The 144,179-nt window shown below is 41.6% G+C and overlaps 1 protein-coding gene across 1 annotated transcript; it reads left to right on the top strand.

The window, feature by feature from the left end:
• The first annotated feature begins 50,792 nt into the window (after positions 1-50,792).
• On the top strand, positions 50,793-114,512 carry LOC137043584 (neprilysin-like). The gene is made up of 23 exons (XM_067419880.1): positions 50,793-50,992; positions 51,313-51,483; positions 62,131-62,166; positions 63,994-64,155; positions 82,951-83,031; positions 83,262-83,357; positions 83,435-83,553; positions 83,866-83,931; positions 91,438-91,572; positions 94,351-94,452; positions 94,625-94,761; positions 97,920-98,013; positions 98,108-98,236; positions 109,228-109,326; positions 109,556-109,633; positions 110,313-110,416; positions 110,554-110,612; positions 110,722-110,841; positions 110,930-111,063; positions 111,541-111,606; positions 112,146-112,241; positions 112,767-112,843; positions 112,963-114,512. The coding sequence occupies exons 2-23, from the start codon at positions 51,351-51,353 to the stop codon at positions 113,060-113,062; spliced, it is 2,223 nt and encodes a 740-aa protein (XP_067275981.1). The 5' UTR covers positions 50,793-50,992; positions 51,313-51,350; the 3' UTR covers positions 113,063-114,512.
• Positions 114,513-144,179: the final 29,667 nt, after the last annotated feature.

Raw genomic sequence — 144,179 nt, 5'->3', positions numbered from 1 at the left:
CTCCCAATTCTTTTTTCTATATCCATCGGTCCCTAAAAATACCCCAAAATATTTAAAACCTGCTTTCCACCACTGCAAACCACCAGGTAGTGAAGGACTAATAAAATCTTGACCACACCACAAAGCGTCACTTTTTTTGCCAGTTAACTTTGGCTAAAGATGTTTTCCCATAACACTAAAAAGCTTTTTCTAAACACTGAACATCACTATTATTTTTAATTAAAACCTTGACATCATCTGGGTATGCAGAGAGTTTGATAAGACACTTAAGATCCAAACTATTAACTTGTAAACCAGTTAGCTGTCTTCTCAATTGACATAATAAAGGCTCAATGGCTATACTATAGAGTTGGCCTGAAAGAGGACAACCTTGCCTAATTCCTCGGTTTACTTTTACAGGAATACTAAGGCCACCAGCTATTTAAATCATACATTGTGCTCCAGCATACAGCAATCTTATTTTAGAAATAAAATTGTCCCCAAATCCAAAAGCTTTTAAGGTATCAAAAAGAAAAGTACGATTAACTCTTTCAAAAGCCTTTTCCTGGTCTAATGAGAGAAACCCTACTTTAGCATTATCAAAAGACAAAATCAAAAGTATCTCTTACCAAATGTAAGTTCCCTTTCAGTCGGTCACGTTCGACGTACGTCGGAACTGAACTGATGATTTGGGATCTGACCTCAGAGACCTTTCGACTTCGAGTGTATAAAAACGAGCCAATTGGAGATTGCCATGTGATCCATACATTCCAGGCTCCGCCCCACAGCATGGGTATAAATAGGAAGTGGAATGGCAGATCAATGCTTTCTACTTCGGAGCCGAGCAGTACTACTACTGTTTCTACAAAGAGTTTGTGAATTGAGTCTTGTGAGAGAAGAACTGCCAGTGCGGGTGAAACGGCGCTTCAGCGAGTGATCAACAGTTGCAATTGCTTGCATTCAAAAAATAGCTTTTTGTTGGTTCGCTGGGCGTTTTTCCCAAACTTGAGTGCCACACACAGGCGCTCTGTGTGCTGGCCGCGGTCATCTCCCTGAGTGTTTCAGCACATCTAAAAGAGCAGTTTTTCCATTCTAAAAGAGCAACACGGTTTGACCCCGCGTCTTTTTCAAGATGTCATTCAAACTGTGCATTCCTGGAATGCAACTGTTTCCTGTCCTCGTTGACGGCCATGATCGCATGTGAGATTGCGATCGTGGATGATTCATGTTCTCACAGAAGAACATGGTCACGTTGGCGCGTTGTTCGTCTCACCCTTCTCATAAAAGGCTTGAGTGTTCAGCGCGCCGTGTGCCGTCGAGCGGCCGGCTGACAGCGGTGGTTGTCACAACAACCAGCGCACGTTAGTCGGCACTCTAGACGCGCGGTCGAGATTATGAAACCTCAGATGGGGTCGAGTCTCTTCGCATATCCCCCGATCTAGTTCATTTTCTGCTGTTACTAGAAAAGGGCTACTTTGGCTGATAAGCGCTGGTGGCCTGAGGATTACAGTGGGAATTCCCCGCAGGGGAAATCCCTTGGGGCTTCCACTCCTCTATCGCATCAAAAGCATGCTGAGACTCTGTTCATGGGTGGTACGGATTCTCTCATGAGAACATGACCACGTCAGGGCATTGTTCGCCTTGCCTTCTTCAAAAAAGTAGAGGCTTGAGCGTTCAGTGCGCTGTGTGCCGTTCTGACGGCCACATTCACTGTCTCGCATGCCTGCTGGTATTTAAAGATGGAATCACTGATCCTAAAAGAGAAAGGGTCTTAACGTTCATTTTTGGCTCTGGCAGAGGACAGATGTCAATTGCTGCATCGGAGAAAGGGAAATATGGAGCGCCATAAGGGCCATAATTCAAAAAAAAAAAGTATAATTGTTTTCCCTCTTTCACTAATAATTGGGTTGTATCTACCTTTGTCTGAGTGTCTTGGGTTACTCGATACAACCGATCTTTCAGTATGGCAAAATATGGATAGGTGACGGGCAAGGCAGGTTGGAGAGACTGGCCGTCGATGGAGCGGACCTGTCAGAAGGCATGTTTTAGTGTTTCATCCTGAGACTGCTCCAGAGGAAAGTCATCGTGGTCCGAGAGAATTAGTCTCTCGATCGCACCCGGTTCCTCTGGAGCCGTCTCACGTGGTCCCGTCTCAGTCTCCCCAAGCTGCACTCGCGCCATGCCTACCCGAGCCTTTTTCCCCCAAACGGCATCCGCACATAACAACCCCAATAAAACCGCAAATGCTGGCCAATTCGTCCCCAGGATTATCGGATGCCGGAGGTGAGGACTAACCGCCACCTCTACACTATGATTTTCTCCCCTGAACTGAATCGTAATTGGGCAACCGGGTATTTCACCACATCCCTGTGCACACACCGCACCTTAACCACGCGGCTTGTATCCAATGCCCCCGGCTGCATCAGGCTTTGATGGATAGAGGTTTGGTTACATCCTGAATCCACCAAGGCCTGATATGTACCCCCCTTGATACTTGAATTTGGTACTCTGCAGCTTGATCGGGGGTGGCCTGAGGAACGTCCGGAACCCAGACCATTGTCCCGATCTCCATTATCGGACACCTGTCCACAAAATGATCCGAGTCCCCGCAACGCCAACAGGCCAGCCCAGGCCTACCCTCCGCTCCAGTGGCGGGGAGTGGGTTGGAGAATGGACGCGGAGAGATTGGAGATCCGGAAGCATTATCCCCCCACCGCCCCCATAAGCCCCGCCCCCCACCTGGGCGGGGCCCTCAAATTCCCGAACTGCCCAGGGCCCATTCCTCCCTGGCCTCTGGGGGGAACGCGAGGAGGGCCCGGCGGGCGGGACCTAGGGAGAGGGACAGGGCGAGAGAGAGAGACAGAGGGGGGAGAGAGAGAGGAAGAGGTTAGTATGGGGTCGCCGACCCCCGGGCATTGACTTGGTGGTCCACCGGGGCGGAGGCGTTACCCCTTCTAAGGCCGCTCTGACCTTCGATTCGACCTCCCATGTGAGTGTGGAAATAATGAGTTTCTCCGGAAAAATGCACTCTGGAGTAGACAGGTGTTCGGATCGGTCAAAAATACGAGATCAAGCATCGGGTTTGATGTTCTTAGAACCCGGCGGTACGAGAGTGAAAAGTCAAAACGTCCGAAAAAAAGAGCCCACTGAGCCTGCCTAGAAGAGAAGTCTTTTAGCGGATCTGATATACTCCAAATTCTTGTGATCCGTCCAGACAAGAAAAGGAACCCCCGCTCCCTCTAACCAATGGCACAATTCTTCCAATGCTAGTTTGACTGCCAACAGTTCTCTGTTGCCAATGTCGTAATTACGCTTGGCTGACGACAAACGATGGGGGTAAAACGCGCACGGGGCATCTTGTCATCCGAGGAAGAGCACTGGGACAGAACCACTCCTGACCCCACCTCTGACACATCAACCTCCACCACGAACTGACGTGATGGATCAGAGGCAACGAGAATAGGAGCCGAAATGAAGCGGCTCTTCAGTTTGGTAAATGCAGTTTCGGCTACACTAGACCACTTGAACGCAGTTCTGGGGGAGGTCAAGGCTGTCAGAGGTGTGGCTAGTTGGCTGAAGTTATGAATGAATTGTCGATAAAAATTGATGAATCCCAGAAACCTCTGCAGGGCCTTGCGGGAATCTGGGCTTGGCCAATCTATCACAGCCTTAACCTTGTCGGGGTCCATGTGCATTCCCTCGGATGAGACAATATACCCAAGAAACGGAACAGACTGTGCATGAAACGCGCATGTTTCCGCCTTGACAAAAAGCCCATTCTCTAGCAACCTCTGGAGCACTCGTCTGATGTGCTGGACATGTTCCTGGAGAGATGAAGAAAAAATCAATATGTCATCCAGGTAAACATATATGAACTGATCTACCATGTCTACCAGCACAACATTGACGAGTGCCTGGAAAACAGCAGGCGAGTTGGACAGGCCGAAGGGCATGACCAAGTATTCAAAGTGGCCTCTGGGGGTGTTAAATGCCGTTTTCCATTCATCACCCTTCCTGATGCGAACCAAATGATATGCGTTACGCAAGTCCAAGTCCAAGTTTGTGAAGATGGATGCTCCCTGTAACCTCTCGAAGGCTGAAAACATCAGGGGCAAAGGATAAGTATTCTTTACCGTGATGTTATTCAGCCCTCGTAGTAGTCAATGCAAGGTTGCAGAGATCCATCCTTCTTACCCACAAAAAAGAACCCCGTCCCCGCTGGATAAGAGGAAGGACGGATGAACTTGGAAGCTAGAGAATCAGAAATGTATTTCTCCATGGCCTCCCTCTCTGGTGAAGACAGTGAGTATAACTTGTCCTTAGGCGGAGACGTACCTGGTTGTAACTCTATAGCACAGTCATAGGGACGGTGAGGAGGTAGAGAAGCAGCCCTGGACTTACTGAACACTTCCTTCAGGTCCAGATACTCCGTGGGCACGTTTGACAGATCCAACGACTCATCCTGTAACACAGATCTAGACACAGACGGACGGGCAGACACAAGACAAGAGGCATAGCACCGATCGTCCCAGGAAGAAACAGAATTACGACCCCAGTCAACCCTGGGGTTATGCTTAACGAGCCAGGGATGACCGAGGACAACAGGAACAAGAGGTGAGTCAGTGATGTAAAAGTCAAATGTCTTGGTGTGGTTGCCAGATGTGATCAGTGTGAGAAGGTTCCTTCCACCCCACTGTCCACCATCGCCTGGCAGCTGTGATACCTGTTTGTCCATTGCAGTCTTACCGAGCGGAGACAGTGTCCTGTCTCCAGTATACTGTCGGGCTCGATCCTCTCCCTGAACAGCGGGTGAGGAAATGCCCCATCCCACCGCAGTACAGACAAAGACCTTCTGTACGTCGCCTCTCTTCCTGGGAAAGCCGAGCTCGACCAACCTGCATGGGCTTGAGATTGATGGGTGGGCTGACCGTGTACTCTCTGGAACTCGCTGGCCGCTCTGCCAACAGTCCGAGTTGAGAGCGTTGGTCACGTGCTTCGCCAGTTCCATGAGCGCGTTGAGACAGGTGGGGAGTTCCAGAGTGTAGATCTTCTCCTGCACACGGTCAGCCAGCCCATGCAGGAAGATGTCTCACTGCGCCTCTTCATTCCACCTACACTCTGCTGCCAAAGTCCGGAAGCCAATCATATAGTCTGAGACGGATCGGTTGCTCTGACGATCCTGCGGGCCATCTTACGACCGACAACGGCGCAGTCAAAGACCCGTCTCATCTCTTCGGAGAGTGCAGGGAACGAGAAACAACATGGATGTTTATTCTCCCACACCACGGTTCCCCACCGAGCCAGACGTCACAAGAGCAGGGTTACCACCAATGCCACTCTGGATTCCTCAGTAGCGAATGTCCGTGGCTGTAAAGAGAAGAACACTGAACATTGGGTAAGAAAAGATCTACAGAGATCAGGCTCACCCCCATATCTCTCAGGTGTGGGAATGCGCGGCTCGTGCTGGTAGTTGATGTTGAAATGTTCAGGAGAAACGGCGGGTGGGGCTGGCGCAGTGGGTGAAGTCAGCTGATGAACTTGAGCGGTGAGCTCGGACACCTGTGTCACTAACGCCTGCACGGCTCGTGTGGTAGCGTGTAATTGTTCATCCTGTTGATCCATACGCTTGTGGGTATTGGAGAGAGATTCCTGTAAGTCTGCTGCTTTCGCTGGATCCATGTGTGTCAATCTTTATGTCACGGCGGAATGAGAATGAAGACAGAAGCAGATCCAATAGCAAATACAAAATTTCTCTTTATTACTGAAACAGGTAAGAGACAGTAAATAAACAGCAGAAGCTCAGTTTCTGTCTGGTGAATCATGGCAGGTCGATGCAGGAAGCTCTAGGAGACGGTACAGCAATGTGACACAGGGACGCAATGGGCAAGGACCAGGCGAAGGAATCCAGGATAGAAGAATCCAAAACGGAGGAATCCAGGACGGAGGAATCCAGGACAGAGGAATCCACATAGACACACGACACCAGGAAGTCGACTGCACACGAGGAAACACACAGGGACAACTGCAACGATCGACAAACACAGACTGCAGGTGAGGCAATTAAATAGGCAAGTGCGATATGGTGCAGCTTGTGAATAATTGCAGTTATCAGTGACCATGCCTCCAACACAACCAAACACACATATACAAAATGAGCCAGTGAATCCATGAACCGTGACAAACCGATCAGCGTCTTTAGTGTCATTATTTTTATACGGCAAAAGATTTGCAGAGAAAATTTTTAATATCTCACTGCCTGTTGGGTTTTTAGAATTTGCAACCAGGTTTGTTTTTTGATTTGTATTTGTTTTTTGTTTTTTTAGCTATTGAGCTGTTATATGTGTCTACCAAATTTCATGCTTGTACATAAAATGTAGCTTGAATGAAACTAAATGGAAATTTTGTAGATGGCACTATCGAGCCATTTTGCCTCTCCTAATTCTGAAACCCATATCAGATTTACATTTTCACAGCTTCTGATGTGTGTGCAAAGTTTAATTACTTTTCAAGCATGTTTAGGCCCTCAAAATGTGATTTATTTGGTAGAAGAATAGTAATAGTCTGAGCAATTACAATAGGGTCCTCACAGCTTCGGTGCTCGGGCCCTAACTAGGTTTATTGTGCCTACTTGTAGGCCTACATAAAATAACAACAATAATATAACAATAATAATAACAATAATAGTACTTTACAGAAAACTTTTATTTTTTTGAGAAAAATGCAGGCAGTCTATAACTATACATAATTAGATGTTATGTATGTTTAATTCATACTGGAAGCTGGAGGGTGCCCTCGAACATAAAGTCCAAATATGCCTTACAGAAGTAACATGGACTTATGACTTAGGGTATCCCTAATCTAACTATACCTATAGCTGAATAAAAAAGATAGAAATGCTTTGACTTGATATTTTTTACCTGTGCTCTTCAAGCCTATCTTATGATATTTTCATAAGAATAAAGTATATTTATGATGCAATTCTAATCAACATAGCATTATACATAGAACATTTTCTTGATGAGATGACATTGATTAAATGTCAAAAGTTCTAACCCAAATATATTTAATAAAAAAATAAACTCAGAATATTCAACATAGTGTAACAGAAACAACAACCGACAACTGAAGGGTGAAAAAGGAGGAACCTAAATACATAATGAGATAATGAACTCGATGACAAGCAGCTGTGAGTAAAAACATGTCATGTTTGGCGTGTTTTGCTTTCAAATGCACACGCAAGTGACTCAATCTCACAGCGCTTACAGAGACCATTTACTCTATTAAACATTATCGTTTAGCTCATTATACACATCTATGTTTGAGATTTTTCCACAAACGGTCCACAAACAGTATTTCAGAGTAAACACTGGTCTAAACATTCTAATATTCATAATTTTACAGAGTAAACACTTTTCTGTAAAAAGTATATCATACTGTGTTTTATATATTGTAGAGAACGTATTGATGGTTCGCGTATCGAGGTGATGAGGGCGTTTACAGGTTAGCGTTTTCATGTGGATGATTAGCATGTTGTAATAAAGTTTGTAGATGGGAAGGAAGGAGGCGGGAACCGGCAAACATTCAACACTTTTTAATTCAAAATAAATAAACAAAACGAAAGTAAAACCGCGGGCAGCCCCTCACGGACGACTGCCCGCAAACCACATAACGAAACTCAACATAAATCCAGGCCTGGTCCTCTCTCGTCTTCCGCTGCCTTCGTTCCTCCTTTTATGCTCCCGTCCCTTGGCCGCTAGATGAGACCGGTGTGTCACGCAGCTGTTACTCATTACCACTCGTCACCGGCCGCTCTCGCAGTCCCTCGCCACGCTGCTTGCCACACCACACATGTGAATGCTGCACAGTGAGTAAGTGTGGTCACATTAAAGATAATGTGCAGACACATGAGGTTTCATACGGATTATATAAACAGAGAATATTCGCTTATTTAAAAGTAGACGCTTCAAGCTTTCTAGAGACATATCTTGTGTCTGTGTGATAAGTATTCATTGAGTTTCCCCATATGTAAATGTAATATATGTAGGCTACACATATGAAATATACATATATTAAATATATATTCACATAGAACAGGGGTGTCCAAACTTTTTCTCCTGGGCGCCAGGTGCAAAAAAATATCTGTTGTCTCGGGCCGCATGTTTGTAATAATAATGATTTTAAAAAAAACCTCTTAGACCAGCTAATTGATTATTGCCATTAATCTGTCTTTTGTATACTTATATTTTAAATATGCTTTTTCTAAAAATGTTATGTGTGCTAAATATATATTTATATATAACCCATGATATCATATACTTTTAGAAAGTATATTTTAACTTTATTAATGTGAACAGTGATGTTGTGCATTTGATTTCAGGTCAGGAGTAAGTCGTGTAGTAGCTATATGAGAGGTAGTTGCTAGGCAACGTGGGGGAGAGGACGCTGGCGTTGTCTGTTCGCCGCTTCTCCACCCACAACAAATCATGTTAATGTACTATTAGATTTACATTTTATTTTATTTCCTTATGTTTGTGACTAGTCTAACAGTCAGAGCTACAATTGGGACTGTTGCTGATTGCTGGCAGCCACTGAGAGGTCGTTGTTCGTAATTTCGCCGTTTTCAACCGCTTCTCTAATGTTTACGTTTGAATTGCTGCGGTTGGTTTCTGGTTTGGAGGACATTTGATGTTTCTCGCCGCGGTGGTCTCCCTTGGGCTTGGGCTGCATGGTGGCTGAAGTTTGCACCGGGCTAGCGTCATCCGGGCTCTCGTCGTCGGCGTCCGGCATGATGTTGGGATGTTCCGCTTCTCGGCTGCGCCGCTGTTCCGTCCTACATTGCGACCGTGGAGCGGCTTGGACATATGCGCCGGCCCCGGTGTGTCCACAGAAGTGCCCGGAGGAATGTTCTGCCTCCTGCATGGTGCTGCAGCGATCCCCATCGTTTGAATCATCATGAAGAAGACCCATCATCTGGTTTTCAGCTGTCGTGGCTCGGCGATGTCATCGGGACACTGCCGCTGGGAGAAATCTGAAACATGGAGTGGACCACAGTGTGCTGCGGAGCTAACAGAGACTTCCACCATCAGCTGTTTTCTGTTCACCATCAGCTCTGTTTCTGTTCACCATCAGCTCTGTTTCTGTTCACCATCAGCTCTGTTTCTGTTCTGTTTTCTGTGTTGGTTGACTGTTTGTAGTATTCTATATTTTTACTTGTTATTCATTTTTTGTTGTTACCCCCCCCCCCCCCCCCCCCTTGTTGCACTTTGAGATTCTTCGGAATGAAAAGTGCATTATAAATAAAATCTATTATTTTTATTATTATTATTATTATATGAAGCAGATCACAGATATGGCTGTCTGTCAGATTGGCTCGCAGTGGACTGTTGTTCAGCGTCATCAGCGAAAATGTTTGCTCACATATGAATGTGAAGCCAAACAGACTCATCATCCTTTGTGCATGATTAAGGGGAATCTGGATGTGTCCAAACTCTTGTAAAACTCAGGCAGGAGAAGAAGCTGGTGGCGGCTGCGGAGAGAGTCATCGCACTGCAGCTCTATGAGTTCCAGTTGTACATTCTCTTGCACTTCTTCTACGTCAACCGAGAAAGGGGTTGAGGACAGTTTGATGTCGTTATCAATAGCAGAAAAGTCTTGAAAACGCTGATTAAATTCTGTGATCAGGGATGTGAGCACTGCCGAATATTTATACATTTTTTCAGGGATGTTGGAGTCTGGAAAACTCGAGATGATCTCGGACAAACTAGGAAAGTGCACAGTATTGCAGTCTCTCAAAAAGTCTTAGCTTCACAGCAAAGGATTTCAAGTGCACATACATTTCTGATATCAGCTGGTCCTTGCCTTGCAGGCTTTTATTCAGTGCATTCAGGTGACTGGTCAAATCAACTAAAAAAGCAAGGTCTGCCATCCAGTCAGGGTCATTGAGTTGATCAAGTGTCATATTTTTTTCTTTCAAAAACTGGTCAATTTCAGATCTCTGAATAGAAGCGCTGTAGAACAGAGCCGCGACTCAGCCACCACACGTTAGAGTGGTATAATACATCACCGTATTCTGCATCAATATCAGACAAAAATGCCCGGAATTCTCTGTGGTTGAGTGCTCTTGAACGAATCAAGTTTATAGTTTTCACCACAGTGGTCATCACATTGTCCATCTGGATGGCTTGGCACAGAGCGCTTCCTGGTGTATGATACAGTGCATTTTTACAGCCTCACCTCCACTTACAGGTAACTATACAAGTTACACATATATGCATAGCATATTGCTTGCATACAAATGACATATGTCCATGATATGTTTTTTTATTTCAGTCTTAGTATATATTATACAATAAAAATTAAATATATTGCAAGTCTCCCTAGTGACAACCTAGAGAGGCAAACTACAAGATATATTTTAGGGAGGGACCCAATGACCATCCTTGCATTCAAAGATAAAGAGCAAATAAACAATTCTACATAAACCCCAAAACACAAATAGAGAAAGACTTGTTAAAAGTTAAAGCTATTCAAATAAGGAAAACATAAGCATGTCAAATGTTTTTATGTATGTTGTTTAAATACTAAATTGGCATATATAAATTAAACATATATTGGTGACATATAATAATCATATGCATAGTATTAATATATGTCAATACACTCATTTAATATGGACAATTTATTATTAGTGTCTCTATACCCTGTGCCCCATAGACTAGCGCTATAAGCTAATCGTTTTTTAGAGATAAAACTCTTTACATTCGATTTTCATGAAAACGCATCCCAGAGAACGATCTACTCAGTAACCATCTGTTAACTACCCCTAGGTTCATTTCTCACCGGAGCTGTCCTTTAATAGCAATATGTTGTCTTATATTTAGCATATATGACTGTGTCACTCTGCGATATAGGGAAATATATGATATATATTACATTTCCGTATGGGTCAGTTCCTTTTTGAAATGTTTCATAAAAAAGTTAACAGACACTGAAACAGCAGAAAGTGCACCGTTTATTTTCTTTATTTTACAAAAGCACAAAGTTGTGTTGTTATTGTGAGTGTTCACAAATAAAAGTAGATGTATCAAATTGATATATAACAATAATCTCATATTTATTTTTGAATATGAGTATTTTGTCTCTTTCGTATGGTATTAAAGGTGTCATGAACTGGCTTTTTATATTTTTTATACTGTTTTCGGAGGTCAACTAATGACGTCTGTGTGGTTTTTACGTTCAAAAACATCACAATGAATAAGTAATAGGCTATTTTCTACAGTGGTTTTTAATCTCAATATGTCTGCAAATCCAGTATCAACCTGAAACTTGTTTACAAACGATTCCACAGTGAAATAAAGCGAACACACGTATAATGTCCAAAGCTGAAATAGAACAACTGATTGCATGGGCCATCTGCTTAGTCGCCCAGAGAGACTGATCTGTAGTTCTAAGAAAGCCTCTGGAACAATGATCCCACATGTACTCAGATCTTTTAGCAGGTCAGCCTGGTACGCCTGTAACACCACTATGGTGTGCAGCACAGCAACAGCCTGAGATGCTGATTGAAACTTCCCACCAGCATGGATGTTTTTACGCACAGCTTGGTGGGGAATGTAGGCTTTTTTAATAATGATTAGCTCCCAGGGGAGCGATAGCCTGTGAGTGTCTCTAAACTTGGGGCTTCATTGTATATCCATGTGCCATCGCAACCACAATAGTCGATGTTGAGGGCACAAACGCATGCAATGTATGTGGTTTCCTCCATTAACCGTTACTCAGGCCCCTCCCCTTGGCCACTGGACAGAAATCTATCCTCTAACTTTGAGCACTTGGGGGTCTCTATTCCTTGTGGCCAGACATGTTGTAACCTGGCCACTGCACAAGTCACCAGCTCCAGTAACTCCTCTTTTGCTTTATTATCACAGGACAAGCACTTTGAGGCTGCACTCTCGAAATCCATCTAGCCAGAAACAAGAGATGCAGTGTCCTATGCCCATTCTGAAGATGTGTAGGGGCACGCTTTGAAAGCGGACGTGAGGACATCCTAATCTTGAGACAGAGAGAGAGAAAGAGAAGGACCCGTCTCCCCCTCCTTAGTTAGATAAATTTGTGATCCTACAAACTTAGTTTGAAGGCTTGCCCTTGACAAAAGTGGACATGAGTGCAAAGCATTTTAATAGAGAACAACTTGCAGTGCTCGCACTTGCCATGCTCGAAGGCAAGGGCAACATGCTCTTCCCAAAAACACTCAAAAGAAAATTGTATCATAATCAGGGAGGGCCCATGAATACAGAGGCACTTTACTTTTTTTCTTTTCACTCTTAAAAAATTCTGCACACTGATAACTGGAACTCTAACGTATAACATAGTGGACAGATAGGGATCACACACACACACACAAACACACACACACACACACACACACACACACACACACAATGTGGTCTCTGAAGACAAAGAAACCTGAAGGTGCATGTTTCACATCAATTTGTAGCCTCTCACTAGTGTGTGTTCCAATGATGTCATCATCAGAGGTTATTTAAGCAAAGTTCTTGACGTGTTAGCCACACATACTTTACAACATAAAGATGTTCAACACAAAGATGTTTTCCCAATGCGTATACGTTTGTATCATCGAGAGTATCCTTTAAAAGGAAACTAGTGCTTACACCATGGCATTACAGCTGGCTGGCATTTTTAATTGTTTTCAAAGACTCATCCTTGGTCACTTTTCACCCAGCTGTCCAATCACAGTAGAGGAGGGGTGGGACAAATACAACACAGACCAACCGCCACATTCTATGCGCATAATGTCAACAGATGACAACAAGCAATAATAACAGAAAAAAAAGATTTAAAACAAGAGTCAGAGCAAATACTTTACATTGTATATGCAATTTGATATAGAATCAATACAGAAACAAAGTACCTGTGAAATTAGTAACAAATCCACAGAATTTTTGTATCATAACAAAAAAAAGTCTCAACTGAAGAAAAAAAAATCTGCCTACCAAAACACTCTCAAGTGCTTACAGCTAGGTGTTTTCAGCAGAGCGCCTAGCATTTCAGCTGGCTAAAAATGCTTTGGTGGACACACGGCCTTAATATAACTTAACTGAGAAATAATAATAGTTTTTTTTTTTCAATGGGGAAAATTACCATAACCATTGCATGTAATTAATTAGTAACAAAATTCGCTCAAAAATAAAAAAAATAAAATATATTACTTGATTTTACTGAAAATAAAAAAGTTACGTTTCAGGTATTCAGTCACTTTTGACTGTGAAAAACACAAATGTGACTACCAAATGAACAATACCAGAGTATTAAAGGGATCATATAATGCAAATTTTTACAAGTTAATATGATTATTTAGTGTCTAAATGAAAAATTTGTAATATACTTTTAATTAAAAATTCTCATTAGTATTGTAAGAAAACGTCACGTTACGTATGTAACCCTTGTTCCCTAAGGAGGGAACGGAGACGTAACGTAAGTGACTGACGAATGGGGGTTTCGCTTAGAAGCCTATCATCTCCGAGACTAGAAAACGCCCAATGGTAGTGCCAATGCCGTGGGCATGCGAGATTTGCATGCGTTAAGCCGCCTACCCACAAGGGTATATAAGGACGTAGCTGGCATGAACGCATTATGTTTTACCAGCTGAGGAGCCAAGTTGAACTCCGTTCCAGCGGTACAGCGGATGTGGCAGCAGGACGTTTCCTCAGGGAACAAGGGTTACATATATAAGAAGCGCTGAGACGTTCCCTTTCGTTCAGTCACTCCAACGTAACGTCAGTGACTGATGAATGGGGGTCAATTTAATCACGCCACTCGGCTGTCTTCCAGTGCCCTGCGCAAGCGTGAGTGCCTGATGCAAGTTAGAACGGTCAAAGGCCTCCACTTAACGCAGGAATACCAAGGTACACTGGAAGGCATATTCCAGGTAGAGTATGCGCCATAGTGCCTCCCCGTAGAGAGGACTTAGGAATACACGTATGAACCGAGGGGGCTGCATATGGAAGACCACTGGGGTACCAACAGAAGGTGGATTTTTAAGCCCAGGAGGTGGCAGGCTTGCCAAGGGAAGACACCGGCTCAGGGAGGCTTACGGTGGAAATACACATTTGGGGGTCGCTGGAGGGGAACCATGCACATGGGGCACCTGGCCGGACACGAGTGGAGTGTGCCCTAACCCCAAGGGGGCATGGGCACCCCTGCTGCTGGTATGCCAAAACAATGGTGTCCACTATCCAGTGGGACAACCTTTGATTTGAGAGAGCCTTCCCTTTCAGCTTCCCACCATAACAGACAAAGAGCTGGTCTGAGGTCCTGAAACACTGCGTCCTGTCTACATAAGCGTGGAGGGCACATACTGGACAGAGCAGTGCCAAGGCTGGGTCTGCCTCCTCCAAGGGCAGCGTTTGCAGGTTCACCACCTGGTCTCTGAACGGAGTGGTGGGAACCTTGTGCACATATCCAGGCCGGGGTCTCAGGATCACATGAGAGTCGGCCGGCCCGAATTCCAGGCACGCTTCGTCAACCGAAAATGCCTGCAGATCCCCTACCCTCTTGATGGAGGCCAATGCGGTCAGGAGCACTGTCTTCATCGACAACACCTAACACCTTAACATCTACTGACCGCAAAGGCTCAAACGGGGCCCTCTGCAGTGCACTTAGAACCACTGAGAGGTCCAAAGAGGGTACGAGAGGAGCACGAGGAGGATGTAGTCTCCTCGCACCCCTCAGGAACCTGATGACCAGGTCGTGCTTACTTACCGGTTTACCGTCCAAGAGGTCATGGTAGGTGGCAATGGCGGCCACATAAACCTTCCGGGTGGAAGGAGACAGCCTTCGATCCAACCGTTCTTGGAGAAATGAGAGCACCAACCCGATCAGGCATTTCCAGGGGTCTTCTTGGCAGGAAGAACACCAGCTGGCGAAGAGGTTCTACTTTAACGCATAGGCCTGTCTTGTGGACTCTGCCCTAGCGGAAGTGATGGTAGCCACCACCGGAGGTGGTAGGGTACTCAAACCTGTCGCGTCCCGTTCAGGAGCCACACGTGGAGGTTCCAAAGATCGGGACGTGGGTGCCACAGGGTGCCCCGTCTTTGAGAGGGGAGATCCTGTCTCAGAGGAATCAGCCAGGGAGGGGCTGTCGCAAGGAGTACTAGTTCTGGGAACCAGGTCCGGTCGTGCCAATATGGGGCGACCAACATGACCTGCTCCTTGTCCTCCCTGACTTTGCAGAGAAACTCGTGCAAGAAGGCTCACTGGGGGAAACGCATACTTGCGTAGGCCCTGCGGCCAGCTGTGCGCCAGTGCATCCGTGCCAAGCGTGCCCTCAGTCAGGGAATAGTACAGGCTGCAATGGGACGAGTCGTGGGAGGCAAACAGATCTACCTTTGCATTCCCGAACTGATCCCAGATCAGCTGGACCGACTGGGGATGGAGTCTTCACTCCCCAGGGATTGTCTGAATCTGTGAGAGCTCGTCGGCTGCACGGTTCAGGATCCCCGGGATATGGACAGCACGAAGGGACCTCAGGCGCTTCTGACTCCATAACACGAGATGGTGGGCGAGTAGGGACATGCGTCGGGAGCGTAGACCGCCCTGGTGGTTGATGTACGCTACAATGGAAATCCACTTCCTTTGAAATGGAAGCTTCAGCTTAAGTTCTGCCAGGAAGACTTAATCACTTCGTCACTATTAATTTCATCTCTGTCCAATCACGTCTTCATATTTTCTGTATAAAGGTCGTACTTACACATGCTTGAGTTCGCAGATGCCGATGCGACAACAACCTCCACCCTCCCCACCACCACCAAGATGGTTTCGTCCATACCTCTAAAGGGGGGTCGGCTGCGCCCCTGCCTTCATCTTCAGGCAGGAATATGCTGATCCGCTACCCTCGGATTACAAACTATGGACGGGGCCTATGCCAAAACTTTATTATGCTTGCTGGGCTGTTAATAAATGTATGCTTCATTCATCATTCTATCTCCGAGTCTTTCTGGTAGAACTATCTTTATGAACTGGCATGGTAACGTTAGCGTAGTGAGATATGAATGCTATGTGTTTACTGATGTATACGTTAGTTCATTGACAGATTGATGTTACACCTAATGCCAATAAAAACTACCGTTCACGAGGACGTGGACGCACTTAAGCTCTCTTTGCTTAAATTAGCTCAAAATTACTATCAGATGTAATTAATTACCTTGACAAACTATACATCATTAAAAAGATCTAAGACTAAAGTTTATTTTTTTTTACCTCTTTTTACCTTTTTTTTATTCTCAAAGGCTTATAGTGACCGTAATGTGTTAATATGTGCCGGGAGTTATGAATATGATCATGGGCGTCGCTTACTTTTTTATAGTAATATGTGCATCATTTGCTCCCATTCATAAAAAACTCCTCTGTGGTCGTCATGAAGACTCTCGACAAAACAACTTCCCTCAGGGCTTTTACTTCAAATGTGTGTACACACACACACACACACACACACACACACACACACACACACACACACACACACACATATGGGTAAGTTTTGGATTCATCAACAAATACGGTAAACCATGTCTTCTTCTCCTGTCATTGTCACTTGCACTGCATGCTACATGTTTAGCATATCTATCTCCGTTGGCGAACAGGGCTTCACATGTGCTAAAAAACACACTCTTTAGAACATCAAACAGGTTCTCCCCGCTCTGTGACGCACCCACTGAGGATCCTGTTGAAAGGGCCCTAGTTATTGGCGATTCTATTACACGGAACGTGAAAATAGAGACACCAGCTACCATAGTCACATATTTCACTGGGAGCCAGAGCGCCTAAAAATGCGGGCTAAAGCTAATCGTAAATTCTCTAAGATTATTATTCAAGTCGGAACTAATGATGTTCGGCTTCGCCAGTCAGAGATCACCAAAATGAACATTAAAATGGTGTGTAAACTCGCAAGTACGATGTCAATGGCAGTCTGTTTCTCTGGTCCCCTCTCTGTTAAAAGGAGGGATGAAATAGTTAGCAGATCATCACTCAATGGCTGGTTGTCTAAGTGGTGTCCGCAAAATAACAGGGTTCATAGACAATTGGAAAAGTTTTTGGGGCAGACCTGACCTGTTGAAGATAGTTGGCATTCATCCCTCCTGGGCTGGTGCTGCTCTTCTCTCTAGTAATTTGGCACACAGTCTTAGAGCTAAACCTTGACTCACTGGGGCCCAGGTCAGGAAGCAGACAAACTGGCTAAACCAACCGTCTGCTAGCTGTCTCACGTCACCAGAGTCAGCTAAATCCCAGCACATAGAGACGCTTTCACCTAGATATTATCACATAGAGACTATTTTCAGTGCTACTAGAGCAGCTGATAGATGTTGCCGCTTCCCTCGTGGCCCGAAGAGATAAATCGTCTATGTCTTTCACCAGGTCGGCTTGATATGCTTGTTAAATCGCCATTGTATGTAAACTAGCGGCCGCCTGACCTGCTGCCGAGTACGCCCTGGCACTAAGACCAATGCCGTTCTAACTGGATTAGTGGGCAGCTGCGGGGCTCTTAGCGACGATGCAGACTCAGAGGAGAGATAGCCCGCAAGCATCTCTTCCACCTGAGGCATCGTCACATAACCATTCCCTTTTAAACCCATTATATTTGAATATTCAGATGTAACTAGGTTGAATACTCTAAATGAAGCTGGTCTGTCCCATGACTTAGACACCTCGGTGTAAAGGTCAGGGAAGAATGGTAAGCCCCGCTTTGAAGGCTGCGATCTCGCTGGCAGAAAGCATTCATCTAATTTGCTTTTAACATGATGGGCTTTCTGATCATAAGCTGGCCAATCTATATTTAGTCTGGCAACAGCGCGAGTCACAACCTCCAAAAGCTCCGGTGTATGTGTTTGTGTATGTGTATGTGGTGGTTCATTGTAAACATCCAGACTCTCAACCTCCAGTTCCTCAGAACTAGAGTGCTGAGAAGCCTTCAGCGCGAGCAGAAGAATCCGCCGCGTTTGCTTCTGACTCGCAAACTGAAGTGTCGGGTCTAGCGGGTAGAGGCAGAGATAGGGGATCACCCATCTCTAACCCCGCCATTAGATCCATTTGCAATCCCCAGGACGAAAGCCTTCGCCGTGCCTCAGCCGCGGCGGGATCCAAGCCCTGGGGAACGCGAGCCGAGGAACCCTCCTCGAAGAATGCTCGGCAGGACCGGAGAGTTCTCATTGTCAATCTCTCGCAATGCTCGCAGCCAGCCCCCTCAAGGGCTGCCTGGGCATGCTCTGGTCCTACACACATTACACAGAATTTGTGTGTATCCCCACCCATAATAAAATGAGGGCAGGGAGTGACACACTTCTTAAACTGTTCCATTTCTTTAATATATATCAGAGACAAACACAAACCAAATAGACAAACGATTTCAACATAGAGCGCTTGTGAAGACACAGAAGCTGACACTGTTTGGTTCAGGGGTGCTATATATAGTTTCCTGTCAATGACGTCACCCGTCCGTGACGTCCGTTTACGCCATTGGACTGATTTCATGAGGGCTTCATGACGCAATCACGCAGAGGCGTTCCCGGAGTGCTGACGTAGTGCGAGTTCCCTCGATAAGGGAATCCCAAAATCACCATTATGGATTTGAACTGCTTTAAAATTGATTGGAATCACTTCGTAATACAGGAGTAAAATAAAAATGTGCAACATGTGCAATTATGAGATCACTGTAAAAGAATGTTGTGTTTAAAGGCTTAGTTCACCCAAAAATGTAAATTGTGTCATTAATTCCTCATGTGGTTGGACACCCATCAGACCTCCATTCATCTTCAGACACAGATGAAGATATTAGTGTTGAAATCCGATGGCTCAGAAAGGCCTTTATTGACACCAATGTCATTTCCTCTCTCAAGACCCATAAAGGCTCTAAAGACGTCATTAAAAAGCCCATCTCACTACAGTGGCTCTACAATCATTTTATGAAGCCACGACAATAGGATTTTTTTTTTTTGTGCATAAAAAATAAATAATGAATTATAGCGTAATGGCTGATTTCAAAACACGGCAACACGAAGCTTTGAAGCTCTATGAATCAGTGTGTCGATTCATGATTCAACTGCTGATTCGATACAATGTTTCCAATCTTCCGGAAGCTGTGTTTTGAAATCGGCCATCACTATATAAGATGTTATTTAGATTTCTTTTGCGAACAAACTATTCTCATCTCTTCATAAAATGATTGTAGAGCCACTGTAGTGAGATGGGCTTTGTAACGAGGCATCTGTGACTGAAGATGAACGGAGGTCTTATGGGTGTCCAACGACATGAGGAATTAATGACAGAATTTTCTTTTTTGGGTGAACTAACCCTTTAAGCACGTTTGTTGAGGGAAGAGCGCATCCACAAAGTTACACCCTAATGACAAGCACAGTCCAGTCTGCTCGTGAATTTTGCAGCCCTTTGTGCTATTGTAAGTTGTAATCCAAAGTTGTGTGTTAACATTAGGTAATGCACTGTGCATTACCTAATGTTAACACACAACTTTGGATCTGAAAATGTTAAGATACATGAACTAAGATGATTAAATCCTGCAGAAGTATTGGTCATTGTTGGTTAACCAATGATAAATTAAACCTTACTGTAATTTGTCACCATTTTTTTTTTTTTTAAATAAAGTATGTTGGCCATAGGAGTGCAAATTTGAAAAGGTAAGCAGTCATACACTAAGTCAAAGGATACTGTACTCTATACATTTGATTTATGTTGAAGTGTTTAGGACATGGCATTTCAAGGCTTGTTTATGTAATCAGGCTCTCAAAGTTTATCAAAAATATATATTTATATTTATCGGCCCATATATCAGCTGTCGGCTTTTAAAATATAAAGAAATATCGTATCAGCCAAAATCTTCATATCCGTGCATCCCTACCATAGTAATTTGATTGATGGCTCGATCGGACTGAAACGCCTTTATGTAAATACCTTAATTGCTCCAATTGAGCTGGATCCATATAAAATCTATCAGATTGGATTCTTTTTCTAATCAGATCGAGAGGACATCTGAACACTTGATCGCATTGAAAACGATCAGTGAACATTTAACTTTCACTTATTAGAAATTTATAAGCTGGGTGCAAAAGATGGAAAAACTCCAAAGCTTTTCAAAAACGAGTGAACTGGGAAGCGGAGATGCAATGCATATACATGATCCTAAAATAATAATAATAATAATAATAATAATAATAATAATAATAATAATAATAATAATAATAATAATAATAATTTCAGGATAGTCAAGGGCCAATCACTCAAACTTACCATGACACTTTTAGTCCGTCTCAGCCTGGGTACAAAAATCTAATTCGGGAGCTGTGTCACAATCTGTAAACAAAAAGTATAATCAACATGAATTATTATAATATAGTATTTGAAGTTCAAAAATAAGACTGCAAGTGTGTTTAGAACTTTTGAACACCCAATGAGACAATTATAGCTTTGCAAAAAAAAGTCAATACTCAATACTTTGCATTTAAAAAAAAGTCCAAATGTCTGCTCCATCGCTATATAACTAACAGAAGACAATTTTAAAATTGGGGCACTTTTAATTAAGTGACAAAAAACAGTTTACAATGTACAAATACACATACTTTCCATATTTTCACCGATAAAATGTGCAACACTTCAGTGATGAACATGAACATGAACGTACCTGTTGAGGAGACCTGATTTGAGCCGATTCATCCTCTATTTGAGTCTCTAACGGGACAGAAGGATCAGCGTCACCTGATGCGCTGGTATTAACAGCAATGCTGCTCATCTGTAAGAGACAACAGTCATATGACAAGATATTAGAACATGGAAAAACAAGAGAGCGATCTGAAGACGACACCGCATGACATCAGAGATAGATAGAGTGAGCAACTTCAACTTTAACATCTACTACTGTCCAGTCAACCTCTGTCTGCACACTCACACACACATCAGGAATAAAACAGGCTTCATGAGGATCTTTCACACACACACTGTGAAACTTCCTTATGGGGACCGGTTTCCTCCACTTCAACACACAAGTTTGAACTCAAACACACACACACACACATCTGGAATAAAACAGGCTTCATGTAGACCTTTCACTCACACACACACACTGTGAAAGTTCCTTATGGGGACCGGTTTCATCCACTTCAACACACAAGTTTGAACTCAAACACTGACCGAAAGTGTGTTGTGGGGACGTCGTGAGTGTCCATTTTAAAACTATTAACCCGGAAAAAAAATCCCAGTGAAGGAAAAAACTGGCCCAAGATTCTCCTCTACCACTAAACTACTGGAAACATGTCATTAAACTGTCCGGTGTGGTGATTTACACCAGATATGCATCAAATTATGCTTTAAAAACACTAAAACAGGACAAAGAGAGACAGTAGAGTTAAATCTTCAGTGATGAACATGAACGTACAAAAAATTAAATATTGCAGATAAAGGATGCCAGTTACACAAAATACATCAAAAGTTAGCTGAATTGAAATAAGCTGCAACAGGTACCTAAGTAATGCACCCATATGCTCATAAGATAAGGTTAGGACATGCATATGATAGTAATTATTGTCTGATAAATCACAACATACACACCCTTACCTTTCTCTGCATCTTGTCAGTCTTCGAAACCACATGATGCATGGCATCCTTAAGGGGGCTGATTCGTGGTGGCATTTCAAACTTGGAAAAAGATGTGTGAAGAATTAGTGTGAAAATGGGGAGACATTAAAAATGAAAACTAATATGTTCAATAAGCTACGATACAAATGTTATTGTAATGTAACACTGAACTATAATGTTATCACAATGTACCAATGCAAGACAATGGAACTGCAACATGTCTGGCACAACACTAACCTTAAGGGCATCAACACAATGTTCACTTAGACTATAATCTCTCACAAATCAAAACATGACTATATATACTGCAAGGTAGCCAATCTTTAAATCTTCATAATTACAGTCAAACACTATAAACTCAAGCTTGACATCGAGTGCAAACCCACCTCCCCCCAAACAAAATTATATTTCAACATGTGCCCTGAAAAAAATATGATTTCAACATGTGCGCTGACAAAAGTATGATTTCAACATGTGCCCTGACAAAAATATGATTTCAACATGTGCCCTGACAAAAATATGATTTCAACATGTGCCCTGACAAAAATATGATTTTAACATGTGGCCTGACAAAAATGTAATTTTTGTTTAATATTAAGCATAAAATAATCCACCCCTCTAGCACTAATATAAACTAATTTAATATTAACCAAATCGCTCCAATAGCAGTAAGGCTAAAATGAAGTCTTTTACATTAAATTGAATGATTATGTGATCGCTAAACCGGCTATGATTCCACCGGCTGTGAAGTGAAGACCACATGTCCCAAGATGCTGCGCTCAAACTTTGTGTCATCAAACTATGCATTTGTTTTGAATAGGCGCCCTCCAGTGGACGGAAAGTTGCATAGTGCACCTGTAATGGAGTTTGGGAAGTCAAGTGTCAATTTAATATGTGTTTCTTTGCTGAACTCGTTCCTAACGACCATACCATAATTGCAACCATAATTGGAAAATGTTTGTGTGAAGACGTGAGTGCATTACCAGCCAGAAAGGTTTGGGGGCACAACTTAGCATTCCCTACACACACTCACACTACATTAAAAGTGTGGGCCAAAGCTAAAACTCCGCCCACCACCTTCAGAAAAGCTTCTCTACTCATTTTAATGGGTTTCCCTTATGGGGGCCAAATTTTTGCTCCCACAACTCAAGAGGTCCCCATGACGTGACTCTGTAAACAGATTGTCCCCACAACGTGATGATTACCAGAACACACACACACACACACACACACACACACACACACACACACACACACACACACACACACACACACACACACACACACACACACACACACACACACACACACACACAAACACACACACACACACACACATAGTGTTTCCATGTTTTATAAGGACTTTCCATAGGTGTAATGGATTTCATACTGTACAAACCGTATTTTCTATCCCCCTACACTACCCCTGCCCCTAAACCTACCCATCACAGGAAACATTCTGCATTTTTACTTTCTCAAACTCCTGTATAATTTATAAGATGTTTTCCTCATGGGGACATTATATTGGCATCTTATATTATATATTATATTGGGACATTTTTTCCCCATAACGTAGGGATTAACCACATACACACACACATACACACACATTGCCCCAGCCCCTAAACCTACCCATCACAACCTACATACATCAACCTACATACAACATTCTGCTTTTTTACATTTTCAAAAAAACATAATTTAGTATGTTTATACAGTCTTGTTCAAAATAATAGCAGTACAATGTGACTAACCAGAATAATCAAGGTTTTTAGTATATTTTTTATTGCTACGTGGCAAACAAGTTACCAGTAGGTTCAGTAGATTCTCAGAAAACAAATGAGACCCAGCATTCATGATATGCACGCTCTTAAGGCTGTGCAATTGGGCAATTAGTTGAAGGGGGTGTGTTCAAAAAAATAGCAGTGTCTACCTTTGACTGTACAAACTCAAAACTATTTTGTACAAACATTTTTTTTTTTCTGGGATTTACAAATCCTGTGAATCACTAAACTAATATTTAGTTGTATGACCACAGTTTTTTAAAACTGCTTGACATCTGTGTGGCATGGAGTCAACCAACTTGTGGCACCTCTCAGCTGTTATTCCACTCCATGATTCTTTAACAACATTCCACAATTCATTCACATTTCTTGGTTTTGCTTCAGAAACAGCATTTTTTATATCACCCCACAAGTTTTTAATTGGATTAAGGTCTGGAGATTGGGCTGGCCACTCCATAACATTAATTTTGTTGGTTTGGAACCAAGACTTTGCCCGTTTACTAGTGTGTTTTGGGTCATTGTCTTGTTGAAACAACCGTTTCAAGGGCATGTCCTCTTCAGCATAGGGCAACATGACCTCTTCAAGTATTTTAACATATGCAAACTGATCCATGATCCCTGGTATGCGATAAATAGGCCCAACACCATAGTAGGAGAAACATGCCCATATCATGATGCTTGCACCTCCATGCTTCACTGTCTTCACTGTGTACTGTGGCTTGAATTCAGAGTTTGGGGGTCGTCTCACAAACTGCCTGTGGCCCTTGGACCCAAAAAGAACAATTTTACTCTCATCAGTCCACAAAATGTTCCTCCATTTCTCTTTAGGCCAGTTGATGTGTTCTTTGGCAAATTGTAACCTCTTCTGCACATGCCTTTTTTTAACAGAGGGACTTTGCGGGGGATTCTTAAAAATAGATTAGCTTCACACTGACGTCTTCTAACTGTCACAGTACTTACAGGTAACTCCAGACTGTCTTTGATCATCCTGGAGGTGATCATTGGCTGAGCCTTTTCCATTCTGGTTATTCTTCTATCCATTTTGATGGTTGTCTTCCGTTTTCTTCCACGTCTCTCTGGTTTTGCTCTCCATTTTAAGGCATTGGAGATCATTTTAGCTGAACAGCCTATCATTTTTTGCACCTCTTTATAGGTTTTCCCCTCTCTAATCAACTTTTTAATCAAAGTACGCTGTTCTTCTGAACAATGTCTTGAACGACCCATTTTCCTCAGCTTTCAAATGCATGTTCAACAAGTGTTGGCTTCATCCTTAAATAGGGGCCACCTGATTCACACCTGTTTCTTCACAAAATTGATGACCTCAGTGATTGAATGCCACACTGCTATTTTTTTGAACACACCCCTTTCAACTAATTCAACGAATTGCCCAATTGCACAGCCTTAAGAGCGTGCATATCATGAATGCTGGGTCTCATTTGTTTTCTGAGAATCTACTGAACCTACTGGTAACTTGTTTGCCACGTAGCAATAAAAAATATACGAAAAACCTTGATTATTCTGGTTAGTCACATTGTACTGCTATTATTTTGAACAAGACTGTAAATCCATTTACATTGTGTAAACATGCACACATATAATGGTTCGTTTCAGTGTAGACATTCAAGCGGAATCACACAGCGTAGACATTCACGCGGAATCACACGGCTTAGATATACACGCTGAGATGATGGTTAGTTTCGGCGCAGACATTCACGTGGAATCACGCGGCGTAAGCATACACGTGGATAGCTCAAAATGCATACAGATAACACGCCATATGTTTATGAAAATTCATGATGTCGTGTTGCAAGAACAGAACACCACAATCCGCCATGAAGAACAAACTATAGCCATTCTGCTCCAGCGAATCAACAATGGTGGACTATGATGATGACAAAGCTTGCTCAGGGCGGGTCTATGTTGAAACATTGCCTGTCAATCAACAATCGTGGGAGGGGTGTCTGACCGTGTGGTCACATGGTCGAATAGCATGAATTGAGACAGGAGAAAACAAATAGGGAGATTAAAAAATACCACTGGATGGATTTTTATCATTATAGGATGGTTGTGTACAGGCACTGCCAACACACATTTACATACAATTAGCTTGTAAAAACGCATGTACCATTATATGACCTCTTTAACACAAAAAATACTTAAATACTTATCTTCAATGTAACTATTTTATAGAAAATATAGTCTATTTGTAAATCTGTGGTCCAACCCATGTAATTGTGGTTTTCAGCTGAAAGATTGAACTTCGGTAAGTCAGCATTTATTTGATGTTGGCATTCATTTTAGTAAATGCCAAAAGAGACTTTAGGGTGAATGAAAAAATGCTTAGATATGATGGGCTTATGCCAGCAATATCAAACTGACCATCAAGATAGAGGCACAGGAATGAAGGGGAAGATCCTGCCAACGAACTGGATCTCAATCCTGGAACTCCCTAAAGCAAGGACTGAACTGTCGAGTGACAGAATCTCCAAGAGATAACACATTTCATTGTGCTCAAAACAGATAGATATCTTAAAAGAAAACAATGAGCAGATAAAGTTAAAGCAAAAGGTGGATGTGGTGAGAGAGAAAAGGAAACAAACACTCTGTAGTAAGGGAAATAAATCTCATGAGGGCTGAAGGGAAATTATTGGCTTACTACCTTCCAACTGGGCTGCTCTCTTTTATACTCCCCTTGGACAGTCAGATAACAAACCACATAAGAGTGGTCCTCGTTACTCCTAATAAATGCATTACACCACTAGAATATTTCAGATCTCAAATAACCTCTAAAGTTACCAAAGACATCCTGTCCTGGTGTGCGTCATTATATTAAGTGCACTGGGCTCTCTGTGAGGTGGAAGAAAAGTTTGTTCCTTGATGAACCCCTGATTACACAATATACAGAGTGTCTGATGGTAATATGAACTGTGCTGCAGTGGAACAGATTGTTTTTTCAATTCCCTTTGTTTAAATGACATAGCGAAACAGCGATTCAATGTATTTATTTATTTATTTATTGGGTAGCCTAATGCTAATTGATTTAGAGTGAAATCTAAAAACACATAAAACACAGCAGACTTGTAAAATATTTAGACATGTGATCACTGTTGTAACAAATCATAGGCTACATATAACATATTATAATAATATTCATTTTAAACTAAATATATGAGCATATTTAATTTCACATAGGCCTAACACATGTTTAAACCACAGTGTGACCATAGTCTGCTGCTTAGAGTAGTGGTGTCAAATTGCCCTATAGTTTTACTACCAAACCTGTGGCATCTTGCTGACCTCACAGGTTTGTGCTGTATTGGTACCATCTGCTGTTGGTAATATGTCTGTTAAAAGGCAAATATGCCAAAGAAATGCATAATAAGTATCAATTTAGCTATAATATTTAAAGTAATATTTTCAGCCTGATAAAGTAAGATATTCCTACATGTGACAGTAAATGTAATGTTTAATTTTTCACACAGCTGCAATTATAAAACCTTGCAATTTTCAATATTAAAATAAACTAAAATCTGATAACTTAGACACATAGTGCACTTTAAAATAAAACACGTGACATCTATTTATAGTAGAAGCTTAGTTGAAATCCAATTGTATGCACATTTTAACTATAAATAATTAAAATACAAATATGAATTGTCATATTTTTTTTAGATAGGTTTAAGTGTGACTGTTACTATTCAATTTAACGATTGCCATTTAAATATCAGAAGGCACTTGTTTTCAAATGGTTTAATTTGCCAGTCATCATCAATGAATACATAATGATGTAGACAATAAGGAATGAGGTACAAAAATTCAAAAGTAAAAAAATAAATAAAAAAGCTGAAATTGTGAATTAAAATGTCTCATGAACAAAAGTTGCCTGAAGAGGTTGCTATAGCAACAGCACGCTACACGAGCTTGTAGATATCATACATAAAAAACATTAAAATAAAAAAAAAAAACTTTAATGGTTTGTTAAAAATACCATCTTTAAGATATTTGACGGTTAACTAAAATGTAAGACATTAGACGATTAGAGGAGCCAAAAGTAAATTATAACTACTAGAAAAGAATATCAAAGAATGTGCTCCAAGACTTTCTGAACCCCTTTAAATTATTTATATAACTCTCATACCGAGGACAAGTACCGATTTTAGAAAAATAGTTTATCAATGAAATTTTAGCATCTGAGCGGGAGCGCATGTTTCGCGCTGATCCTTCACTGGTGCGCTCGACTCCACGCTGGCAATACTACCAGCCTCAGTCACTCCTAAACACCGCCTTTCGTGGGAGGCAACATTAGACACCGGGTGAACTTAAGTACTTCGTTGTTGTCTCACGCCGTTCGTTCCGCTGAATTAATCCTGCATATAGTCCATGTGTTTTCTTATGCGCACCAAAAAATAACTGTGTGACACAAGGACACCCTTGCTTGCTTTCGCGACCTTAACAGGTAGCCAGAGGTAACTGACAGCGCTGAATGATTTGTCATTGATATCCTAGGAACCCAGAATACTCTTGAAAGTCATCGATCTGGAAGGAGGGTGTCTTTCTCACGGATTTGATGGATGTTTGATCGGTTGGTGATGCCCATTTATATCATCGACCGCAAATTTCCAGAGACACCTGGTGAGTCTGTTACGCATGATGCACATGGCTTAGAAACATGGTGTGCTGACTTAGATATTTAAGTAATGCACCGGTTGGGAAATGCTAGAAGTTGTTATTCTCTGGTTTGAATAATTGTCATGTCCTTATAATATATCAAGGTGATCAGTGCCCACTGTTCTTAGACTGCATACTTAATGCTTTTAAGTATTTCACTGCCTTTAAAAAGCATCTCAGATAAATGAGAATATAAAATAAATCTAAAAATAAATACATAATTAAAAACTCAGAACTGATGTTGATTGTCAATGTTCCTTGGCAATTTAACTTATTTAATTTATGTGACATGTTTGTTAATACCTTTCACCATATTGTCTGTTACTCAAAAATATATTTCATTGTTTTCAAAAACATTGTCTGTTCAGAAAGGAAACAAATAAATAATGAAATAATGAAATGTGAAGAAACAAGCTCCTGTTGATACAGCACAAACTACTCCACTATGTAGCACATACAAAACATTAGAGCAGATAAAGCAAAATAAGGCTAGAAATGACCCTAAAGGCAGTGTTTGTTAATGATTTTGTTTCTCATGCTGTAAAGTTTTTAGAATGTATACTAAAAAAAGTTAAAGGTTTCCGTTTGATCAGCCATGATATTTCTACCTTGTTTTCACAAGTAGCACATTTCAGTGAAGTGGTGGTTTTACGACTCGGTCCTAAACAGTGATCTTATGATGAATCATCATGAATTAATGTAAATGTAAAATTTAAAAATGAGTCATCAGTCATGTTTTTTTCATATTTGGAGACCTTACATGGATGTGATATCCTGTAAAGGTTGTCCCAGATAAATGTTAAATGTAAAGCAACATACTGTTTGTGAGGACATAGAGATAGAGAAAAGTACATGACTTGTAAAATAGAACAGTGGTGACACATCTTCACTAAACACATGATAAATCATGTGGTCATTAGTGTTTCTCATATCAGAACAATATGCACAACCTATCTATGGTTGTTGATAGATTTTTATTAACAGTTTTTTTTTTACAAAACATTAAAGAATGGAAAAATCCCATGACAGATGCATCAGCACTATCAATACTATGTTTATTTGATGTCCGTTTAAAACTAGATTAAATTAGTTTGGTTGTCATCTTAAGCTTTGAAATATGTAAAATGAACTGAATGCAACAGACCCATTACAGAGTTCAAAGATCCAGCACTGAATCACGTTACTTAATGATATTGCTCTTTGTCATGCTTCACTTAAAATGAACACTGACGTTCTCATTGTTTCATTATAGTTTATAACACTACATAAAACAAGATATCATAGTTCTGCTATTCAGTGAGACTTTAAGAGATGTTAAAAAGGCGTTAAATGAGGCCTGATGAATTCAGTTCAAATCAACAAAACACGAAAATCAGTTGCAATAGATATACTTTTACATTAGGTTTTATGTTAAATTGAAAGAAAATGTGTTTCTCTAAGCATTTTAAATGGTCAGGAATGTTATACAATCAATCAGGGGCTGTATTCACAAAACATTTGATCTTTTTTGATCATTCTGATCATTTGATCAGAGTTCTGAGTGACAGTAAAAGTTATTAGTTAAGAATTTTCTTTTAAAAGCTATTCACAAAGCTGCTGAGACCAGCTTTTACTAAGCAATAGAGAGAAGTCTCGACATTGACTGTGGCTGGATGTAACCGATCGTTGAGAGTTGTTGCTTGCAGTCTGGGAGGAGCTGCAAACAGAGACGTGAAGTCGGACACTTTGTGGCTCCCGTAGTGACACTCGCAATGTGTTTGCATACTTTACCACAGCTAAGGTGAAATAAATGCAACATTTATCAAATGCACTGATGTTTCAGAGACATTTTCATGCAATACTTTAGGCATAGAGCTCAAAGGGATTGTTTACCCAAAAGTGAAAATGTTATGTTTATCTGTTTGACATGCATTATACGAGCAACGGTTGAAGTTAAAAAATAATAATACATCTTGGATGCCCTGGGAGTAAGCAGATAAACATACAATTTTCATTTTTGCATGAACTATCCCTTTAAGTAAGTAATTTAAGTAAGTAAGTAAGTAAGTAAAATTTATTTGTATAGCACTTTTCATAGATAAAAATCACAAAGTGCTTCACAACAAAAAGAGGAAATACACAACATTAAAAAAAAATACTACTAATAATAATAATAAAAAAAAATTACAGTTCTAGTCAAAATAAGCAACAAAAACAATAAGTATAAATGAAAATAAACAGAAATACACAAAAGACCAGCCAAACCACCCTACACTCTAGATAAAAGCCTCTTTAAATAGAAGAGTTTTCAACTGTGTTTTAAAATTTTCCAGGTCCAGGCAGCGTAAGGAAGAAGGCAATGCATTCCACAGTCTAGGTGCCACAGCTTTAAATGAACGGTCCCCTCTTGTTTTAAAGTGTGTGTGTGTGTGTGTGTGTGGGGGGGGGGGGGGGGGGGGGGCAACTAAAAATCTTTGACCTGTTGATCTTAGACTATGTGAAGACGTACGCAGATGTAACAGGTCAGAGATGTAACAAGGCCCCTGTCCTTGTAGGGCTCTAAAAGTAAGAACCAAAATTTTAAAATGCATTGTAAATTTCACTGGTAACCAATGAAGGGAAGCTAAGATCGGTGTGATGTGTACTCTTTTACTGGTGTGGGTTAAAAGCCTTGCAGCAGAATTCTGGACAGTCTGGAGGTGACACAAATCTTTCTTATTTAGACAAATAAAAAGTTTAATACAGACTCCTATTAAAATAAGTTTTATTTTGATAAGCATGACACAATATACAATTTTCGACTACATGAAAAAAGGTTTTACTGTTATTAAAAAAACCTAATTTGCAAGCATTAGTGGACCAAAAGGGTGGGGTTCACCTCGTTGCTATGGATGAGGTCAACACACTAGCTATCCGCACAGTGATTGGCTGATGGGGGAGGGGTCTTTGTCAGTGATTTAATCATATACATATTTTAAAATGTATAAGCTAAGTGTTCCTAATTAAACTAGCATATGCTCAGCTATCTGTCAGCCTCTTGCTTTGATTATGATAATCAAATAAATGATGATCTATAAACAAAATTCATAAGGAGTACGTTCAAACAGTCTATCTAATCAGCTGAGAGCCGACTCACCTGATTACCTTGACAGTTTTCTGAATCCCTCCGCCTCCCCATTCCTAACTCTTGACTGGGTTTGTTTGGTTAAATTCCAAGCTCGGAGCCCTTGAACCACTTAGAGAGCACACAACATACACATACAGTATTATATTATTTTAATCTATTTGATAATTTATGTGAGCTTGTGAAAACAACTGCCACAGGTAACCAGACACTAATTATTTATTTTTTAAAGAAAAATCTATAAATCAAAATATGTATTGCATGAAGAAAAGGCTCAGCACCCAAGGCTCTATCGCCTGTACAGTGTCTTTGGGCGGACTGCCGGCCACAGCCATTAGGATTGTTTGTGATTTGATCTTAGTGACTTTTGAGTCCTCTTGACTACTCTTAACGTTTCACAGATTTAGGAGATAGTTTTAGCGCTAAAATGCTTTGTGAAATACTCTTAGGGCAAAAATGTAGGAGTTTAAAATTAGGCCTAACACAGCCATTATTTTTAAGAGTTTCTCCTAAATAGGCACGTTAGGAGCTACTTTTGAAGCCTTAAGATGTTTTGTGAATACGGCCCCAGCATATGATGACAGCGTGTTTTTTTCTCAACAGGGAAATACTTAAGCTTTGACTTAAGTGTCAAAAAATTCTTAGTAAAAATTAAGACTTGTTAAAGACTTTTAAAAAGAAGATTAAAGCAACTTTCAGCATAGTCAAAGACTGATCCTTAATATATATATATATATATATATATATATATATATATATATATATATATATATATATATATATATATATATATATATATATATATATATATATATATATATATATATATATACAAATATATATGTCTCCTCATTTATAGTTGAAGCAATGGTGCACACATGAGTTCCCTCAGTGACTCTAACAACTTCATAAAAATGCTCATAAAAATGGCTTGATTTTGATGGTTTGAAGATCAGTTGGAAAGTGAATGAACTGCCAGACAGTAGTGGCCAAAAGTGATATTCCGGCTTAGGGAAATGTACGTATTCACCCTTTATTGTAATATTATTAAAAATGTGTTAAAGATGTTTTTAAGCAAATTGCATAGTTGTGATTGGAATCAAATTGTGTTGCAAATTGTGTGGCTGGGCTGTCTAGAAAGAAAGCAATAGAGGACCAAAATGTATGATTGTAGTTATTTTATATATATATATATATATATATATATATATATATATATATATAGGTCCTTCTCAAAAAAATAGCATATTGTGATAAAGTTCATTATTTTCCATAATGTAATGATCAAAATTAAACTTTCATATATTTTAGATTCATTGCACACTAACTGAAATATTTCAGGTCTTTTATTGTTTTAATACTGATGATTTTGGCATACAGCTCATGAAAACCCCAAATTCATATATCAAAATATTAGCTTATTTCATCAGACCAATAAAAGAAAAGTGTTTTTAATACAAAAAAAAGTCAACCTTCAAATAATTATGTTCAGTTATGCACTCAATACTTGGTCGGGAATCCTTTTGCAGAAATGACTGCTTCAAAGCGGCGTGGCATGGAGGCAATCAGCCTGTGGCACTGCTGAGGTGTTATGGAGGCCCAGGATGCTTCGATAGCGGCCTTAAGCTCATCCAGAATGTTGGGTCTTGTTGGGTCAACTTTCTCTTCACAATATCCCACAGATTCTCTATGGGGTTCAGGTCAGGAGAGTTGGCAGGCCAATTGAGCACATTAATACTATGGTCAGTAAACCATTTACCAGTGGTTTGGGCACTGTGAGCAGGTGCCAGGTTGTGCTGAAAAACGAAATATTAATCTCTATAAAGGTTTTCAGCAGATGGAAGCATGAAGTGCTCCAAAATCTCCTGATAGCTAGCGGCATTGACCCTGCCCTTGATAAAACACAGTGGACCAACACCAGCAGCTGACATGGCACTCCAGACCACCACTGACTGTGGGTACTTGACACTGGACTTCAGACATTTTGGCATTTCCTTCTCCCCAGTCTTCCCCCAGACTCTGGCACCTTGATTTCCGAATGACGATCATCCGGAAAAAAAGTACTTTGGACCACAGAGCAACAGTCCAGTGCTGCTTCTCTGTAGCCCAAAAGTGGCTTGACCTGGGGAATACGGCACCTGTAGCCCATTTCCTGCACACGCCTGTGCACGGTGGCTCTAGATGTTTCTACTCCAGACTCAGTCCACTGCTTCCGCAGGTCCCCCAAGGTCTGGAATCGGTCCTTCTCCACAATATTCCTCAGGGTCCGGTCACCTCTTCTCGTTGTGCAGTGTTTTTTGCCACACTTTTTTCTTCCCACAGACTTCCCACTGAGGTGCCTTGATACAGCACTCTGGGAACAGCCTATTCATTCAGAAATTTCTTTCTGTGTCTTACTCTCTCGTTTGAGGGTGTCAATGATGGCCTTCTGGACAGCAGTCAGGTTGGCAGTCTTACCTATGACTGTGGTTTTGAGTAATGAACCAGGCTGGGAGTTTTTAAAAGCCTCAGGAATCTTTTGCAGGTGTTTAGAGTTAATTAGTTGATTCAGATGATTAGGTTAATAGCTCGTTTAGAAAACCTTTTCATGATATGCTAATTTTTTTAGATAGGAATTTGGGGTTTTCATGAGCTGTATGCCAAAATCATCACTATTAAACACAATAAAAGACCTGAAATATTTCAGTTGGAGTGCAATGAATCTAAAATATAATGATCTTCATCACAATATGCTAATTTTTTTGAGAAGAACCTGTATATATATATATATATATATATATATATATATATATATATATATATATATATATATATACTCATATTTAAAAAATAATATCTTGACGATCAAGCTTTTATAATTTTATCAACTATCATCATTTAACTCCAATACATTATATTGTTATTGTAAAGTGTGTGGTCCCCTCCTCTCTGCTGACTGCATTTTATTCCTAACTAGGATACCTCGTCAGCTCTCTTAAATAATTTAGGAGCTGAGACCTAGTCTCTTACTTAGGAATTTTTATGAATCACACTTACATATTCTTTTTTTTTTAATTTCTTCATTTTATTTTATTTATGCACAAAACAATACACAAGTAATAACAAATAATAACAGAATACAAACAACAACAACAACAACAACAACAAAAAACAACACACACACAAAAAAAAAAAACTTTGGGAAGTAATATAAATTTTACTTATTGATAAATTATGCAAATTGCATGACACTGAAAAAAGGAAAATAATTGCAAACAGATAATGTTTTATGGATTTTTTTGTTTTCAGATAATTTCATTGAAAATAGGTATTTTACAAATTCTAGTTTCAAATATAATATTCAATTTCAAATATAAGAGAGGTCCCGTCATTTATTCTGTCATTAATTAATACTCTCATGTCCTTCGACACCCGTAAGACCTCCATTCATCTTCGGAACACAAATTAAGATATTTTTGTTGAAATCCATAAAAGGCACCAAAGACGTCGTTACAAAGAACATCTCACTACAGTGATTCTACAGTAATTTTATGAAATGACGAGAATAGTTTGTGACTTTGGCAATCCGAATCATGAATCAATACATTTTTTGCAAAACAACTTTTATTCCTTTTACACAAATTGATTACATGGGCAGATACTTGTTATTAATAAAGACTTGTTTAAACATTGCACAGTATGTTATGACCTCAAAACACCTTTACCATAGTGCATGATTTGTAAACTAAATATCTTGATGTTTACATCACATAACCAGCTCCATATGTATGGTTTTTCGGACACAGCAAACTTGCTCGTGGCTCACCTGATCAGCATTGCACTTAGACATTGTACATCCTGAAAAAGCAGAGTCACAATGAAAGAGCACAAACCCTTGTAGAAGGAAGTTAAAGCAGAAGTAGAAGTTCATCTGTTTCTGATAAAACTGAATGTGCTTTTCGCCTTGAAAGAGCTGCAAATAATACTTTTGTTAAAAATCACATTCCTGTTACTTATGAGGTAAATGTTAGTTAGCAAATGAGCAAAAGAACTAGTAAGTTTTTTCAGCAGAGCACATTTTGATGTTGCTTTAAAGAGTTTATTGCTGAGGTTATGGTTGGTGGTTTGGGTTAGTTGCAATAAAAATGCAATACGTGACACATTCCTGGAATGCATTTCATAGTATGCAGCCATGCACACCTCACTCCATGAAAAAACAATTTTGTACCAGTCCTTAAATTGTGCAACAATTTCTCTTATACAATAGTGTGTATGAAAAGTTTTAAAAGGCAGCACAAGCAAGCATGGAAACCAATTGAGACTAGGGCAGTGGATAATGTTGCAGACATATGATGTCCCAACTGGTAGAGTTTGAAGTGCACTTGTAAACAAAATGCAATTGCAGACATCTTGTCATGAATTCCTGTCAAACTTCCACCAGAGTGCAAAAACACAGAACAGAAGCCTCTGAAGATTCACAGAGTATTGTGGATACAATTATTATTTCTGTAAAGTATTATAGGCCTAGGATAAGCATTGAGGATACTTTGGTGAGTTTAACTGCATCGAAAGTTCAGAAGCCTTATCAAAGAAAGATGGAAGTGTAAACTGTGCGGTTTAGCTACATATGTATTCTCTATGAGGTTTACAAACATAACAGTCTCTGAGGACTGTTATATGGATTACACAAGTCATGGGGATGTGTTTTGTCTTAACAGACATGCTTAGAGGATTCACCATTGCAGTGCCAACAGTGAAGCAGACGGCAGATATTATAGCCAGCTCTTGTGATTCATCATGGCAGTGCCAAAAAGGAATCAAACAGAAGCTCCTTACAGTAAAAGCAGTACTGAAGCACTAAATTTGCTTTAAGGATGACCCTCACAGTGGCACTCCAACCTAGAATCTCTGAAGCTAGTGCAAGGCAATGATCTCTTAAGTATTAGAATGCTAATCCGATTCTCACATCTCTGCCAACCTCAGGATGATTGTCACTGTAAAAGATCTGAGATTTATTAATTTACTACTAATCCCTAAAATGATCTTTGTTTCTGAAAAAAAAAAAAAACATGAAAAAAGCACTCATTTACTGCTGATGATGGCTGATAATTACTAGTGGCTTATAATTAAGAAACCCTTTGGGGGTAAACACAGCAAAACAGTTGTGGTAACTATATTTACTTAACGGCTTGTCAACACACACACACACACACACACACACATATATATATATATAATTATTTTGGCATGACTAGCAAAATGCTATTCACATTCAGTTGTTATGCTAAATATATTTTTTACAACTCAGCCCATTGGTTTTGGATTAGTTTTTGAATTATTATAGTAGTCTCTGCATATTAATCCACAAATACCTCCTTTAATTACACAGGCTGTTTAGCTGCTGCAACTTCCTGTATTAAAAATATGATTTCTTAAATTTAGTAGGCTATACGTTTGGCTTATGAACACACCAGCATGGCTGTGCTGGAAGAGATTAGGCTGAAAGGTCTTCCTGTTTCTAAGTCTTTCAGGAAGATGCAATACCCCCGCTAAGGCGGGTTGGTTCCCTGCCGATCCACATACGTCAGGCGATATCCGATCCAGGGGTCCTGGGACTCTCCATGTGTGTCGGGATTATGCCTTGTGTGGCGAGTGATACATCTGTCACTATCTCTTGCACGCTCCCGACCCTTTTACAATAATCTAACTTTACCTACGTGAGTGTCCTAGATGAATTTGGAAAGTTAAAGCTGGTTCTGAATTACTCCAGACCTGTCACAGTGATGAGAAACAGTTCTGTCTTGAGCTCTGATCATGTCCACAGTGGGTAGTCAGAGAACATAGATAAGCTGTCACATAGCCACTTAGGCTATTATAAGAGACCAGGGCAGGGAGAGATACATGTCTTTATTAATCGCCACAGATGTGCCTTATGTAATCTAAATTTAGTAAAGATATCATCAACCAGATAAACTCTGTATTCGGATAATTTAGTCTTAGAATATAAGTAGAAAAGTAAGTAAGATAATTATGTTGACATAATGAGATGTCGCATTTCAGGTATTCATTTTACAGCTGTTGCAAAAAATAAAAAGTTAAAAATAAAATAGCTGTGGTTTTCACCACAGAATAAAACAATAAAATAATTATTGTGATTTTTTTTAAATCGCACAATTTTGTCAAAAAAAGGACAAAAAACTGTGAAGCCTTTCGCAAATCATAATAGTTAAGGACTCAAAAAATAGTTAAAGGGTTAGTTCACCCAAAAATGAAATTTATGTCATTAATAACTCACCCTAATGTCGTTTCACACCCGAAAAACCTCTGTTCATCATCAGAACACAGTTTAAGATATTTTATATTTTAGTCCCAGAGCATAATGCAGTCAATGCCCACTTTACTGTCCATGTCCAGAAAGGGAATAAAAACATCATCAAAGTAGTCCATATGTGACATCAGTTAGTTGATTAGAATCTCTTGAAGCATTAAAAATACATTTTGATCCAAAAATATGAAAAACTATGAATTTATTCAGAATTGTCCTCGCTTAAACTCTCTTGTCTCCAAAAAGATTCAAACAGTTAATGAATCAGTGAATCGATCAATGCTGTGGGTCGCCAATGTCACGTGATTTCAGCAGTTTGGCTGTTTTCGACGCAATTCGAACTGCTGAAATCACGTGACATTGGCGACCCGAATCATTGATTGATTCATACCGTTTGAATCTTTTTGGAAGAATGCGGAAGAGAAGACAATGCTGAATAAATTCATAGTTTTTGATATTTTTGGACCAAAATGTATTTTCGATGCTTCAAGAGATTCTAATCAACCAACTGATGTCACAAATGAACTACTTTGTTGATGTTTTTATTCCCTTTCTGGACATGGACAGTTAAGTGAGCATTGACTGCATATGCTCTGGGACTAAAATATAAAATATCTTAAACTGTGTTTCGATGATGAACAGAGGTCTTACGGGTGTGGAACGACATTAGGGTGAGTCATTAATGACATAAATTTCATTTTTGGGTGAACTAACCCTTTAACTGACAAAAATGGTGAACAGAATACTGCAATATTCCTTACTGCCCTCGCCATGGTCCTTACTCCAATCAGGATGACCTCAATGGCTGCTGGGGGAAATTGATAGCTATTCCCCCGCCAAGTTTCTGCCAGCTGGTTGTAAAGTCACACTGTGAGTGGCAGATCTTCAAGCCCGCAAAATAGCTTTGAATTATGTTATTGACACACGCAGGCACGTGAACGAAGTCCAGAGCAATGTCACAGATGTGGGACAGAGCCATAGGCGATCTCCAAATCCAGCCAGACAACATGAAGATCCTTCTTGTCCCTCTTAGCAGACTGGATCTGTTCCCAGATTAATGTTGCATGCTCTAAGCACCCTGAAAAACTTTGGACTCCTGCCTTCTGACAGCTTGTATCAATGTAATTATTTTTATTATTAAGGAAAAACTTGGTCAGACACTTGCTGATCATTGAGAAGAAAAACTTCCTTTCCACGTTCAGAAGTGAGATACTCCGAAACTGTCAGATGGTGGTTGATTCCCTTTTTTTTTATTATCCGAATGACCACTCTTCTACACCACTCAGCCAGTGTTGCTATTGCTTCCAGATTACCCTCATAAGCTTCCATAGGTGTTTTAGAACTTGAGGGCAGCATTTGTAAAGCTTGTACGGGATAGCAATTGGCCCAGGGGCAGAGCTCACCCTTGACTTTCGGACTATCTCCACCACCAAACGCTGGCCTAAAGTCAGGCCTGTGGGAAGGGTAACTAGCCTCCCCACCCCACTTGCAGTCATATTTGCAAATAGTTTAAATGGATTACTTCATAACTATTTAGGTAAAGTCAATCTTTTTTTTTTTCTTTTCTAAATGCCGATAAAAAATATTTCCATTAACCGGCGACTAAAATATTTTTTTTTTCCTCTCATAATAAGTCATTTCAAAAATCATGGCGACAGATATTGGTAGGTTTAAAAAAAAAAAATCCATTGAATTTTTTACGATTTATTCCTTTTTTAAATTGCCTGAACGTTTAGCTACACTGAACATATTTTTAAGATAAAAGATTACCCCAATTTAATTTAATTAATTAAAAATCTCGCAAACTCCCTGCAGTGATATTGAAAACTCCCTGTTGGGAAACCCTTCTCTAAGCAACACAAAACTATGAACCTAGTATTTAAAAAAAAGGTATGTTCTCTGTATCAGCTCTAAATGCTGGATCTCTAAATGAAAACGACTGCTATTTAGTGGGAAGCCCTGGAGAAACTCTGTGGCCATTAAAGCCTCCCAATTATCCAGCTCAAAGTATATCACTCTCTGTTTCTTTAATGGCCTATTATCGGCACATGTGGAGGAAACTACAGTCTGACAGCATATATACTAGCACATTTAATCCACGGTCATATTCTGTAAACATAAAGATGACGTGTGTAATTTCTGTGTTAATACTTTTACCAAAATAATAATAATAATAATAATAATAATAATAATAATAATAATAATAATAATAATAATAATAATAATATTGATACGATATCGTTAATGACTCAATATTGAGAATATATTATTATTATTATTTTTATTTTATTTTTTCATACAAAAACCCCAACAATTTGCCTCAGAAGGCCTTTGCTAACCCCTGGAGCTGTGTGGATTACTTTTATTATGGATGTAGACACTTTTCTGGGCTAAAATATTTTGGGCTGCCATTAATTGCCATTATAATGCTTGGAAGAGCCAGCTTGTATTCATTTAAAAAAAAAAAAATCATATACACCAAGGCTGGCTTGAGAGTGAGTTTATCATGAGGATATAAAATATTTTTGGTGAACTTTCCCTTTAATAAGTTTCCTTGTTAGGAGATGAACAATGTGATCATCAATGTGTATATTTATGTTTTATACATACATTATATATGCTCACCTAAATGATTATTAGGAACACCTGTTCAATTTCTCATTAATGCAGTTATCTAATCAACCAATCACATGACAGTTGCTTCAATGCATTTAGGGTTGTGTGGTCCTGGTCAAGACAATCTCCTGATCTCCAAACTGAATTTCAGAATGGCAAAACAAGGTGATTTAGGGTGTACTCACACTAGCCAGTTTGAACCGTGCCCGAGTGCGTTTGACCACCAAAGCGCGGTTCGTTTGACTAGTGTGAGTGCTCCAAACCGTGCCCGGGCGCGGATCGATTAGCCAGTCCTGGCCCGCTTGGAAGAGGTGGGCCAGAGAACGGTTCAGTTGGACTCGGTCGCGGTTTGCATGCAGTGTGAGTGCTAACCGTGCTGTAGTCCGTAATCAAAGCTGCAAAGTCCTTGCTACACTTCAGCTGGTACCTTGCAAACCTCCTCATATGAGCAGCACGATTACGTGAAAATTTTTGCACTACTAAGGCGACACATCTGTTTAACAACAGGCTGTGAGAGGGCTGTGGACCACTGTGGACCAAACGACACAAAATTATCGACAAAGAAAACAAAGCAATGGACATTGTGTTCAGACTCAGAGAGCACCGCTCTTCCTGTTTATCCCGAAACTGTCGCACCATAATGACGTAGGCGTGCTCCGGCACGAATGCTGAAACCCGAAACCGTCGCACCATAATGACGTAAGCGTGCTCCGGCACGAATGCTGAAACCCTATGTGAGTGTAGGCCAGAGGGGGAGTGAGGAGGGGGGCAATCGTACTCGGGCCTGGTTCATGGAAACCGTGCCTAGTGTGAGTACACCCTTAAGCAATTTTGAGCATTGCATGGTTGTTGGTGCCAGATGGGCCGGTCTGAGTATAGAGTATAGAGATTCCAGTTAGATTTTTATGCACAACCATTTCTAGGGTTTACAAAGAATAGTGTGAAAAGGGAAAAACATCCAGTATGCGGCAGTCCTAGTCCTGTGGCCAAACATGTCTTGTTGATGCTATAGGTCAGAGGAGAATGGGCCGACTGATTCAAGCTTATAGAAGAGCAACTTTGACTGAAATAACCCCTCGTCTCAACCGAGGTATGCAGTAAAGCATTTGTGAAGCCACAACACGCACAACCTTGAGGCGGATGTGCTACAACAGCAGAAGACCCCACTGGGTACAACTCAACTCCACTACAAATAGAAAAAAGAGGCTACAAATCTCACCAAAATTGGACAGTTGAAGACTGGAAAAATGTTGTCAGATCTGATGAGTCTCGATATCTGTTGAGACATTCAGATGGTAGAGTCAGAATGTGGCGTAAACAGAATGAGAACATGGATCCATCATGCCTTGTTAACACTGTGCAGGCTGATGGTGGTGGTGTAATGGTGTGGGGATGTTTTCTTGGCACACTTCAGGCCCTTTAGCGCAATTGGGCATTGTTTAAATGCCACAGCCTACCTGAGCATTGTTTCTGACCATGTCCATCTCTTTATGACCACCATGTACCCATCCTCTGATGGCTACTTCCAGCAGGATGATGCACCATGTCACAAAGCTCAAATAAATGTTAAATTTTTTATTGAACATCTTGGAGTTCACTGTACTAATGATCCCCACAGTCACCAGATCTCAACCCAATAGAGCATCTTTGGGATGTGGTGGAACAGGAGCTTCGTGCCCTGGATGTGCATCCCACAAATATCCATCAATTGCAAGATGCTATCCTATCAATATGAGCCATCATTTCTAAAGAATGTTTTCAACACCTTGTTGAATCAATGTCATGTAGAATTAAGGCAGTTTTGAAGGTGAAAGATGGTCAAACACAGTATTAAGTATGGTGTTCCTAATAATCCTTTAGGTGTGTGTGTGTGTGTGTGTATATATATATATATATATATATATATATATATATATATATATATATATATATATATATATATATATATATATATATATATATATATATATATATATATATATATATATATATGCACTTTTCATTGATACTGACCACTGCAGACCGGGAAAACCCCACAAGAGCTGCAGTTTTGGAGATGCTCTGACCCAGTCTTCTAGCCATTACAACTTGGCCTGTCAAAACTTTTTGTTACATATTCACATTTTTTCATGGATATAACACATCAGCTTTGAAGACAAAATGTTTACTTGCTGTCTAATATATCCCACTGACTAACAGGTGCCATGATGAAGAGATAATCAGTGTTATTCATTTTACCCTCCAGTGGTCATGTTATGCCTTATCGGTGCATGTGTGAATAACATTGTTGAAATTGTGTGTATATTCTTTTTGATAAAAACATATCCCACTGGACATCTTCATAATCCACTCTCAGAAGGCCATATTGCCACACAATCTGTCCTACTATCTGGCTACCCATTTACAGACATATCAACCGTATGGTCACGCATACATTTTGAAAATTATGGCAGAAAGGTGTGTATGTATTTCTGTTATATTTTGCCATATTTTTTATTGTTTAGACTCCACCCTACAAACTACAACATTATGGTTTGATTCACTACTTAACTGATATCATGTTTGACCCTATTATTTGATGACCGATCAGCAACTTTTGTGTACCGACTGAAGTGTGCAAACTGATGCTGTCACCTAAAAACGGAAAAGTCCCATCCCTCCATGCCAAAAGCATACAGACAACCGTGCAGTTGAGAAATCAGTTAAAGGGTTTAATAAAACAAAGACTGCTGCATTTAGATCCTTTTCTCCTATTTATTGCAACAATGTGTGAAAATAGCAGGACATTGATGCAACAAAAATTGTTTTGGCTGTACAGCAGCTCCCGAACAAAGTCATTGTCCAGTTTAAGTTAGTTCAGCACTGATTAATGTCCATCATAAAAATCATTAGGGGTTCATTTACATTTACATTTTACATTTATGCATTTGGCAGACGCTTTTATCCAAAGCGACTTACATTGCATTCAAGGTACATATTTTACATTATTCTCAGTTCTTGCTTTCCCTGGGAATCGAACCCATGACATTGGCGTTGCTAGCGCCATGCTCTACTGGTTGAGCTACAGAAAAGCAATTTAAGGACTTTTTTTACAACACATTTCCTACTGAAAACAGAAAGCTTTTAATGCGTTATTAACATTCATTTACATGACAACAGCGTTTTGGTGGCCTGCGAATGCAAGCTTTTAAAGTGCACGTGTTTTTATTTTTAAGATACCATTATCATCTATGTGTAAACCTGTGTGGTAGAACCACATTTTATGTAAAATGCATATAAATAATCATGAAATCACTTTGGCTGCAGGGATTTTAAGAGGAGATTCAAAATTGTCAAGTAATGTAACTAGCCATTACATGGTTGTTTGCAGATAAAAATACTTACACATGAAAGAATATCTGTTTCTTTAGAGTGATTTGTGTGATTAAAACATTATTAAAATATGTTTATCATTCATGCTTTTCACTACAGTTCAATTATTAAACCAAGCCCTGTCTCAAGTAATTACACCAGTCACACTTTTTCCTCTGAAAGTCCAAAAGATTAATCGGCCGGATCTAATCATGCAGATGCTGCGATGTGACTAAGATAAGAGCTGCTGCCCCCTGCAAGTGCAATTTAGCCAAAAGTGACTCATTAGCCAAATTAGCCCTGACATTTTTTCCTTCGTTTTCCCCAAAACTAAACCAGACCCCTGTTGCTAAATAGACTTTACTTTCATTAACCATAAATACAGAAATTGAAAGAGACTAGAGTGTGCGTGTGTGTAAAGTACCCCAGCAAGAATGTGAGTTTAGGTTTGTGCGTGTTGTGTTTGTGCCCTGTGTTGTGTGTTTGTTATTGTGTGTGAGAGAGTGTCAACCTCCTTCAAAAGAAGACTTTAAGACTTTGTCCCCAGGTGGCGGTCCTCTCAGCCAGAACACAGCAGGAGCTGCCCATCTGCAGAGTCAGGTCTCTGCCTAGGCTTGTAACTCTGTCAGTGTGTCTGCGTGTATTTGTGCATCTGAATACTTCAATGTTTGTATGATTAGAGTCATTGTGTATCTTCAAATCATGAGTGTGTGTTCGGCATAGCGGGATCAGTGAATGTTTTTTTTTTTAAAATAGTGTAGTCTGTGCATTTTTGAAATCTGTAAAAAAAAAACGGTAAGTTCTGTGATGAATAACAGAAGGTATGTGTTTAGAGAGATCAAACATGGCAACGAAACTCAAGATATCTGCGCATGGTTTACACTGAATCTGAACTGAAATTCTTTCTAACTTTTTTTCAGGTGAGGTTCTACAGACTGCCCCAGAGGGACAGCAGACCATGGCTGACAACAACACTCAGAAAAAAAAGCCCCACTGGACGTCACTGGAAATCGGTCTCCTGACAATTGTATCTTTACTATTTGTCATTATTGTAGCCCTAATCATCCTCTTCATCACACAGAGTGGAAAAGGTGAGTGCATTATCTGCTTGTTTTTGTTTTGTTTTGTTTGTTTTTTCTCAATCCAGCAAGTATTGAAAAAGTAAAAATTCCCAAACTAATTTTATTTATTTATTTTTATTAAAGGTGCCCTAGAATGATTTGAAACAATATGTTAAATAGTTCTCTGATATCTCTGAGGGTATGTGGCTTTTTTAAGGGCAAAAATTGTCCAGATACAGTTTTACAGGTGCATTTACAACCGTATAAATTGTCCCTAGGATGTAATGCTCTGTTTTTCCCTTATTTGGAAGGGTCATGAATATTAATGTTGAGTTCTGCTCTGATTAGCTTATTTTAGCAGCTCACAGCAGTTCAGTGAAGTGGCTCGTGAGTCCTGACCGTCCTGACACAACACAGACCGACTAAATGAAACCTTAAGCAAAACATCTCAAATGGAGATTGATAAAATGCAGCTTACTTATATATTTGCTGTTTTCAGAACATCCGCGGGCGATCAAGAGCTCGTGTTTGTGCGGTTGCCAGATTTCAGTAATTAAATCCCCCAAACAGAGCTTTTCTGTGAAAAGAAACCCATATACTCTCCGGTTTTTACCTAAACATGTCCAATCTGTCAACCATATGCACGCAAGCTCTCTCTCGCGCATGGACAATCTGAAAACACCAATAAACAATTAAGCTGCATTTTATCAATCTCCATTTGAGATGTTCTGCTTAAAGTGTGTCATTCAGCCTACATTTAATACTTCTGTCAACGATATTGCATGTTTATATAACGTTAGTCACAATGTAGGCTAACGTTACGCAGTGACTGTGATGTAGCCTTATCTGAAATACAAATAGGCAAAAACATCATAGGAAACACCATACTTCAGTTCTCAAAAATATAAATATATAACTTATATTTTTACTAAATGAATAGCCTTGTCAAATGGCTATCGTTTTAACTTTTATGGTGGAAAAAGTGACGTTTGCTAGAAGGATCGAGTGAACGATCTAAGCAAAGTATTTACGGTTGTATTTTGTAATACAAAATAATATTAACCCTTGTCATTAGACACACTATTTAATTTTGTATGGTACTTGGAGTCTCCTATTGTTACTGTTCTAGCATCTTGCGTTTTCTAGACAATGCGGTTTCTCTAAGAAACTTTCAATTTAATCAGAATTGTTTAAACAGTCAATAAGTGGATTAATCGCTACTTACTGCTTTGCCACTTTTTTCAGTTTAAGACGTTGAGCGAAGCTTGCTTGAAATGGGCCAAACAAACGAACGATCTTGAATTAAATTATAATGTTATCCGATTATAAACATGAACCATGACTGTTGACATTTTTTATCTGTGGGAAGGGTAGTCTCCTGAGAAGCCTGGAACATGAAGTGTATCCATGCGAGCAGCTTGTTTACCTGATGATTTACGCCTGACAATGAACATGTTTGGACAGATGCAAATGTTGGGGGCATGCATATAAATGATCCCCAACGCTTGTGTCATGGTTGGGTTTATGTTGCGAAGCACTTTTTTTTCTGTGGAGTTTTGGATTCACGAGATTTACATAAGAAGTAGGATGCAATGGTGTTTGAGACTCACAGAATGTGATGTCCATGTACTGAACACTTTTTATTTTGCCATGGCAAGGCTAATTGAATTTTTTATTCTAGGGCACCTTTAAAATGTTTAGTGAACGAATATATTTATGAGCCATATATGCTACAGTCATTTTACAGAAGTAAATACTGTTGTAACCACAAATGAAAAAATGTCAAGTTACCATCATATGAATCTAACTCATACAAGAGAGCCTATTCTTGATATATTTTACTGTGCAATGTAGGAACTGAAATACAAACACCACTTATTTCCTCAGGAAAACATTACATTTATTTAAACCAGTATAAAAATACAGATTTATGATTAATCATTAAATATATCATGCAAAATATTTTTGACATAGAAATACTCCATCAAACGTCCAACATTAGTTTTTGAAACTTTGTCTATGTTTAGGATGGGAATCCAAGTCTTTAACAGTGTAAAAAGCTCAGTATGCATGAAACAGCATCCCCCCCCCCCCCCAACTTATTGTTAAGCAATGTGTCATGGTTATGAGTTTTGACATCGCAACTAAAGTTAGAGGTCATTGGGACGGTTGCACAGTGAATGTAATGTCAGATAATGTGTTTATTGGGCGTGGGTAAGTTGGGCTGCACACAAATAATAGTGCATCAGAACTACTGACAGCTGATACACAGTGTTTTAAAAAGATGTGACCGTTTTCGTGTACCACAAGTAGCACAAGCACTTGGAGTATGTCGTAAACAGAACAAGGCATCAGTTGTGTTGTGTATAGAGTTCCGCCATCCAGTATGGAAAGTATCACTGATTATTACACTTGCATCCAATGAAGACAAAGTTAAATAGCAGTGAAATAGTAAAGAAATGAAATAGCAGTGCCCAGTTGCATGCTTAGTATCCCACCTTTGAATCCCAGACATCAATCTTCAACCAGACATATGGCATTGGATGCACTGGTGCATCTCATACAGTAGAATCCTGGTTGTAGACAGCTGGAAATTGAAATCCATGACTTAGTTTAGATGTAGAACCCAAAATTACATTTTTGCTAATAATAAGCTAATTTTTAAATAAATAAAAAATACTTGAAGTTGAAATACACACTCTAAAAACTAATACTATGATTTACTCAATTTTTTTGGTGAAACATTTTTACACGAAAAAAATTGAGTAAATTTTAAAGCAGTGAAATCAATTAAAGACACCATAAGAACTGAGTAAATGTAAGTAAAAAAATTAAGTAGATCTGAGTAACTGCATTTGTTACATTAACAAATTCAATTGAGTAGAAAAAATTGGGTAAAAAGCATTTTAAAAACCAATATTTATGACTAATATGAACTGTTTTTATTTATGAGTATTACTAACTTGTATAGTATAACTTTAATTTCCTCTAAACCTTTGTAAAATACTCCACAGTCCACACAAACACACTGACATGGCCTTTATTGTTGACGAGTACAGCAATAACGTTACAGCATAACATATATTACTGTTTTGACATGTAAAGAATAAGTTATTTTACAACATTTAAACTCATGTAACAAACATTTTAGAAGTAAAAAATTAAACATTTAAAAGTAATTCAAGTGTAATCAAGTGTCTGTTATCCCATTTCCACCGTATCAGCGCTGTTTCTCGAGCCTGAGATGGACTAACTTTAGCTGTCTGCTGGTGGACTTTGAACTTGAGACCGCTGTCCTGCGTTTCATTCGTAGCTGAAAGATGCTGCGAGGCGCCAGACTCCATAACCTGACAATAAACAAACAGTGCCCACTTTTAATAAGATTTTATCATCCAAATTCATTATCTTTACGAATAAAGTTGTGTGTTTTGAGCAACACAGCAGGCGTTTCAAAGACCAACGCCACACGTTAACTTAAGGTGACTCACACTGTCCCTGTATGTTGTTTTGAATTAAATAAAATGCCTTTTAGCACAGTAATGATTATATAGATAAAAAAACATACAAACCTGATTTTAACAGAGGAAATGCCCCAATTCTGCGACGCTGAGAAGAAGAAACTGCTCTCTGGTAGGGCTGGGAATCGATTCCACAAAGAATCGATTCCTCGATTCCAATGTTTGGAATCGATTCCATCGTGGGGAATCGACTCCTCTTTATTCACTTGTCTCTCGCTTACTAATAATGATTGGAAGTCTTTTTAATTTTTGCAAAAGGTTCTTTTGAACAGTTAGTTTCAAATAACGAGTTAAAAATAAAGCAATTCAGCTGGTTTTTTTTGCGTCATTGGGTGATGACGTCACTAGAACGTAATTCTAACTACTTATTTTTATGGTATGAAACGTTCAAATCAAGCCATATGTGAACGCATATCGCTGATTACTATAGGCTACCTTTCATTCACTTAATTAAATAGTGTTTATTGTCCTTGTTTCCTTCTGTGATCCTGCATCTTGGACAAGTTTGGTACATTTTGCACACAAAAACTCCATAATTTTAAATTGTGAAATTTGTCCACAACGGTAGGTTTTGAGCCCTGCTTACAGATGCAGATGTGAGGGTCTTATTTTAATTTTCTATTTTATTTTATTTTCTTTAATCCATTGATAACGGAAAGAAAATGCGCCTAGACTAGAGTACAGCTTAATGACCGAGTCTAATGTTGCTATAGTATCTCATTTGCTATAGTATTTCAATAGCCATCATTTCTAAAGAATGTTTTCAACACCTTGTTGAATCAATGTCATGTAGAATTAAGGCAGTTTTGAAGGTGAAAGATGGTCAAACACAGTATTAAGTATGGTGTTCCTAATAATCCTTTAGGTGTGTGTGTGTGTGTGTGTATATATATATATATATATATATATATATATATATATATATATATATATATATATATATATATATATATATATATATATATATATATATATATATATATATATATATATATGCACTTTTCATTGATACTGACCACTGCAGACCGGGAAAACCCCACAAGAGCTGCAGTTTTGGAGATGCTCTGACCCAGTCTTCTAGCCATTACAACTTGGCCTGTCAAAACTTTTTGTTACATATTCACATTTTTTCATGGATATAACACATCAGCTTTGAAGACAAAATGTTTACTTGCTGTCTAATATATCCCACTGACTAACAGGTGCCATGATGAAGAGATAATCAGTGTTATTCATTTTACCCTCCAGTGGTCATGTTATGCCTTATCGGTGCATGTGTGAATAACATTGTTGAAATTGTGTGTATATTCTTTTTGATAAAAACATATCCCACTGGACATCTTCATAATCCACTCTCAGAAGGCCATATTGCCACACAATCTGTCCTACTATCTGGCTACCCATTTACAGACATATCAACCGTATGGTCACGCATACATTTTGAAAATTATGGCAGAAAGGTGTGTATGTATTTCTGTTATATTTTGCCATATTTTTTATTGTTTAGACTCCACCCTACAAACTACAACATTATGGTTTGATTCACTACTTAACTGATATCATGTTTGACCCTATTATTTGATGACCGATCAGCAACTTTTGTGTACCGACTGAAGTGTGCAAACTGATGCTGTCACCTAAAAACGGAAAAGTCCCATCCCTCCATGCCAAAAGCATACAGACAACCGTGCAGTTGAGAAATCAGTTAAAGGGTTTAATAAAACAAAGACTGCTGCATTTAGATCCTTTTCTCCTATTTATTGCAACAATGTGTGAAAATAGCAGGACATTGATGCAACAAAAATTGTTTTGGCTGTACAGCAGCTCCCGAACAAAGTCATTGTCCAGTTTAAGTTAGTTCAGCACTGATTAATGTCCATCATAAAAATCATTAGGGGTTCATTTACATTTACATTTTACATTTATGCATTTGGCAGACGCTTTTATCCAAAGCGACTTACATTGCATTCAAGGTACATATTTTACATTATTCTCAGTTCTTGCTTTCCCTGGGAATCGAACCCATGACATTGGCGTTGCTAGCGCCATGCTCTACTGGTTGAGCTACAGAAAAGCAATTTAAGGACTTTTTTTACAACACATTTCCTACTGAAAACAGAAAGCTTTTAATGCGTTATTAACATTCATTTACATGACAACAGCGTTTTGGTGGCCTGCGAATGCAAGCTTTTAAAGTGCACGTGTTTTTATTTTTAAGATACCATTATCATCTATGTGTAAACCTGTGTGGTAGAACCACATTTTATGTAAAATGCATATAAATAATCATGAAATCACTTTGGCTGCAGGGATTTTAAGAGGAGATTCAAAATTGTCAAGTAATGTAACTAGCCATTACATGGTTGTTTGCAGATAAAAATACTTACACATGAAAGAATATCTGTTTCTTTAGAGTGATTTGTGTGATTAAAACATTATTAAAATATGTTTATCATTCATGCTTTTCACTACAGTTCAATTATTAAACCAAGCCCTGTCTCAAGTAATTACACCAGTCACACTTTTTCCTCTGAAAGTCCAAAAGATTAATCGGCCGGATCTAATCATGCAGATGCTGCGATGTGACTAAGATAAGAGCTGCTGCCCCCTGCAAGTGCAATTTAGCCAAAAGTGACTCATTAGCCAAATTAGCCCTGACATTTTTTCCTTCGTTTTCCCCAAAACTAAACCAGACCCCTGTTGCTAAATAGACTTTACTTTCATTAACCATAAATACAGAAATTGAAAGAGACTAGAGTGTGCGTGTGTGTAAAGTACCCCAGCAAGAATGTGAGTTTAGGTTTGTGCGTGTTGTGTTTGTGCCCTGTGTTGTGTGTTTGTTATTGTGTGTGAGAGAGTGTCAACCTCCTTCAAAAGAAGACTTTAAGACTTTGTCCCCAGGTGGCGGTCCTCTCAGCCAGAACACAGCAGGAGCTGCCCATCTGCAGAGTCAGGTCTCTGCCTAGGCTTGTAACTCTGTCAGTGTGTCTGCGTGTATTTGTGCATCTGAATACTTCAATGTTTGTATGATTAGAGTCATTGTGTATCTTCAAATCATGAGTGTGTGTTCGGCATAGCGGGATCAGTGAATGTTTTTTTTTTTAAAATAGTGTAGTCTGTGCATTTTTGAAATCTGTAAAAAAAAAACGGTAAGTTCTGTGATGAATAACAGAAGGTATGTGTTTAGAGAGATCAAACATGGCAACGAAACTCAAGATATCTGCGCATGGTTTACACTGAATCTGAACTGAAATTCTTTCTAACTTTTTTTCAGGTGAGGTTCTACAGACTGCCCCAGAGGGACAGCAGACCATGGCTGACAACAACACTCAGAAAAAAAAGCCCCACTGGACGTCACTGGAAATCGGTCTCCTGACAATTGTATCTTTACTATTTGTCATTATTGTAGCCCTAATCATCCTCTTCATCACACAGAGTGGAAAAGGTGAGTGCATTATCTGCTTGTTTTTGTTTTGTTTTGTTTGTTTTTTCTCAATCCAGCAAGTATTGAAAAAGTAAAAATTCCCAAACTAATTTTATTTATTTATTTTTATTAAAGGTGCCCTAGAATGATTTGAAACAATATGTTAAATAGTTCTCTGATATCTCTGAGGGTATGTGGCTTTTTTAAGGGCAAAAATTGTCCAGATACAGTTTTACAGGTGCATTTACAACCGTATAAATTGTCCCTAGGATGTAATGCTCTGTTTTTCCCTTATTTGGAAGGGTCATGAATATTAATGTTGAGTTCTGCTCTGATTAGCTTATTTTAGCAGCTCACAGCAGTTCAGTGAAGTGGCTCGTGAGTCCTGACCGTCCTGACACAACACAGACCGACTAAATGAAACCTTAAGCAAAACATCTCAAATGGAGATTGATAAAATGCAGCTTACTTATATATTTGCTGTTTTCAGAACATCCGCGGGCGATCAAGAGCTCGTGTTTGTGCGGTTGCCAGATTTCAGTAATTAAATCCCCCAAACAGAGCTTTTCTGTGAAAAGAAACCCATATACTCTCCGGTTTTTACCTAAACATGTCCAATCTGTCAACCATATGCACGCAAGCTCTCTCTCGCGCATGGACAATCTGAAAACACCAATAAACAATTAAGCTGCATTTTATCAATCTCCATTTGAGATGTTCTGCTTAAAGTGTGTCATTCAGCCTACATTTAATACTTCTGTCAACGATATTGCATGTTTATATAACGTTAGTCACAATGTAGGCTAACGTTACGCAGTGACTGTGATGTAGCCTTATCTGAAATACAAATAGGCAAAAACATCATAGGAAACACCATACTTCAGTTCTCAAAAATATAAATATATAACTTATATTTTTACTAAATGAATAGCCTTGTCAAATGGCTATCGTTTTAACTTTTATGGTGGAAAAAGTGACGTTTGCTAGAAGGATCGAGTGAACGATCTAAGCAAAGTATTTACGGTTGTATTTTGTAATACAAAATAATATTAACCCTTGTCATTAGACACACTATTTAATTTTGTATGGTACTTGGAGTCTCCTATTGTTACTGTTCTAGCATCTTGCGTTTTCTAGACAATGCGGTTTCTCTAAGAAACTTTCAATTTAATCAGAATTGTTTAAACAGTCAATAAGTGGATTAATCGCTACTTACTGCTTTGCCACTTTTTTCAGTTTAAGACGTTGAGCGAAGCTTGCTTGAAATGGGCCAAACAAACGAACGATCTTGAATTAAATTATAATGTTATCCGATTATAAACATGAACCATGACTGTTGACATTTTTTATCTGTGGGAAGGGTAGTCTCCTGAGAAGCCTGGAACATGAAGTGTATCCATGCGAGCAGCTTGTTTACCTGATGATTTACGCCTGACAATGAACATGTTTGGACAGATGCAAATGTTGGGGGCATGCATATAAATGATCCCCAACGCTTGTGTCATGGTTGGGTTTATGTTGCGAAGCACTTTTTTTTCTGTGGAGTTTTGGATTCACGAGATTTACATAAGAAGTAGGATGCAATGGTGTTTGAGACTCACAGAATGTGATGTCCATGTACTGAACACTTTTTATTTTGCCATGGCAAGGCTAATTGAATTTTTTATTCTAGGGCACCTTTAAAATGTTTAGTGAACGAATATATTTATGAGCCATATATGCTACAGTCATTTTACAGAAGTAAATACTGTTGTAACCACAAATGAAAAAATGTCAAGTTACCATCATATGAATCTAACTCATACAAGAGAGCCTATTCTTGATATATTTTACTGTGCAATGTAGGAACTGAAATACAAACACCACTTATTTCCTCAGGAAAACATTACATTTATTTAAACCAGTATAAAAATACAGATTTATGATTAATCATTAAATATATCATGCAAAATATTTTTGACATAGAAATACTCCATCAAACGTCCAACATTAGTTTTTGAAACTTTGTCTATGTTTAGGATGGGAATCCAAGTCTTTAACAGTGTAAAAAGCTCAGTATGCATGAAACAGCATCCCCCCCCCCCCCCAACTTATTGTTAAGCAATGTGTCATGGTTATGAGTTTTGACATCGCAACTAAAGTTAGAGGTCATTGGGACGGTTGCACAGTGAATGTAATGTCAGATAATGTGTTTATTGGGCGTGGGTAAGTTGGGCTGCACACAAATAATAGTGCATCAGAACTACTGACAGCTGATACACAGTGTTTTAAAAAGATGTGACCGTTTTCGTGTACCACAAGTAGCACAAGCACTTGGAGTATGTCGTAAACAGAACAAGGCATCAGTTGTGTTGTGTATAGAGTTCCGCCATCCAGTATGGAAAGTATCACTGATTATTACACTTGCATCCAATGAAGACAAAGTTAAATAGCAGTGAAATAGTAAAGAAATGAAATAGCAGTGCCCAGTTGCATGCTTAGTATCCCACCTTTGAATCCCAGACATCAATCTTCAACCAGACATATGGCATTGGATGCACTGGTGCATCTCATACAGTAGAATCCTGGTTGTAGACAGCTGGAAATTGAAATCCATGACTTAGTTTAGATGTAGAACCCAAAATTACATTTTTGCTAATAATAAGCTAATTTTTAAATAAATAAAAAATACTTGAAGTTGAAATACACACTCTAAAAACTAATACTATGATTTACTCAATTTTTTTGGTGAAACATTTTTACACGAAAAAAATTGAGTAAATTTTAAAGCAGTGAAATCAATTAAAGACACCATAAGAACTGAGTAAATGTAAGTAAAAAAATTAAGTAGATCTGAGTAACTGCATTTGTTACATTAACAAATTCAATTGAGTAGAAAAAATTGGGTAAAAAGCATTTTAAAAACCAATATTTATGACTAATATGAACTGTTTTTATTTATGAGTATTACTAACTTGTATAGTATAACTTTAATTTCCTCTAAACCTTTGTAAAATACTCCACAGTCCACACAAACACACTGACATGGCCTTTATTGTTGACGAGTACAGCAATAACGTTACAGCATAACATATATTACTGTTTTGACATGTAAAGAATAAGTTATTTTACAACATTTAAACTCATGTAACAAACATTTTAGAAGTAAAAAATTAAACATTTAAAAGTAATTCAAGTGTAATCAAGTGTCTGTTATCCCATTTCCACCGTATCAGCGCTGTTTCTCGAGCCTGAGATGGACTAACTTTAGCTGTCTGCTGGTGGACTTTGAACTTGAGACCGCTGTCCTGCGTTTCATTCGTAGCTGAAAGATGCTGCGAGGCGCCAGACTCCATAACCTGACAATAAACAAACAGTGCCCACTTTTAATAAGATTTTATCATCCAAATTCATTATCTTTACGAATAAAGTTGTGTGTTTTGAGCAACACAGCAGGCGTTTCAAAGACCAACGCCACACGTTAACTTAAGGTGACTCACACTGTCCCTGTATGTTGTTTTGAATTAAATAAAATGCCTTTTAGCACAGTAATGATTATATAGATAAAAAAACATACAAACCTGATTTTAACAGAGGAAATGCCCCAATTCTGCGACGCTGAGAAGAAGAAACTGCTCTCTGGTAGGGCTGGGAATCGATTCCACAAAGAATCGATTCCTCGATTCCAATGTTTGGAATCGATTCCATCGTGGGGAATCGACTCCTCTTTATTCACTTGTCTCTCGCTTACTAATAATGATTGGAAGTCTTTTTAATTTTTGCAAAAGGTTCTTTTGAACAGTTAGTTTCAAATAACGAGTTAAAAATAAAGCAATTCAGCTGGTTTTTTTTGCGTCATTGGGTGATGACGTCACTAGAACGTAATTCTAACTACTTATTTTTATGGTATGAAACGTTCAAATCAAGCCATATGTGAACGCATATCGCTGATTACTATAGGCTACCTTTCATTCACTTAATTAAATAGTGTTTATTGTCCTTGTTTCCTTCTGTGATCCTGCATCTTGGACAAGTTTGGTACATTTTGCACACAAAAACTCCATAATTTTAAATTGTGAAATTTGTCCACAACGGTAGGTTTTGAGCCCTGCTTACAGATGCAGATGTGAGGGTCTTATTTTAATTTTCTATTTTATTTTATTTTCTTTAATCCATTGATAACGGAAAGAAAATGCGCCTAGACTAGAGTACAGCTTAATGACCGAGTCTAATGTTGCTATAGTAGCCTAATGAACGCAACTTGCTCGCGCATCTGATAGACAAATAAACTGCGCACTCTTATATTATTGTTTTTGTTAATATTGTGGTTATTTTGCCTCGTACATTCTGTGCAAAAGCACTTATTTGAACTTAGTCATTTAACGTCTCAGGTTACGTATGTAACCCTAGTTCCCTGAGGGAACGAGACGCTGCGTCGAAACGCTGTGAGAACGCCTCTGCGTTAATGCGTCGTGAAGCGCCTGTAGAACCATTCCATCGGAAAAAAGATCGATCGTCGGCGTGATGACGTCATCGACCGGAAGCTATAAAACGTCCGTGAAAACAAACAGGAACTAACTTCTGATAAAGCCTGAAGTAAGTGATCACGGACACGCCGGGAGTATGGCAAAGCGACGCAGCGTCTCGTTCCCTCAGGGAACTAGGGTTACATACGTAACCTGAGACGTTCCCTTTCGGGGAACTCGAGCTGCGTCGAAACGCTGTGAGAACGCTTATACCCACAACGCCATAGGACCAAGTGTCTCGTATGTGTGAAGCCGAAGCGCACACGGTTACGAGAGTACCTGTGCCCCAACAGTAGATGCCAGGTCTAGTTCGTAGAACCTGACGAAGGTTAAAGGAGACGACCATCCGGCCGCGTTACAAATATCGTGGAGGGAAGCCCCCGACAAAAGTGCTTTAGAAGCAGCCATACCCCTGGTTGAATGCGCCCGGACAGCCAGTGGAGACTGCTGCCCGGCCGCCTCATAAGCAAGTGAGATGGCCTCGACCACCCACTTGCTCATCCTCTGCTTAGATACTGGGGCCCCTTCTTAGGGGGCCCGAAACAGACAAACAGCTGATCAGTTTTCCTCCACAGGGCAGCTCTGTGGACATAGTATCTAGTGCTCTAACAGGGCACAGCAGATTAATCCTTCCTGGTCTGACGTCGTTAAAGGAGGAGGACAGAATGCTTGAAGAGTAATGGGGCCCCGTGGGCTCGTAGGAACCTTGGGGACATAACCCGGCCTGGGATGTAGAAATCCCCGGCGCAAACTCTAGACATGAGGGCCCTACAGACAGGGACTGAATATCTCTTATTCTTTTGAGATGAAATAGCCAAAAGGAATATAGTCCTGAGGTGAGGAACTTATCCGACACCTCCTCCAAGGGTTCGAACGGAGGCTCGGACAAGCCCCGCAAAACACAGGCTAAGTCCCATGCTGGGACCCTCGAGTGCATAACAGGCCTCAACCTTAAAGTGCCACGGAGGAAACGTGTAATCAGAGGGTGTCTTCCCAAGACACTCCACCCAAAGGGACGTGGAAGGCACCCAAGGCCGCCACGTACGCCTTTATTGTGGAGGGGGTCAACCCTGCCGAGAACCTTGCCTGCAGAAACTCCAGCACTGTACCAACCGGGCAGTTAACTGGGTCCCACTGGCGTTCTCTGCACCATGCTGAGAAAAGTTTCCCTTTCAGAGCGTACAGTTTCCTCGTAGACGGAGCTCTGGAGTGAAGGATGGTCTCTACGACCTCGGCCGAGAGACCTTCCTCTATGAGCCTAGCCCCCTCAGAGGCCAGGCCCACAGTTTCCACATCTCTGGGCGTGGGTGCAGGAATCTCCCGCCCGCCTGAGAGAGTAGATCCCTCCTGGTCGGAATCTCCATCGGAGAGCCTTCCAGGAAAGATATCAGGTCCGAAAACCATACTCGGGTCGGCCAGTACGGAGCCACTAGAAGTACCTGGGCCCCGTCCCGGCGTACCCTCTCCAGAACTCCTGGAAGCAAGACAATCGGGGGGAAGGCGTACAGAGGTAGCCTCGGCCACCCCTGTACCATGGCATCCAACCCCAGCAGGGCTGGATGGGTCAGAGAAACCACTGCGGGCAGTGAGAACTCTCCGCCGAAGCAAATAGCTCCCATATACCTTCCATAGGAGCTCCACCACTTCTGGGTGGAGTCTCCATTCCCCGGGCCTCGGCCCCTGCCTCGACAGGCTGTCTGCTTCCTGATTCAGGACCCCCGGGATATATACTGCTCTGACTGACAGCAATTTCCCTTGGGCCCACAGGAGGATCCGATGTGCCAATTTGTCCAACGGACGGGACCTCAGACCCCCCTGGTGATTTATATAGACGACCACCGATGTGTTGTCTGCACATGGTGGCCCCTGAGGTCAGGCAGGAACTGTTTCAATGCAAGAAACACTGCGAGCATCTCTAGCCGATTTACGTGCCAGTGCCGCTGATGTTCCTGCCATAGACCCTGGGATGAGCGACCACTCATGGTCGCCCCCCCCAGCCCGTGAGAGAGGCATCTGTCGTTAGCGTTACGCGACGAACGAGAGCCCCTAACACGGGACCCTGAGATAGAAACCCCGGGTTTTTCCACATGACCAGAGCACGTAGGCATCGCCGCGTGACTGTGATCGTGCGGAGCGGATTTCCCCTCGGGGAGAATCCCCTTGTTTTGAGCCACCACTGCAGTGGCCTCATGTACAGTAGGCCAAGAGGTATTACATTGGACGCTGCTGCCATGAGACCTAACAGTTTCTGGAACTGTTTCACAGTGACGGCCCGGCCTAGCCTCTGTTCTTTGACTGCTGCCAGGATCGATGCTATGCGTGTTGGCGATAATTGCGCCCGCATTATTACCGAGTCCCAGTTCACACCTAGAAAAGTGGTTCTCTAAGCCGGAGAAAGCACACTCTTCTTGGCGTTCAGCCTCAACCCCAACTTCGACATATGCGCGAGAACAGCATCTCGATGCTGAACCGCCATCTGCTCTGTATTCGCTAGAATCAGCCAGTCGTCGATATACCTCAGTATGCGGATGCCCTGCAGACGCAACGGCGCCAGTTCTGCATCCACACACTTGGTAAATGTGCGGGGTGACAGTGCTAGACCGAAAGGAAGCTAATGTCGGGCGTAATCCCCATCCTTCTTCGGCACGATGAAGTAACGGCTGTAAAACCCAGACTCCCTGCTGGGAGGGGAAACCCTCTCTATAGCCCCTTTTTGCAGGAGTGTCTGTACTTCCTGTACCATTACCAGAGCCTGCTCCGGGCCCACCTCTGTAGGTAGGACACCGCTGCAGGACCCAATGAGATATATTCGATTGACGTTTCCACTCGTCTAGAAAATCTACTAAGGGAACCAGCCTCTCGAGGCTGGCCTCTGGTGTACTTTGAGCAACAAGCACAGTGCCCTGAAGCGGCGGACCGGCAGGGAACGACTGACTTGACTGCTCGGGAGCCCCCCGAAGGGGGAGCGGACCACCCTCGAGTGGCCCGCGGGGACCGCCTGCGCCCCGTCATTGCGGCGGGGTTGGCCGCGCGGCCCCCAGAGGGCGCTGCAGGACAACGGGTACCGTAGGCAGAGGTAAACACCGTTTCCCTTCGGAGGGGACTACCCTCAGCGTCTTTTTGTTTCTCCTGCCCTCCGAGGAGGGGGCGGCCCACCCTCAGGTGGCCCGCGGAGACCGACTGCGCCCCGGCATTGCGGCGGGGTTGGCAGCGCGGCCCCCAAAGGGTGCCGCAGGGAAAACGGGTACCGTAGGCAGGGGTAAACACCGTTTCCCTACGGGGGGAACCACCCTCAGTGTCCTGCCGCTTCTAGCGTCAGGAACGCTTCGACGAGGCCTTCTTGGCGATCAAGACTGTCCTCAGATCAGCCCTGCCCCTCGAAGGCCTCGTCTGAGAGCGCCGCCCCTCGTCCCCGCGCTGAGGGGGAGTTCGGGTGGCGACGCTCTGTTTTTGTTTTGCCCTGTGCGAGGCGCTCGTACTCGGCTTGGGCTGCTTGATGTCAGCAGCAGCCCCAGGGACCTGGACCCTGAGAGGGAGAAACTGCTTGAGCACCGCAGCTTGCTTTTTGGACTCCTGGAACCTCTCGGTGACAGTATGGACTGCGTCACCGAAGAGGCCTCCAGGAGAAAGCGGCGCATCCAGCAGAAAAGCTTTCTCCCTCTCTTTGATGTCAGTGGGGTTCAACCATAAGTGCCTCTCCGTGGCCACCAGGGCTGCCATAGAGCGGCCCACACATCTGGCCGTCTCTTTGGTGGCCCGGAGAGCTAAATCGGCGGAAGAACGAAGTTCCGTAATAATATCTACCCCCACTGCATCGCTACTGTCCAGATCCCTCAGCAGGTCAGCCTGGTATGCCTGCACGATTGCCATAGTGTGCAGGCATGCAGCCGCCTGACCCGCTGCCGAGTACGCTTTGCCCACCAACGCCGACGTTGTTTTTAGAGGTCTGGTGGGCAAAGACGGGGCTTTAAGGGACGATGCCGAGGAAGGCGAGAGATGGCTCGCGAGCGTCTCTTCAACCTTTGGCATCGCCCCATACCCATACTGTTTCAGCCCAGCGATGTTACTATAGACCGAAGTCTGTGGGCTGAAAACGCGGTATGATGCCGGTCTCTTCCACGATCTTGCCACCTCAGTGTGCAAGTCGTGAAAGAACGGCAAGCCCCGCCGCTGAGGCTCTGAAGCGCGAGAAGGCAGGAATCTCTCGTCTAATTTACTTGCACGTTTACTTCCTGCCTCGTATCTCTCGGTTGGCCAGTCGATGTTAAGCCTGGCCACCGCTCGCGTCAGAACCTCAACGAGCTCCTCGCATGCAGGGGACTGAAGTGGCGAGTCTTCAGTCTCGATGCTTTCAACGTCCACCTCCTCAGAGCTGGACAGATGAAGCACCGGCGACTCTCTCGGGGGGGAAGAAACCGCCATGCGTGCTTCCATGCCCCGAGAAGAGCCGCTGGATGGTGCAGGTGAGGGCAGAGATAAGGCAACGCCCGTCTCTAACCCCTCTGCAACATCCAATTGTGATCCCCACGACTGCAGCCTCCGCTCCGCCTCGGCGGCAGCGGGACCAGAGCCGCGGGGAACACGAGCCGAGGCACCCTCCTCAAAGAGTGCCCGGCGGGAGCGCAGCGTTCTCAGTGGCATACGCTCACAGTGCTCGCAAGCAGCCCCCTCGAGGGCTGCCTGGGCATGCTACGCTCCCAAGCAGGCTACACAAAGAGAGTGTGTATCCCCACTCGTGATGTAACGTGGGCAGGGATGAACACAACTCTTAAAACTGCTTTCACTCGCCATAATTCTCTATCTATTTTATTTTCTCTTTGTTTTGTTAATATATATGAAATATTTAACAAAAAGGGTGGAAAAGCTCTTCAATAGACAGACAAAAACACCAAATAGACAGACAGGTTCACACAGATCGCTTGCTGAAGGCTCAGAAGCTAGTTCCTGTTTGTTTTCATGGACGTTTTATAGCTTCCGGTCGATGACGTCATCACGCCGACGATCGATCTTTTTTCCGATGGAATGGTTCTACAGGCGCTTCACGACGCATTAACGCAGAGGCGTTCTCACAGCGTTTCGACGCAGCTCGAGTTCCCCGAAAGGGAACTTAACTGTGCACATGCATTTTAGACATGTCATGTAGTTTTAAACATGCAATAAATGCACATCCATGAATAATGTGCTATCCTTTTTATTTATTAGGCTAAATTGCATTTACTTCTGGGCTACATGGGCCATTTCAGGAGAATCCGTGATTTAAAATTCATCAGAGTTATGGAAATGTATCATCATTTTACAAATAAAGTTTCGGAGAAGGATATCTTCTACATCCTTGTATCCTGCGGTCACTCCAGAACTAGGTTCCTCCCTTGATTTTGTTAAAAAAAAGAAGAATCGAAAAGGAATCGAAAACAACAGTGCGGAATCGATTCTTGGAATCGACTCTGTCGATTCCAGAAAAAGGAATTGGAATCGGAATCGATTCCAAAAATTTCAGAATTGACCAGCCCTACTCTGGTGACTGAGGAGAATTCAAATATCCGCACTCACTCAACCGTCGAGCTGTGGTTGCGTCAGAGGGTGGGGGAGTGGGTTTGTTTTAATCGAGTAAATCGAGTAAATTGGTTCTGTGGTTATTTTCCCAGGGCAGTATTGAATCAAGCTGGCATATACTGATGGTTCCCTAAATAATCTACATAATATCGCTATCCATACAATCCCCTCTCCCCACCCCATTAGCCCTTTACAAAGAGCAGATGGACCTTATAGAGACTCACTGCAGCCTACCTCTCATACCATTAATGGTCATTAATGTGCTGGATTAATGTTTAAACAGCAAAGGCAGAATGCTGATTACAGAGATGATCTCCACATGCCATTCCTCTCAACCATGGGGGTCTGGATGGGAGAGCAGGGCTGTGGGGACTATGGTCAGAAGGTGGAAACCTGTTGATAAATCTTGGTTCAGTAAAAAAAGATTCTCATAAATAATACTATATGTCTATGGACATATATAAAATGTACAGAGATAATTTTCTGTGAAGGTATACGTGATCATACCACTGAGAAAGATTTTCAATGATGTTTGATTTATTGTTACATTATTACTGGTGTTAACTTCTCATGACCTCTGTGCCCTTTGTGCTTTTTTCTTTCTTTGTAGATGGAGTCTGTATAACAGCTGACTGCACACAGTCAGGTAAAGATATCTAAACAAATCAAATACATTTTGTGAAATTATACTTGAAATACAAATCCTTCAGAAGGAATGACTAATATTTGGATAAGTATTCTAAACTGAAAGCCATGATAAGTCATTGTAAACTTTTAAGTTTTTTTTTGATAATTCTTTCCGATTGATTAGTGTGTTACCATGATCTTCACTTTAGAATACTGATTTTAAAAAAAATTAGTAATTCCTTTAGAAGGATGTAGTAACACTTGAGTCATTACTGTCTAATACTTTACAAAAACTACCCAAAAATGTGTACTTTCTTTTAAAGGAAATACTCAGTTCGGTAATACTCAAGTCATCACTAGTGTAGTGGGTTACCATAATATTCACTTTAGAATTATACATTATGCGTTATTCACCTTAATTATGAACCTGTATATAGAAGTTCTTAATAGTCCTCTCGGAGGTATGAAAAACTAGTTTTTTTCTGATTAGCTAATATTGAACTACACATTCAACTGAGTACTACTATTTACTAATTAACATTGTTAATTAATATTTCTTGTTAGTTATTAATAGTTACTAGAATGTTAAAAGTTACTCATTTTTTTCGTTTAGTTATTCATTAATGGTGGAACAGTATTTTAAAGTGTTACTGTGAAATATGTTTATAAAAACTTGAAAAACACCTGCTCTGGTCCGGATATCAACTGTGATCCGTGTTGCGAGCTTTGTTATACTCATCGCAGCACTCTGTAAAGAAAATGCTCACATATGTGCTCCATGTTTTGTTGATTTACATCTTGAATATTATTACAATCATATTTTGCATGACTTGGAGGTCAAACTCCAGCTCTAACCGCATTGCGAGGGAAATGCAAACAACACATTTGTGCTACTTATACACTTACGCAACATGTCCTTCAACCAATACGCCTATAAAGGTCGTTTGTCACTTCCTGGAAATACGACCCATAGGAGCATTTACTAAAGTTGCGCCCCATCGACACTATTTTAATTAATTAAATACGATGCACAGGAGCATTATCTAAAGTTGTGCTCCTATTGACAGCAGGACACTTTCATTTTAAAGCATGTTTCCCTTTGATCTGCTTAACGTTTCAGTTTTTGCATAGCTCAGTTGATAAAGCATTGCACTATACAACCACAAGATGTGATCATGCGATCGTGAGTTCGATCCCAGGGAACACATGTGCTCATAAAGTGTGTATGCACTATAAATCACTGGGTAGGTTTAGGGATGGGGTGGGTGTAGTTGTAAATGGAAAAAAAATATATGTTTGCAAAATGGAAATATGACAAATGGTGTAAAAAGTCCAGACATTACATTAAAATGAACATGCATTTTGGTTGGTAACGACAGTCATACGTCAGTTCATGACATCAGACGTAACATGACACTGTCATTATTTTTATGCCAGCTAGCATGATTTTAAAATGTAAATATAGGTCGTAATAAGGTGCTTGAAAAAACGACAGGTGGCACTTACAACGTGTGTCTGAACGAAAAAAGCTGAACAGGCAGAGGTGAACAGTGCTGAACCGGTCTTGTGTGACATATAAATTATCTGCTTTAATGCAATCTTATGCGTAATATAGCATAGTGATTGGATTATACAAGTTTTTACTCAATAGCAATATGGACAAACCTATGATGTAGATGCATATTCTTTAGCCAAGGCAGCCAATCACCACTCTGCATATACCTCACTATTCATGATGTTGGTTCTAACTTGTGAAAATGAAATAGGGGTTCATTAACCTTTAAAGATATTTGTCATTACATTTTTTCATCATAATGTTTATATACAATGTTCTCTGGTATTGTAGCATCCCGTCTTATTGAAAACATGGACCCCACGGTGAAGCCCTGTGACAACTTCTATCAGTATGCCTGTGGTGGCTGGCTAAGGAAGAACATTATACCCGAGACCAGTTCACGCTACAGCACCTTTGACATTCTCAGAGATGAACTGGAGGTGGTACTCAAAGGTAGAACAACACCTTATTAATGTTATTGGCTGTAGGTTTATTTATCTGCCACTGAAAATAATTATGCATGCAATATAAGCCAACATGGCTGCTTAAAATAAAAACATGAATATTTTTTGCTTGTAATATTAAAAAGTGGAGAAATGGCTGGAAATCATAGGGAGAAAGGGGTGGGTACAGCAAATGAACCAAGCCAGAATTAAATGTAGGTAATCTGCAAACAAGTGTACAACCGACAAGCCGTGTCTCCCACTAAAATCATGTTTATGACACAATATTTAACCAATTAAACTCTGCTCCCCACCCGTTGGGTCCAATACTGCTTAATCAAGTCATTCAAAATTTGCTGAGGAGCTGAAGTGGTTTTTAATGTGTCTCTGTTCCTAGTGAGCCTCTTGCTGTTTTCTACCTACAATGACCAGTTGTCTACTAAGGCAGCTGAAATGGAACATCATACCAGTTTAGTAACCCATTTAGAACACTGTACAGAAACTTTAAATACATTTTGCATCATACAATTAGTGTTAAATTATGGCATTTTAATTAAACATAGCATTGTTTTTATAAATATAAACAAGTAAATAATAAAATAAGAATAATATATCTTTTTTTACTTTTATATTGATTGCAGTGTAATTACAAATACAGACACATTCCTTATGGTAAACTCATACCCTTTTCTATTTATGTTTTTCAAGCGCTCACACTACTGATAATTTGCCACATCCAGTATGGACAGCTTCTAGTTGTTGTGGCATGGCGTAATGATGAGTCCACAGGTTGAGGATCCATATGCAGCTTTATTTAACTAGCAATAAGGTAAAACAACAGGCAGAGGTCAATCATCAACAACTGGAATAACCAGGGAAAGGCAGAGGCGTAGTCACTGGACAGGCAGGGGGTCGAGGCAGGCAGCAAACCAAGTCAACTGAATCTAGTCGAGCAAAGCACAGGTCAATGGGCAGGCAGCAAGGGATCAAAACCAGAAATTCAGTCTAGAGTCGTACACGGGATAAACCAGAAACAGGATACACGCTCAGAGTTGTCAACAGTAGCAAAACAAAACTTCGCAGTGAATGACAGAGTGAACCTAGTTTATATAGACTGAGGTGATGAGGCTAATGGTACTCAGGTGTAAACAATGATGGCTGGTGATTCAGGGCAAAGGATTGTGGGTAATGAAGTCCGGAGGGAGGATTAATATTCAGGTGCGGGGGCCCTCTGGTGGCGATCGGTGGGAGCCACAGAGGCTTGATTTATGACAGAGCCCCCACCCTGTGAGCGGCTCCTGACGCGAGGAGGCAACCGACGCAGGGGCCTTCCACAGGGCCGAGGGGCCGGCTTTTCCGGATGGGCCCGATGAAAGTCAGCAGTGAGTGATGGGTCCAGAATGTCCTCAGAATTGACCCAGGCCCGCTCCTCTGGACTGTACCCCTCCCAATCCACAAGATATTGTAGGGTTTTGCCCCAACGCCTGGAATCTAACAATTTGTGCACCTGGTATGCCTCCTCTCCGTCCACAACTATGGGTGCAGGCCTCTGGTCAATAGGCCCCTCTAGATCCTCCTCTGCTCTTGGACCACTTGCAGGCTTAAGCAAGGAAACATGAAAAGTGGGTGGGATGCGGTAATTGGGTGGTAGTGCCAAACGATAGGAGACTGGAGTTATACGCCTGATTATCTTGAAAGGGCCCACGTACCTAGGGCTGAGTTTCCTGCAAGGTACTCGAAGCCGCAGATCCTTGGTGGAGAGCCAAACCCATTGTCCAGTGTGGTAATCCGGATTAACGCAATGTGAACGATCCGCTACCTCCTTCATTCGTCTTACTGCTCTCTGCAAATGCACATGTGTCTCGTTCCATACTCTCTCACTTTGTTGCAGCCAGTTGTCTACTGCAGGGAGTTCTGTGGGTTCCCCTGACCAGGGAAATAACGGGGGCTGAAATCCAAGAATGCACTGAAATGGAGTAAGTCCCGTGGCAGGCTTTCGGATAGAATTCTGGGTGTATTCGACCCAGAACAAATATTTACTTCAACCGGACTGATTCTGGTGACAGTAGGATCTAAGGAACCGAGCGAGTTCCTGATTCAGGCGTTCCACTTGCCCATTGGACTGTGGGTGATAGCCCGACGTTAAACTGACATTGATGTTGAGTCTCTGGAAGAAGGCTGACCATACCCGTGATGTAAACTGGGGCCCCCGGTCCGAGACAATGTCCTCCGGAAGTCCATAGAAACGGAACACAAAATTACAGAGATGTTCAGCAGTCTCAAAAGCGGAGGGTAACTTGGGTAGAGGAATAAGACGACAGGCCTTCGAGAAGCGATCAATAACGGTAAGAATGGTGGTATGGCCCTGGGAACTTGGGAGATCTGTGATGAAATCTATAGCTATGTGTGACCATGGACGTTGTAGTATGGGTAATGGCTGGAGTAAGCCTGCTGGATTCAGATGAGAGGCTTTGGACATTTGGCAAGTGGAGCAGCTTTGAATGAAGACTATAGTGTCAGATTGCATTGATGGCCACCAGGACCTGTTAGTGAGGAGCTGGATGGTGACATTGATTCCCGGGTGTCCTGACCTGGGTGACGAATGCACCAATTGAATTACCTTCTTGCGTGAACTGGCTGGTACAAAAGTCTGATCTTGGGGACACTCTAGGGGTGGTGGATTAGTGCCCTGCACCTCAGCAATTCCGGTCATAATGTCCCATTGAACTGGAGCAAGAACCAGGGTTGGCGGAATAATGGGTTCAGGAGGCTGGGGAGCCACTGAAGATTCATGCTGCCTGGATAGAGCATCTGCCTTAGTATTCTTGGAACCGGGCCGATATGTTGCTCCTGGTAGTAGTTCTATGGCACAGTCACTAGGGCGATGCGGAGGTAGTTGAGTGGCCCTGACCTTGCTGAAAGCCTCTGACAAGTCACAATATTCTGGGTAATGTTAGTAATGGTAGCGGGAAGATCAGCAGGTGTGGGGTGAAGGGCGGAGATGGGCAGCATGCAATTCTTGTGACAGAAGTCAGACCAGTGAACGATTTGCCTTCCGGGCCATGAAATATGAGGGTTATGCAGCTGCAGCCAGGGAAAACCTAGGATAACTGGATTCTGTGGTGATTTAATGAGAAGTAACCGAATAGTCTCAGTATGTAAAGCTCCAATCTGGAGAGAAATGTCACCTGTAGTGTGTCGGATCTGACCCGTTCCTAGAGGGCGTCCGTCTAGCACTGCCACTGCCAACACAGAGTCACATGGGATTAGAGGGATGTTGTGAGCTATAGCAAAATCAGTGTCAATCAGATTAGCAACGGAACCGGAGTCAATCATTGCCCTAGTGGTTATGGAGGTCTCATTCGTGGTTAACACTACTGGTACCTCGACTTTACCATGAATATGAGAAGGTGAACTCACCGCAGAGGAGTTAGTTTGGTCAGGGCGAGTGGGACATGAGGCTATCATATGACCAGACAGGCCACAGTAGAGGCAGAGTCTCTGACGAATGCGGCGCTCCCTCTCCTCAGGTGAGAGATGAGTGACCCCGATCTGCATGGGTTCAGGTTCAGGGGAGGTGGAGTAAGCAGATGGGAGTGTAGAGCCTTCCCTGTTTGGGCGTCTGCTGCGAATTAAATTATCGAGGTGAATAGTCAAATCAATAAACCAGTAAACCAGTAAACCAATAAATCCAGGTCCCTTCCTTTATCCCTACATGCCAGTTCAGATTGAAGCTCCATATTCAAGCCCTTTCGGAAGAGCACCTTTAGTGTGTCATCCAACCAGCCAGTTTGTGCTGCGAGTGTGCGGAAGGTTAAAGAAAACTCTGCAGCCATTCTTCTACCCTGGCGGAGAGCTAACAATTGTTCCCCAGCCTCCTTACCGCCCTCAGGATGTTGGAAAACCTCTCGAAATCTTTGCAGGAAACTGTTGAAGGTTGAAAAGGTGGGTTGACCATCCCTCCAGACTGCTGAAGCCCAATCCAAAGCCTTGCCCGTTAAAAGAGAACAGACGAATGATATGCAGCTCTCTTCAGTGGGGTATAACATGGGCTGCTGGGATACAAACAGAGAGCATTGAAGTAAAAAGCCCTTACACTTAGCTGGAGATCCATCAAACTTCTCAGGGAAAGCTAGGCGAGGGCTAGCCGTTGGGGTAGAGAGAGTGGTAGGTGTGGGATCAGGGGGAATTGGTGCTGGCCACGCTTCAGGGGCGGAGAGGCGGAGTTCTTGCAAGGTCTTGACTAATTCCTCTGTTAGTGTAGTCAGACACGCCAGTTGATGCTGATGGGCTGCGAGGACATTGGCCTGCGCTGAAACTTCAGTAGACAACTGATAGAAAGCTGCTGGATCTGGTTCTGGCGAAGTTTTCTGTAATGATGAGTCCACAGGTTGAGGAACCATATGCAGCTTTATTTAACTAGCAATAAGGTAAAACAACAGGCAGAGGTCAATCACCAACAACAGGAATAACCAGGGAAAGGCAGAGGCGTAGTCACTGGACAGGCAGGGGGTCGAGGCAGGCAGCAAACCAAGTCAACTGAATCTAGTCGAGCAAAGCACAGGTCAATGGGCAGGCAGCAAAGGGATCAAAACCAGAAATTCAGTCTAGAGTCGTACACGGGATAAACCAGAAACAGGATACACACTCAGAGTTGTCAGCAGTAGCAAAACAAAACTTCACAGTGAATGACAGAGTGAACCTAGTTTATATAGACTGAGGTGATGAGGCTAATGGTACTCAGGTGTAAACAATGATGGCTGGTGAGTCAGGGCAAAGGATTGTGGGTAATGAAGTCCGGAGGGAGGATTAATATTCAGGTGAGGGGGCCCTCTGGTGGCGATCGGTGGGAGCCACAGAGGCTTGATTTATGACACATGGCCACACATGCAACATTTGTGTGCAATTTTAGTCGACTAAATGTACAATAGATTTACAGAAGCAAGGTAAAACATGGACTAAACACAGGAAATGAAAACCAGAGACAGTAAAACAAAAGTTGTGTCCCAAATGACTCACTGTACACTATGCACTTAAACATTTTGTACTAGACTAAGGGGGGTTAGTTATAGGTACTAGCTACAAGGGCCCTTCCCTGATAACTAATTGCAATTGTATGTTTATTTTAATGGTGCTAAGAATGCCAGAGCCTGAACACTCCATTCTCCATCTTCATTAGTAAACAATATATGAAAAGGTATAGCTGTTTGCTATGTGGTTGATGCTAAATATGGCTAGCTAAGAAGCTTGGTCACATTTCTCCTTAGTGTTAAGGTTGAAAAGTCCATCTATCACCATTTTCCAAATTTTGTTTGTTAGCAGAGTTTGTTTGTGGTGTTAATAAATATGCTATAAACTGTGTGTACACAGCTTTTTTTTAAATGGCGGGTTCTGGTGTTTCGCATGCTTTCGTCCAATCAACGTACACTTATGTCACTGGTATTTTCTATTGTTGTGGGTTAGTTCCCCCAAAAGGAGTTCCTAGAAATATATATATATTTTTTTTAATTGGGCAATCGATGAATCATGATTAATCGCATCCAAAATAAAAGTTTGTGTTTACATAATTTTTGTGTGTAATATACTGGCATATATTTAAGAAAAATATGTTATATTATATAAATATATATACCACATGCAAACATTTCTTAGATGTATACATGCATGTGTACACGCACATATATAAAGACAAACTTTTGTTTTGGATTTGATTAATCATGATTAATCGGTTGCCCAGCACCTGTGGTAAAATGAATGCATAGCAAAACATTCCATTATCTCCGCCATTAGTTCAAGAAAACAAATGAAATAATCAGGTAGGTCTAACAACATGTAGAAATACTATCTACGATCTACTAAATTAATCAAATGTAAAATAAAAGTGCATAAACCCTTTTAATAAGGCTACTAAAGTCAAGATGAGTGAATGATTTTGCCTTTATCTTCTGTTGTTTGAATTAACTTTAAGGACTTAGATTAGCAGTGGGTTTAGGCTACTGTCACTAAAAGAACTAATGGACAGATTACATTTTACATATCCAAACATCCAAGAGAACTCAATTCAGCCCTTGTATGCCATGAGAGATGGACATTTTATGTGCACAGTTTGGATGCACAGATTAAAATTTACACATCCAAACATCCTAGAGAACTCATTTCAGCCCTTGTATGCCGTGAGAGATGGACTTTTGTGCGTGCGTTTTTTGATATGAGTTTTGCAGCTGCACACAGAAAACCGTCCAGAATTAAGTTCTATAAACATAATTTCATATATTTTTGTTTTCATATATTCATAGTTTAGTTTGAGCCTCTTGGACACCAAAGCAGCACCTAAGAGCAGTTAGAATTCATTCAGGTTAAAGTTTAGTTATGACTGATGTGAGCTATTTAAAGCTCAGTGGGACTCAGTGCCTGAGGCTTTAACAGTGAAATTTAAAGCTGTACCTCTTGTTCCTCTTATCAAAGTAGTGATACCCGTCAGACAAGTAAAATTTTATCTGGAAATGCTGACAGCACTGTAGTGTGTCTTGAGGAATGGAAAGAGCATTATTGTTATGCTACATGGTTGTACAGGACTGATCCCCACATTGATGGTTCTGCGGAGGCCTCAATCTGAATATCCACAACCACTCTTCTGGCTGACTAGGAATGAGGAGCTTATAAGCCTTAGCATGGTCACTTTTTTACAGGGTCAGTTCCATAGTAGCCCCTTTTCATAGAGATCAAGGGTTGTTAGGGCATAGATCAGGAAGCATGTGTTTTAATGGTCATATTCCAGGTGGTGGAGGTGGGGGGGGGGGTTCTCACTCATCCCCTTTTCAACTTCTCATCCCCTTTTCCCCTTAAGTCAGGCCCTGACTAACCACATGAACTACCAAAGTTGCTCTAATATCATCTGAAATATTGTTCTGTGTATAGCCTCTTTGACCATCTCTCTATAGAGCTACATAGGAGCTACGTCACTCTATCTCTATACTCTCTCTCTCTCTCTCTCTCTCTCTCTCTCTCTCTCTCTCTCTCTCTCTCTCTCTCTCTCTCTCTCTCTCTCTCTCTCTCTCTCTCTGCCACCTTTTTTAAAAATGATTTGTCTTAATCAGTGTTTTCTTCACGGTATTTTGGTAATGAGTTCTTGATTTACAATAAAAACTGGCAAAAATCAAAATTGAAGTGCTTTAGTTGGCAATTATTACTGCCTTGATGAGAATTTCCATGACTTCTTTCACCTAATTTAATGTTTAATTAATTGAAAATCATTGCTAATCAATGAACCAACACTGAGGGTAAAAAAAGGATCATCAAGGAGAAGTGAGGATTGTGACTTCCCCAGAGGAATCTCAATCCCCTTATTAGCATTTCCAGTGTGCTGAGTGTTTGAGGGATGAAAGGGAATTGTGATTAGAAAATAAGTACCTATTTAGAGGTTTGATTAGATTTTTATGCAAATGCAAAGTTGATGAAATTAGTGTTCAGGGCCTATGCTTCGGTTTCTCAACCTCACTATTGTATTTTATCTGTTGGGAATTTTTCACCATTGGATTTCTGCCAATCATAAATATTTAGTCACTTTTCCATGATTATACACACTTTATTTTTATAAAAGCAGCATGAGCTACATACTTATTTTACTTAATTTATAGTATGCATGGATAAGTCACACTAAGCCTCTACAAATCTGTTAAAAACACTTTTTTTGCCAGTCCAGAGTTTGACATCTCAGTAATGAATGCACTGACCCTTGAAACTGACCCCAACGGGCTAAACATGTTCGTGTTCCCTCTTGCTGACTTTGATTGCCTCTATTTAATCTGACTGAATTATTTATATTTAAAAATTACACACGAAGCCTGTTTTAAATGTAATTGTGAAACAGTTTGAAAAGAAATGCATAGTGACATCATTGCATGATGACACCAGGAACCTATGAATGTGCTTTTTGAATTGGTTTATTGAACCAAACTGTCCAAAAAGAGCCAGAAATGAATCAGACTTTGCATAACTATAGTATCTTGGTTGATATCTGTCACGGTTTGTAGTAGGAACAAAAACAAAGATGATGGAGAAGAATCCGAAGTATTTTAATATAAATCTCAGGAATACAGGATATCTTCTAAAAAGAGTATATGAGGCTAAACTGGGATCTTAAATACTAGTGATTATTGTGTGCACAGCTGAACTAAATTAATAATCAAGGGGAATGGTGCAAACCGACGACAAAATCCAAACGGTATGTGTGTGAGAATGTTACTCATGGCAAGCAATTTCAGAGTGATGCACAGAAACTCTAGGTGTGTTCGACATTGGCTGCGAATGGATGTAACCGATCGGCAGAATAGCCAAGTGCAGGAGCTGCAAACAGAAACATGAAGTCGGACACTTTCTGCTTCATGTAATGACTGTCACGCTGTGTTTGCCTTCTTTATCACAGCTCAAGTGAAATAAATGCAATACACAGATGTTTTGGAGACATTATTGTCATGTAACACACTGCTTAATACAGTGTGTGTTTGTATAAGAATAATCACATGCAATAATGTAATGTAATCATCATATAAGCCTACTATCAATAAAGTGGGGTCTATGTTTTATTTGGATAAACATGACAATATAACATTACGACTACATGAAGAGACGTTTTACTGTTATAAAAAACAACAGATTTGTGAGCATTAGTAGAACTGAAGGTTTTAAAATAAACCATATACTGTAAAATAATATGTATGTAATTTCATGACGTCACCCATAGGATTCTGAAAACCAAAAAAGCGTAAAGTAGGGTTGAGCTGGCCATTGGCATCTTGGCAGTGTATCACTCCAGCATCACTCCTTTTCCTCTTCTGTTAGAATTTTCCCACACGCAAATTCTGACCAATCAAAAAGCAGTTTAGGAAATATGCCATGGCCAATGTGTGGTGTGCATGTTGTCATGTGCCTGCATTTTGGTTAGTTTCAACTGGTTCGGACCAAAGCAATCAGTGTGGTGTGAAAAGGAACCAAAAAAGCTGACAAATGCAACAATATATAATCGTTTGCCCTTGGTTCGGATCTTGTCTCTGTGTAGCTAGTTGTGAATGCAATGTAATCATTGTTACCTTGTCAATTATTAAAAGACAATTATACCTCTTCAGCTTCGCTGTGCTTTTGTTATTAACTCTTATTACACGGCTCTGTGGAATACTTGATTCTAATTGATCAGTCGCGCATTTCAACGGTATGTTGCTCCCAGATAACAACCGCCAAAGTGAATAACACACCGCTCATCTGGGTACTACAAGTAATTTTGACTGGAACTACTTGCTATATGCTAAACATGTCACTCCGCTGTCATTGACTGTCTTTTGCAATGCTAATGGCACTTACAATAAAAGACTTCAAGAAATATTTAAATTAATTTAAAGTAAAATTAGCCCATGATTTACTTACCCTCAAGTCATCCTATGTGTATACTTGTAGACATTATGACATTATGACATTCTTCTTTCAAAAATCAAAATTATATTTAAAAAGTCCTGGCTTTACCAAGCTTTATAAGCAGTGACTGTTCTGTTTTTGAAGTCCATAAAAGTGCATCTGTTGTTCCATGTATGATGCATTCTTTCTTTTTCCAATTTAATATTGAAGGTAGAAAATGAGTAAATAGTGCAGTAGTTTTCTCAACAACAAAAAAATGTTTTGCCAAAAACAACAACAACAACAACAACAACAACAACAACAACAAAAGGTTCAGGCGCAGAAAATGAATAAATGGCTTAAATATTTGATTTCCACATGTGGGTAGGCATGAAAGACCAATTTCTGCTGATTGGTCAACCAAAGATCAACATGTACTGCTTTCAGTTCATCCCCTACAAGTATTTCTATTAAAATAAAAAATGTTGTAACTTCTGGATAATGCTCTAATGAAAGTTCAGTGTTCACCTTCATTAATGAGAGTGGCATGTTTAATCCAAATGTGTATATCAGATGTAAAACCCAGTGTACTCGTTCTGTTTACTTTACTTGTAATTACTCTTAATTGTTCTGTTTACTTAATTTCTTTACTCACTCCAGTGAAAGAGTGCATACACTCAATCTAGTATTGTGCCATTAATTCAGTATCTTGCCTTGAATGTAGCCATTTACCCTGGATGTTCAAATGCTTTATCTAAGGGGTATTTTCCTGGTTGAGAAGCATATTCTGCTGAGCTGTGAGGAGTTGTAAAACACTAAATAAACTTCAGTATGTGAGTCTGCAGAACCACTGAATATACCTTGAGTTACAATTTAATTACAAAAACCTATACAGAGTGAAAACAGTGATAAAAAAGGCAGGGAGGCAATATATAGACTAATTGATAGTATTGTTATTTTCCCCCTGCATTATTTTATTTCTGCAAACAGGTATTTGGCCAGCACAGAAAATGATAAATACACTACATGAATCATAATGTCTAAATGTTAACATGTCTATAGCAGACTTAGCCTACTACTGTGAGAGGCATAATACAGACCAACCTGAAAAAAAAGGTATATAAATACGAAAAGCTTTCTGAACAGGGCCAGCAGAATACTCATGCATATACATGCAGGAGATGCTCGAGTGTAGGGCTGTTTCCTGCCAGGACAGAGTGGGCTTTGTTAGGAGATGTGGGTCAGATAAGGCTACTGCTGATCTCACGTTCAAAAAGTTACTTTCAGTGGGGCCGTATACTACTTTGAACATTCCATTAACCTGTTAACCTTCACAAGGACACAGGTGCGCTGAAGCTTTCCTTGTTTAAATGAGCTCAAAGTTACTGTTAGATGTAATGTAATTATCTTGACAAAATATACATTATTAAAAGATGATCTGTTTTACTCCCAAAATCTTATAGTGACTGTAATTTGTTAATATGTAATTTTTGAGTGTTAGCCATTCATTGAGAGAGAGAAAAAATCCTGTAGGCCTATGATCATCCAGAATACACTAGATAAAACAACATCCCTCAAGGTTTTTAGTTAAAAGCATGCACATTTGGGAAAATATTGATGGATGTTTATGTCAAATTTCTATATAGAGGTGTAATATGTATTCAATTTTACCCAAATTGCATTGATACTGATACTGATGTACTGTGTTTTAGAGCCCTACATGGGCCTCAAATCTAGGCCCTAGCCCGACCCTGGCCCGAGACACTGAGGCCCTAGCCCGGCCCGTGTCCGACAGTTTATCAAAAATCTCGGCCCTAGTCCGACTGGAGCCTGTGTGTGTGTGTTTTTTTTTTTTTTTCGACAGTGAGATAGCCACATGTTTAATCAATTTAGACTCTCAAATCAACTCTTGACTTGTCTTGCCTATAATAAAATCTATAGATATAAAACACTTTAAGCATCACAATGCTAGTTACTTTAGCCTACTATTACCACCACAGTTAAAGGCATGTTTGACGAGCTGAGGCAGGCTGATAATACTTGCGGCTTTCGCAAACGAAACAAGCTTAACAATCTAAACAAATTTTAACTACAGCAGCTGGTTTAGTCCAAAAATGATCAGTACTTTTGCAGTTGGTTCAGTTCGAGGTCGGATCATGCTCTCACCACAAACAAACTGCTCCAGAGTTTGTTTGAAAGCGTACAGAGACCACCTCTTTAAGGAGGTCTCGGTACGCTTTTTGGTGCGCACCCAAGTGCGATTGCTGCTTTCACACCTGACCAAACAAACTGCACCAAAGAGGGAAATTAACTCTATACGATTCAACCAAACTAAATGAGGCCTTACACCTACGCATATGAATATAAATCCAATCTTCAATTTCCGCTGCATATGCTCATTTAACGGCAATTCACAGCAACAAAAGCAAAAGATTCAAGATGCATTTTATTCAGCAGCTCATTTCAAATTCAAAGACCGCAATATGAGAGAGTGACCTAAGCATTGATAAGATCATTTAGTCTCATTCATTTTTATTGAAGATGGAAAAAAAGGCCCGAAGCCCAGGCCGCGTTTTAGGTCTGACGTGAAAATTGGCCCTTGGGGCGTAAAAAAGTCGGGGCCCATCGGGCTCGGGCATAAATGAAGGGCTTTACTGTTTTCAATTCATACTGGCCCTCATTTATAAATCTTGCGTAGAAACGGGCATATATGTTGGCGTAAGATTATGCAACTCTGCAATCCAGGTGTACGCAATACTTGCCCTTGATAAGTCGCGGCTGAAAACGATCGTCATTAGAATAACACGCCCCTATATATTCATGTCTCTGCCTCCCCCACGCCCTCAGTTTACGCCATGGACACACGGAAGACGGCAAAGATTTGAAACTTCTCCGACGTGGAGATCGAGACCATCACCAGGTGGAAAAAAACTAAATTGTTTTATTTGGGAGTTTAAAGAGTGGGATTAAAGGAGCCCACAAAAACAAAATATGGACCCAAATTACGAGTACTGTTAATAATATCATTAGCATATCATTAAATAGCATAACATTTAAATTTTCCCTATACTTTTTGCACATTACTGTTGTTAATAAAAGTTAATTTGATCTGCATATCAATTAATAAACCTTTGATATGTATACTGTATATTGCAAAAATATGGTGCCCATTTATACTGTGGAATGATCTGGGTTATTCACATGCTGAAAGTTTTGCACCCCAGGTAGGCACTCTACCAAGCCGCAAATATTTTACCTAAACAAAATGAAGTTAAAACTTGCTTTGAACAATTTCTTTGTCATGCAGATTAATTTTAAGTAGAAGGGAGAAAAAGAAAAAGAAAAAAAAAATCGATTAAAATCGTAAATCGAATTTTTTTGGCAAAAAATCGGGGATTTTTTTTTTTTGAGCCATATCGCCCAGCCCTAGGTCACATATATATACATTTTTATATATATCTTTAGTGCTCGCGGTGATGTGGGTCCGTGCTTCTTCTTCCGTGGTGGGGGCTGGCCGTCACACGCTGCTTTCTAGGGGGTAAACGGAGACAACAGTTAGCCGAGTCTTCTGGAGACATCTCTCACCTCTCTGGTCGTTTGTCGGCTTTATGAAGCCGCCCGCTGATCATCTGCAGGTGTGACGGCTCAGCCCGTGCTGAGCGTGTGCAGGTGTTCGGGACACTTGTCACCCCCAACCCCCCCCCCCCCCCAAGCGTCGTCCTGGTCCTGTGGAGAAGTGGGGAAAATGGGGGGGGGGGGTGCAGTGGAGCCTGACAGACCTGCGAAAGCTGATCCTGGAAAGACCATCGGCATTGGCGTTGGCCGTCCCGGCTCGATTTTGGACGGTGAAATTAAAGTCCTGGAGCAGCAGGAACCACCGCGTCACCCTGGCCCGGGCCATCCTTTGCAGCGGGGCATGGTCGGTGGTCAGGGTGAAGTGGCGGCCGAGGAGGTAATATCGGAGCTCCAGGACTGCCCACTTGACAGCCAACGCCTCCCGTTGGACAGTTGCGTAGCGCTGTTCTGCTGGGGTCAGCTTTTTTTATGTAGAGCACCGGGTGTTCCTCGCTGTCGGTGACCTGGGAGAGAACGGCTCCCAACCCGGTGTGGGAGGCATCCATCTGCAGCAGGAAAGGGGTGATTGAAGTCGGGGGCTCGGAGCACCGGGGCCGAGGTGAGGGCCGCCTTGATGCGGAGGAACACTGCCCCTGCCTCGGCGCTCCAGGGGATCTTCTCCGGCTGCCCCTTCCTGGTCAGGTCTGTCAGGGGAGAGGCTAAGGAGGAGAAGTCAGGGATAAAGCACCGATAGTAACCCGCCAACCCCAAAAAGGCCCGTACCTGTGTCTTGGTGGCTGGACGAGGAGCGGAGAGAATCTCGAGGTGACAGCGAGTCCCAGGTGACACTTCCGGAGGTTGGTGGTCAGCCCAGCCCGACGTAGCTCCGACAGCACCCTCCGCAGCCGATCCAGGTGGTTCTCCCACGTCTCTGAGTGGACCACGACGTCGTCCAGGTAAGCCACCGCATAGGCTTGGTGTGGCCGGAGTAGGACGTCCATGAGCCGCTGGAAGGTGGCGGGTGCTCCGTGTAGGCCGAAGGGGAGGACGCGGTACTGCCAGTGTCCGCTCGGAGTCGAGAAGGCCGTCTTCGGCTTGGCGTGTTTGGAGAGGGGTACCTGCCAGTAGCCTTTGGTGAGGTCGAGGGTGGAGATATACTGCGCCCTCCCCAGGCGGCCCAACAGCTCATCCACGCGGGGCATTGGGTATCCGTCGAACTCAGAGACTTCATTTAGCCGGCGGAAGTCGTTACAGAAGCGGAAGGTGCCGTCGGGCTTTGGGACCATCACAATCGGGCTGGACAACGGGCTGCGGGACGGTTCGATGACCCCTAACTTCAGCATCTCCTGTACCGCCGCCTCGATGGCGTGTCACCGAGCCTCAGGAACTCGATAGGGCTGCTGCCAAACGACGACTCCTGGTGGTGCTCGGACGTCATGCTCTAGGACGTGGGTCCGCCCGGGCAGATGGGAGAATACCGCAGAAAACTGACTGACCAGGTGCTGCAACTCCGACTTTTGGGCCGTCGACAGCTGACGATCCATGTCGACCATCACGGGCGGGGGATCCGCGAACGCTGAGAGTTGGGGCCCGGTCCCGACCCAGCGCTTCAGGAGGTTCATGTGATACAATTGGTCAGCTTTCATCTTCCCGGGCTGCCGGATCCGGTAGGTGACGGGACCGACCCTCTCGGATACTGTGAACGGGCCCTGCCAGGTGGCCAGAAACTTGCAGGCGGCGGTGGGGACCAGGACCAATATGTGGTCCCCGCGCTGGAACTCCTGGGGCTGGGCGGCCCGGTCGAAGTGCCTCCGTTGGCCTGTTGGGCCTTGGCCAGGTGCTCCCGGACGATGGGGATCACGCGGTCGATCCTCTCCCTCATCTGACGCACATGCTTGATGGTGGTATGGTGTACCCCCGGTTGTTGCTCCCAGGCCTCCTTGGAAACTTTGAGCAGGCCGCACGGTTGCTGGCCGAAGAGCATTTCGAACGGGGAGAACCCCATGGACGCTTGTGGGACCTACCGGATACCAAAAAGGACGTAGGGCAGCATCTTGTCCCAGTCCTGCGGGTCTTCGGCTGCCACCTGGCGCAGCATTTGTTTGAGGGTTCTGTTGAAGCGCTCGACGAGCCCGTCGGTCTGGGGGTGGTACACCGTTGTGCGAGCTGTTGTACCTTGACGAGCTTGCAGAGATCGGCCATCATCCGGGACATGAACGGGGTGCCCTGGTCAGTCAGTATCTGGGCTGGGATGCCGACCCAGCTACACAGGAGGAACGGTTCTTGAGCGATGGCCTTGGTCGTGGCTTTCCTGAGCGGGATGGCCTCTGGGTAGCGGGTGGCATAGTCCACGATGACCAGGATATGCTCGTAGCCTCGGGCGGACTTCGGCAGCGGCCCCACCAGGTCCATTCCAATCCGCTCGAAGGGTACCTCAATGATGGGAAGTGGAATCAGCGGGCTGGGGGAAGGAATTTGTGGCGACCTCCGCTGGCTAGTGGGGCAGGCCTGGCAGAAACACTTCACTTCGTCCTCCAGGCCGGGGCAATGGAAGCGGTCTCGAATCCTCTGGATGGTATTCTGGGCTCCGAGGTGCCCTGCCATGGGATGTGCGTGTGCGATTTCCATCACGGCCTCCGTCTTGCTTCGTGGCACTACGAGAAGATTGGCAACACAGTAAAGCAGGCCTTGCTCAATTTTAAAGTGTGGAGTGGTGTGTGTGGAGTGGGGTGAGGCGCGGGCTGTAGGTCTTTCCCCTCCGCGACCCTAACTTGAGCCCAGCAGTGTTTCAGACGGTCATCCTCGTGCTGCTCGCAGGCGAATGCCCCGGCCCCTGACACCTGTTGGAAGAGATCATAGAAGAAGTTAGCAGACTGAGGAGTGGACTCACCATCTCTGGGGCTGTCGGAGGCCAGCAGCAGGACCCTGTCTGGATTTCTGAGCTGTCCGGCGCTTTGGGCAGTTCCCGGGCCGGCTGGCAGGCTGGGTAGCGGCGGCGAGGAGACAGTCGAACCCCGGCCAATCTCCCCGAGCAGATACTGGAACCAGCAGATCCTTGACGATCCCCACCTCGATGGGCCAGGTGCCTGGGGCAGCCGCGATGGAGACGCGCCGCCCCGGAACTTCTCGGGTATCGACGTGCACACAGACGATGTGTACGGAGGTCTTTGATTCCACTCGCGGCGGCAGAACGGCTGCTTGAATTTTGAAAAAAAAAACTCCAATAAGAAAAAAAACCCTCCAGGAAAAAAACACTCCCAAGTGAAAACCTGATGTCGGTAACTTCTTCACTCTTCTGCCCACAATCTCCACCAGTGTGACGGGGTGAAGAAGCACACGACACAGGATGGCAGGTGAATTCCCCAAAGGGTGGATTTCATTCGTGATATGGATGGTGAAAATGAAAGTGCGGCGTGAAAAGTGCTCGGTGCTCAGCGTGTTTCTCTCTCTTTCTCCCTCTGTAGTGCTCGTGGTCATGTGGGTCCGTGCACCTTCTTCCGTGGTGGGGGCTGGCCATCACACGCTGCTTTCTAGTGGGTAAACGGAGACAACACTTAGTCGAGTCTTCTGGAGACATCTCTCACCTCTCTGGTCGTTTGTCGGCTTTATGAAGCTGCCCGCTGATCATCTGCAGGTGTGACGGCTCAGCCTGTGATAAGCGTTTGCAGGTGTGACTGCCCTGTTTCCGACCCAGCTACACAGGAGGAACAGTTCTTGAGCGATGGCCTTGGTCGTGGCTTTCCTGAGTGGGATGGCCTCTGGGTAGCGGGTGGCATAGTCCACGATGACCAGGATATGCTCGTAGCCTCGGGCGGACTTCGGCAGCGGCCCCACCAGGTCCATTCCAATCCGCTCGAAAGGTACCTCAATGATGGGAAGTGGAATCAGCGGGCTGGGGGGAGGAATTTGTGGCGACGTCCGCTGGCAAGTGGGGGAGGCCTGGCAGAAACACTTCACTTCGGCCTCCAGGCCGGGCCAATGGAAGCGGTCTCGAATCCTCTGGATGGTATTCTGGGCTCCGAGGTGGCCTGCCATGGGATGTGCGTGTGCGATTTCATGTTGCCCTATGCTGAAGAGGACATGCCCTTGAAACGGTTGTTTCAACAAGACAATGACCCAAAACACACTAGTAAACGGGCAAAGTCTTGGTTCCAAACCAACAAAATTAATGTTATGGAGTGGCCAGCCCAATCTCCAGACCTTAATCCAATTGAGAACTTGTGGGGTGATATCAAAAATGCTGTTTCTGAAGCAAAACCAAGAAATGTGAATGAATTGTGGAATGTTGTTAAAGAATCATGGAGTGGAATAACAGCTGAGAGGTGCCACAAGTTGGTTGACTCCATGCCACACAGATGTCAAGCAGTTTTAAAAAACTGTGGTCATACAACTAAATATTAGTTTAGTGGTTAACAGGATTGCTAAATCCCAGAAAAAAAAAAATGTTTGTACAAAATAGTTTTGAGTTTGTACAGTCAAAGGTAGACACTGCTATTTTTTTGAACACACCCTTTTTAACTAATTGCCCAATTGCACAGCCTTAAGAGCGTGCATATCATGAATGCTGGGTCTTGTTTGTTTTCTGACAATCTACTGAACCTACTGGTAACTTGTTTGCCACGTAGCAATAAAAAATATACTAAAAACCTTGATTATTCTGGTTAGTCACATTGTACTGCTATTATTTTGAACAAGACTGTATATATATATATATATATATATATATATATATATATAACGCCTACTTTTTTGGGAGGTTATTACAGCTTAGACAACATATACTTACATGTTTATCACTTTTAGCAGTGTTTTATGTAACGTCAAAGGGTTTCCTGTTAAATTATACCAAAATAATGAACTTAGACCACTATATGTGTGTATGGGAAGCTTTTTAATTTGTGTAGGCCAAATACAGGCAGAAATGGCAAAAAATGGTCCTGAAGTTTAGGAGGTTAAAGCTTGGAACATACTCAGCAAGAACAAAGAAATTTGTTTGTTTTCTCAAGGTGGCAAGATTAAGAACAAAGTTCTTTCTGGCCAGTATATTCCATACTTCAGAGAAAAGCAGGTGCCGTTCATCTGCGTTTCTCTGCATTACCCATGCCCACATTAAATGTATGACCAATCACACAATAGTTCTTGGACACCCGCAAGGAAAAAAGTTCTGCTCAGGCGATGTGTCGAGAACAAGCTGCGAAAACTCCCGAACCAGGGCTGCCCTGGGAGCGAGAACTTTCTGAGTGATATAAGTGAATACTGAATAAGCTGACAACACACAGTAGACAGTGCATGCAAATAAAAAAAAATGCTATCAGTGGGCACAATTTATTCTTATTGAAATCTTTTTGCATTTTTTTTTTTTGTATTTGGCTGTGAAAGGCAGGCTAAAACTCTCTGAAAGAAGTATTTGTTTGTAAAGTAGTTCTACATATAACATGGGAAAAAAGGGGGGAAAGCATGTAATTGCACATGTCAGATGGATGGAGAAAAAGAGTGACTGAGATGAAGGACAGAGTTTCGAAGCTGTAGGGGTCCGTGCCACATGGCCACCAGGCGGTCTCTAATCCAATCACACACACATGATCTGTGCCCTTTCACAGGAAATGCTGGGACCCAAGCGCTAATTAAAACAAAATCTAAACACAAGTACTGCAAATAGGATATGAGAGATTTAGAGCAACAGCTGGTCCATTTAATGAAGGAGAGGTAGACAGAAGAAAAATAGACACAGAAGCGTGACTCATGAGGTTTTCATTTGGGACCATGTTTTACATGATGATGATGATGAAAATCATTTTAAAATCTGTTTCCAAGATAGTCTGTTATACTCTCCAACCAATCCTTTTGTATTATTTTTCTATAGGAGTGCTAGAAAGAGAAGAGAGTGGAAGTAGTAGTTCACTGACCAAAGCCAAGATTCTCTATAAGTCTTGCACCAATGAGAGTGAGTATAACATATTTGGCTGTATAATTATATAGGCTCTTAATATTATATTTTCATAAATTGGTAGATAGATGCTGTCTCAACATTGTCCATGGAGAATGTCATTACAAAGTCATTATGTAGTTTAAATGAGTTGCAAATCATGCAGATACTTTCAACAAACAAATTACAATTTCAATATTCATTGGCTGCTTAAGTAAGCCTGAATTACTTTAATATTTTCCTCACAGGCCTCATTGAACAGAGAGGCGGGAAGCCTCTCCTCGCAACGCTGCCAGATGTCTTTGAGTGGCCTGTAGCAACAGATGATTGGGACACCACCTATGGTACAAGAAAATTTCACACTAATTACCTCATATGTACATTGCATTTTAATATTTCCTCTCTCTCTTTCCCCCTACAGGAATGAACTGGAGAGCAGAAGATGCCATAGCCAAACTTAATGAGAAATATGGAAAGCAAGTTCTAATTAGCTTTTTTATTGGTACAGATGACAGAGACTCCAATTCACACATCATTCATGTAGGTGTGCACAACAACAGACTACTTATTTTACATATAAACAAAAATGGATGCTTACTTTTGTTTAAAACACTTCTCCATGGCAGAAAAACACTTTCTCTAAACCCCCGTAGCTTTTACACAAGAATTCAATCCAAAGACTTAAAATCACATAATTTCTTTAAATAAACAGTATTATTGTTCATGGATCTGTCAGGTTTTTAACTAGAGTACATGATAGAGTTTTATTGGGGCAAAACTACATGTGGATGCAGTGGATTTTCAATTAAGAATGAAAGGCTGATTGTATCTTGGTGTTGTTCTCTGTGCCAGTTCGACCAGCCAAGTCTTGGCCTCTCCTCAAGAGACTACTATGTGTGCACCGGGCCATACGAGGAGGTAAGAATGGCATATCAAGCTTACAATTTTTTTCTTCTTCTTGTCAACCCCTCTCTACAGAAAAGACAAGCTTATACAAGAATTAACTTGCCTACTGGCAGTGTTGGGGTAGTTACTCAAAAAAGGTAATTAGTTACTAGTTACTTCTGTAAATTGTAATGAGATTACTTTACTAGTTACTGCATTTGAAAAGTAACTTACTACTATAAACACTACTTATTACTTTACTTTCCCGTTTCTTAACTAAGAGTGTAGATACATGGACAAACATAGCCCTATCATCACTTAGCCTGTCAGCATAGTTTTTATTGTATAAATGTTTACAAAATGGCATGCAAAACCATATGAAAGAACAATATCCCTGTCTGCACAAAAAATATGCCTCTTGTAAAATCCACAAACAACAGGATAAAGGAGGCTATTATGGGGTCACTTTAAAATGTCAACACAACACAAGTTTCAAAACAGGCTTTGGGAAACATGAGAACAAAACTCTTCTTCTGAGAACAAAACCAGCCTTTTATTAGATTCATGGAACACACACACACACACACACACACACACACACACACACACACACACACACACACACACACACACACACACACACACACACACACACACACAGAGAGAGAAAAAAATTAAGTGGTCAATGAAAAATATAAAAATAAAGGTCACTTTATGTTTAAGAGAGAGAATGAATGTGATTCAAGGCCAAATCTTGCAGATAAAGGTGTTGTTGATGCTGTAAAGTGAATGTACGAGGCAAGCTGATTGTTTAAATAAAAGCACTGAAATAAAAATGCACTGTTTATCTCTTAACCAGGTTAGGGGCATTCAGTCAAATGGTCTAGGGTAATGTTTACATTAAAAAACAAAGAAAAGTAGTACAATGGAATAAAAACAAAAAACATCCAGTGTGGCATTTAATTGCCCCTCTCCATGAAATTAAGGTTGCATTCATTGCTATATTAACATGCAGGTTTCCATTATGTTTTCTTTCCAAATTATCACTGGACAGTAAAAAGTGAAAATGTTGAAAGTAATGTGAATATCACCTCTGTCCAAACCCCCCAGTCCCTGTCTCCCTCTCTTTTCACACCTACATAGGAGCTACGTCTCTCTCTCTCTCTCTCTCTCTCTCTCTCTCTCTCTCTCTCTCTCTCTCTCTCTCTCTCTCTCTCTCTCTCTCTCTCTCTCTCTCTCTCTCTCTCTCTCTCTCTCTCTCTGTCATTTTCTTTATCTATTCATTAATCCAACATCAAATAAAAATAAATAAAATGAAAGTAAAAAGCACAAACATAACAAAATATAAACAAAACATATAAAAAAATTCCGGCCTGTGATCCATTCTTCATACCTCACTTAATGCATCTGAGATGATTTGAAAGATCCCAGATCTTCTAATCGTGATAATTGATCTCTGGCTAATTTGGTTCTTCAAACTAATTTGCGGATTGGATTAAACTATCTGGATTAATTTATCTAAGATTACTGTATGTTCTTATGGTCCCTGAAGAGGGCAGATGCATTGATACTTGAAAACACGACCAGTAATGCAGCGATTGGCTGGTGGCAACATAATGGCATCATGTAATTAAAAAAGTCATCTGGCAAAAAACTTATTTGTCAAAAAACTGACAAAACACGAATTTCTGGACCTATATAATGAGTTAGATAAATTAAATCTGCACTGTTTTGATGAACATGATTCCCAATTAATAATTTTCACGATTTTAAAGTATTTGTACACCATTTACATTTTTATTTCAATGTTGTAATTCAATGTTTAATTCAATTTGAAGCAGATTTGTTATGTGACAGCATTAATTAAAGTTTCTTAACAGTCAGTAAATAATTATCTGCATATCTTCGCTGCATCCAGCCACTCCCATAATATTTATCATCACTTAAATGAATGCTCGACCGCTGCTTTATACATAGATCAGTGTGCTCATATTAACTTACAATGTGTGTAAACCTCAAAACTATAAAGTAATTATTTCAAAACAAATAAATCTCTCAATCAAGTGACTGAGTCTATAGTAGGCTATTGTACACACATTTAATATTAATTTAAACATTAAAAACATTAAAACATTAATGTCAAACATTAAAAGACTTTAATCAAATAAACAAATAAATTGAATGTAAAAGCAGCAGCCCCTCACGGACGACTGCTGTGCACACATAACAAAATGTATACAAAACACAACGTAACTCCAGGCCTGGTCCTCTCTCGTCCTTTACTGATGACGAACCTCCTTTTATGCTCCTGTCACTCTTCTGTGAGAGATCAAGACCAGTGTGACACGAAGATGGCTCTCATCATCCAATCACTCACCAGCCTCGTATCGCTTTCTCATGGATCTCGCTCGCCCTACTCGTCACACCCATATTTATGACATTTACAAAATTGAGTTACAGATGAAGCAACCGTTGCCCTTTTTCATACATTGAGTTCTTCATGTGTCTGAAAGTGTAAATCCATAGCTTACTCTGTATGGAATATTAAGTTTTGCTTTCAGCTTTACCTTGGATTTGCCCAGAGCACTCAAGTTAGATGTGCAAGATGAACATGTACATCCCTTAAAAGATCCCTTAAAAGTCTGCTCATTTAAAATTAGCTAATCAATTTCATTTCTCTTGGAGATACAGTCACACTTGAAGCGGAGTGTTCAGACACAAACAATTAGTTATCATCAACTGATCGTTATTCAGGCCAGGCTTATATGTGCTATGGCCTATAATATGTTCCAGACCTGGTAAATTTGAAACAAAAAAGGCAATAAAGAAAGTGGGAAAACCTCATCACCCAAATGGGACAAACAGATGGAAACATTTGTACCAAGATCTTGTCTTTTGCTTCCATTTTGAAGATGATTATATAAGGATTTGCAGGAAAACAGAGGATGAGATGAAAGAATTGACACAACATCACTGTAGACCTTCAACAAAACATCAACTGCCCAATATCTGCAACAGTGGACGGACTGGTGGATCACTATAATGCATCTCTGAGCAGTGTTTTTGACCTCCATGCTCCTATCGGGACACGGGTAGTCCACTTTAAACGCTCTGCTCCCTGGTTCACACAGGAACTGCGGCAAATGAAAACTAAGGGCCATATCCTGAAACGCCGCTGTAAACAGTCTGGTCTAACTGTACGCAAGCTTGCCTTCCGTGACCATCAAAAAGTTTATCTTAAGTCCTTGAAGGGTGCACGCTCTCAATAAATATGAATGTGAGAATATGAGTCTGAAACTGCTCCATTGGGCTGTGATTATGGGGCGTGTTTCAACCGAACCAGGAAAGACATCAATTGGATAGACATACAACCAATCAGAGCAACGAAGCAACACATTGTCAAATGTCAACATAGTTCAACTGCACTGTGAACTTGCCAAGTCTGCGTTTTTTCTGCAGGTTGTTTTCTATGTCCGCGGGTTGAAGCGACTATTATGTGATATATAGACCCATGAGTGAGAATTTTAGCAGAAACCTTGCCAAAATAACTCACATTTTACCCTGCAAACGCCATTTTTCCCCGGAGAACCCCCCGATAAGCTATTGTTTAGAGCAAGTAGTTGGCGGGTTTTGTTGTAAAAACTTGGCTACCCCGTCTGCACGCGTGCTGAAATCAGGTTGGAATACACAATCTTTGCCGGTGTTGTAAAAAAATAAAATAATTTAATGATACACAGAGTACTTACCCAACATGATCATCATTTCTGAGAGAAATTGTGATGGTGAATGCATATACAAGCAAGCTCTTCGTTTAGGATTCAAACAAAAATAATCCAAGCCCCTTTGATGACGTGCATGATTGCGTTACTGTTGATCATCTGTCCGTCATCGTCTAAAGCCCGCCCTAATGATTTAATTGGTCCGAACAGTTTCTGTTCGGGGATAATTACTCCTCTATGGAGCAAGGCCAGACCAAACTGCCCGACCTAAAAAAATTGTGGGCGGGGCTAAGTTCGGCTGGCATCCAGGCTAGGTCACATCCCTTTTGCCTTTAAAGCTGCTGTCATCCGTCCTATACTTAAGAAACCAACCCTAGACCCAGAGGTCCTTGCTAATTATAGGCCGATCTCCAACCTCACCTTCCTGTCAAAGGTTTTAGAGAAGGAAGCTCTTAGCTTCACAACCATCTAAAAATATCAACTCATTTGAGATATTTCAATCAGGCTTTCTCCTGGCTGACAGCACCGAAACAGCTCTGCTTAGGGTGACCAATGACCTTCTAATGACAGCTGATTCAGGATCGCCATCACTGCTCATTCTCCTCGACCTATCAGCGGCATTCGACACCATGGACCATACCATCCTCCTGGACCGCCTCCACAATACAGTTGGACTGTCTGGAGCAGCACTGCTGTTGTTTCAGTCCTACCTTTCTGACAGGACTGAGCGTGTTATTTTGGGAGAATGTGAGTCTAGGCTGCTCCCTTTTACATGTGATTTTTCGCAGGGGTCGGTTCTCGGCACAATCTTATTCATCCTCTACATCCTTCCTCTTGGTCCTGTCATCAGCAGACATGAACTATCTTTTCATTGTTATGCTGATGACACGCAACTTTATATCAAATCTAACCCAAGCCCCGAGCCCGAGCCCCTCCACAGCTCTGACACGACTCACCACATGTCTTGAGGAGATTATGGCATGGATGGGAACTAACTTCCTCCAGCTGAACACCAGTAAAGCTGAGACACTACTGGTTGGTGCCCCTCATCAGGTCCACTCCTCTCCCTTATCCCAGCTCATCTTTGATGGCCAGGTCATCACCTTCTCCTCCTCGGTCACAAATCTAGTGGTTCAGTTTGACCCACAGCTGACCTTCAATGACCACGTTAAGCACATTTATAAAACTTCCTTCCATCACATTCGAAACAACCTTCAAACTCTGTCCCCTTTTAACCTTTCCAGATGCAGAGAAACTTGTCCATGCCTTTGTATCCACCAGTCTGGACTACTGCAACAGACTCTTCAGTGGGATTTCTGGCAGAAATATCCAGATGCTTCAATACATCCAGAAAAGCACTGCCAGAGTCCATATGATCACATAACTCCCATCCTACACTCATTGCACTGGCTTCCTGTTTCATCCCGGATCGACTACAAAATCCACCTGCTCACACATAAATGCATCACAGGATATGCACCACCATATCTATAGGAACTCATCACTTTGAAATCCTCCACCTGCACCCTCAGATCATCAGGCCACCTGCTTCTTCAAGTCCCCATCACCAGGCTTCGTACGATGGGAGATCGAGCTTTCTGCTCGGCTGCACCGCTGCTTTGGAACCACCTTCCCAGTGAGCTGAGAACAGTACAGAGCCTGGACCAGTTTAAAGCTGGACTGAAAACTTTTCTGTTCAAAAGGCTTTTTTTGTGTTGATTGTTTTTATTAATCTTTATTTTTAATTTGTATTATTTTTTTATTTTTTTCCCTTTTTCCATTGTTGCAGTTTGAGATTCTTCGGAAAGAAAAGTGCATTATAAATTAAATCTATTATTATTATTAAGAAGGAATTAGCGTGTATAATTTCCGAGTGTATAAATGCTTCCTAAACAACTGGGAAGTTGCCCTATTGGGGACTACTGGGAAGTTGGGCTATTAATTATTTATATACAGTGCGCATTCTGAGCTATCATAAGAATTAAGTTCCTATACAAATTGATCGGACCAATTATCTGCGAAATATGACTGAAGACCAATTGTTTCATTTTCCATGTGTTGCATGCACAAATCACCGTAGGCACGTTCACCAGCACACTCCAAACGTATGATACGATTTTCATGAGCCATTCTTATTGCTGCACTGATGATGAACTGTGAAACACATTTGAATTCTAATAAAAAAGTCAAACATGATCTAGAACTGCGTTTCCACCAAAATTACCTGGAACTATTTCTCCCAGGAACTATTTTCCCCCAGACCTGTTACCGTCTGTGTTTCCATCACGGTCTAAAGTACCACGAAGATTAGGCAAATTAGGCCAGTGACGTAGGACTGCGTACAACTTTTCAATTCCTACTAGATTTCACCCTCCCCATAAAAGCTTAATAAAGCCTGAATTTTGCCATCTGCCTATTTTTTAAACCCATTGTTGATTCAAATGGTAAACAATTCTTACTGCACGCACCAAAACACATTTTTTAAATGGTGGTTGAAATAAAATGCTGCATGGAATCAACCAATCAAAAAATGCTGCATGAACTCAACAAATCAGCATGTTCAGCCTCCAAGTCCCACCCCCAGTGTTCCTGAACTTTGCATGGGCTTGCTGAGGGGGAAATCTTTATCCGCAAATTCTTTTGACCCTGGTCCCTATGATCGAAACACACAGTCCCTAGTGCCTGGGGAATATTTCTGCAGTGGAAATGTGGCTTATCGCAGCCACATGAACTAAAAAATGACAAATGCTATAAATAAGAAAAGGGGAAGATTAGTTAACATTAGCCTAAGTATGGTAATGAGGAGCCATCAATGGTCTTACCTGTAATTATATCCTTACTGTGTCAAATGATATTGTTAAACAACACTATGTTACTTTAAAGTATAAGAAAAAAATAAGTTTGTTTGGCTCACATTGATTTATAAAAATATGTCAAAATGAATAGGTTTTAGGTGCTTAAATAATGTAAAATACATCAAATATCCTACATAATAATAATAATAATAATAATAATAATTCATTACATTTATATAGTGCTTTTCTAGGCACTCAAAGTGCTTTACATAGAAGGGGGAATCTCCTCAACCACCACCAATGTGCAGCATCCACTTGGATGATGCGACTGCAGTCATATTGCGCCAGAACGCCCACAACACACCAGCTGATTGGTGGAGAGGAGACCTAGTGATGAAGCCAATCAGGATATGGGGATTATTAGGAGGCCATGATGGACAGGGGCCAGTGTGCAAATTTGGCCAGGATACCCCTACTCTTTATCGAAGGACATCCTGGGATTTTTAACGACCACAAAGAGTCAGGACATCGGTTTAACGTCTCATCTGAAGGACGGTGCTCTTTGTCAGTATAGTGTCCCCATCACTGGGGTGTTAGGACCCACACAGACCACAGGGTGAGCACCCCCTGCTGGCCTCACTAACACCTCTACCAGCAGCAACCTAGTTTTTCCCAGTCTGTTTCCCATCCAGGTACTGACCAGGCTCAGCCCTGCTTAGCTTCAGTGGGAAACTAGTCTTGGGCTGCAGGGTGATATGGCTGCTGGATATAAACAAAATATAAACATGATATAAGTAATTGTTAACTAGGCTATTACTTTATTGCAGTTATGTTATCAAGCAACTTTGAATGTGTGAGCGATAGCCTACCACAAACAGCTATTTAGCAAAAACAAACAAGGGAGCCCCTGGACCCAGCTAAACATTTCACACTTCAACCCCTTTGCTCAAAGCTAAACTACCCCCTTCCTAACAGGTATTGAATTTAGCACTCATGTGTTTTCAATTTGTATTTTTTTTCCTCAGGCCTGTGTGACATATGAGAACTTCATGACTGACTTGGCAAAGCTTATCCGAACTGACCGGGGTCTGAAGGTTAATGACACTAAAATCAGGCAAGAGGTTGCCCGGGTGATGATGATGGAAAAGGAAATTGCTAATGTAAGCATGGAAAGTTTCTTAAATTCTGGTGTCTTAACAGACCTGATACAATGTAGTAATTAACACCTTTCAACCTATTGAAGGTTAATAGTACCTGGAGCCCTCAAAAATCCCCAGATGTTCACTAACGTATGCTAAAACAGTTTTCCATGTTAGTAAATGTAAAGCAAGTTTTAATTGACTTAAATGTAATACTTTTTACACCGGTTGACACTGTTCATTAGTAATTATTGTGGACTGATAATCAGAATTTTAGCACTACATTTAGTTAAATTAAGTGTAGATTTCCATTTACTATTCACATATAATTTACATTTTTATATTTATATAATTTATAGTTTCAATCCATTATGTGCGGCTTACACCTTTTACTAGGAGATGCACAAATATAAAATGAAATGATAGATAGATAGATAGATAGATAGATAGATAGATAGATAGATAGATAGATAGATAGATAGATAGATAGATAGATAGATAGATAGATAGATAGATAGATAGATAGATAGATAGATTTAACTAATGACAATTTAATGAATACTTGAAGGGTTAGTTCACCTAAAAATGACATTTATGTCATTAATGACTCACCTTAATGCTGTTCCATACCCGTGAGACCTTCGGAACACAGTTTAAGATATTTTATAATTAGTCAGAGAGTGTATCCAAATGTATGCACACTATACAGTCCATGTCCAGAAAGGGAATAAAAACATCATCAAAGTAGTGCATAGTGCAACCGGTCCTCCAACCAATACGACTATATAGGTCATTTGTCACTTCCTTGAAATACGACCCATACGAGCGTCTACCCAAGTTGCGCCCCTATCGACAATATTTTAATTAATTAAATACGATGCACATGAGCGTTATTTATTATATAGTATTTTTCCCTTTTATCTGCTTAACGTTTCAGTTTTTGCATAGCTCAGTTGGTAAAGCATTGCACTATACAACACCAACATGTGATCATGCGATCGTGAGTTCGATCCCATGGAACACAAGTGCTCATTAAGTGTGTGTGCACTATAAATCACTGGGAAGGTTTAGGGATGGGGTGGGTGTAGTTGTAAATTAAAAACAATATTTTTGCTAAATGGAAATATGACAAATGGTGGTAAAAAGTCCACACATTGCATTAAAATGAACAAGCATTTTGATTGGTAACGACAGTCATACGTCATTTCATGACGTCAAATGTAACACGACACTGTCATTATTTTTATGCCAGCTAGAGGGCGCATGACTTTAAAACGTAAATATAGGTCGTAATAAAGTGCTTGAAAAACAACCTATAGAGTCAAAATTTTTTGGAGCACAAGTTGCATATTTGACATCAGTTGGTTAGTTAGAATCTATTGAAGCATCAAAAATACCTTTTGGTCCAAAAATAACAAAAACTACGACTTAATTCAGAATTGTCTTCTCTTCCGCATTTAATTTCAAACCTCAAATAAAGATTCAAACGGTAATGAATCAGTGGATCGATTCATGATTCGGATCGCGTGTCAAATGGTCAAATTGTTGAAATCACGTGACATTGGTGATCCGAATCATGAATCAATTAGATTCTTCATTTATTGCGGATGCAGTAATCATTAATAAATGGGTTAGTTCACCATTAGTAATATATTAACTCATCATTATCTGTGTATTAATTAAGCATGAATTAATACATATTAGTAGCCTGACAAGCCAGACCCACATCAAGATGTTTGGTCTGGAAACTCACCATCGGTTGTCTTTCAAACTCCCTCTGCATAGGAAAGCGCTACAACCAACCAGAGCAATGAACGTGAAACAGAGCTTGTTGATAGATTAAACATTCGCCGTATCCGGTTTGCTAAACTCCGAACACATCTTCTCTTTTTAAGAATGACTTCAGTGCTGTTCTTTGTTCTTTTCTCAGAGAAAAGCTTAACTCCAAGTTTTACTAGAAGCACACAAACGTGACTCGGCCGTCGTCATTATGGCCCCGCCCACCGACTCTATACACGATGTGATTGGCCCGGCAAGAGTTTGGCGATAACAGCTCAGAAGGGTATTGAGAGTTGCTAGACGACACTCGTGGGCAGATTAGATTTGCTGCCGCTAGGGTGCGTCTAGATTTCTAGGCTAACATATTAGTGCACCCGTATTGTAAAGTGTTACCCACGCTTTTTTTAAAAGCTAAACCTGTAAAAAAACTTGTGAGTTACTACTTGAAACTTACTGTACTTTCATCGTCAGAGTTTTTATTTGATTAACCCATATGTTGTGTTTGTGCTACACACTGAAACAATTTGCTAGAGTGGCTGCACAGAGCAACTTTGGTAAAATTGCTGTAGTGTTTCCCTCAGTGTTCCTCGTGATGTTTTTACCTTTTATGATAGTGAGCTCATTCCTATTGAGTTTACACAGTATGGATTACAGGGCTTGTAATTTGTGTTGGAGCTTGAGTCAGACCCACACTGCTGTTGAGACCTTTTTCTTGACAATATTAATAATACAGTTAAATGCTCATGCTCAGTAAGAATTACAACAGTGGCAGATAGATTTATGCAACAGATGTGGATTTGGTTCAGAGAAATGTACACAGCAAGGTTACATGTCCTAGATTTGATTCCCTATTGAAGTGATAGCAAGAAACAAAAAAACAAAACAAAAAACTAAATTATATAAATTACATGGGTATATAAAGTGGAGGGACTGAAATTATTATTATTTTTTTTTACAAAAAACCTGTTGAATCTCCTTGCATCCCAGGCACTGAAATTCATGCTCTTCCTGTCATCACAGGCAACAGACACACCAGAGGACAGAAACAACCCAGTTCTGCTTTATAACAAGGTGCCCCTGGAGACCATGAACAACAACTTCACACTGGACTTTGATTCTAGGGTAAAAAAAGAAGAACAAATACAATGCATTAATCAAAAAATACTGCATATAATGCATTAATCATGCACCTCTGTAAAGTTTACCTGTAATATAAGTTTATCGTATTATTTATCGTATCCTCATGAAAATGAACTAACAAATTTAAATTTTGCTGTGCACTGTTCCTATTCAGGTGTTCAACTGGACGCTCTTCACTAATAAGATCATGGATACAGTTGGTGTTTCTATTACAGACAGTGAGGAGGTTATTGTGTATGCCCCAAATTATTTTAAGAGACTCAACTCTGTTCTCGCCAAGTACACAAAGAGGTAGGTACACTGTGCATGCACACTTTTCTATCTAGTGCTCTAGAATGTGCTATTCAAATATTACTATAGAACATGACCATACTACTTATATTATTTTTTTGTAGTATACGATATGCATACTGTGCTTTAAAATGTTCTTTTTCTATGCATTTCCAAAATGTGCAGGATACACTGTGTGAAATGCTGTATGCTACAATACAATGTGCTCACCATGCTTTTTAAAGTCGGAACAGAAAATTAAGTTTTTTTATTATTATTATTCTCTGCCTGTTTTTATGTATCGGAGTAAAAATTACTTACTATGGTTTGATACTCGATTTTGTCCATCGGGACAACAATGTAATCTGCTAATTGCTACTGTTTTTTAATGTAAAGGACAGTTAGCTAAAGGAAAGGTTTTAAAACTCATCTGGCTATTGGAAAACCTTAATGCCCAGTCCATTTTTATGTTGTAAGAGATATCATTGCAAGGGGAAGGGGATATTATTATTTTTTATTAAAGATTATGAAGCCACAAGAAATGAAAAAATGAAGTGCATGGATAATTAATTTATTATAAACACTGACACATCCCATAAAAAAACTAAGAATTGTCCATTTTGATTTCATGGTGACTTTAACATCTGTTTCTTGACACATTTTAGTTAAGATGTGTTTTTTGACTGCAAAAGGTTAAGATGTGTACACATTAAAATGCTGAAGAACATCTCAGGTTACACATATGTGGCCCGGTTTTCTTAGAGACTCTTCTAAGAAAAGCTTCTGCATGAGGTGAATACAAGCTGAATATGGGCTGTTTCAAGACTTCTACCCCTCAGTGTGTGGAGGTCTGATAATAATGGCAGATTTTTATTGGGGTGGATTTACCTGACCTCTAGTGAGCGCTCATTTAGCTTACTTTTCTTATTTTGCGTTTTCTTATCTGGCCATTCAACTCAGCGTTTCTCTACTGCTCGAATAACCTTAAATGCTCCTTAAATGCTTTCGATGGCTGAGGGGCACTCGTGGCATCACCACCCAGCTTCTCAGAACCTGAGGTAACAGACAGTCGGCCATCATCTGGATTGGAAGAAATCGCGAGGCAAGCTTTTGAATCCAGAACGAGATCCAGAGATTCTGGCAATGCATCAAGAGAAAGGGCAAAGGCTATCACAAACCCATCCTCCATCTGTGAACCCCATGATTAAAGCCAACATGCCACCTCGGCAGATATGGGACCCGAATTATGGGGCACAGATGCCAGACTTCCATCCCTCAAGAATAGAGTCAGGCGTGAGCGCCTCTCTCCAGAGATGATCTAGCATGCTCCCCTCCCAAGCATATCACACATAGATCATGTTCATCAACCTTCGTAAGAAAGTGGGGGCATGGTGGGACACACTGCTTATGTTGTTTGTCTGATACAATGGATTGATCTTTAACATCAAACAAAGAAGTTAGACAAACTAAGTGTGTTCACACTCTGTGGTGTGGTTCAAATGAAATATGAATGCAGCATGGACCAAAGACATGCAAATGCTCAAGCATACCTGTTTTTTCTTGCCAGAGTCACGATGTTGCCCATCACATTTCAGGGCAGGAAGAATTGCGTCTCCTCACAACAGATCTTGGTTTATATGTGTTATGGAGGGATTTCTGCAACTGTTTTGACTCCTTTACATATTTTATAAGCTCACCACGTGTTCTCAACTGGTCAAAATATGTAGGCTACGCACATACAATAAGCAAATTTAGCCCAGCACACAGCATTGTTTTGGATGGTTTGGAAGTCCTGTCGAGAAATGTTTGTAATGAAGGCCGACCAATCAGGTTGTAAACATATCCCAATGCTTTTAGGTTTGGTGTTTAAATGCCAATGTGAATGCTAATAGGAAAAGGTCTAAATGTTTCTTTTTGTTGGTCCAGACCAAATTAACCAAGCAAACTGAACTATAAGTGTGAAAGCACGTTAGAATATATAGATTTTTTTACTCCTAATACACACAATGGCCTTTCCGCGCACACAAAAACAGTATGTGAGTGGAGTGGAGTGGTAGCAATTTCCCTTCATGCTCTAAGCATTCAATAATAACTCCAGCTTCGCTCCGCTCCGGGTTCATGGTAAATGGACTGCATTTATATAGCGGTTTTAACAGACCCTATGGCCATCCAAAGCGCTTTACATTTTGCCTCACATTCACCCATTCATACACAGACGGCGATGTCAGCCATGTAAGGCACCATGCAGCTCATCAGGAGCAGCTAGGGTTAGGTGTCTTGCTCATGGACACTTCGACACTTGGTCAGGTGGAACCGGGGATACTTTATTCATTTAATGAAAAAAATAAACATACTTTATTGGAACACTAGTGTGCAAACATTTTTTTCCTACAACATACCAAGCTTATTAGGCTTTATCAGCATTTCAAGTTAAATATCATTGCTTCTTTTTGCAGTGTTTGGAATTTTTCATCAGTGATTTTATCTATGGGTCACTATACATTACAGATTTCTGCTCATTCAAAATCAGATACAGATAACTGTAAGCAGATAAGCACTGCAAGATTACATTTGTTTGAATGCATTAGAGAGAACGATTTCATGTGAATAAGTGCTACCTGATTAAAATGTGCTTTCACAAGATCATATTCAGTATGTAGAAGGTCCAAAAAATTCCTTGAACTATATCATCCCGCTCATGTCTATCGCCGTCATCATCATAATCTTTAAATTCTTTCTGATTTGAGTGATCCATCTGAATCAAGCTAGTTTGTGTGAGCTCTGGCTAAAAACGCATCTATATCATGGGCCGTTTGCATGAATTGTACTCGTGATGGAGTAGTAGTGGAGCACTCTTAGAGCGAGTGAAAACCACAACGCTCTGAAAAATTTGCTCCTCACTCCATTCAAAATCACGCTGCTCTGCTCACACTCCATTCCGCTCACATATTCTGCATGGGAACAAACAGATTCCTAAAGACAAAGAAGCTGATGACACTTTTTTCTGGTGTCTATTTATGGTCTTTGTGATGCGCTGATATTAACTTTCTCCGGCCAATGTGATTGACTTATCCACATGATTCAGAAAAAAAACTCCCTATGACTGTGCTCCCTGAATTCTCTAGACTAATTAAAGAATATACAATATATACATATAAAACATGTGATTGTATGTGCAGGGACATGCAGAACTACATCGTGTGGCGTTTTGTTATGAATCTGGTGGTTGGTTTAAGTAGGCAATACAGGGAAACCAGAAAGGCTTTCAGAAAGGTAAGGAACAAAACAATTACATTCAAACTGACTTAACTATACATAAAAAAAACACAAAAAAAAACATTTATGCTCTTTCTCTCACCTCGCTCAGGCTATCTATGGGACCACATCTGAAGCAGCAGTTTGGAGACAGTGTTCCATCTATGTGAACAACAACATGGAGAATGCTGTGGGGAGATTGTATGTGGAGGAAGCCTTTGCTGGAGACAGCAAAGACATGGTGAGCTGTGTGTGCATGCAACGTATGTGTGCAGGGGACCGGTAATTGTTCCTGGAGATGTGCTTGTGTGTTTGTAATAATCTAAGTGCTGTGTGTGAGGATTTGAGTTGAATCAATTTCCTCATATGTATAAGAACAGCTGAGCAGTGCACAAGTACCACCTGCAATAAAACACACTCTCTTACATTAGATTAATCACTGAACATTTACACGCAGCACCCCTGCACGGAGTGAGTGCATGGCTGTTTCTTCAACTATGGCCACTTAGACTATTTTCACTCTCCCCAAGTAATTTTGGCAAAACACTGTTGAATATTTGAATATTCATCTCAATAATGAATATTCACATCTCAACCTACAGTATGTGTTTTTCATAACAGTTCCCTATATCGAGGGAACTTCACACTGCGTCGGAACGACGAAATGGGGATGCTCCCTAAGCATCAGCGGCTCTGAAGTCTGAATAGAAACTAGACCAATCCGATTGGCGTGCGTGATGACGTCATTGTGACGGCGTACCCGGAAGTATAAAAGGGGAGCCGGCGCATAATGGCGGCAGTCTTTGCTCTTCAGCAGGCGCTCTATGTTACATTGTCTGTCTATTTACTGTTGTTCTGTCCAGTTGCGATTGAGTTGTGTGTGTGATTAGTTTAAAAAGTGTGAAAGTATGGAGAGAGAGTACAAGCAGTGTGTGCATCCTTGCCCTCGCTACATCTCGGGCTCGGACACACACATGCTTTGTGTGCAGTGCCTGGGTGCTCAGCACGCTCGGGCGGCTCTCGAGGGAGCCGCCTGTGAGCATTGCGAGCGGCTGACACTCAGGCTGCTCCGCTCTCGGCTGGCCGTGTTCGATGAGGCCGGCCAGCCTCGTGAGCCCCGTGGTTCTGGACCCGCTGTCGCTGAGGCGGCTCGGCGTCGCAGATCATGGGGCTCACAGCGGGATTTGTCAGAGGGTTTTGGGACTGCTGCGGCACCTTCCCAATCCTCCTCTGACAGTTCCGATGATCTTCCTCCCCGTGTGGAAGCCCGCTCTGCGGCATCTTCCCCCGGGGTGGAGGGTCAGATGCTCGTTCTCTCCGGTTCTGAGGAGCCGGAGGGCGCGGGCATCGAGGCGGGGGATGAAGCGGGACTCTGCACGTTTCATCCACCCGCCCATGAGGAGCTGGTTGAGGTGTTGACCCGGGCGGTGGCCAAATTAAAGATCGATTGGCCACAAGAAACGCAGGAAGTTCAGCCACCCAGCAGGCTGGACGACCGGTTTCTTTCGCACCGGGTCCAAACACCGCGCCGGGGCTTACCTTTCTTCCCAGATCTGCACGCCGAGGTGTGCAGATCGTGGAAGAAGCCCTACTCCTCGCGTGTTTCCAATCCCCCGGTGTTGGATTATTCCAATGTTCTGGGGGCACGCGAGGCGGGCTATGGGGCGATGCCGCGGGTGGAAGATGCTCTCGCGAGCTATCTTTCGCCCGAATCGGCATCGTCTCTGAAAGCTCCGGTGCTGCCCACCAAGCCATGCCGTGACACCTCGGCTTTGGTGGGCAAGGCTTATATGGCGGCTGGTCGGGCTGGTAGTTCCCTGCACACTCTTTCCATTCTGCAGGCCTACCAGGCCGACCTCCTGAAAGAGCTAGACGAGGGGGAAGGTCCCTCTCCGGAGGACATTCTAGAGCTGCGGAAGGCCGCAGATTTGTCTCTCCGCATTACCAAGGAGACGGCCCGTGCCATCGGCCGCTCCTTAGCTGGAATGGTAACTGTGGAGAGACATCTCTGGCTGAATTTGTCGGGGATAAAGGAGAAAGACAGATCGTTTCTCCTTGACTCCCCGATCTCGCCTTCTGGGTTGTTTGGGGACGCGGTTAACGCCGTGGTCTCCAGACACCAGGAGGCGAAGAAGCAGTCAGCGGCCTTCCAGCAATTTCTCCCTCGCCGCTCTAAACCAGGAAAGGCTGGCCCTAGCGGGCAGCCTCAGCCGTCTGCCAGCTCCTCGCATCGGCAGATGCAAAAAGAGAGCGTCGCCTCTAGAGCCCCTCCTCCGGGAGCCTGGCAACAGAAGCGGCGCTCTCACCAGCAGCCAACCGCTCCTAAGGGCGATCTAAGGAACGTCCTTCAGGCGCGGAAGGCTGCCGGGAAGAAGTCCTAGCCTCGGCAGGGCTTCTAAGGGCGGTCCCCCCCACGAAGAGACAACCGAGGTTGTTCTCTTCGGGGCGCCCTGGGGAAATCAGTGTGGTAATCCCGCCGTCTACGACGCCTCGGGCCACATTGATTTCCTCCGAACGCACGCTGTCCCATCCGCCTCTGGAAAGACCTGCGGTGGGACAGTTCGCGCGTCCGCACATAGAGACTCGTTCCCAGCTTCTCCCTGCCGGTCAGCCGCTTCAGGGGGTTGGGGACGAGCCTCGTGTAACACCCGACGCCAGCCTCGAGAGGCTGGTTCCCTTAGTAGATTATCTCGGCGCATGGAAATGCCTTCCGAGTATTTCTACTTGGGTCCTGCAGACTGTAGAGAGAGGTTACAGACTGCAGTTCGGTCACCCTCCTCCGAAATTCAGGGGGTTGAACTGGACTGCAGTGGTACCAGAGCAGGCTCGGGTAATGGAACTAGAAGTAAAAACCTTACTGGCGAAGGGAGCCATAGAACAGGTTCCTCCGCCGGAAAGGGAGTCCGGGTTCTACAGCCGGTACTTTATAGTTCCCAAAAAGGATGGGGGGTTGCGTCCAATTCTAGATCTACGGCATTTGAATCAATCTCTCAGGAGGTTCAAATTCAAAATGCTCACGATCCCCACCATCGTGAGTCAGATCCAGTCCGAGGACTGGTTCGTCACGAGATGTCGTTCTGACCCATATAAAGTGCTTGGGGCTGAGACTCAACACGAAGAAAAGCGTGTTGACGCCATCCCAGAGGATTACGTTCCTAGGGATAGTATGGGATTCGACTACGATGCGGGCACAATTGTCTCCCGCGCGAGTCGAGACCGTACTGGCGATGGTCTCGGGAATAAGGCTAGGCCACAGCATCACTGTGAAGCGCTTTCAGAGAGTGCTGGGGCACATGGCGGCAGCGTCCAACGTGATACCGTTCGGCCTGCTGCACATGAGACCCCTCCAGTGGTGGCTGAAAACCAGGGGGTTTTCCCCCAGAGGGAATACCTTCCGTATGATCAGGGTAACGCGCAGATGCCTTCGTTCCCTAGTCATATGGAAGAAACCCTGGTTTCTGTCCCAAGGGCCAGTGTTGGGAGCGTCCTGTTGCCGGAGATCCGTTTCAACAGACGCCTCCCTCACTGGTTGGGGCGCGGTCATGGACGGCTGCTTTGCGAGGGGCCCGTGGGAGGGCCGTCATTCCTCCTGGCACATCAACTGCCTGGAGATGATGGCGGTCTACAAAGCTCTCAGGAGCTTTTTCCCGGACCTCCGCGGCCAACATGTCCTGGTACGGACAGACAATACGGCTGTCGTAGCGTACCTCAATCACCAGGGAGGATTGAGATCGCGCCCTCTATGCAGACTGGCGCATCTGATTCTCCTATGGTCCCAGGGGAAACTGTTGTCCATCAGGGCAATGTATGTCCCAGGGGTTCAAAATCAGGGAGCAGACATCCTGTCAAGGCAGGGGCTGAGGCCCGGGGAGTGGCGGCTCCACCCGCAAGTGGTGGAGGCCATATGCGAGAGGTTCGGCCCAGTGGAAGTGGACCTGTTCGCGTCTCGCGAGACGTCCCACTGTCCACTGTGGTTTTCTCTCACGCATCCAGCCCCGCTGGGGTTGGATGCCATGGTGCAGACGTGGCCGAGGCTGCGTCTGTATGCCTTTCCCCCGATCGCTCTGCTCCCGGGAGTCCTGGAGAGGGTCCGTCAACAAGGGGTCAGCCTACTGCTAGTGGCGCCCCGTTGGCCGACCCGGGTTTGGTTCTCGGATATCATAGCTCTGCTGGCAGGTCAACCATGGCAGATTCCTCTGAGGAGGGATCTCCTGTCTCAGGCGGCGGGCACGATATTTCACCCCCGTCCGGAGATTTGGAACCTTTGGGTCTGGCCCCTGATGGGGCCAGGTACCTAGAGGCTGGCCTGTCGGCAGGGTTGGTAGAGACCTTACTCAGCTCCAGGGCTCCATCTACCAGGAGACTGTACAGCCTCAAGTGGAAAGTCTTTTCCACTTGGTGCGGGGAACGTGAGGTGGACCCAGTTAACTGCCCGGTGGCTTCAGTGCTGGAGTTCCTCCAAGATCGTTTCTCCGCGGGTCTGACCCCGTCCACACTCAAGGTGTACGTGGCTGCCATTGCGGCTTTCCACACACCTCTGGGTGATGGGCCTTTGGGTAGGCACCAGTTGGTTGTACAGTTCCTCCGTGGGGCTCGGAGGATGAGACCTGTGGCTCAGTCCAGAGTTCCTACTTGGGACTTGGCAGTGGTTCTCGGAGGTTTGGCTGAGGCCCCCTTCGAACCATTGGAGCTGGCGGAACCAAAACACCTGACCTTTAAAGTAGCTTTTCTCCTCGCTATTACCTCTCTTAGGAGAGTGGGAGATCTCCAGGCCTTGGCGGTAACGCCAACTTGCCTGGAGTTTGCCCCGGGTGGAGTAAAAGCTATTTTGCATCCTAGGCCGGGTTACGTACCTAAGGTCCCATCAAGGGTGGTCAGGTCACTGGTTCTACAGGCATTTCATCCTCCGCCTCATGTGACGGCGGAAGAAGGGAGACTTCACCTACTCTGCCCGGTTCGGGCACTTAGAGTTTATTTGGAGAAGTCTGCACTATGGAGAAGATCTCAGCAGCTGTTAGTGTGCTTCGGTTCACCTAAGAAAGGGTTGCCTGCTTCTACTCAGACAATCAGTAATTGGATTGTCCAGGCAATAACCATGGCCTATCGGGTGCGCAATTTGCCTTCACCCTTGGCCGTGAGGGCTCATTCCACCAGAGGCATGGCCTCTTCAGTGGCCCTCCTTTCTGGGGTCCCCTTGCAGGATATCTGTGAGGCGGCTGGGTGGGCCACCCCGCACACTTTTATCAGATTTTACAGCCTAGATCTCCCTGCGACGCCTGGCGCTAGGGTGCTCCAGTCCTAGCTGTGCCCGGTTTTCCGGCTTCACACTAGGGCAGGCGCTACCCTCGGTGTGGCCTAGTGGGTACTCATCCCCATTTCGTCGTTCCGACGCAGTGTGAAGTTCCCTCGATATAGGGAACGGCTCGGGTTATGTATATAACCCTTGTTCCCTGAGAGGGAACGAGCACTGCGTCGCGCCGCCACACCTCGGCACGCCTGGAGCGCATGCTTCAGAGCAAAAAACTGCCGCCATTATGCGCCGGCTCCCCTTTTATACTTCCGGGTACGCCGTCACAATGACGTCATCACGCACGCCAATCGGATTGGTCTAGTTTCTATTCAGACTTCAGAGCCGCTGATGCTTAGGGAGCATCCCCATTTCGTCGTTCCGACGCAGTGCTCGTTCCCTCTCAGGGAGGAAATTACACTTTAAAGGGTTACTTCAGCAATTAGCATATGTGTTTGTATCAGTAAAAACCGTGGAGTATATTCAAATGATTGTGCTTCCCCTCCTCATATCCCCCTGAGACAAGAGATTTAAGCATTTTATTTCTGGAAAAATTCCTCTCATTAAGCAAATATCGTCAATTTGCGCCATCTGAGTAATTGTTGGCCAGAGGCTAAAGACTACAGCCAGCAGAGGGAGCCATTTGCGCATGTTTTCAAGTCGCGGGTGGGGGATTGCCGATCACACAGCACTCAGCAATCAGCTTGCAGCTGCAGCCTCAGGCATTCATGTTTAAACTGCACGGCCAGAAGAGCAAATTAAGTCTTTCAACTTCTCAAACTAATTCCTATGAAAGTTAAGCTTTAAAGGCATGAAATGAAAACGCTGTGAATCTATGCCGCGAGTGCTGTCGCGTTTACCTCAGCTCTCATCATGAGCTCATCCATGACTGTCAATGTGACTCCTGCAGCGTTTTGGGCTGTGACTGAGACTCCCTCAGGGGCTAAATCACATATTGAACAAACACGTTCAATTTTTAATTGTAGTGTCTGTTCTCTAACTGAACTGATTTTATGAAGATGATTGTGATCGCGGTGGGAAAGTGATCAGTGATTCAGTAATCTAGTAGTGGTGGCTTTGGGAATGGCCTCGTAGGGCAGCGAAGCATTCTGGGAATTGTTGTCTTTCATCCCCATGAGACAAAAATACATTTTCTGTCTTTTCTCAATCTAGAAAGCACCAAATTAAAAAATAATTTCACATTTCTACTACATTAATGACTCCTTTAACACTAACATCCTATATTTTTGCATGTTTGTAACCTAAATACAAACAATTAAATAGATCAAAATATTTTCTCTCTTTTTTTCCTTTCATTTGCATAATTTACTTTTCGAATGAACATGATGACCAATATCATTCTGTTCAAAAGTGATATATACTAACCTAAATGATTATTAGGAACACTTGTTCAATTTCTCATTAATGCAATTCTTTAATCAACCAATCACATGGCAGTTGCTTCAATGCATTTAGGGGTGTGGTTTTGGTCAAGACAATCTCCTGAACTCCAAACTGAATGTCAGAAGGGGAAAGAAAGGTGATTTAAGCAATTTTGAGCGTGGCATTGTTGTTGGTGCCAGACGGGCCGGTCTGAGTATTTTACAATCTGCTCAGTTACTGGGATTTTCACGCACAACCATTTCTAGGCCACCTTTATTTATATAGTGCTTTTTACAATACATATTTTTTAAGCAGCTTTATATAGTGATATAACAGGAAATGAATACAACAAATATTATTTTGACTCTATCCTACATCAGTTCTAGAAGAAAGTCATTGTCCAATTTACCTGAAATAATGTATTTTTTATTTTATTTTAGCATGTTAACCTTAAGGTTAAGAAAAAGGTGGTGTGTTCCAAAACTGTGACAAAATTCTAATTTAGGAGGCATTCAAAATGTACAGTCTCTCACTTCCGCTAAAATGGATCACAGGTTTTTATGACATCACAGCTAGAGGTCTTCACGGGGCACCCGAGACCCGTGGACCCGGGATCCGACCCGGGACCCGTACGGGTTCGGGTCTATTTTTTAAATGGTCAGCCGGGTCCGGGTCGGGTCCTAATCTATTACTTCGGTTCCCGGGTCTGTTAATGTTGTAGCCTATATAATACGTCAATCGGACTCGGAGAACACCTGGCCGTGAGAGTCAGCGCGGCTTGTGTGTTTTGTGTAACTTACAAATTGCTAAATTAGGATAAGAAATGTGTGAGCCGGGAAATGAGGTTTAGAAATGCACAACAACAACAAAAACACAAGCGCGCTCTCTCAGCCGTTTAGAAAGTGGGCAGATTTAATGCATGCGCGCGGTAATAATGTACTCAAGAATATATTTCAAATCAGCAACAAGACCTCAGGTGAACTGTCACATAAATGTTTTCTGTGATGCTCAAATTGCGTAAAAAAAAGGCTCATATTTCAGGTTGCTCCAGCTGACGCGCGAGTGCAGTCTCAAGCGCGTGTCATGTTTCTATGGCAACCTGAGCTTCCGCAGTGACTGTAATGACTTTAAAAATAATATGAATGAACCGTCTTGTTTAATCTTAAAGTTCTGCTAGTCAGACTTGGCTCAGAGAGATTATGGCAAATAAATAATGGTAACGCAAGCGGCCATGGCACTAAACGAGCAATAGTTATTAGTTCAAAAGGGCAAACAGTCAAAGTTATTATGCGAATTAACTCATAAACCCGTCACTGTGAAATAAAATTGACTTTTACAGCTGAAATGAGTGAATTAAGCATGCTTGGAACAATTAATGAGGAATATTGTAATACATCACAATCAAGGTACAAGGAAGACAAAGGCTATCGTTAGGTAGGCTGACTGAGACAAAGTTATTTTTCGCAGATTGTTCATTAACTTGTTAACAGCAGTAACGTTATATTGTGTAATATGAGACAATCGGGTCCAGTCGCGTCTGTGTCTTCCCAATCAATGGGTTCGGTTCCAGCTATCAAATAATAGACGGGTCCATGTCGGTTCCGGGTAATATATTTTTGGCATTTTTCGGATCTGCACGGGTCCGGGTCCAGTTTTTGAAATAATAGACGGGTCCCTTCGGGTCTGTGTTGAACATTGCGGGTCTCTTCGGGTTCGGGTGCAAATTTTTGGACCCGTGAAGACCTCTAATCACAGCAATTTAAAATCCTTTGTTCAATCAAATGCTCTCTAGAATCTAAAGCATCCTGCCCCTAAATAGATGCTGAAGCTGCATCTTCCTCTTTCAGGGGAAATTGCGTCAACACTTTGAATAGTGCTGTGCATTTCAAGGCATTCAGTGGGCTTTAAAGTAAGTTCAGTGTTGATATATTTCTGTTCAATCATTAAAAATCATTAGTTATTAATTTAGGGTCCATTTACACAACACCATTTTCAACTGAAAACAGAAAACTTTTAATGCGCTATGCATTACTTTTACTATAGCATTTTGGTGATCTGAGAATGCAAACTTTGAAACAGGTTTCAAAGTGCAAGTTTTTGAAAACAATACCATTACCTTCCACATGTAAACTTCAAAAACACAAATCTGTGAAAATGGTGATGTCATGCTCATGCACTTAAGGTGTTTAGTCTATAGACATGTGCCTTTGAATGAATATGTGTGCAGCCACGTAGTCTTTAACCCTAACCTAACAGTCTACTAATACCCTAATGAGAGTTAGTTAACATGTATTTGCTATTTGCAAATTTAGTTAGTTGAATGTCTGGTCCCACCTTATATTAGGTGGCTTTAACTACTGTGTAATAATATTTAAATGAATCATTATCAAATGCACTTAATATGTACTTACATATTTTACATTGTACTTATATTATAATTACCTGTATTTACTTTTATCTGTAATTCATTTCTATATTTACTACGGGTGACCCCAAAATAGTCGAAAATTAGATGCATCAATATGCAGAGCCGGATTCGACCACCGATCTCACAATTGAATCTTCACAGGTGTTATGAAACGAGGATCATACCGTTTTAGCAATATGGGGGTGCTCAATATTTTAAAGACATGGCACGGCCCTAAGCTGAGCTTCACATCTGGTGGGTAGCCCCTTTAAGGGGGTCGCACACCGGACACGAAGCTCAGCGTCGTGTCACGTCTTTAAAATTCAGACACGTTGTTTTCAATGAGTGTACGCACATCGGCTGTCATGTACAGTTGCCGCCTGTCCGCGCCGACTTATGAAGTTGTTTAAATCCTGCTGCACCACAGAGAGCCATTTCAAGATTTTATATTAAATTTATGTTATATTTCCCTCAAATCGTCAATGTATATACTGATTTCACCCTGTGCTACAAGATACACCCATCTTGCAGCTTTTCTGTCAGAAGTCGATTCAAAATTGAGCTTGCGCATATATAATGTGCATGTCCGGTGTGAGATACCTGAGACGCGGGCGCTGTGCGGCATGTAAACGCACTCAAAATGTTATTTATCAAAATGTTTTTTCATACATTTGTCATTTTACGAATGTTTATCCACTACATTACCTTTTATTTAAACCTAAATAAGAAAGCCATTGTCAGTTTGTCTGTCAGTTGGCAGGAAGTTTTGATCACTTTAAAAGTTGCTGCTGTGTGCAGTGTGTAAAGGAAAATGAAAATAGTTTTACCCTTCTACTGACTAGTGTCTCCCAACCATTTACATACACATAGAGGATTCGACTATCGGTTGACTATAGAAAGATTCAACAATTCTGATTCCAATGTGTAATTCCTTAGTCTGGGACACCCCTAGTAATTACAGCTATAATTATACTATTTACCTTTTTCTACCCCTTCTCCTCCTCCGCCCCCCCACCCCCCACCCCCCGTAGCAGCAAGTGTTTAAAAATACATAAACATAATAATTATACTTATTTTTTTATGAAAGTACATAGTAGTCAAAGTCACATAATACAAAGTGTTACCGAATGTCTAAAGCAGACATGTATGATGTCTTATTTGTGAATATATTAACCTTATGTGTACAATCATTTCATGCACTGGATGTCCTGTGAACATCGATGAATATCAGCTTGCTTGATGACTTTGTGTTTTTGGCACATGTCAGCAGCATTTGGTTTTATGACCGTACACTTCTGCATAAGCACATGCATAACAGCAAGCGTTAGCATGTGGACTTGTGGGTGTGTGTGTCTGATCAGGTGACCGCTACAAGGCCCTCCCACAAATCATTCCTCACATCCATGCCATGCCAGTGGATTTGAGGTCACCGTGATAACATTACAGATATGCACATGAAGTATATGCCAATTATTAGCCTGATACAGCACTGCCTATCTGTCCAGTAGTCTATCTCGAAGTAATGAGAACAGCATTGAGTGAGCTATCAGTGGTATCTCAGTCTGCCAGTTTTATAAATGAGAAAAAAAGATCTTGTTAGTTCCAATTAAAACAAATCCATCATGCAGAGTGTGAAAATGGGTTACAGATAGCTGATTCTTTTTTCCATTTTTCCATAACTTTATCACTGTCAAACATAAACAGAATAGACATACAGTTTTGTTGTGTACACACAGGTCATTAGTTTTGAATCGGTGATAAAGAATAGAAAACTGTTCATAATTGTTAGGAAAATATATAAAATATAAACAATTGAAAAGGAGAAATGTTAGCGTTTCTCCTTATAGATTAGACCTGCCACTAAACACTCTGCATACTTGCTACTTGTCTAAACCACATAAAAGTTTGGACTTGTACTAAATTCCTTAAGCCTACAAAAAGGGGTTTAACCTGTTTGCTGTTTGTTATTGTATCATAGACATCTTGTTGCTCCTTTGTACCTGTTGATCCTTTCAATGTAAAATGCCGACATTTTTTTTTAACTCATATCTAAAAACAGTATGAACACAACCTAACAATACCTAACCAGAGCATGTATGGAATTTCTGTGGAGAAATGGTGTCTTATGATGCCCTTCTTTGTTTTTTTTGCTCAGATGGATGAGATGATTACTAACATCAGAGAGGTATTTGTAAGCAATCTGGATGATCTAGCCTGGATGGACTCAGAAACTAAGAAAGCTGCCGAGGAGAAGGTTAGGCTTATTTTCAGATCTATTTTTCAAGTTTAAGCTTAATGGTACTGTATAATCACTGCTGATCAAATAATCAACAAAGACTTGAACTAAGACATGGCAAAGGGTAACTTTGAAAGTTCATTCCATGGAAAACTAAATTGAGGAAATAAAAGGATTGCCCCAGATCTATTGTATTAAATATGTAAAAACTACTTTAACTATTTTTCTATCATCTTCATCATTGCAGGCCCGAGCAATAAGAGAAAGAATTGGTTTCTCAGAAAACATCATGAACAACACATATCTGGACCAGGAGTACCAAGATGTGAGTAACTACAAGTAACGACAAGTTCAAAAAGATAAACCATAGGTGTCCAATCCTGCAAATGGAGGGCCACTGACTGTGTCTGAAATTGCATACTCTGTTGAGTAGGTACTTATTTTGAATGAGTAATTACTTAACGACAGCTAAACAAGAATGTTCTATATTGTATGAATATGTGTATTTTGTATGCAATCAGGATGTACTACATTCGATATGCTGTCATTATCACATGACCTACCAGCGTCAGTTGCGTTGCTTCTCTGCCATTCGTAAATCCTCTCCTGTGACCTCACGGGAAAGTAAAGTGTCCATCATATGCACATTTTAGAATCTCGTCGAAAGAAGTAGGTCATCCAGGACTTTTTGCCTACTTTTTTTATGAGTACTGTGAATATCGGACATACTTTGTTTGTCACATACAGTTTTTTGCCTGCTATAGTAGAGCAGTGTGCAATTTCAGATGCAGCCACTATCTTGCAAAATTTAGATCCAACTCCAATGAAACACATCTGAACTAGCTTATCAAGTATACTTACTAAGTATACTAGAAATTTTGAGGCAGGTGATTTGAGGCAAGTTGGAGATAAACTTTACTCGACAGTAGCCCTTCAGGAGTAGGTTTGGACAGTGCTGATTTGAACCATTTGAAACCAATCTGTTGTGCAAAAACATTTATCAGTTAAGCTATAATCCAGAAGAATACTTTGAGAACATCCTGAAGAACTTGGAGTTTGGTCAGAAGAAACGCCTGAAGAAACTGAGAGTCAAAGTGAACAAAGAAGAGTAAGACCTCTTTCCATAATGTCCCCCCAAAATTGCTGTAAAATAGCTGTTATTTTCGGAGTTTAGTAACTGCTATAAAACCCTAATGAATCAGATCTATCATTTGATATTAAGGTGATATGCATCTTTAATTCAAGGTGGATCACAGGAGCTGCTGTGGTCAATGCATTCTACTCATCTAGCAGAAACCAAATAGGTACTTTTAATGCATTTGCACAATGTAGCAGTAATTAAACAAAATAATTCAGGTATGACTGATCAATTAATTAATTATTAATACATTGATATTATTTGCTTTCTCTCAGTATTCCCTGCAGGAATTCTTCAGCCGCCATTCTTTGGTAAAGGTCAGCCGTGGTCTCTGAACTACGGAGGCATCGGAATGGTCATTGGACATGAGGTCACTCATGGCTTTGATGACAATGGTATCAGGCTAGAAACAAATTTCCCTTAATAATTCTGCACATAACGCTGTTGTAAGTTTAAGCTCTTTGCATTTTCTTTCTTGTTCAGGACGTAATTTTGATAAAGATGGTGACCTCAAAGACTGGTGGACTCCATCTTCGACTCAGAAATTCCATGAGCTTTCCAAATGCATTGTTGACCAGTATGGGAACTACTCTTGGGATTTGGCGAATGGACAAAATGTATTTCATCAAATGTCTTTACACTGATTCACACTAATTCACAACAGAGTCAATAACTGTGTAATCAGAACATGATCATGTTTAAATTCCATTTATTTTACAATTTTTATTTTATATATAAATATATGTAGCACAATGAGGGGAATTATAATGTACATTATGACAAATAATGTAATGGCCAGTCCAATAAACCTTCCCAGCGTAAACCATTTAGCAAACATTGTTTAACAGAAAATACTACACTTCTAGCTACCCTACTTATGTGGCACATAAGATTTTCATGCCTCTGTCATGGGTTATTCATAGCTGTCTGTGCATTTCTGACAACAGCAATTTGGACCTTATTGTACACAAATAGATTTCCTGGAACTAGAATAAGCTGCAATTTTCTAGAGATGTAGAAAGACATCTAAATTACGGTCTTATTTTCCATCCCCTTTCTTATTTTTCTCTCTCTTCTGTCCTTTGTGTGAACAGCTAAATGGGAATAATACCCTTGGGGAGAACATTGCTGACAATGGGGGCATTCGCCAGTCCTATCAAGTAAGGGCAGGACATCTTTTTTGCAGTTCTTTTGACATCCATTTTTACTGCCAGAAGAATATTTTAATTTAATACACTTTCTCATTTGCAAAATGGCCCAACATTTCAAGGTTAAAAAAGGTTAATAAAGACATGATGATAGATTGTCATATGCTGCCTGAGCAGAGAAGGCATCTCAATTTGTTCCGCCGTGGATAGATTTCAGTCAGACTGTGATGACAGAAGGAATCGGCTTAATGGTTTAGACTCTTAGAGAAGCTGAAGGGGGAGAAAATGGTTCATGGGCTACAGTTCAGTGTGTTTAATACTAGCTCTCACTGAACCATCAAATATGGTTTACAGTATATAAGATACAATCACAAATCTGTCACCGATTCATAGATCACATGTGATTCATATTATCTTCAGAAAGCATTTGGCTGTGAGATGAAACTTCATGTCTGATGTTAATTTTTTTTTTTTAATTCTGAGAGAGAAAAAGTTTGTTTCCAGTAACTGCCTCCCAAGATTCATCCTTAACTGTGCTATCACCTTTTCAGGCCTACCAAAACTATGTGAAAAAACATGGAAAAGAAGCTCCTCTCCCTGGAATTGATCTCAATCATGAGCAACTCTTTTTCCTTAACTTTGCACAGGTGAAACTCTTTATATTCTTATAATTAAGAAAATAAAGGAATACTACATGTTTATTTCAATTTAAGATAAGTTGACACTGACACTTTGTGACATTGTGTTGATGATCACATTTCCCCCTATTTTTTCTCCTTCAAAAATCTAGCTTACAGTGAAGCACTTACAAGTGAACGGTTAAGTTTAAAAACATTAACCACAAAGAAGTGCACAAAATGTACTGTAGTGTAACAAATTACTTACTAACCCTTTCTGTGTATAGTTAAATCCAATTTTCATTCATTGCCTTAAAACTTCATTACCATGATAACATTTAACACCAAACAAAAATTATTGACATTTCAAATACACAAGATTTAACAGAACAATTATAACAGTTTAAGCTTCATATATTTGCTTTTAATCTGCATATTGTTTTCTTTTTTTGTGAGATATATTGAATTAATTAAACATTTAGCATAGGTCATATATGGTCTGATAAATATTTTTGCCTCAATGAAGCTCTTGAACATTTGTATTTTGTGTTCAAGGTTTGGTGTGGAACACATAGACCTGAGCATGCTGTCAATTCCATCAAAACTGATGTCCACAGTCCAGGGAAGTTTAGGTATGTTAACTATCTTTTACTTACAGTGATGTAAATCTGTCTTTATATATTCAGACTGTTACATTAATGTTAGATTGTGCTGGTTGGTAATCTCTACTTTGTCATTTCTCTTTGTGCAGAGTTCTTGGGTCATTACAGAACTTCCCAGAGTTTGCCAAAGCCTTCCAGTGCCAGAAAAAAGACTACATGGTGCCTGAGAAGATTTGTCGGGTGTGGTGATTCCTCAAGGAACAGAAGATGAGGGTTATATTGAGGGCCTGTGGTCCGTGACCCTCTCACCTCTCTGCTGACTCTTAGACCATTATGGCAGATGCTGAGAAATGCTCTCAATGCTTTAAGCTATGGCCGCTATGCTCAACTCCACCAGTGTATTTGAGCTATATACGGAGAGGGGAAGCTGTCTCAGTACACTGTTTCATACACCATGTCAAATCTAAAGTGAAGATTATATAGAGATACTGTATTTTTTTTACCACATTGTTAATATCACATAAAATTGTGAATTGGCGATAACAGTAGCATGATACATATTTGTAGCAATACTACTATACATCCACTGCTTATACTGCCACTGGTCAATCTGAGTAAATGCAGAAAATTAAACTATAAAAGCTACCCAATTATACCAAGAATATGATGTATAGTTCAATGAGATTTTAATAGCCATTTCAGAGAATAAAAACATTGCTAAACTCTTTATTCCTTTATTTTAATAGCAAATGATCTAATTTGTACACAGTACATAGTAAATTAAAATATGTAGATTCATTTGCAACTTGTTTCAATGAATACATTCTTCATAGAAATGTGCATATTATCATAAAATATTTACTGGGACAAAATACATTTACGGTAAATCAAAAACTGAATGTTTTATCTGAAAATCCAAAACATGACTAAATGGATAGATATTAAAATGCAAATGTGTCTTCTTACATTATTTGTTTGTGTTGTTTTTTTTTTTTTTCATTGTGCTGGCCTTGACATGTGTATGTATGAATGGGTGTGCATATGACACATAATCTCTAGTCTCCATCTAAGTCTTACCATCAATCAATATTTTCATATTATGTAAAAGGCTAAATGAGTCATACTGAGACCAATCCATACACACAGTACATGTTTAAGCCAAAGATTTTTTAAATGTACCATTACCCGTGCTTTTGTTTTAATATAAAATCTGATATAAATGTTTCTGAAATGTTGTTCCCAGCATATCTATTACATCCTCATAAGCAATGACACATACTGCTATATTTTTCTTTCACATTTTTGGAAATTATTTCAATTTTATTGTAATATTGTAATGATTGTTATGTGTATTTTACAGAGGTACAAGTTATTTTAATTTTTGTCTAAAAACATGAAGCTCAAAATAATTTTGTCCAAAAGTTCCCCTATGCTCTGTAAACAAAAACATCAACATGCATTGTATTCTTTAATTTTTTGTTATTTTCTGTCCATTTGTTCCCAGAGGGTCTTTGTTCTAAGTATTGTTTGATATTTTACATCTCTGCACATTGCTTCCCCCTCTCTGATAAAATACTGTTCACCAAAATCCATCATAACCACTCCAGACAAATATACCTCAGATGCCTGTATTCAGATAAGTTGTAATATGGATATACAGAAGATGGATGTTTTATTAATAAATGAATGTAATAATCTCTTTGTTGTGTATTTCGTTCTCGCATGGTCTCTGCTTCTTTGATGAAAAGCATTGAATGTGGAACAAAAACAAGCCTCAAAAAAGACAACCTCTCTGGCATTTTCTTTGGCAGGCAATCAAGCCCAGGGAGACTGTAATGCACAATATCAACAGCTGAGTGAAAAGAAACACTGTTATTTTTCCCTATGTAATGCCTTTACACTGCATTGGGTCAGATTCCGTTGGGGTACTTGCTCCCACATGGGGCTTGCAAAAGCCAGAGTGTATAGTCTTTTGCAGTGCGAACTCGCAAATCTTCTGACCACAGTATAGCATCACCATAGGGATTTTCTGCTCTTTACTTTATCATATTAGTCCTGTAGGTCATGTCCACTATCTTTACTGCCTCTTTGCAGAGTTAAATATACCTCATCCTACCACCTACCTGATTAAAAACAGATTTGTTGGCTCACTGGTGACAAGTTGCAGTGAGGGCTGAAACTTGAACTGCAGGCCTGCAATACCCTCTCCTGCATATCACTCTTGTATTTTGTATTTGTTTATTTATTTGACAATGCATGTTAATGAACATTAGTATGCAATAAAAAATGTAAACAAACTGGATTATAGTAACAGTCTATAATCCGCAGTCCCTAGGCAGGTACACCCCAAAACACATAATCAAATATACACTATATTCCCAAAAGTTATGGGAATTATAATGATATGATAATTATATCATTAACTTTAATGGCATCCTATTCTTAATCCTTAGGATTTAATATGGAGTTGGTCCATTCTTTGCAGCTATAACAGCATCAACTTTTCTGGGAAGGCTTTCCACAAGGTTTACAAGCGTGTTTCTGGGATTTTTCATTCTAGAAGAATGGTCAAAAAATTCCATAAACACAGTTGTGTGCATTTGTGAGGTCAGGCATTGATATTTGACAAGAAGGCCTGTCTCGCAATCTTCGCTCTAATTCATCCCAAATGTGTTCTATCAGGTTGAGGTCAGAGGTTCAGGCCAGTCAAGTTCCTCCACACCAAACTTGCTCATCCATGACTTTGCTTTGTGTACTGGTGTGCATTCATGTTGGAACAGGAATGGGCCATCCCCAAACTGTTCCCACAAAGTTGGAAGTATGAAATTGTCCAAAATGTTTTGATATGCTAAAGAATTAAATGTTCCTTTCACTGGAACTAAGTGCCAAACCCAATACCTGAAAAATAACCCCACATCATAATTCCCCCTACACCAAACTTTACAATTGGTACAATACATTCAGTCAAGTACCGTTCTCTGCGTATCAAGTATTGACTCTGCATAAAGTTTGCGACATCTGCGCACTGTGCGCCTCAGCATGCGCTGACCCAGCTCTGTGATTTTATGTGGCCTACCACTTCGTGGCTGAGTTGCTGTTGTTGTTGTTGATCCAAATTTTTTCTAACAACCACTAACAGTTGAGCGTGGAATATTTAGAAGTGAGAAATTTTCAGGAATGGACTTAATTCACTGAGCTCCTGAGAGTGACCCATTCTTTCAAAAATGTTTGTAGAAGCAGTTTGCATGCCTCATTGCTTGATTTTACACACCTTTGGCCATTCATGGAAATGATTGGAAAACCTGAATTTAATGATTTGGATGGACGTCACAATACTTTTGGCAATACGTATAGTGTACATAAAACACTACATAAAAGACAAATGCCCCAACATATTATTTAAAATTTCTAATTAAAAGTTTTCAGAAATATTTTTATCATAATAATGAATTATAATAATAATTAGTTACATTTTTTATAGCACTTTTTGAGTATTTAAAGTGCTTTACATATAGAAGGGGAGAATCTCCTCAACCACGACCAATGTGCAGCATCCACCTGAATGATGCGACAGAAGCCATATTGCACCAGAATGTCCACCACACACCAGCTTATTGGTGAAGGGGAGACAGAGTGATGAAGCCAATCAGTCTATGGGGATTATTAGAAAGCCATGATGGACAGAGAGCAATGGGCAAATTTGGCCAGGATGCCTGGGATATTTAATGACCACAGAGAGTCGAATTTGGGGATACTCCCTTAGCAACAGCCCATCTGAAGTCTGAATGAAACTATTCCAATCTTGATTGGTGTTGCGCCATGACGTAGATGTGACGGCATACCCGGAAGCTACATAAGGGGGGCCGGTGCATAGTAACGGCAGTTATCACTCTTCAGCATAGCGCTCTGTGTCAATTGTTTGTCTATTTATTGTTGTCTGTCAAAAATATATATTGTGTGAGTGGCGACTGAGAGAGTTCAAGCAATGTGTGCACCCGTGTCCCCGTTTCATGCGGGCTCGGACACACATTCGTTTTGTGTGAAGTGCCTGGGTGTTCAGCATGCTAGGGCGGCTTTCGAGGGGTGTCGCATATGACATTGTGGTAAGCTGATGCTCAGGGTGCTTCGCTCTCTGCTGGCCACATGCTCAAAAAAGGCTGGCCAGCCTCATCTGTCCCGCGTCTGTTTAGGCAGCACGAGGCGGCATAAATCAGTGGGCTCGCTAATGAACTTATCAGCGGGTCTTGGGACTGCTGAGGCACCATCTCAGTCCTCGCTGACAGTTCAGATGTTCTCCTTTCCCGAGTAAAAGCCAGCTGTGCGGCATCTTCCCCCGGAGTGGAGAACCCGATGCTTGAGCTGTCTGACGTGCACAGCAACGAGGCGGGTGACGTTAAGCACCAAAGACGATACTTCATTCATAAAATAAGGGCGCTCGGGCAGTACTCATCCCCTCAGTCCCCGTGCGGAAGCCCGCTCTGCGGTTTCTTCCCCCGGGTGGAGAACCAGATGCTTGAGTAGTTTGATTTGGAGGAATTAGACGTACTCATCATCGAAGGAGTGAAGTAAATGAGAGCTCGCCACTTCATAATGCAGGCTCAATCTCGCGTTGCCGGGGCAGCGCGTAGATTACAGGTCTGCAATAAAATAAATTGAACACACGCGATCCTTGTACATGCGATACTGTTTGGTGCGAGGCAGCAGTCAGCTCCTGAGGGAGCTTTTCGGGCATTTCAGCCTCGCGCCTGTGGTCTTTTATCTCAAGGGATGAAAGCTAAATATGTTGTAATTGGATCGAATCTCACAGGCAGAGTGAGTGTAGTTGACAATTCCATATGAATAAATTAAAACAGTATTGACTGGTGGTGATTATAGCCGAATTTTAATTCTGAGGAATTAAAATGAATTAAATATTATCTGACTTTGAGGAGTTAGATATGTTTATTCAGTCTATCATGCAGACCATGTTCATTGATGGGTGATTATGGTGGCATTTAATAATCTGAGGGATTAAATGGGATTTATCTGACTTTTTGAAGTAGATATTTTATGCCTATCATCCAAATCGTGTTCACATATCTATATATTAATCTAAAAGAAAATCTTCCGGAGAGCGATCGAGGTCGCTTCCTCCATGGAGTTTTCTTTTGGAAGTCAATGCTGCGATCCGCCGTCTACGACGCTCGGACCACACCGATTTCCAGTGAATGCATGCTGCTCCAGCCGCCTCTAGAAGACTTGCACAGCAAACGCGTTTGTACACCGAAAATCCTCCCTGACTAAGCTCTGCCGGGTGGCTGCTTCAGAGGGTTGGTCAGGAGGCTCGGTGGGTACCAGAGGCCAGCATCGAGAGACTGGTTCCCCTAGTAGAGTATCTCGGGGCATGGTTATGCCTCCCGAATATATTTACATTGGCTCTGCGTACCGTGGGCAAAAGGGTGCAGACTGCAGTTCAGTGTTCCACAACTGAGGTTCATCAGTGTGGTTTGGACTGTGGTGTGCCTAGCTCAGTGGCCTGCTCGGGCCACATCGATTTCCAGCGAACAAATGCTGCTCCAGCCGCCTCTAGTAAGACCTGCAGCTGGGCAGCGAATATGTTCACACACTGAATATCATCCCCGACTAAGCTCTACGGGTGGCCGCTTCAGGGGGTCGGGCAGGAGGATCGGTGCGTACCAGAGACCAGCCTCTAGGCTGGTTCCCCAAGCAGAATGTTTTGGTGCACGGTTATACCTCCCGAATATATCTGCTGGGGCCCTGTGTACCGTGGGCAAAGGTTACAGACTGCAGTTCAGTGTTCCACCACCGAGGTCATCGGTGTGGTCTGGACGGTGATGTGCCTAGCCCAGGCACATGAGACCCCAACAGTGATGGCTGTAGACCAGGGGGTTCTCCCCGAGGGGAAATCCATTCCGTATGATCAGGGTAACACACAGATGCCTTCGTTCCCTAGTTATATGGAAATCCTGGTTTCTGTCCCAAGGTCCAGTGCTTGGAGCGTCATGTTGCCGGAAATCCGCTTCAACAGACACCTTTCTCACTGGTTGGGGCACAATCATGGACGGACGCTTTAAGGGAAGTCTGTGGGAAGCCTGGCATTCTACCTGGCACATCTATTGCCTCGAAATGACACCGCGTATCGCCTGAGAGCGCTTGCTTTATCGCGATAATTGCCATTTCTATGTGCCGCCCCCCCCTTATGTAGCTTCCGGGTATGCCATCACATCTACCTCATGACGCAACACCAATCAAGATTGGAATCGTTTCATTCAGACTTCAGATGCGCTGTTGCTAAGGGAGTATCCCCAAATTCGTTGTTCCGACGCAGTGCTCGTTCCCTTTCAGGAAACAAGGGTTATATACATAACCCGAGACGTTTTCCCAGGAGGTCTCCTATCCATGTGCTGACCAGGCTCAACCCTGCTTAGCTTCATTGGGCAACCAGTCTTGTTCTACAGGGTGATTGTGACTGCTGGCACAATAAGCCATCATAAGCCACTTTTTAAGATGATCTTTAAATGTGTGATAAGTAGAACAGTATCTTATTGACTGTGGCAAACTATTCCAATATTTAATCCCTATTACAGACAATACTTTCTGTCCAAAAATGTTTGCCTATATGGCACCTCGAAATTCTCTGTCGTGTTTTTTATTTAGCTGAAGTTGAATAGTTTAGCTTAGTATAATTATAACATCTTGTGATTGCATTGCATTTAACATGACCACCAATTTTTTTAAAAATATGTCTAAAGCAATATTTGTGATGATTTGGAAGCAAAGAAATGCTTGCAAAATCTCTTTTTGGCCAGTACCATGTTCGCTTGTGAATGGACACAAGTCTCCCCACTGTCTTCACCACAAAATATAATTTAACAACTATAACACATCATTTCTCTTGTTGTAAAAACACTTTAACTGAACTTGCATTTTTATGAACCCACTAAGCTGTGACATTGGGTGTTAAGGTTTGATGCCAAGTAAAGCTAATAATCAGTAGGCCCTTTACACAGGAATTGCAGGTTTCTCTTGTCCCATCAGTTATAGGTCATTAGGTCATCAGAATAGGTTGCTAGGCAACATGGGGGAGAGGACGCTGGCCTTGTCTGTTCGCCGCTTCTCCACCCACAAATGATGTTAACTGTACAGTTAGATTTAGGTTTTATTTTATTTTATTTTATTATGTTTGTGACTAGTCTAACAGTCAGAGCTACAATTGGGACTGTTGCTGATTGCTGGCAGCTACTGAGAGGACGGTGTTCACCATTCGCCGTTTTCCACCGCTTCTCTGATGTTTATGTTTGAATAGTTGCGGTTGGTTCTGGTTTGAAGGACATTTCATGTTGTTCGCTGCGACTGCTCTCTCTTCTGGGTGTCGGCTGCTCACTGGTGGTCTCGGTGGTCTCCCTCGGGCTTGAGCTGCATGGTGGCTGAGGTTTGCACCGGGCTAGCGTCATCAGCATCCGGCATGATGTTTGGATGTTTCCGCTTCTCGGCTGCTGAGTCTTGGCATCACCACTGTTCTGCATTGCGGCAGTGGAATAGCTTAGACTTTTGTGCCGACCCCAGTGTGTCCACAGAAGTACCCTGTAAACTTTGTTTGCCTCCTGCATGGTGCTGCGGTTACCCCCATCGTCTGAATCGTCATGAAGACCCATCATCTGGTCTTCAGCTGTCATGCCTCGACGACGTCATCAGGACACTGCCGAATTGGGAATATGTGGCAATAGAGCCGCTTGCGCTGGGGGAAATGTAATACATGGAGTGAACCACAGTGTACTGGAGCTTACAGAGACTTCCACCATCAGCTCTGTTTTCTGTTCACCATCAGCTCTGTTTTCTGTTCACCATCAACCCTGTTTCTGTTCACCATCAGCTCTGTTTCTGTTCAGTTGTCTGTGTTGGTTGATTTTTTTTTAACTTGTTATTCTTTTTTTTTTCTTTTTTTTTCTCCTTTGTAGCACTTTGAGATTCTTCGGAATGAAATTAATGTAAAAAACTTTACATTAATACAAATTGTAACCACAACTATATGGCGGTTTAAGAATGTCGACTAAATAGACTACGCCACCCCCACTTTCACGGGATAGATGACCCTCATAATATTTGTAAACACAGGTAGTTCAATTAAATGAACTAGAAGCCAGAGTATAAAAGGTCAATTTTTATTAGTTACTCACAATCTTTCTTCATTGATACTATTTAACCCCCTGGGTTCACAGCACGGTTCTCAAACAAAAAATTAAATAAAGAAATACAGCAAAAAAATGAAACACCACCAAACAACAAAACACTGAAAAAAGGAATGACAAAAGTGCTGTTCACCACAAATTAAGAATACCAAAATTAATAATACATCTAGTGCTCAAAGACAGTAAAATAAAGTTGTGTTGCTCAAATTACATAAGAAACAAATGACAATAACACAAAAAAATAACTCAAACTGTAATCATAAAACTGGATAAACCACATGGGAGAAAACACACCAATCCAAAACAAATTAACCCAAAAGCAAAGTCTTTCATGAAACCATCCAAACATCAAATATAAAGATCTCCTATACAGTTGTAAACCAGTAAATGAAACAAGAAAACTTTACTACGAAATCAATACAAAAGGACAAATAAACACCCAAAAACAAAACACAAATGAATCAAATAAATCTCAAATATTAGTGGGAAAAGAAAACGGTGGCTGCTAGACCAAAAGGGAGGATTTAAGACCTGTTAAAACCATTTCACATTTTTTTATTACACAAAAAGACATTACACACTGATAAACGTATAAAATGCTCACTTAAAATTCGCTATGGTTCACTTTGTTGACTGAGACACAGTCTCACTGAAGGCAGAAATGGGTTGTAACGCAGTCGATTCTGTATGAACCTCTGTGCACGCTGTTACTCTCATAACAATCATTAGGTAGCTGAAGCCAATGCAGTGTTGCCCGCATACAGCGCGTTCAGATCAACAGGTCATCAGCACAGGAATAATCCTAAAACAACATGGTGTGCATTTAACCAGGGCCGGCGCTCCGCACACGCACATCACGCACTGCGCGTAGGGCACCAAGTGCTTGGGGGGGCACCAAAAAATCTGGGTCGTGAAAAAATCATCACAATAGGCTAGCCTACTAGTAACACATAAAATATTTCTAAAAGCATGTTAATATACAAATGCAATACAAAAGTAATATAGGCTGTTATGAAGGACTGTCATGTGTACATAATAATGTACTATGATTGTTTAAAATCATAGTTTACCGCGAACTGAAAGTATTAGTAGCATAGATCCTTATCTATCGCAATCGTGCATAGACAATTCTAATGGAGAACGAGTATTCCTCTGTACTATAATTATTATAAGACATGTTTACATATATTTACCATGAGTGCTATATTCTTTGTTGTACATTCGCGAGCTAAATGTGTATGCCGTAAATGCGCCGTTGTGTTGTTTACATAAAGGCAGCCGGAATGGCGCTAATGACGTTACGGCCGGGAGTTCGAGCCCCGCTCAGAACAGGATTCTTACATGATGATAAAATAAGCCTACATGACAATTTATAGGCTAGTAAGTGCGGATTTCATTTCTTGTGTAACAGTTTAGTACTTTGTACTGTTATTTGTCCATTGTTATCATAATTACACATCATTTATGTGTACTGCTATTGGCATCCTTTTGTATATTGTTATTTACCAATTTGTATGTATATTTTCAGAACCACAAACTTGCCCCGACTTATGGTGGAGAATAAATGTTACAGAAGAAACATCAGAGTCCTTATTGCATTCTAACTGGATGTGCCATAGTGATTGCAACCAATTACAACCAGACAATTTAAGTACTTCAAAACATAGGCCTAGACCAAATTAGTCGAGAAAAAGGTGAATCTCTGTGCCAGACTCCCTCTGGTTTTCAGTAGAATCCCTGAATATTTTGTCTTGTGGTTATCAATGGGGACGTGGCTCAGAAACTGTCATATGATGACCTGATAGCTGATTTTGCAGCTAGGAAATGTAGACGTGTGCCTCTGTAGGGCCTCTGACAACTGATGGTAGTGAAAATGTTTAATATAGTTCTATAGAATAGCAGAATGGACTCTTTATAGAGATGTAGTCCCTCTGTTGAGTAATTTGTACTGTGCAGTTATGCATGGTTATTAGCAGTTTAAAACGTGCACTTTAAAATTCATACTTTATAAAATTCATAGACTTATTCTATTTACACAAAACTTTTTTTTTTGCACTTTTAACTTTCTGTGTTTACATTGTTCAGTTTCAATTATTCATTTGCAGCAGTTATTTTGGAAGTAAAGAGAACCTAAATAAGAAATTCTGAATGGTAGTTATTTCTTTGGTGGGTGGGTGTTTGTTTGGGGAGGGGAGGATAGGGTAGGGTGGGTAGGGTGGGTTGGGTGGTGGGGTGGGGGGGGGGGGGGGGCACCGCCAAGCATTTGTGCTTAGGGCACCCAAATGGCTAGCACCGGCCCTGCATTTAACTCTAACGTGTCTCCTATTAGATTATGCTCCCACATAAAAATAAAAGACATCGACTCACATTGAATTGTCACAAGCATCAGAATATACGCACAGTCATTAGGTAGCTGAAGCCAACACAGTGTTGCACGCACAGCGCGTTCAAATCAACAGGTTATCAGCACAGGAATAATCCTAAAACAACACGGTGTATCTAATACTAACGCGTCTCTTATTAGATTAGACTTCATAGATAAAATGACATTTACTCACACCACGTCGTCAAAGGCAGCAGTCAAAAAGCAGTTTCTCCAACGCACCAGTAACGGAGGGGAAGAAAACCACACATACACACTCGTTCAAGGGGAAAGCAAGAACAAACATAGCTTCACAATGACCGCGAGAATTTAAGCTCATCCCGTTACCTGCCCCCCTTAAAGGCATAGCGTACTCATTCCGGTTAGATTCACCCCCTCTTTCAAAGATCACCGTCCCGGTGACAGCACTTGTCTTCATCATACCCCTCTTAAGTCCAAGGTCTAAGGGGGAAAGTGCCCTATAGGCAACATCTTGAATCTTATGCCAACCTGGAAAATGATTCTTACACAGAACTAAAGTCCCGACTGGCAAGATAGGCACAGACACTGGATGGTGGCATGCTGGCTGAGCTGCTGCCACCTGCAAATGCTCCCTAGCCTTACTATACACAGAGTCTAGACAGTCCCGATGACTCACCACCCAATCTTGGGCAGTCACCGATGAACTCTCTTCATCCCTCTCTAAAAGGGCATCCACAGGAAGCTTTGGCTTCTGGCCAAACATAGGCTCATAAGGAGAATATCCAGTGGACTGATGGGCAGCGGTATTATAAGCGAACAGTAACTGAGGTAAAGCTTGAGGCCATGCCCTTTTCTTTTCAATGGGCAGATTGCGCAATAGATTGTGCAACGTGCGATTAAATCTTTCAAACTGCCCATTTCCCTCAGGATGATATGCTGTGGTTCTACTCTTCTGAATACAGTTGGCACAATTGCTTGAGCAATTCCCCTTCAAAATTTTGCCCCTGATCTGAATGAATACGTTTTAGTACCCCATAAACGTAGAACTACCTCTCTGTCAGGATACGGGCCACCGTACTAGCCTTTTGGTCTCGAGTTGGGTAGGCTTGGGTAAACTTAGAAAACATGTCAATAACCACAAATACACTCTCACATCCATTATTCGCCCGCTCCAGAAGTGTAAAATCAATAGCGAGAACTTCCAAAGGTCTTGAAGCAATCAAATGCCCCATGGTTGTCCGAAGTTTAGCGCGTAAGGCTTTGGCAACCACACAGCGTTAACATTTAGTACACTATTGTTCAATATCATGTCGCAGATTTGGCCAGAAGCATCTCTCCCTCACCAAAGCAGTTGTTCTCTCTATACCTTGGTACCCTTGATGGTCATGGAGACCTTCCAAAACTTCCTTCCTTAAGACCGCGGGCAATAAAACCTAGAGTATGCGAACCTTTCCTGGAGACGGGAAGACTTCTCTATACAAAATTCCATCTTTCTGTCGAACACGTTTCCACTGGCGAACCAACTCTAATGCTTCCCTAGACTCTTTGGCCCTTTCATAGCGGGTAGGGACCACTCCCCTTTGCCAATACCTCAAAAATATAGCAATATGAGGGTCTGCGGCTTGAAGCATTGCATGTCTGCCTTTTCCCGGAAAGGCACAGCTGCTATTTCTGAAGCTATAATACAATCAGAAGCAGATCCTGGAAACTGAACTAATGAAAGTACCTGAAGCAAGGTTATACCAGACGGAATTTCCCCAACTCTATTAGGAGCTGAATTTACAGGCAGATGGGAGAGGGCATCTGCATTGCGATTAGCTGTACCAGGGCAATATTTCAGCTCAAAATCAAACAAAGCCAACTGTGACACCCAACGCTGTTCTACGGCAGCCAACTTTGCAGTTTGCAGATAACTCAAGGGATTGTTATCTGTGAACACCACAAACTTAACACCCAGCAAATATTCATGAAACTTCTCGGAGACAGTTTGACATGTTTCTCTCTGTAGGGCGCAAGCCTCGGCTGGCATAAGCAATAGGCCTCTACTGACCCTCCTGTTCTTGGGATAATACTGCACCAAAACCAACCTGACTAGCATCTATCTCTAGCACAAATGGCTTAGAAAAATCAGCATAGCCCAACACTGGGGCCTCTACCAGCGACCTCTTCAGGGCCACAAAGGCCTCCTCCAAAATCTTCTGTCCATCTTCCATCCAGAAGTGTGTTAGTGCCTGAACCTCGCTTCTTTCCCTTACCCTGGAGCTCCCCCACCAATCTGTGCAGCGGTGCCGCAAGTCTAGCAAACCCTTCTACAAACCTTCTATAGTAGACGCAAAACCCAATAATCAATCCATTGATCTTTCACTCCCAGATTTACCACAGGGACATGAACTACACCCTGCTCTACAGGTAAGAGACACTTTGAAATAAGGATGTTCGCAGGCAGTACACCTTCCTCACCTGTCAGGGGCTCTAACAATACAGAAGTAATGACACGAGCCATACCTTGACAACAAAACATCACACAAAACTTTCTTCATTTTTACATTTTCAAAATAACTCATTCTGTATAATTTATAAGCTTTTGTACCCATGGGGACCTCAATTTATGTCCCCACAGTGACACGAGTCCCCATGAGTCTGTGTGCATTCAGGTTGAAGTCCCCACCAGGCTAGAAAAACATGTACACACACACACACACACACACACACACACACACACACACACACACACACACACAATACCGGTAGCTCATAAGGGAACTTTTAAAGGGGCCACACTATATTCCTACTCATGGAATATGGACCTCATCCAGGTATGGTGTGGTACTGGTGCGCTCTCAGGTCCGCATGACAGCTTTCACATTACCAATTTTTCATACTGTGCCCTATTCTGAACTAAACTCCCAGTGTAAAAAACTCCCTTTATTTATATTCTTAAAATGAGATAAATCACTGATTATTCTGAATTTTTATGCTTAGGCTTAAGAGACATAAACTAGTTCTTTGAAAAACATCTATGACCATTGATACATGTCTAGTCTCCATGCTCTAAGTATGGTTTCACTAATAATTTAATAAAAAATAATAATAAAAGATTTGCAAAAAAGCATGCATATTTGTCCATACCCATGTTGATTAGAGTACTTCAGCTCTGCACCCCCCATTGGACTCCAAAATTGCATCATCATAATCAATCATAAATCTATATTATCCACCTTTTTCCGGGGGGCGCTACTGTAAAAAAGAACGTGGGTACAACTTCCGGTGAGACAGCGGAAGTAGTATGCCAATGGTATTTTGTGTGCTAGTTAGTGACGAGGCTACGTTTTTATTTAATTATTCGGATCATTGTTTTAATATGTAAAGTCGCAAACCTTTAAGAGAGATGTCGTTGCGGGGCTCAGGGACAACATGTGCTGTTCGCGGGTGTACAAATAACCGGACTAAACTAATTCAGTGGCGTAAACGTGAGTGTTTTGAACATAACTAAGTCAGAGTGTTCCTGCCAACGATGGTACAGTTTCCATCGTCTCCCAATAGACGACGAACCAAAAAGAATATGGTTGAAGAACTTAAACTTAAAAAAAACACCCAAACATCTGTTTGTGTGATCGTTTCACTTCGTTGACAAGAAGCCAACACAGGATAACCCGTACCCAGCGCTTTTTCTGGGTTACGAGAAGCCACCGGAGAAGAGACGCCGACCCAGGGCTCGACATGCTCATTTTAATTTAATGATTACGGTGCATTATAAATTATATGTAGTCTTTACATGGTTATTTAATTTAATTAAATGTTCTGGATACCACTGCTAACTGAATGTGCAAGTAAAAAAATGTTTTGATAATTACTGTCTTTGTGTATTTATTTCTTCAGAATATCCGTGGACTAAAACTGATTGTATAGTGTAAACCAGGGCTATTCACATCTTAGGCTTTCATTGTGTTGTTGGCAAGTGTGGTGTGGCAAGCAGCGGGGCGAGGGACCGCGAGAGCGGGCCGGTGATTAATGTCAACGAGTGCCAGCTGCGTGGCACACCGGTCTCGTCTCGCTGCTTGCCACACCACAGCAAGGCTTCAAATTTTAAATTTGTACTTTTTTTTTTACCAGATTGTGCCACAAGGGTTAAGTGAAAGTTCCTGTGAAGCAACATATGCAAAACATGAATGAATGACACACACTAAACATTTCAATTTAGTATTTATTAGTTAATTACAAACACAGTGCACTTAATTGTCCTTACTTTACCGACCTTCCACAAAAGTGCTGCTGCATGACTACAAGAGCGTCCTGGCCCTGCAATACATGAACAACCCGCTGTCTGTAAGTTAACTTACTTCACCTGTCACCGATGCTAGCACCCAAGCCTTATGATGGGATACGTGAAGGCTCTCGCTCGGCTCAACGTCCGCTATTAGATAAACTAGGTTGTTTCCAACATCCTTAAATAACACCCGACCGACTTTATCACTATGCAAATACTGATACGCCTCTGAGCTTTTCAAATTGCTCATTGCCTTACCATCACAGGCTACTGAATCAAGAAAATAGCTAAAAATACCACCGTACGTGATACGAGGCCACTTTTTTACGTCATCTTCCCAACCAACTACAGCGGAAGGTAAAGGTACTGTTGTTTCACCATTTTTAAGTTCGTTGAGGTTGTGTTCCCACATAGTTAGCACGTTTGGATAGCTTGAATGACTGTCAATTGTTAATTGTCAATGTCGTCCCGCTTGTTTATTTCGAACCGGAAGACGCGCCCACTTTTGACGCAAGTGTTCATGGGGCGTAGGAAACTTGTGGATAGATTTATGATTGATTCCCCCCCCCCCCCCGAGAAAATCATACAAATAATATAAAATGTCATATTTTTATCACACAAACACACCTAAAATAGACAAGCCATATATCAAATGAAAGTTATCAGCCTCAAGAATATCACTGAGCAGTTTATTTCACCGATCCAATAATTTACCGTAACTTTTTATCGAAAGAATCACAAAGATGGAAATGACTCCTTTGAACAAGCAAACACATGAATCAAATTCCTGTTTGGATTACAAACTCGTTGTAAAGCTACTAGCCTCAAACGCTATAACAGCTTGTTCCTTTGGTTGTTTGCTTCAAAATTAGACTATTTTCACATGTCTGTGAGCAAGCATGGCCAAATGACACTGTAATATGTCACCGATGTCCAGATCAAAATATGTGATGCAGACAAAAACTCTTATTATCCTTAGTTTTGATTGTTGATGTTAGCCGCAATTTTTGATGATGTCATCACATATTGAATCATATGACAAAAAAGCTGAGAATTTCAGCTCTTTATAGACATGTCGATCATGCTTCTAGACCAATCAGAGCCCGAGATCTCCCTTTACAAAGTTAAAGAGGCGGAGCCTTCTTTTCGATTTCCTAATGGCCAGTTTATGTCAATGCAGATGAGTAGGAGTTTTTAGACACTTTGGACAGATACATCTCAATAATATTTTTTTGGAAGGAGATATCAAGAAAATTCTTTTTTTCCCCTGTTTAGTGCCAATTAATAGAATCAACAGATATTTTGTAGAATCAACAGACATTTTATAGAATCAACAGACCAAAAAGCTTGGAGACCAAACTGATAAAAAAAAAATAGATTTTTAAATAAATAAATAAATAAATAAATAAATAAATAAATAAATAAATAAATAAATAAATAAATAAATAAATATATTTATTTTTTATATATGTTTATCATAAAATTGTGAAAAGATACAATAGAATATATGCAATATTCCACCACTGTGTTCAAATTTAGAGTTTTTTTCTGTAAAATGAGACCATTTTTATCAATTTACTCCAATGTTTGTGGGTAGGGCGCTCTTTTAAATTCAGATATTCCTAATTCTCAAAAAAATGCTAAATGTGCTGCAGAGCTGAAGTGGTTAAAAACTTAAAAATATATTAATTTAGGGTACATTTAGAACTGATAAAAATGTGTGATTAAATTACGATTAATCACAAGTTAACTCATGACAATATGCGATTAATCACTATTAAATATTTTAATCGATTGGCAGCCGTAATAAGTTGCGTTTTCAAGCATTTTCTGTTTATGATTTAGTGAGGCTAATGTTTCGACCATTTAATTTAACTCTTATTAGTTATTTGGCCTTTTGTGAATGTACTCGGTTACTTTCGTAACCTCGGTTCCATGAGAGAGGTCTCTCGTATTGCAAATGGGAAAAGCTCCTTTTCTCGATAATATGAAGCAAAACTTTATTATATAAAGGTATCTATGTAAAGTGCAGTGTCACTGTACGCCGCAAGGAGCGCTCTGATTGGCCAGGCCGCGGCAACTGCAGGAACCTATGGTGAGGCGGCTTAGGAGAGCGACCCTATGGGGGCACTTAGAGAGACCGCCGAAAAGGGGACTTAAATTAGCATACTGGAGGCTATATAAGACCCTGTTTCGCCATAAGTATGAGGTTTTAAAAGTCGACTGAAGCGATACCTGTGAAGCACAAGCACGGTGCGGAGCGCAATACTCGTTCCCTCTCATGGAACCGCGGTTACGGTAACCGAGTATGTTCCCTATGGAGAGGTCTCATATTGCATATGGGAACACAGTGTAAAACGCCATGCGTACTGACTGACCCAAAATCCCAAACTGAAATGAAGGAAAGTCAAAAAACCTCTAGAGAGACCGACACAGGTGGGATTCATAAGGGGGATGAAAAGAACCAGAAGAGTCGGTTCGTTTGAACACTTGAGTGGACATAGTTGGATCTATGGTAGAGTGTAATGGTACTTATGAACAATTGTGTATAAGCGGAACGCATGAGAAGCAATCGTGTTGCCAGGGTTGTAGATAGAGCCTTTAGACGGAGAAAAGCCCTGCTTGTAAAGCTGGGACCTCCAAATTGTAGAATCTGATCAAAGTGGACGGAGAGGCCCAGTCTGCCGCCGGACAGATATCTTCCATGGAAATGCCACATGACCAAGCCCAAGACGAGGCCATGCGTCTAGTGGAGTGGGCTTTAATGCCTATAGGACAGGTAGGTTCTTAGACCTATATGCTAGTGAGATCGCATCCACTATCCAGTGTGAGAGTTTTTGTTTCGTGACGGCACAACCTTTATTGTGGCCCGCCGAAGCAAACAAAAATCTGATCCGACTGCCTGAAGGGGACGGAGTGCTCTAGATACAATCTCAATGCTCTGACTGGGCAGAGTAGGTTTGCGTCTTTTTCTCCCTGAGACGCGGGTAATAGAAGCAGTGTAATCACCTGCGTTCTCAAAGGGGTTGATAGCACTTTGGGTATATAACCATGTCTCGGTTTGAGAACAACCTAGGAGTTGTTGGGCCTGAACTCGAGACACGAAATAGTGCTCATAACTTTGTCAGATAGATTTCCGAAAACCTGTTGATGGGCCATACTTGGAGGGCCCATAGCTTTGGACCGGGTAGCCAGATCTTCCCTTTCGTGTGAGGAGGTCTTTCCTCAGCGGAATGGGCCATGGGGCTGTGACTGACAGCAGAATCAGTTCGGACAACCATGTGCGGTTCCTCCAAAGTGGGGCTATTAAAAGCACTGTGGATACTGTCTGCCTGATCTTTTTGATGGTTTGTGGCAGCATCGCGATCGGAGGGAAAAGCATATCGAGGGAGTCTGGGCCAAACATGGGCCAGGGCATCACTGCGTTTGGAGGAAAATATGCGGCAGTGAGTATTGTCTTCTGAGGCGAAGAGGTCTACTTCCACTCTGCTGAAGGTGTTCCAAAATAACTGAATCTTTTGTGGGTGAAGAGACCATTCCCCTGGGGGAATGGGTCCTCTGGAAAACATATTCGGACCCTGATTCAGAATTCCTGGAACGTGAGCCACCCTTAGGGAGCTCAGATTGTGCTCTGCCCATAAAAGGAGATGCTTCGCTATGCGGTGAAGAGAGTCTTATTTCAGGCCGCCCTGGCGATTTATATACGCTACCACTGACATGTTGTCCGTATGGACCAAGACGTGGTGGTTCTTTATGTGTGGAAGGAAAGCTCTCAGTGATTGAGTGACCGTTTTAATCTCTAGACAGTTTATGTGACCGTGCCCTTAGGCACACACTTCTAATACCACACAGTCTCCCTCCAAGGAGCCAGAGCTTTGATAGAGCTGTGGTACAATTTGATGGGAAATTGGCCCCATTTCCATGCATGAGCCGGAATGCAGGAATATAGCCATTGCTGGAGGGGACATGTGTAACAGACCCAGCCTGAGTACTGACGATGCCGAGGCAATAAGGCCGAGCATCCTCTGTAAACGTTTCAGGGAAACGCGAGTCCCAGCTTTGAATGATGCCGCCATGCTCTGGACAGATAGCTTGCGCTGTGACTTAAGCCGTGCGTTCATGAGTCTTGAGTCTATTACTGTGCCCAGAAAAGATACCCTTTGGGTGGGCGGCAGCAAGCGTTTGGCAATATTGATCCTGAGACCCAAACAGTCTAAGTGGTTGAGGAGCCAGGATCTGTGTTTGCAACTGGGTTATTACAAGCCAGTTATCGAGGTAGTTGAGTATACGCATCCCTTTCAGTCATAATCCGAATGTGTGTGAGGATTTGTTTCACCATCAACATCTTGAACGAGCGTGTCATAAGTGCTTTGTTCAGATGTCTGAGATATTGGCCTGATACCACTATAAATTTTCGGGAAAGAAATTAGGGACTGTAAAAATTCACTCGCTAGCCTCGGGTGCACTGTTTCCACAGCTCCCTTCTTTAACAGTTTCAATACCTCAGTGAAAAGCACATGACTCGCACTTCTTCTCACTGAGGGTCTGCTTTGCGAACTGTACTGAGTAACCTCGTTCTATATGTTCAACACCAAATTTGATATTACAGGAATGGCCTGCCAGGCCTGGGCTCATGAAGCCAGGGGTTGAGCTAGATTCAGGGACGGGACGCTTAGGAATAGGGACCTGGTAACCCGGTTGCTTTGTGCTATAACATTGTGAGCTTGTAACATTGTGGGGATAGTGTTTATGTTTGGCGGCGCAGGCTTTGCAGTCAGCGCACACCACATTCATAGAGCTCGTGGCGCGAGTGCGCGTTGTGAAAAGTGCTTGGGTGCAGGAGTGCAGACTGTAAAGTGAGCGCAATTCCTACATAGAAAAAGCTCTTTTGTGATTCATTGTAATGTGCAGTGGCGCGCATTGTGTAGTGGGCACAAACTTATATTAGAGTACCCACGACGCAAGCCAGTGAGCGAGTCCACGGGGGTAAACGCACACAGCGTTAGTGTGCAGACAAGTGTTTTTGACGCAGGCTAGTAGATTGCAATATTTAATCTCCAGCAGCTTAACTAAGGGAACTGGGAGAATATAAATAAGTTCGGGTGGTATGGAAGCCATTTTACAATGCCGTTATGTTCTAGTCTAGACCGACAGCGCGTGTGCAGACGAGCGTGTTTGCAATATTTACATCTTCAGTCCCCTGAACCAAGGGAACTTGGAGAATATAAGGAAGTCCATGGTGGTAATCCGGCTGCGGCAGGATTTATGAGTGATTTGTGGAGCTAAATTAACAGTGCCCATGCAGGGGTGCACACTGTGTAGTGGACACATTACTTACAGTGTTAAAACATCTCCAGCCGCCTGAATAGAGGGTACTGGGAGAAGTGATAGAGTGAAAAAAGGTGCAGGGCTTGGCAGCCATATTACGTCGTTATGCTCTGACAGTGATCTGACGTGCTATGTCGCAAGTCGCGCTCTAGTCAGCGAATGCGCGCTGTGGAGAGGGCTGTGATTTAAGCCACGTTCTTGACATATCCAGCAGCCCAAGTTCACTCGACTAATTTACTCTAGTATTCTCTGTCCACGGCGGTTCTTAACACGGATGCAGGAGAGAAGAGGAAGAGTGAGGAAAGCTCAGTCTGTCCGCAGCTCTCCTTCAGCGCGGTGGTGGTAGAGTGAAGAAAGCTTCACTTGAGTTTGTTCATCTATTCTAGCATTCTTTGTCCTCGACGGTTCTTAGCGTGGCGGAACGAGAGAAGATGAGGAGTGAGGAAAACTCTGTCTGTCCGCGGCGCTTCTTCAGCGAGGCGGCAGAGTGAAGAGAGCTTCGGGTTGAGTTTGTTCATCTACTCTAACATTCTCTGTCTGTGGCGTTTCTTGGCGTGCGCGGAACGAGAGAAGAGGAAGAGTGAGGAAAACTCCATCTGTCCACAGCGCTTCATCAGCGCAGCTGCGGCAGAGAGGGCAAGCACGCAGGGAGAACGAGGCATTAGAACAAGAGTTGTTGTGTTGCAATGCAAATTGGTATTAATGCTGTTATGACACAACACGAGTTGCAATGTGTACTGCATGCTGTGGGTCAGTTAAGCCTGCAGCAATAACAACCACTAAGAGGGTGATTTATTTCATTCTACAGATCTCGGAAGGGTCAAAGCAGAGTAGAAGAGAGAAACCAGATCTTACAATAAATAAAAATAAAAACTTCTAAATAAAAGTAAAATAAAAAACAACAAAATTTTTGCAATTGTTATCTCGGTGTCTGGATAAACATTGTGGTCTGTGGAGCCATTCATTTAAAACAAACAAAAAAAAAAGCTCCAAAAGAAGGCACATACCTCTCCTTTGTGTATTGTCAGTTTTAGCAACAATAGATGCATTTACATAGACAACAGTAAGCTGATAACTCCAAAAAAATCAGCTTATTGAAATAATCAGTTTTCCCCGTTTACATGCAAACCAGTAAACTGACAACGCAAGTAAACCGCGTTTACATGACTTTATTAATAAACGGGGTTATTTCCTTGTAGTGACGTCAGTTGTGATGTTAAATAAAGAATGTCAGCGGGAGATTTACGGCTCATATTATCCCTCATCAGTTCCAGATGCAGTGTTTTGACTGAACCTCTTCTCCTTCTGCTGCATGAGAAGAGAAGAACACATCTTTACAATTTTCTGGGTCTTAAAAGAGTCTATGTTTGTGATATATGTCATATTTCATGCAAAACGCTAGCTCACTCTGTCTGGATGCATTTAAATCTTCTCTAAGTTTGTGTTTGTGTTACCTATCACACATGCGCACTTCAATAAGCCAACAGAAAGCAGGTTAATGCGTTTACATGCAGCGCAAAATCGAGGTAAGAGGCAAAAAAACTACCTGTTCCGACCGGTTTATTTTTACGACGTTTTTGACCTTACTCCGATAAAAGAAAACGTGTTACCGCGTTTACCTGACCATGTTCTTTGTTGGCTTATTAAGCATATTCGGCTTAAGAAAGCACATATAAACCCAGATAAAACAACTGTAGACACTTTATTACCTTTTTTCACTCAATGCTGCAAATTCTCAAAAGTTTGATTAGTCATTCAATTAATTCATAACCCTAAATAATAATAATAATAATAATAATAATAATAATAATAATAAAACAATATAATTTAGAAAAAGAATACAATAGGCTATATTTTAATATCTCCACAGTTACACTTCTGCTTTAGGTTTTGTATGATACATTGCTTGTACTTTTACTCATTTGTAAATCTCTTACAAATTAAATTTAAATGCACTAGATGTGTACACAACACAGGATGATACAACGACATCTTGTGGCTGTAGAAAATATTGCAGATAAATCCATTGCTATATAATGCTCTAAAATGTGCACTTTATCAAATTAATGCCTGACAGGCTTTTATTCTAACATCAACTGTGTCATTTTGTCAGAGAAAAGATATATTACATTTCAAAAGAAATTTTGCATAACTGCACACAGATAACAGCTTTTTAATTTCAACAGCCTTAGCATTTTTATGTCTTTATATTTCATGACTTTGCGAGGAGAGAACAATTTATGTAGGTCTGCAAGAGCTGTTGACTTTTGTAAGCCTGATGTAGTTTTACTAGCCTTACGAAAAAACATACTTTTAAGTTTTTAAGTTCATTTTATTAAGTACACTTAAGTAATGTTCAAGTATATTTTAGCGTACTTTATTTAGTAAGTATACTAATATCAATGTACTAGTAGTAAACTTGTAAGTGTACTATTTCAATACTGCTTTGGACTGAATTGGCCCACTTTTAGTATATAAATAATATATATTTAAATGTGCACTATGTAGGATTTTTGCAGTAAAATTATCTGTGTCATCCGGACTAAATAGGACAAACATTCCTCCTATGATGCAAATACCGTCAAGTTGTTATCAGCACACAGTTCAGAAGCCTTCATCTCTTATGGTATGGGCATAAGGCAGCTTACACATCTGGAAAAGCACCATCAATGCTGAACGGTATATGCATCAATGCTGTTTTCCTAATATTGCATGCCATATATGCCAATATTGCATGCCATTATATTGCCATATAATATTTGTTATTGCTACTGAAAGTTATTTGTGATGTAATGTTTTAATATTGTGTGCACCTGCCCAGGGACTGCAGATGGAAACTAGCATTAGCTAATTCTGGTACAAAACATCTTTTCGTAAGATTAATGTATTTTGTACATTGACCCTGACAAACAAACTAATTCAATAAATAAATAAGATATCTAAGTTCTAGAATAACATATGCTCCCATCCAGACATCGTCTCTTAAAGGGGTACTTCAGCGCTGGGAAGATGAATCTGTATTTAAACTGGGTCATCAGTGTAGTAGAAATGTGAAATTATTTTTTAATTTGGTGCTTTCTAGAGTGAGAAAAGACAGAAAATGTATTTTTGTCTCATGGGGATGAAAGACTACAATTCCCAGAATGTGTCACTGGGAACAATCATTTGAATATACTCCAGGGTTTCTACTGATACAAAGCCATTTGCTAATCGCTGAAGTAACCCTTTGAAAGGGAAGACCTTGCATTTTCCAACATGACAATGCCAGACCACATACTGCATCAATTACAACATCATGACTGTGTAGAAGAAGGATCCGTGTACAGAAATGGCCAGTCTGCAGTCCAGATCTTTGCACCCACAATTTTTTTTTTGCCGCATCATAAAGAGGAATATGCAACAAAGAAGACCTAAGACAGTTGAGCAACTAGAAGCCTGTATTAGCCAAGAATGGGACAACATTCCTATTCTTAAACTTAAGCAACTTGTTTCCTTAGTCCCCAGATGTTTGCAGCCTGTTATAAAAAGAAGAGGGGATGCCACACAGTGGTAAACATGGCCTTGTTCCAACTTTTTTTTAAATGTGCTGATGCCATGAAATTTAAAATCAACTTATTTTCCCCTAAACATTATGTTAAACATTAAATAAATGTTCTCAGCAACACATGCAACACATGTGAGTAAAACGTGTTTTTATATGTAATAGTACTGCATTGTTATAGATCGTTTTGCTTAACAGAGCATAACTTTAGTACGCTGGACTTAGACACGTATGGGCCAGGGCTTGCAAATTTGCATATTATGACATCATAAGGTGGTGGCATAGCCTGACAAGCCAGACCTACATCAAGATGTTTGGTCTAGAAACTCACCATTGAAAGGGGTTAATCCTAGGGGCGGGATAAACGGTTGTCTTTCAAACTCCCTCTGAACGGCGTGCACGCAATTGGATAGCGCTACAACCAACCAGAGCAACGAAGGTGAAGCAGAGCTTCCTAACAGGAAGAACGAAAGACTCAAACCCGAGACTCAAAAGAACTAATCTTTTCTGTTTCCGTTACTGACAGCATAGACTCTATGGGACTAACAGGAAGAACGAAAGATTCAAACCCGAAAGACTCGTAAGAACTAATCATTTTTGTTTCCGGACCTGTAATATGCACGGTCCGGGTGGCCCAGCCCACAGATCTGATCAGAGTCAGACACAGACGAGCCGACATCTAACGTCTCGAGGAGTTCGAAGACACGAGAGGCGGAGAACAAACTTGATAAATATGATGTTGCAAAAGAAAGAATGTTTTGGATCAGGAGGTGAGGTGAACTAACAGAGTTAGACTGCAACAGCCTGACCCAACAACTAATCAATTAATTAAACATTTCAGTTTCTTATAATTTGGCTTTGGTTGCAGTACCCTATTGTTTTTTTTTTATTTATTTTTAAAAATTGAATCAACATTTTCATAAGTACTAGATGTGTTGGGCTATTTAACATGTCATTTTAATTATATTTTGCTGGACGAGACTCAAAGATCCGAGTCAGTAAAATGATCCGAACTTCCCACTAATAGTGTAAGGTGACAATGGATACAGCTTCTCATGCCTTTTGGTTTTGCCCTTTATTGTCTGTTTTTTGGTCAAGTATTTTTGACTGGTTTTCCAAGGCTTACAATAAGCCTCTTCCACCGCATGCTAAACTTGCCATTTTTGGCCTTTCACGGCCTCTTGCCTCTCAGGAGGCCTCTTTTTGGCCTCTTGCCTCTAGGAGCATTACAGCATGCTTTAATGTTGGGTATGACTGTGGCTAAGAGACTTGTGCTCAAGAACTGGAAATCACCCTCACCCCCTTCTTTCCAGATGGTGATTACTGACATGATCTCTGCTATACAAATGGAAAGACTTCGGCTTTTGAGGACTGATTCCAGTGAAAAGTTCTCTGCTGTCTGGGGTCCATTTATTGGACATTAGTTAGCTGTTCAGTCAGAATCCAGTGACTCCTCTGAGGCCGAGGCTTAAGTTTATGCACCCCATCTGGGCACCTCGACTGCTGCACTCTTGTATATTGAACAGAGTGTTTTCATTTACTTGATTTTACTATTTTTGTTTTGTGTGTGTGTGTGTGTGTGTGTGTGTGTGTGTGTTTAGTCTGAGCCAATGCTGTTTGTTTTGTGTTTCAACTTCTAAAATCTTTAAAATCTTTAAAATAAAGTATAAAAAAAAAGATGAACAAACTCAAGCGAAGCTCTCTTTGCTCTGCCGCCGCCACCGCGCTGAAGAAACTCTGCGGACAGACTGAGCTTTCCTCACTCGTCCTCTTCTGTCGTTCCGACACGCTAAAAACCGCCGCAAAGTTAGAGGAGCGAACTCGGGCTGCTGGATATGTCAAGAACGCTGCTTACGTCACAGCCGTTCTCACTGCAGCGCGTTTACTGCTAGAAAAAGTTGTAATGGCTGCCTTGTTATGAGAGCACGTGCCCTCTCCACAGCGTGCATTCACTGGCTAGAGCGCGACTTACGTCATAGCATGCGCTCACTGTCAAAGCATAACGACGTCGTAATATGGCTGCCAAGCCCTGCGCCTTTTTCACTCTATCACTTCTCCCAGTCCCCTCTATTCAGGCGGCTGGAGAGGTTTTAACACTGTAGGCAATGTGTCCACTACACAATGTGCACCCCTGCATAAGCACTGTTAATTCAGCGCCACAAATCATTTATAAATACCACTGCGGCCGGATTACCACCATGGACTTCCTTATATTCTCCCACTTCCCTTGGTTCAGGGGACTGAAGATGTAAATATTGCAGTCAACTAGCTTGTGGTCAAACACGCTCGTCTGCACACGCGCTCTCGGTCTAGACTAGAGAATAACGGTATTGTAAAATGGCTTCCATACCACCCAAACTTCCTTATTTCTCCCAGTTCCCTTAGTTAAGTGGCTGGAGATTAAATATAGCCTATGTCAAAAACGCTTGTCTGCACACTAACGCTGTGTGCGTTTACCCCCGTGGGCCTCGCTCACTGGCTTGTGCCATGGGTACTTTAATATAAGTTTGCGCCCACTGCACATTATTTACAATGAATCACAAAAGAGCTTTATAGTTTGCACTCCTGCACCCAAGCACTTTTCACAAAGCGCACTTGCACCACGAGCACTATGAATGTGAGGTGCGCGCCGACTGCAAAGCCTGCGCTGCCAAACATAAACACTATCCCCACAGTGTTACAAGCTCACGGTGTTACAGCACAAAGCAACCGGGTTACCAGGTCCCTATTCCTAAGCGTCCCGCCCCAGAATCTAGTTCATCCCCTGGTTTCACGAACCCAGGCCTGGCAGGCCATTCCTGGTATATCAAATTGGGTGTTGAACATATAATAGAGGTTACTCGCTACAGTTCGCTCGCAGACCCCCCCGCGATTCACGCCGTGGTCGAGCCCTCAGTGAGAAGCAGTGTTAGTCACATGGTTCTCGCTGAGGTGTTGAAACTGTTAAAGTGCACCCGACACTAGCGAGTCAGGTTTTTACAGACGCCAATTCACAAAAAAAAATAGGGGGGGAGGTATTTGGGGGGTAAAATGTGTGTTATTTTGGCAAGGTTGCCTGATAAAATTCGCACTCATGGGTCTATATATCACATAATAGTCACTTCAACCTGCGGGAAAAAAACGTGGCCTTGGCAACACAGTGCAGTTGAGCTCTGTTGACATTTGACAATGCATCGCTTCGTTGCGCTGATTGGTTGTAGGTCTATCGAATTGAGGTCTTTCCTGGTTCGGTTGAAACACGCCCCATAATCACAGCCCAATGGAGCAGTTTCAGATTCATATTCTGACTAGAATTGAGAATGACCACGTCAGGCTAGAGACCTTAAACTATAGACATTTACAATCCCAATGAATCGCACAAAATCATCACAGTGTGTCCAAGGCTGTTGGACACTAAAGGGCTGATAAGTATTGGCATCCTTTTTACATTTATTTTATTTTATTTTTTTATACTACCATTCATATATGTACACTTAGTATATGATTGCCAGAAATATATATATATTTTTTTAATTATGTTGCTCCATATTTTAGCCTCCTTTTTGGTCTACAAACTGCTGGAGAAGGGGCCTACATTCTATAAAGAAAAGGTGATCAGAGAAGCAGAGAACCTTGCTACCAACCCAGTGCTCCCGAGTTTGCCAGGAATAAGTACAATGATGAATCATCAGAGGATCAACCATGTATTTATTTCACAGTACTAATGTGACAACACAACAAAAAAGGGAGGAAATAAAAATTACTGTCTTTGTTTCTTTTTGCAGAAAAGAAAATACTTTTAAAACAAATGTGGAGATTTTAACACGAATATTGTGTACAATCCACAAGGGAGAGAAAATATTTTAAATCAACCTCTGTTCTTAAATGGTTATATGTTAAAACGAGAGAGAAATATTTTTAAAGAAATGGATGTGGCGATAACAAGAGTGAGAGATGTTTTGTATGAGTTTAAAGAGGAGTGCAATGGAAGAGGCGAAAGAAGAGTACAGTAAACAAGAAATAAACAAATATGAAATCAGTAACACTTTACAATAACAGGACATGAATAATCATGTATTTATGCATGAATTAATAGTTAATTCAACATGAACTCATGATTAGTTAAGATATGAACTAATAATGAACAAATGAGGAGCTATCCTTAATTAAGATATGAGTCCTAATGATTCATGGATGAATACATTAATTACATTAATAACAATACATTAATTAACTAAGCTAAATTAAATAGGGGTAAGCTAAATTAAATAGGCTCTCTAAGAAGGAATAACATATTTTGACTTTGAAATACATTTTCAAATGAATTATTGTTATAATTTAAACTATTTTTATCAGAAGCTTCATCATAAATATTACTGAAAGCCAAGATTAGTTTTTCATTACTTTCACTGATCATCTAAATCTGCTATATTTTATCTAAAAAAATCTCAGTCTGTTTTGTGATCTCTTTCCCATCAAACTAAACGTACTGTGACTTATAACGGTTTCTGGGGACTCCCAAAAATAACCAAACAGGAAACAAGCAGTTAAGCCTGGAAGTGATGGAACGTCTGCTTGGATCCGTACAGTTCTCTCTCCACCCAGACATAGGTCATGATGATACGGTACCTCCTTGCAATTTCTCTTGCAATGTTCCCTGTATATGGAAGCAAATTCCCATCTGTTCCACAGCGAGAGAGGCCGGGTGGCGTTTATCATCTCATTTCTCTCAGGTCGAGCCCTTCAGTGGGCACAGTCATTATGGGAAACGAATGCCCCCATCATCGGCTCCACCACAGCCTTCTGCACTCATCTAAAAGAGGTATTTGGTCAAAAAATTGCGGAATTATCTGTCCATGATCAACTGTTCTCTATTCGCCAAGGCAAACGAGAGACAACGAGTTCCTATGCACTGCGTTTCCCCACGCTGGCCTGTATGAGTGGATGGAATGAATCAGCTCTCGTCACTGCCTTCCGCCACAGCCTCCTCGCTGAAATCAACCAACTCATTGTGGTCTACGAGGACGCCATGGGCTTGGAAGCCCTCATCCAGAAAACCATCCGCGTGTTTCAACGGTTATCTGCCTGTGGCCTCTCCTCACCCACTGCCGATCCTCCACCTGCTTAAACACTTTCGCACTTCCAGCACCTGAACCCATGCAGATCGTCTCATACCATCTAACCATCACCGAACGCCAACGCAGGATCTCACTACATCTGTGCCTGTATTGTGGGGGAGATGGACATGGCATGATGACCTGCCCCGTGCGACCTACTCGGACAGCGGTGAGTACCATCCAGTTACCTCCTTTAACGGCAAACCTTACTAAGACGCCAGTATTCATTTGTAATTCCCACTCATCTGTTGCAGCACAAGCCCTCATCGACTCCGGGGTGACGGGAAACTTCATCAGTCAGCAAACCCTTGAAAAGCTAACCCAACGTCAACGTTGTCCCGTCGACCTCAGAATCAACACCATTCAGGGAAAACCGCTGGGCCGAGGTTGTGTCCGCCATTTATCCCCCACACTTACACTATGTGTTGGTCATCTGCATGAGGAAACCATCACTGTCATGGTGCTGGAGGAGTCAACCGCGGACATCATCCTGGGATGCCCCTGGCTCATCTCGCACCAGCCGCATATCCACTGGTCCACCGAAGAGATCTTGCAATGGGGAGAGAACTGCTTTGATCGCTGTATTCATCGTCCTCGCCGAAAAGGTCCATATTCATTGTCAGTTCCTTCATCATTACCTGTCCAGTCCGCCTCAGTAGAGAGTCCCGAAACTCAAGTCAACGTGGCCATTCCCCCAGCTTACCTGGCATTCCAGAATGTCTTCATTAAGCAGTTGGCTACCAAACCACCACCCCATCGGCCATGGGACTGCGCCATCGACCTCCTGCCTGGGGGTACTCTACCCAAGGGCCACGTCTATCCTCTGTCCATCCCAGAACAGAAGGCCATGGAGGAGTACGTGCACGAAGTGCTACAACAAGGGTTCATCCGTCCATCGAACTCCCCTGCCATTTTGAGCTTTTTCTTCATGGCCAAGAAGGACGGAGGCTTGCGGCCATGTATCGACTACCGTCACCTTAATTCTCAGACTGTCAAGTTTAGTTACCCTCTTCATCTGGTCCCATCTGTGCTAGAACAGCTCCGTGAGGCCACCATCTTCTCCAAGCTCGATCTCATAACCGCCTACAACCTCATTCGCAAAGGAGACGAGTGGAAGGCAGCCTTCATCACTCCCTCAGGTCACTATGAATATCTTCCAAAATTACATGAATGAGGTATTTTCTGAAATCTTACACAAGTTTGTCATCGTCTATATCGATGATATCCTCATCTATTCTAGTAACCTCAAGGAGCATGAGGAGTATGTCCGTCAAGTCCTGCAAAAGCTCAGAGACCATCTCCTTTATCTCAAGCTCGAGAAGTGCGAGTTCCACGTCTCCACTGTCCATTTTCTTGGGCTCATCATAGACAACCACGGAGTCAAGATGGACCAGAGGAAGGTGGACACCATCACCCATTGGCCTCAACCCACTACCATCAAAGAGCTGCAGCGCTTCCTATGATTCGCCAACTTCTACCGCCGCTTCATAAAGAATTACAGCCTGCTCAGCTCCTCACTCACCTCTCTGCTCCAGAACCGGCCCAAGTTTCTGTCCTGGACTCCATTGAGCACGGAGACCTTCCACCATTTGCAGAAAGCCTTCCAGTCCGCTTCGATCCTGGTCCACCTCAATCCTCATCTTCCGTTTATTATCGAAGTGGACGCCTCATCAACCGGGGTTGGAGCGGATCTGTTTCAGCGGCAGGGGACACCCTCACGACTCCATCCATGTGCCTTCTTCTCCAAGAAGCTATCCCTGGCGCAGCAGAACTAAAACATCGGGAACCGGGAGCTCCTGATGATCACGCTCGCCCTGGTGGAATTGAGACACTGGCTGGAGGGAGCAGAACATCCATTTGAAGTCATCACCGACCAGTGGCGTAACTTACTAATGATGGGCCTATTGCAGGCTATGGCCCCCCTGGGTTGCACACTAACCTAGCCTATGTAACACTTTAGGTTTAGGCTTCATTTCTATATCAGGATATCGGTTGTTTATTATTATTTACAAATCAAATTAATGGCTTATTCTGTGTCACCATAATGTAGGGCCTACATCCCTTAATCGTAAAAAAAGACACTGTTTTATAATCACTAAGATTCCAAATGTGAGTTATTTAGGGGGGTTCGGGGGCATGCTCACCCGAGAAAATTTAGATTTCTAGGATCTACATATGTGCATTTTAAGATGTTCTGAAGGCCAAAAAAGTAGATAACAATATTACTAGAGACTCATCAAGATGGACATGTTGACATAGGCTACTTTTTGTGTGCGTTTGTCTGTTCAAACACAAGACTTGAAAGAGAACTCAATGTTTGCGCACTGTGAGACTGCGCGCTTTCGGATGAGTGCACAGAGACAGATGTTCTCATTCACGTCTTCTGGCACTACACGCGGGTGATGGTGGTGAAAATGAATGTCCATATTCAAACCTAAGGCAGCACTAGCATGCATTGAACAAAGTTTATAAAGAGAGACAGTGAGCCAGTGTGTGTATCCATCAAGAGAAACATAAACTAAGTTACAACCCTATGGTTACAACCCATAGATGCGTCATCAGATGTGAGATGAACCACATCTTTAAACAAGCACGCAGGTC

Source organism: Pseudorasbora parva, chromosome 16 (genome assembly GCF_024679245.1).
Source record: "Pseudorasbora parva isolate DD20220531a chromosome 16, ASM2467924v1, whole genome shotgun sequence".
Lineage (NCBI taxonomy): Eukaryota > Metazoa > Chordata > Actinopteri > Cypriniformes > Gobionidae > Pseudorasbora > Pseudorasbora parva.
Note: the sequence above shows the minus strand (reverse complement) of the source record. Positions and strands in the feature narration are given on the sequence as shown.

Bases quoted from the DNA above. Each gene is read 5' to 3' on its own strand.
- LOC137043584 (XM_067419880.1), top strand. From the start codon at position 51,351: ATGGCTGACAACAACACTCAGAAAAAAAAGCCCCACTGGACGTCACTG. The intron at 109,634-110,312 runs GTGAGTAACTAC...AACATTTATCAG, and splicing joins TGGACCAGGAGTACCAAGAT to TTAAGCTATAATCCAGAAGA. The intron at 110,613-110,721 runs GTACTTTTAATG...GCTTTCTCTCAG, and splicing joins ATCTAGCAGAAACCAAATAG to TATTCCCTGCAGGAATTCTT.